Source organism: Mustela putorius, unplaced genomic scaffold (assembly GCF_011764305.1).
Source record: "Mustela putorius furo isolate JIRA1106 unplaced genomic scaffold, ASM1176430v1.1 tig00003899_pilon_pilon_pilon, whole genome shotgun sequence".
Classification (NCBI taxonomy): Eukaryota; Metazoa; Chordata; class Mammalia; order Carnivora; family Mustelidae; genus Mustela; species Mustela putorius.
Window position 1 is genome coordinate 1669472 of NW_025422048.1, and position 139028 is coordinate 1808499.

At 53.1% G+C, this 139028-nt stretch overlaps 5 protein-coding genes across 15 annotated transcripts; 3 read left to right on the forward strand and 2 right to left on the reverse strand.

Moving 5' to 3' along the window:
• The first annotated feature begins 20119 nt into the window (after positions 1 to 20119).
• On the forward strand, positions 20120 to 49554 carry HAUS7 (HAUS augmin like complex subunit 7). Of its 4 annotated transcripts, none has more exons than XM_004779332.3 (10): positions 20120 to 20292; positions 21145 to 21260; positions 25503 to 25570; positions 28164 to 28225; positions 41748 to 41839; positions 42237 to 42395; positions 42509 to 42605; positions 43138 to 43362; positions 44364 to 44478; positions 47805 to 49038. In XM_004779332.3, the coding sequence occupies exons 1-10, from the start codon at positions 20185 to 20187 to the stop codon at positions 48032 to 48034; spliced, it is 1272 nt and encodes a 423-aa protein (XP_004779389.1). In that variant the 5' UTR covers positions 20120 to 20184; the 3' UTR covers positions 48035 to 49038. The 4 variants fall into 4 exon arrangements, with proteins under 4 accessions (XP_004779389.1, XP_044923945.1, XP_004779390.1 ...); XM_045068010.1 differs by lacking the exon at positions 47805 to 49038 and adding an exon at positions 46574 to 47798 and having other exon boundaries at positions 20123 to 20292; XM_004779333.3 differs by lacking the exon at positions 47805 to 49038 and adding an exon at positions 49052 to 49554 and having other exon boundaries at positions 20125 to 20292.
• A 142-nt stretch (positions 49555 to 49696) lies between these two features.
• On the forward strand, positions 49697 to 52711 carry TREX2 (three prime repair exonuclease 2). Of its 2 annotated transcripts, none has more exons than XM_045068012.1 (2): positions 49697 to 51147; positions 51634 to 52711. In XM_045068012.1, exon 2 carries the CDS (start codon positions 51692 to 51694, stop codon positions 52400 to 52402), a length of 711 nt encoding a protein of 236 aa, XP_044923947.1. In that variant the 5' UTR covers positions 49697 to 51147; positions 51634 to 51691; the 3' UTR covers positions 52403 to 52711. The 2 variants fall into 2 exon arrangements, with proteins under 2 accessions (XP_044923947.1, XP_004779387.1); XM_004779330.3 differs by having other exon boundaries at positions 51658 to 52711.
• An 8852-nt stretch (positions 52712 to 61563) lies between these two features.
• On the reverse strand, positions 61564 to 72381 carry ZFP92 (ZFP92 zinc finger protein). Of its 2 annotated transcripts, none has more exons than XM_045068009.1 (5): positions 72287 to 72381; positions 66795 to 66845; positions 66507 to 66633; positions 65364 to 65468; positions 61564 to 65047 (listed from the first exon to the last, which is right to left on the reverse strand). In XM_045068009.1, exons 2-5 carry the CDS (start codon positions 66825 to 66827, stop codon positions 63825 to 63827), a joined length of 1488 nt encoding a protein of 495 aa, XP_044923944.1. In that variant the 5' UTR covers positions 66828 to 66845; positions 72287 to 72381; the 3' UTR covers positions 61564 to 63824. The 2 variants fall into 2 exon arrangements, with proteins under 2 accessions (XP_044923944.1, XP_044923943.1); XM_045068008.1 differs by lacking the exon at positions 72287 to 72381 and adding an exon at positions 71927 to 72140.
• A 5314-nt stretch (positions 72382 to 77695) lies between these two features.
• LOC101673292 (PNMA family member 6A) lies at positions 77696 to 86785 on the forward strand. Its single transcript, XM_045068007.1, has 2 exons — positions 77696 to 77817; positions 80302 to 86785. Exon 2 carries the CDS (start codon positions 80312 to 80314, stop codon positions 85463 to 85465), a length of 5154 nt encoding a protein of 1717 aa, XP_044923942.1. The 5' UTR covers positions 77696 to 77817; positions 80302 to 80311; the 3' UTR covers positions 85466 to 86785.
• Positions 86786 to 120825: 34040 nt separating this feature from the next.
• Positions 120826 to 137489, reverse strand: ZNF275 (zinc finger protein 275). Of its 6 annotated transcripts, none has more exons than XM_004779337.3 (5): positions 137330 to 137489; positions 128258 to 128351; positions 127728 to 127810; positions 127211 to 127301; positions 120826 to 126921 (listed from the first exon to the last, which is right to left on the reverse strand). In XM_004779337.3, the coding sequence occupies exon 5, from the start codon at positions 126890 to 126892 to the stop codon at positions 125765 to 125767; it is 1128 nt and encodes a 375-aa protein (XP_004779394.1). In that variant the 5' UTR covers positions 126893 to 126921; positions 127211 to 127301; positions 127728 to 127810; positions 128258 to 128351; positions 137330 to 137489; the 3' UTR covers positions 120826 to 125764. The 6 variants fall into 6 exon arrangements, with proteins under 6 accessions (XP_004779394.1, XP_004779395.1, XP_004779393.1 ...); XM_004779338.3 differs by having other exon boundaries at positions 120826 to 127047; XM_004779336.3 differs by having other exon boundaries at positions 120826 to 127079.
• Positions 137490 to 139028: the final 1539 nt, after the last annotated feature.

Sequence of the window (139028 nt, forward strand, 5' to 3'; positions counted from 1 at the left end):
CGGCCGGCCTGGCCCTCTAATTTGGGGGCCACTCCCAGACCAGCCAGGCAGCACCTCAGTTCCGCAGTCCTTCCCCTTCCTGCTTTCCCCCTGTGAGCCCAGGAACAACGTGAACCCCAGCTGGGAGCAACGCGGCCTTGCGGCCCCTGTGCTCTGGCTTCCCCAGGCTGGGAGGAGGCCGCGGGAGGCAGGGGAGGGCGGGCATGGAGGGCAAGGCCGGAAGGAAGCGCAGGCATTTCCTGAGGCCCCCAGGCTCTGAGGAGGCCCATGCACAGCTGTCTTAGCTCCGCAAGAACACGTGGTACACGGGGCTGGCCAAGTCACGGGGGTCAGGGGGGCTGTGAGAGGCGGAGCCCAGCCTCGGCCAGCATGAGCTCGTGGGGGACGAGGGCCCTCTCCCAGCATGTCCTGGACCTCCAGGACACCACCAGACAGGCCCCCAAAGCCTGAGTCTGGACACTTTTCTCAAAGGGCTACAGAGGGCTGGCTGAGCCTGCTGGACCCCTGCTCAGAGCATCCGGCCCTCCCCTCACTGTCCCAGCCCACTCCCCAGGAGCCAGCCTAGAGCCCCAGAGTGCAGGGCGGGTGCAGGAAGGTCGCAGGGCGGGGGAGTAGTCAGGAGACCGGAGGGCCAGCAAGAGCAAGGCAAGGGCAAGGCAAGGGCAAGGGTGTTAAGACAATGGGGCGTGTGCTGGAGGGTAAGGAGCTGAGAGGAGCGGGAGGTAGGCTGCTAAGCGGCTGTTGGGGGGCGGGGGGCTCCTGGGGCAGGGCAACCTAAGCCCCTTGCCATCCTGTGTGCCTCTGTGTGAAGGACCTGGAGTCAGCCGCAGCCTGTCCCCAACAGCTGGCTTGCAGCTGTGTGTGCCCTGCCTTCGAAGTTGGGGAGGGGCGGGAGAGAAGCGGGGCAGGCAGGCTTTGGGTCATGGCCCCCCTTTCAGCAGGAAACCCTGCCTCTGGTGGGGCTCCCAGGAGTGTAGAGTCTGGAAGCCTGGGCCGTGGCCCCCAGGCCAAGGTCCAGCGGCTTGAAAGGGGTCCCTACCAAGGCGACAGCAGTTGAGAGAGCTCCCCCTGAGCTCCAGCCCACCCAGATGCTGGGCCCAATGAACCTCTGGGGCCTGGAAAGAACAGCACGGCCCTGAGCTCCAGGGGCCTCTGCCAGCCCCCTCCTCCGGCCTTCCTGGCCTCGGTGCTGGGCTGTGTCTGCCTCTACACGTCGTCACCCCTCCCGTCTGTTCTTCCTGGTTCCTCACTCCTTCCTCAGATCTCCCATCCGTCTCTCTGTCCCTTCCCTGGGCACTGAGTCGGTCAGTCAGCCCGCCCTTCTCCGGCCCGCGCCGACGCACATGCTACCAGACCAGAAGCCACACGGTCAGGCTTCTCCCAGCGCATCCTGGCTTCTGTGCTCCCACAGAACAGGGAGGTGCCCAGCAGGGTCGCGGCTCAGACACGCATGGAAGTCACTTCTTGAGCAAGTGACCCTGCCCAGAACTTAGCCAAGATCTCTGAGAGGGCCCTCTAGGCTCCTGGGCACCGCGGCCCCTGAAGCCAAGCCAGCGTCTCCAAGTTCACGGCCTCACGTGTGGGCCTCACTCACAGTCTGCTGGCCTCATCCACTCCCAATCTCCACACCCTCAGTGGCGGGTCAGCGACAGTCGGGGAGCCAGGCCCGTTGTCACCAGGGAGCAGTCCTTCCTACCCAGAGCATCCTTGGAGGCTAGAGTCAAACATTCAGACATTTGGACATTTGGGAGCCCTGAGGTAACATACCTAACTGGACTCAGGAGACCATCTGGGTTCAGGGGGCTGGGAACCATCCCCGATGAGGCTACCCTTTGGACAGACCCAAGAGGGAGCCGAGCTGCTGCGGAGTGTGCAGAGCCTCCATTCTCTGGAAGCTTCCCAGTGCTGATAGCCAAGGTGTGGCCATGCCACAGCTTTTTTTGACCTTCCCCTGAGGACATAATCACACAGCGGCTCCCTGCCCCAGGCTGCCAGGGCTGTAATTTCAGGGCCCAGAGGGGTCTCCACGGAGGCGGGGCCTGTGTCTAGCTATGTTTAGCGAGGCATGGTCTGGGGTGTGGCTAGATGGGGGAGGCATCTCTGGGCTGTCCGTGAAGCCAGTGAGACTCAGGGAGGCCATGAGGCGCCCTGGCACCCCCATGGTCTTCTCCCAGGGGGAGGCCAGCCCCTAGGAGTGTGCCTGCCTCTTCCTGCCGCCTGCTGGGCGAGGAGGCTCTGGTGGGGGCTGTGCGGAAGGACAGGCACAGGGGAGGGGGCTGGGCAACCATTGTCTCTTAGGCTGGCCCTGCGTGGCTGCCGTCTTGGCGACTGCTCCAGGGATAGGGGCTGGGGGTGGCAGGGCCTCGGGCACCCCATGTTAGACACAGCCTGGCTCCTTCCTGAGCCCGTTTCTTCTGGATGCGGGGGGCCTCGAACCGAGCTTGCCACCACGTGGGGGTATGAGGCAGGAGGCAGTCCCGGAACCAAATGTGCAGAAAGCTAGGCTGGGAGCCTGGTGAAGGAGCGGGTCGCTAAGGCTAGAAAGGAGTAGGCCGGCTGGAGGAGAATTTGGAAGCTGATGGCCAGGACTCCGGGACTGTGGCTGCGAGGGGTGGGCAGAGATACAAGGTTCTGCTGAGGTCCTGGAAGGAGAGGTCGGTCCAGCTCCAACCGGTACACGTCTTCTTCCTGTCCCCATTCTCTACAGTGGCACTTGTTGGCTTATGTGTCCCTTTCCTGGTTCCCCACTGTCCGAGTCCCCTCCCTTCCCTACCTCAGTGCCCCTGTCTCCACCCGAGGGCTGATGAGCGAGCAGCAGGTACAGGGTCAGGGACATGAGTGGAGAAGGGGCGGCTGCAGGGCGCTGGTGGGGTGGTAGTGGTGGAGGGGGGGCCTTGGTCCTGCCAGCAGGCATCACACATACTGTGCTCACTGCCCTGGCTGGGGCTCTGACTGGGGATGTCCCACTGGGGCCATGCCAGGCTGCCTGAGCCATCTCCCCTCTAGGACGGAAGGCCCCTGGCCTGCAGCTGCTGACTCCCCCTGCCGTGAGCTCCTGGCCCTCACGAGAGAGTTGTACTCTTCGCATGGCAGTCTCTGTAATGAGCGCCGATGCGGCTTGGCCGGGGCGTCCTCAGTCACAGGCCAGCTTCTTCCTGGGCTACTCTCCTCCCCTCCCCGAGGCGGTGTCCCCAAGAGCCTCCCAGTAAACTTCCTGTGAGCTGACCCTTTCCTCTTAGCCCTAGTGGGCTTCTGGGGAGCTTAGTGGCCAACACCCATGGGGGCCTGGCCGCATCTGCCCGCGGATCGTCCAGGGTTGGCTTCTAGGCCTGGGGTCAGCCCACCTGACAGCGCCCCACAGGCCAAGGAGCTTCCGGGCTGCAGTGGAATTTACCACAGTAACACCTGTGGGCTGCCCCTGTCTGTCCCTCTCGTCCTAGCTCAAGGCCAGGTGGCCCTGACAAACTGTGGGCCCTGGGATGTGGCCCTTCTTGTCCCAGGCCCTTGGGCCTCATCTGCTCAGTAGAGGCGAGAGCTGCCAGGCGGAGAGGACGGCAAGGGAGGGGCATCTCCCAGCCGGAACGTCCTGGGCCCGCCAGGCCCTGACCTCTGTGACTGGGGAACCAGGGGACTGGGGGCTGACTGTAGCAGGAGAGCAGGGGACCAGGCCAGGCAGCCAGCTGGGGAGGAGGGGTCATGAGAGCTGGGAAAGCAGCAAGCCCTCCCTCCCACAGGGGCCAGCGCCTTGAGGGCTGCTGACCTCTGACCCAGCCCAAACAGGAAGTGCCATATCTGTGGGCCCTGGAGAAGAAGGAATGCAAGGGTGAGTCCAAAGCAAACACTCCCAAGCTTCCCAGGCCTCTCCCCGCCCCCTGCCTGAGTCTGGCCCTTTCTCTGCTGAGAATTTGGGGGTAGAGCGGGGGTGAGGGTTGGGGGTCGGGGCCTGGCTGTAGGATGCACAAGACTCGCAGTTCCCAGGCCCAGACCCCAGCCCCTGGTGGCGGCCGGGCCAGGACTCTGCGGCGAGTGGTCCCGTTTGCTGCACTCCGCCCACAGCCGGGTAGCCCGGAGAGCTGGGGCTGGTCCTGCTCCCGCTGCGTCCTTGATGCCTGTCACTTAGCTGTCTCTCTGGCCCCCATGAGCCTCCGCCACCTTGGGGGCAGGGGCTAGATCAGCTGCCTCCCCAAGCGTCGGGTGCAGGGGCATCATGAGCCGTCAAGACTGACCTGGTGACCCTCTCTGTTCCTGTGTCCCCACCCAGCTGTCCTGTCCTGTCCTCAGGGCTTGGCAGGGCCGAGCTCTCGCAGCTTACCTGTCTCTGCCCCTGCCACCCCCACCAGGCATACAGGCTGCGACGCTGGCCAGGGGTCAGTCACCCCTGGGTTCCCAGGGCCAGGCCTGGCCTCCCACAGACCACGCCCTCCCCACCCTTCGCCAGCACCAGGTCTCACAAGGGTACATCCGGGTCCCACGTCACTGCATGCCTGCCCCTGCCCCTAAGGCCCTTCAGTGGGGCCCTGGTGACCCACAGAATGGGGTGGGGATATGTATGCACCAAGGTTGGGGGGAACCAGGGTAAGGGTCCTGGGAACTGGATTAGGGGCAGAGGGAGAGGCAAGGCCTCTCCGGCCTTGGTGCCGGTGTGAGCGCGGCGGCTTTAGAACAAAGGGCAGGCGCTCCTCCTCCTCCTCACCGTGTCTGTGGGCCCACACCTGATGCAGGGGTGCTTCCTGGAAGAGAGATACTGATGCAGTCTGAACCGCCGAGTGGCTGCAACTTGTGGAGGGTGACTTCAGTACCCTGGCCAGGGCAGGTAAGGGTGGGCGCGCTCTTGGAAAAGCTTCTGGAACCAGGCTGTGTTTACTCCCTGGGGGCTCTTTGCAGAACAAATGCAGCTTAAATCCGGGAGAGACAGGGGCGGGTTGGTGGAGGCTCCTGGCTTGAATGAAATGCATTTACTGTGTTCGAGTCCCAACCACCCCGCTGGGCTGCTGGGCCGTACACTGAGTGAAGGGGCCTCAGCAGTCGAAGGGAAGGGGGAGCATCTGAAGCAGCAGTGTCTTCCAGATCTTTCTCCAAGTAGTGCAAAGATCAAGTACAGCTAGGCTTGCCCCCGCCACCGGTTTTAAAGGAGCAGGGTGCTCCTAGGAACCCTCTGCCGCCCCCTCCCCCTGCTGAGGCCAGAGGACCGCGCTGGGTAGACCCCAATGCAGGAGAAGGGGAGCTTGGGGTCCTGAGCCACTAGAGGGTCATAGATGGAATTCAGGGCCACGTGTCTATAGGGTGGGGACAGCAGAGTCAAGGAAAGGAGAGAAGGCCCCCAAGAGGGAAAGCAGGTATCACACGAGAGGAGAGAAGCAGAGGGGGGCAGGACGACCGAGTCACAGCCCCTGGACCCAGGGTGGTGGGTCAGGCAGGTCCCTGCCGCCACCCAGCAGGTCCTCGCTTGAGGCTCAGCCCTTGTTGCTCTGGGCCAGGCCCTCCCGCCTCCCCCTCGCCATCCCTGCCCAGATTTTTGCTGTCCGCGCCTCTCCCTCTGGGCTACCCTGGGCCCGCCAAGCACCGGGCACAGCCTCCGGTTATGGCAACCGAGATGGAGAGATGGGGATGGTGAAGGGTTCCTCCCAGAGGCACCCCCCGCCTGGGAGGGCCCCCTGGCCTCAGCATGGAGAGCCAGCGGTGGGCTCCACCTGCTCTTGTGGCTCAGGTGCAGCACCCGAGGGCCGGCAGCTGGCTTGTGGTGCAGAGTCAGATGCTGAAGGCCCCCAGGGCACCAGCCACAGGTCAAGGGTCTCCAGCTTGCTGCAGGAGGGCATACAGGCGTGGAGTGAGGGAGGGGAGTCCGGCAGGAACTGGAGCCCACGGCCGAAGCCCCAAATCAAGGCGCCTGGTGCACACCCCAGAAGGGGGTGGGGGGTTGGCTCCTTGACGGCGGTGGCAGAGGCTGCCAGAGCTCCCAGCAGCTGGGAAAGGGCGAGGAGACCAGCTTCGGCCTTACTGTGAGCCCCGCCAAGCCTCGTCTGGCTTCTGCATCCTCCCCTGTCTAAAGAGCCAGGGAAGAGGGGATCTGGGTGGGGTCCTTCCTTGTTCACTGCACGGCTACTGAGGCCAGTCGTGCCCCCAACTCAGGGACTCGTCGAACGTTCGACAGGACGAAGGAAGCACGGCTCACCCCAGCCTGGTCTCATGGCCCTTGCCTCTTGTCCCTATGCTCTCTTGCTGTCTTCCTGTCTTACCCGGGCTGATAAGCAGGAGAAAGATGGGGAGGGAAAGAACACTAAGGGTCTCCCAGGGGTCAGGGCTGGGGATGCTGAGGGATCAGGGAAGCAGGCAGTAAAGCTTGGGTGGCCGTGAGCCCAGGTCACTCACTCCGTGGCAGGCCATGGATCAGGACCAGGGTCGGGCCAGGAAAACCAGAAACACTGGGTCAGACAGGAAAAGTGCCCCCCCCCCCCCCACCAGCTTGCTTTGCCAGCAGCCCCCTCTCCTTCCAGCAGCTTGACTGGCCGCCAGCCCTCTGCCCAGGCCTCGTGGTGGGAGTGGACCAGCAGCTGGATGGCCCCACCCTAGGCTGCTGTCTGCTTCCCTTTGCCCCCTTGGCAAGAGGGGGAGAGGAAAAAAGAATAATTAAACCCAAACGTCCTGGTAACTTTTTTGTGGAACAGCAGGGTGCGGGGCAGGAGGCTCTGGTCCTTGGAATGTCAGGTCAGAGTGTCTGTTGACCCCCACCTACCACCACCCCTTGCTCTGCCGCACTGGTCGCCAGACCCATGGATTGTACCCCCCAGCTCTCCTGCTGCTTCCCAGACCTCATCCTACTCCACAGGCAGGGCCCATGAGACCTGGTCTCCTCCTGGACCCCTTCGGCTCGCGCCTCCACCCAGCTTTCCAAACCAGATCCTAGAGCCTCGTCCTGGACCCTTCCTGTGGGGGTGAATAGTAACAAACATATCTGCCCAGAACCCGTGAACGCGAACTTATTTGGCAAAAGGGTCTTTGTCGATGTAAGCAAAGGATCTTGAGATGAGCTCATCCTGGATTAGGGAGGACCTCAAATTCAATGACAAGTGTCTTATAAGAGACAGAAGGGGAGAGACCCAGAGGCACACGGAAGAGAAGGCCATGTGACAGCAGAGGCCTGCAGTGACATGGCCATGAGCCGAGGAACACCTGGGGCCACCAGCAGCTGGAACAGGCAAGGAAGCATTGTCCCCTGCAGATAGAGTGTGACCCTGCTGGCACCTGGATGTTAGACTTCGGGCCTCCAGAGCTGTGGGAGTAGAAATCCCTGTGGGTCCTGAGCTCCCCAGTTTGTTGTATCTGTCTGGTGACCCCGTAGCTAAACTCCGAAGCTGAACCGTTCTCAGCGCCCACGCTGTCCCCTGTCTTGGCCCACGGTGCCGCCCAAGAAAGTTGGCTGGGAGCCTACAGGGCGAATCCAGGTACGGGCAGAGGAAGAGGTTCCTGTGACTTTGGGGATTTTGCTGGGTGGGCGGCACAGGGAAATCCTGAAGGAGTAGGTGGGCGGCTGAGGGCCCGGGTCACCCTGAGCCCTAGGCACGGAGGCCGATGACCCACCTGAGACCCTCCTCCTTACTCTCTGGGTTGTTCTGGCCACCACGTGCCCATCGGGGTAAAGCTTGGACTGTGCCAGGGCAGGTGGCAGCACTCATGGGAGTGCAAGCGTGGGAGGCTAGCTGGTCCTTCCGGAGCTGGTTGTGGCTGAGCCCCGGCACGCTGAGGCTGCAGCCGTGGCTCCGCATGCCCTGGGTCACCTCCTTGATGACACTGGTGCCCACGTGCAGCTTCTAAGGCTGGGGCTGAGGGTGAGGGTGAGAGTCCGCCCACCCGGCCCGACTCCCCGTCCCTCTGTCCCTGGCCCCATCTGTGGGACCCAGGTGTCACCGTCTCTGCTGCTCCTCCAAGCCCCACAAGGCACAGCCCCAAGGAGTGCCATCAAGCAAGGGGACCACGTGGCCCAGGGAGGGCCTGAGCCTTGTTCAGGGACACCCGGAAAGTCCCAGACTATCCTCAAAGCCCATCTCCAGGCCTCTGGAAGTTTGGGTCAGCCAGAGGAGAGGACCCTGGCCACCAAGGCCTTGCGGGTTTATCTTTGAAACTACCTTCCCGGGCAGCTGTACCTGCTGGCTGCAGGTTGCCTGCAATCTCGGCGCCCCTGGCCTTGGAGTTCACCTGCAGGGAGGCTGGCAGGACGGGACAGGTGGGGTGGGGGACGGTCCTAAGGCGGTTTCGGTCCGGCCTCAGGTAGAGCAGGCTGCGGAGGGGTCGGAAGGGCTCCCTTCCATCTCTAGCGTCAGCAGCTGGCTGAGCCCTGCAGGGCAGGTGGGCGGAGGGGCAGTGAGCCCACTGCAGAGCTCCAGAGGCCCCCTGAGGCCAGGGCTGCTTTCCCAGGCCGGTGCTCCCTCCTCTGCACCCCCCCCCCTCAACCACGCCTTCCCTCGGCCTCCCTGGCTCCCCAGGCCCCCTCAGCCCATTCCCCTGGGGCCTGGCCACACCCCGGAGGCTGCTAGGCTGTCGCTGAGCTTGAGCTCCTGCAGGGAGGCGGGCAAGGCTGGCTGGCTCTGAGGGTAGCGAGTTCTCATCCAGGTTCAACCGCTCCAGCCGCGTCAGATTCTGGGGAGCCGTGTGGCAGAGGGGAGAAAAGAAGGCTGGGGACTGAGGTGTCACCAGCCAGGCTAGGCTTTCTGGGCATGGCTTTGGGCCGATCCTGCCCAGGGGACACCTATCTGGCTGCGTTGTGGCTTTCCTGTTCCCACTTGGACCAGGTCCGTGAGGGTTTAGAGAGCCGCTACTCAGTTTCTTACACAACGGACGCTCCCTTGTGGGGCCTGAGGATCTGTGCTGCTCTCCACACCCAGTTCTGGGCCGTGTCATCCCAAATCATTGGGTCCCCGCCATGCTGGGGACTCTGCGCAGCACCCCCTCCAGGCCTTAACCCCCAGGAGAGAAGCAATCGACACCTGGCGCCATCTCAGACCTGCCAGCCCTCCTCCCCAGGCTTGACCCCCTGGTCGCAGTGGGGGTGGGGGTGGGGCTGCTGCACACCAGGAAGGCATAGGGGTGTAGGCCTCGGCATCCAGCTTGTTCTTGCGCTGGGACCTTTGGCAATTTCATTCTCTGTGCAGACATGGGGTGGTTTTATTCCCTTGTCCCCCTCCCCTCTGCCGGGACTTCCCCAACATGAGCCAGAGTAGCTGGCGCTTCTGTTTTTTTCTTTGAGAGCGAGAGAGAGCGAGAGAGCATGAATAGGGGGAGGAGTAAAGGCAGAGGGAGAGGCAGATTCCCCCCGGAGCAGGGAGCCTGATGCGGGGTTCCATCCCAGGACCCCAGGATCCTGACCTGAGCCAAAGGCAGATGCTTCACTGACTGAGCCACCCAGGTGCCCCTGGAGCTGACTCTTCTGACTGTCCCAAGTCGGGGCATCTTCTCACTGCCAACCAGGACCCACAGGGAGGAGGGCCATTTCCAGGGACCACGAGGCAGCAGTCATAGTGGCTGAGGGTGTGGCCCTCTCACTCCGGTCACAGGGTGGGTATGGGGGCAGGGGTCACCTACCTGCCAGGTAGAGCATGGATAGGCCAGGGTCAGCCAGGGCAGGGATGTGTTTCGTCTTGAGATTGTTGCAGGCGACATCTGCCTGCCTGGGTCAGGACGCAGGAGGCGGGCAGAGAGGGCATGGCCCGTTCTGCAGTGCCCAGGTCTGTGAACCTGTGTCTGGGCCCTTGCCGGCTTCTAGGCCTTTTCCCCCCGTGGCCTGTGGTCTCCTTGGTATTGCTGCTACCTTGACTTTGGCTGTGATCCTTCTTTTGATGCTGGCCCCCTGAGCCGGGGTGCTGGAAGGCCCCTGGAGGACAACAGACATGGCCCCAGGCTGGTCACAGAGCGAGAGGCCTGCCCCCCACCCCCGGGGCCTGCCGGCAGATTGACCAGCCAAACCGCAGCACAGCACAAAAGACAACAGCTCAAATGGGGGCCCTGAAGCTAGGGCAGAGGAGCTGCCTTTGGAGGTTCCTCTCTGGCCTGCCCTGGGGCCGCTTAGGTCGGGCACACAGAGCAGGGTGGGGCCGAGGGGCCAGTGATGCCAGTGTGATTGGTGAGGACCAGACCAAGCCTCAGCCACTGGAGATCAGGCACAGCCCCATCACCCGCTGCGGGCTCCATGTGGGGGTTTCCTGTCCTGGCCAGTTCTCACCTTTGGGAGGCCTCCTGGGCTTTGGGCCCTTTCTCCTGGCTCCCCGACCTCCTGTTTTCCTGCCTTGGCCCTCTTTGGTAGCCACTGCCCCCTCTTGGGCTTGGGGGATCCTGCTGGCCTGCAAGGGCCTGAGCTTGGCAGCCTGGGACCTTGCTTCAGCCCCCATTTTGGCTAGGGCCCGTGGCTGGGACTCCACTCTGCTCCCAGACTGCTGTGGCGACTCCTTCCTCTGAGCTGGCCCTGGCCTGGCGGGAGCCTTCCAGCTGGGTGCTGGGGCCTGGCTGGGGGCTTTGTGGGCTCATTCCTTGAAGGCAGGCTGCACTTGTGGCCAGTCCAGGTGCCCTTCCTCAGGTCTGTCCAGGCCACTGTTGTCAAAGGTGTGCCACACCTGACCTGTAGAAGGGGCTGATAGAGACTGGCAGGAGGTGCTGGCCCCCCACCTGGCTGAGAAGCAGCACTTCCATCCTAAAGGGACGATCCGTCACAGGTTGGCACCCTCCCTCCTCTCTCCGCCCAAGCCTCACTTCTGCTTGTCTCTCCTACCCTCAGGAGCTCTCGGCCTTCTGTCACAGACCCTGGAGGCCACCAAGTATCTCCTGCCTGCCCTTCCACAGCCCCAGAGCAGAGGATCCTAAGCACCAGAGAGAGAGCAGAGTGCAAGGTTACCCTGCCTGCCTCCCCTCTAACACAGGGCAGCCCCAACTTAACAAGCTCTGACCATGGGCATCCCTTGGGGGTCCTGGGCCCAACCAACCACCAGCTCCTCCCATCCCACACCTGGGCCTCGGGGTGGGGCACACAAACATGGTCACACCCTAGCTGGTCTCCTGGGGCCCCTTGTGCTGCCTCTCCCCAGCCCTGAGTCCTGCACTTTCAGCCTCCCACACGTCTCCCAGTCTCTTCAGTAGTTATCAGGGCAGCTGACTCCCCACCCAGCAAACCTGGTTCCATTACTCCAGTCCCCTGGGGGGGCTTCCTTTCCTCCCCTGCCCTCCCCTTGGGCTATGGGCCCCAGGCCTCCCAGAGTCTGTCATGCCCCTTTGCCCTCCAGAGAGGGTTCCCTGAGGCCCGTGGTAGCCCCCCCCAGCCCCCTCGGAAACACCCAAGGTGAGCACTGGGTGGGCAGCCTTGGGGCAGACTTGGGGTGACCAGGCTTCTCTCCTTCTGCCCCCACCCCTGAGGGGGAGAGCCCAATAACAAAGTAGAGGGTCCCCTCCTGTCAGCCTTTTCCTGCTGGTGCCACCTACTCACCCCTGGGGGGTCCAGGCCAGCTGGGCGGCGGCGGCTGTGGGGTCAGCGGGCCCACAGGGGTTGGTGTGGCCATGGGCTCTCTCAGGCTCGGCCCCTGCTTGGCCAGGACCCCTCCAGGGCAGCACCCCACCCAAAGAGCTGGGACTGGGAGCATCAAGCTCTTCATGGCCACTTCGCTTGGGCCAGCAGAGGGGGTGAACGGCTGGGAGAGGCGGAAGTGCAGCCACTGCAGGGCGGGGCGCGAGTGGGACGGTGCGCCACAGTCCTGCTCCCTGACCTCCCGGCCCTGGCTGCGGCGCTAGGAGCCTCCCCCACCTACGGCAGTCCTCCCCCAAGAAGGACCCCCCCCAAAACAAATACCTCCCTAGGCCTCGCCCTGAACTTCCCCCCAACAACCCCTTCTCCCACCTGAAGAGAAAGAGAGATTGATTTTTTTCTTGGACTTGAGTGCTCTTGGTCTTTTGCTCTAAGGCCTGCATTTATTCTCCACTGGACTGGGCCCAGGGTCCCCCATGAATGGGGTTTCTGTCTCTATACACAGCGGACCTGTGAGGCCCACCACAGGCCAAGCCGCCCGCCCCAGGCTGCCAGGTCCTATGGCCACGGCTGGGAAAGGAGAGGGGCTGGGCCTTGCAAGCAGCCTGTGGGCTTCTGCCATGGGCTCCGGGGCCAAGGCCTCCCAATTCCTGAGCAAAGCACACTTCGGCAGAGCTAGGGCGGCAAGCATGGACCCCAGCCCTTAAGGGCCCCAGCGGCCTCTGGGCACAGGCTGCTCCGTCTGCCAGCTCCCTGACTACCTCGCGGCAGCTCCTTTCCCTGGAGAACCCCATTTTGTCCTCTGGAAAAAGCCGGGGTGGGAAGTTCCACATCCCCCAGCCTCCCCAGCTGCACCCCACCCCCACACTAAACTGTTTGTGAGCCAGGGGCTGCTGGGTCCCAGTGTGACCATCGTCATCGGGCAGCCCCACCACGCCCCCTTGCCTTGGGCACGCCCTCTTGGTCAGAGGGACACCTGCGGATCAGGGCCTGAGGGAAGGCGGTGGCTGACCATTGGCCTCTGGGCCGACCCTCAGAAGGCCCCAGCCCCAGGCCTTGCTGTGGGAGCCGAGGGCGGGCGGGCGGGCCGTTGGGGGCTGGCAAAGAGGCCTCGTCTCACCACATGGCTCTTTGGGGCCAGCTTTGAGGAAGCTTTTCCTACAGTTCTGTCCAGCGTTGACTTATGTTTGGAAGCAATCTGAAGAAATGAGTTAATTGTGGGCAAGGCTTGGGTGGAGGGGAGAGGGGGAAGTTGGGGGAGGGTGCAGGCAGAGGGGAGCAGGCCAGGAAGAGCCATGTGGAAGGAGCTTCCCACTACCATCTGGGGTTCAAGGTCTCCGTCCAGGGCCACAGAGGAGTGTGTGAGATGCAGGAGGGGGTGGGGGGCGGTCAGGGAGATGGTCTTTGCTGGGCTCCTCGACATTTGCACATGGGGGTCTGCGATCAGGGTGCGATGGCGATGTGGGCATTGCTGCCTTCAAGGAGCCCCCATGCCAGCTGACAGTCCTTTGAGAGCCACACAGGGTCCACTGGCACCCTCTCCCTTGTCCCATCTAGGGCTCTTGTTTGTGGCCTGAATCTGGGACTATGCCACACACAGACCAGAGGCAGAGACTGTCTGGAGAGTGCGCGTGATCAAGTACCTCGGGAGCCAAGGATGAAGCCTCCGATGAGCCCGTGTGGCCCTGGGGCACACAGGGTGTCCTGGGCTAGAGGATTGCTGAAGCTCTGGGAGGGGGAACCTTCAGGCGAGGGAGGCCAGAAATATGCTGGGGAGACACGAGAAGTTCGTCGAGAGCACTCCCAGCCTCCCCAGTACAGAGAAGGAAAGAGAGGGGGTAGGGCGTGCCCAAGTCAAGGCACTGTCTGAGGAGGGGTCCTGAGATGGGCCCTTGGAGTGGGCCTGCGGCTGGAGCCCTTGCTCTGACCCTCCCCCTGCCTGGGGAGGGATTCTGGAATCCTGGCCCCCAACCCATTTCCCTGTTCGTGCCGCTCCCCAGGCGCTGACTAAACATCCTGCCATCTGGTTCCCATTAGCTGGGCTGGGGGCGGGAGGAAGCCTGCTCCCAGGTTTCTCTGGCACGGCAGGCTGGAGGAGGGAGGGACCCCGCTTCTACCCACCTAGGCAGGAAGGGGTGAGGCCTGGGCCCTGTCAGTTTCCCAGCTCCTATGGAGTCCTGTCTTGCTGTGCTTCTCCTGCTGGGGACCCAGTGGCCACCTGGCCACCTGCTATGTCCAGTCTTGCAGCACCTGGACATCGTGGGGACCTCGAGGAAACCCCCAGCCTGCAGGGGTAGAGGGCTCAGCAGAACGAGACACAGCTCACTCGTGGACTTGGGCTGGGGCAGGCAGGGCCCCCGGCCAACACTAACCCTGAGCCTAGTGTCTGGAGCACAGGGTGGGAGGGGTGTCGGGATTTTCCAGGAACCAGGGATACAGCCTGGGGGTTGCTGGAAAGAGTATTGGGCTCACAGCTCTGCCCTGGACAGACTGGCCACGTGATGTCGGGAGCAAGTCTCCCTGCTCAGGGCCGCGGCCTCTCCATCTTAATGTAGTGGGTGTGCTCTGCTTACCAAGTTCTAGAATCTTCTCCTCCTGCCCTGCCCTGCCACGTGGCCCACTGTCCACACGCTCATGTACACCCATTCACACACGTACCCATACAAGTCGGGGGCTCTGACTGGCAGTCAGGAGGGGCCAAAGCAACACTTCCGTCCCTCAAGTCTCCTTAGAAACACACAGCTGACAGTTCTCGCATCAAGAGAGGACTGGAAAACGGGTTCTTCGCTCAGGGAACGTTCCTGGGCTCCCTGCTCCGGGTGATACCATGCCGGGCACTGTGTGGGGAGCCACGCCTCCAGCTTCCCCGTGCTTCTCGAGCTGGCTGTGTAGGGGGGAGCACGGGGAACCCCGTCAGAAGGAAAGAGATGGCCACGGTGGCTGGAGGGAGGGCTACTTTTGAGGGGGATTCATATGAGGGCCGTGAGGAAGGGATGTTCGGGGGGACTCTTCCATGGAGCTTTGCCTGCCCCCCTCAAAAGGGCCGAGGAGTTAGCCAGTAGGCCAGTGTGGTGCAGCAGCCCACGGGAGGGAGGAGGCCGGGGAAGCGCAGCCAGGCTGGCCCGTTTTGCCCATAACCTTGAAGGAAACAGGGAGCCATGGTGGGCTTCAGAGCAGAGGACTCGCACAGTCTGACTTCCATTATAGAAGGATTTCACAGGCGACTTATTAGGGCACAAGTGAGAAGATATGAGCCAGCTGCACCCCCTGGGGAAGGGGGGGGTGGCTCCGGCAGGGTAGAGGCTGCAGGTAAGGGAAGTGGGGAGAGTCAGATGCTGAGGGCAGAGTGAGCCTGGGGCGGGCTCTGACAGGTGATCAGACAGCCGAGTGGCGAGTGGCGAGGTCCGGAGGGTATTTCCACGCATGCATCTCCAAAGTTTGAGGCCACGGTCCGGGCTGCTCGTCCTGCCCGCCCACCATCGGTCGCTTGCTCAGTGCATTGAGCCACCACTATGTGCCAGGCCCTTCCACAGTGGCTCTGCAGCCAGAGACACACCCTCGGCATGACCACCAGGACGAGGGAGCAGGCCCATTCCTGAGCCTTCGTCATGTGTCCAAGCTACATGGGCGCGGGGCTCTGTCTGTGGGAGGCCGTGGGAGGGCATCTCTAGTATATAAACAAGGGTATGGGGGCCTTTTCCCCCTTCAAGCTTTGAGAAGAAAAGAGCTAAACTTCCGATGCTCTCTTCACGTTGCCTGCAGTTTCTTCCCCAGAGAAAGCCCATCTTGTTGTAATGCCGTTAAAACCTCAGAGGATCTGGTCCCAATTAAACAACTTTTTTTGCAGACGCTTTTGTGAGCACTAAATACATCAGGCCATCCTGAGACCTGGTGTTCCTGAGTGGGGGCGGGGCGTGAGGGAGGGCAAGAGACCAAGAGAGGCAGGGAGACTGAGAAAGGAGAAAGAGGAAAGGGGTACAGGGAACCCCAAGCAGGACGGTGACGGCTGGCGGTGGGGCGGCGCTCGGGGTAGAGGAGGGCTGTGATTGGAATGGGGGCATGTGGGGGCCACTTGCCCATCTCCCTTCCCCTCTGAAATTCGGCCTGTTCCTACTCATAATGTGGGCCCCGCTCCACTCCATGTGGGGGCTAACCTCTGCCCCTCCCGATGGGCATGGGGGGGCGGCTCAGGCAGGAAGCAGAGGCTGGGTGCTGGCTGGGGGTGGGGTTCTGGGAAGCCGAGGCTGAGCAACCCCTCTCCCCCGCCTGGCCCTCCGGAGTGGGCACGTTCGTGTTCCAGTCCTGGCGCCTGCATCTCCAGCTCCAGACGTATGTGACTCAGCCCTGCCGGCTCTGCCAAGCCGTCTAGACCCAAGTGTCTCCCTGTGGAGGGGGCCATCCCGCTGGCCATTTCCTCTTCTGCTGCCCGGGGAGCGCCTGAGCCCCCACACATGTGCAGCTGCCCCCTCTCCCCCTGCTCCTGCCCCTGCCCCCTGCCTTGTGGGCCTCTGCCAGCACAGCGCGGCCACCCCCACCCCTCACCCTGCGGGGCACATTGCGGCCGGGGCCCCTGCCCAAGAGGAACATGAGGGCTTGAGCTGGGACCCCAAAGGCCTCCAGGGGCCCGGCCTGCACCCCTCCCCACCTCAGTTTTGGAGTCTGGGTCAAGAGGGCAAGTGAACAGCTTGACTGTGTCCGCCCTGGCCCCTCCAGCCCCGTGTTCATTGTCACTAACGGATCCATGGGACTCCTGGGGGTCCACCTCCTGGTTGGCATCCTAGCTCTGTCCACACCCCTATAAGACCCTGCATGGTGGGAGGACTTCACAGACCTTCTCAGACCCTAGGGGTGGTCTGCGATCTGATCTGGGTCTTAGGCGTGTGAGATGCACCCTTGCAGGAGACTGTGGCCTGGGAGGGGCTGGCATCCCCTTGGCTCCAAGGACTGCTCAGCAGTAGGAGGTGAGGCTGGGGCCCTGGAACAGGAGGCCCAGGACAGGCCAAGGTTTCCTTAGGTTTCCTGCGGGCAGGGAGCCTGCTGTCCCTGCCTTAGCACAGGGACCAGAAGTGACAGGAGAGGAGGCCAAGGTCCCAGAACAGCCTCTCCATTCTCATGTGCCGGTGGACTCCCGGCGTCCACACGGAGGTCTAGAAAGACAGCATTCTAGAATGCGCTGTCATCAGTCAGCTCCTAGATCGATAGTCTCATCTGTCCTGTGCTTGGGGCAGGCTCCCATCTGTCAGGTCTGTGGTGGCAGCTCCAGAGCCCTCTGGACTTCCAAGACTCCAGGTGTGTGTCCTTGGCCAGACCGGTCCCCAGGGCCTTGAGGTGGGTGAGTAACAGCTCCCCGAAGGTTATGTTGACATCACCTGTGTTCCAGGGGCCCTTTAGGTCTCATGGCCCATGTGGAAGGTTGGGCTTTCACGTACAAAATCCCTTACTTCCCGGTTTTCCGCTCCTCCTCTCATCCGTGGGAACGTGGCTGGTTTTGAGTGGGCTCCTGGCTGGCACAGGTGTCGTGGGCCGGCTGCGAGCCCAGGGCACCAGGGCTGACGGTACCCAACAGCTTGGCACAGTAGCTCAGTCAGGGGCAGAAGAGAGAAGTCGGGGAAGGAGTGGGGAGGGGGGCACAGAAGAGACAGACTTTATCTCGCCAGTGGAGAGTCCTGGCCTCAGACCGTCGTCAGCCTGACCTCATTGCCATGTCTCATTCCTCCCCCTATCCAGTGTCAGGACTGGAGAGGCTCCTTGTTCCATAACTGAATCCTTCCTCTAAAATGTCACACGCTCCCCACTTGCCTTTTCTTCAAGTGCCTGCGTGTGGTGCTTACCAGGGCGTGTGGTGACGAGTCCCTTCACTTCCTCTAAACTTGGGGCTGAGGAGAGCGGGAGTTGGAAGGAGCCTCCGTCCCTCAAAGGCTCCCCTCTTTCAGGGGCAGGAGTTTATGGGGAACAAGGCCTTCAGCTTCCATCAGAAGCAGCAGAAGCCAGTCTGCTTCCTCCTCCTCGATGGAGAAGGGAAACCCTTGAACTCCAGCTTCCCTTGACTGGCTGTGTGTGCTGGTGGGGGGCGGGGTGGGTCCACCCCCCCCCCACCGAACCCTGGGATCTGAGCATTATGGTAGGGAGGCTCTCAGGGCCCCTCCTCCTGCCTGATGCCCTGCACAGCTCCCACCAGCAGCTGCTGGTCCAGGGCTGGGAGGTCTTCACAGACATCCTGGTTGGCTGCCCATTTCTATGCCCACTGCACGAAGTGAGGTGCCTCACGTGGCTGGCTGCCTTGGCCTGCACCGGCTGCCAGGCCATCCCCGGCACAGTGGGGCCGGTGCCTGTCAACTGGCCTCATTTTCCAACCTGTTTTCCAAGTACTGACACATGGCCGAGGCCTTGCTGGGACCCATGGCCAAGTTTCCCCCATGATCAGGAGGCTGGCTCTCTTGTGGCATGAAGTGCATCTGTCTGCCCAGGGAGCCACACTCTCCACTGACCCCCAGTCCCCACCGAATCTCCTCCTCAGTGGACAAGTCGTTCAGCCTCATTTTTGGCCCCTCACCCACCGCAGCCTCCTTCACAGAACCCAGGGGGCTTTGGGCAGAAAGGCCTCTTAGAGGCCCGTCCTCTCCTTCCTCTCTGTGGTTATCTGCCCTTTCACATCCCTACCCACCTCCCTGGGCTTACACACCTCCCAGGACAGGGAACGTTCTCCCTTTCCAGGCAGCCAGCTGGGGTTTGGGCAGTGTCCTCTGGGAGAGGTGCTTCCCTGTATTGAGCTCGAGTTCAAGTTTCCAGAAGCTTCTATCAGCTGGTTCCTTCTCCCCTCCCACCCCAGTGAGAGGCCCAGCAGTCTCTGTTCCCACCCAGTCTCCAGCCTTTCCAGTGGCGGATGCTTGGGAGGCACCATGATTTAGTGGTGGTGTGCACAGGTCTTCGGCAGCCACCTCCATGAGCTGAGGGCTGGCCAGCACGTCCTCTGTACAGGACCATGGACCTCATGACCTCTGAAGATGGTTTTCTCCCTTCGAGGGCATGCCAATCCCTCCACGTTGCACCCCATGCCATAGACAGAGCTGCTGAGTTGGGGAAAGGCTGCTTAGAGCACTGGCTCCATCAGGCTGGGTGGAGAAGGGGAATTTTCTTCCAGAATACACAGGGGCTTGTTTCTTCCTGATCCTCAGGAGCAGAGGATATGGGAGGGCGGGGGAGGCCACCACACTGCTGTGGTTTCTCCTGCCAAATTCCCCAGTCCTAGGAAAGATCCACAGAAAAACCCACAAGAATTTGAATGTCTGAGCTGGGGCTGTGATTGAAATGAAATTTTTTAAAAAGAAAGAAAGAAAAACAAAAACAAAAAGAGGAAAAAAAAAGATTAAAAAAAAAAAAAAAAACAAACAGCCCAAAGCCCCTACACCCTTCAGCTGCCAGAAGGGCCCAAGGCAGTAGCCATGCTGGACAGGGGAAGGGGCCTTATGGCGCTTTGCATGCCCCTTCAGTTCACTTCCAAGGCTCTGTGTCCTCAGAGCAGCCTGGAATTACAAACCATTCAGTAAGCAATCACATCCTGTCCCACAAGGCCAGGCTCGGGTCTTTTTCTAACTCAGACTCTTGGAGATCCCTTCGTCTGAGGACAGAGCTGAGAGCCCCTTCCTGTCACTCAAATTACTGTAGTTGTGTCCTGCTAGGTCCCTGGGTGTCCCTGTCTCTAGATTTGCCTACTGATCCCTCTTTTCAGAAGGTGGCAGGACAGGGAACAGAGGACGGAGAACTCCCGAGAGGACAGAGCTGGCAGCAGCTGCCTGCCACTGGCTCTGGACTCCCTGGGCACCAACCACCGTTCAGCTCCTTCCCGCCTCCTCAGATCAGCAGGTCCCAGGGATGGGGGCGTTGGCGGTCTGGAGGCAGATGGGTCGTTAGATATTATGCCAGACTCATTAAGTTCAAGGGCTGTGAGAGGTGCAAAGAAATTTGTAAGTGGACAGGGTGGGAAGGAGCCATAGAACCTTCCAGGCAGATGAAAGACAGAGTGGGGGAGGAAGGGGGTAAGCAGCAGGGTCCAGCACAATAACAGTGAACATCTACATGGCGCTTTGGACGTGCCAGGCATTGTTATAGGAATTATTACCTCATTCCATGTTCATAGAAACCCCGTGAGGCAAGTGCTCTCATTTATTCCCCATTAGGTGAGGGCAAGAAGGCACAGAGAGGTTAGGGAAGCCGCCCAAAGTCATCCAGCTAGTGAGTAATGCGGCGGGAATGGAACCCAGGAACTGCCCTCTATCTACAGCAGTGAGCGTGGGAAACGGGAGATAGAGCCCCGCACAGGGAGCCAGGACGCTCCAGTCCGGGTTGAGTCGCACCCGCAAGGCGCCTCCCCATCCTCTAGAGGAGTAGCCGACCGAGGCAGGAGCGCCCTCTCCTGGGGAAGGCTCTCCTCGACGTCCGCTCGGCCGGGGCCGAAGAGAGTCCCGCCCCGTTCTCCCGCGCCCCGCCCCTTCCGCGAGGCCCGCCTCCTGGGTGGTGCCCAGGCGCGTGTGGAGCTGCGGCCCAATGGGAAGGCGCGGCGGGAGAGGGGCGGGAAGGCCGCCGCGGACCGGAGGGCGGGAGGGGCGCGGGGCTTTGCGTGTGATTGGCAGCCGGGCCGGCCAGTGAGCCCGAGGCGGGGGCGGCCGCGGATCAGAGCGCGAAACATGGCTGGGGTGGGTGGCGGCGTCCGTGGCGGCGGCTACAAGAACGACGGCGATGAGGGCGACGAGGGCGTGCTGCAGGCGGCCGTGCAGGTGTTCGCGAAGCTAAAGGTGCCGCGGATCCGGGCAGCCGGGGGCCGGGCGGCGGGCTGGGCAGGGCCTACCGCGGAAGTAGACAGCGCCACAAGCGCGGCCGCGTCTCTCAGTTACCGGCCGCGGCCCTTTCGGGCGGACCTGCTCCTTGGGCGGCCTTGGGCCTTCGCGCTGGCTGTCTCCGTGGTCCGCGCCTTCTAGTTCCGGCCGACGCCACGCGCGTGCTGCACCTTAGCTTACGGTCCTTGCCGGGCGCCCGAAGCATCTGACGCGGGGACCGCACGGGCCCTGGACTCTGGGAGCTCGCGGGGTCTAGAGGGAGACGGGCAGATCCCGTGCCACCCTGTCGAGTCAGTGTCAGGTGCCCGTGGTGACAATAGTGGGGTCAGATAACCATCCCGGGTGGCGCGCGCACAGCCGCTGCCCTGCCTCACTCGGTCGCCGGCTCCCATCACTTTCCCCTCCTCCCTCCCTGACACTCCACATAGGCGCTATTCTGCCTTCTCCCAGGCCTTTCCCTCTGGTCCCATAGCATGGAGCCTGGCTCAGAATCTCAATAATCTTGCCAAAGCCTCTAGCTGCCACTAAGTCTAACTGCTGTGCGAGCCTAGAACGGGTGTACTTACAGGAGGTTAGGTTCCTTACAGGCCGCTGCGGATGCGCACTGAGAATAAGGAAGACTTAAGGCTAGGCAAGATGGAGGGAGCCCCCCCCCCCCCCCGCCCGGGATGCGAGCTGCAGACCCTGTGTATGCTAACAAGCCTGGTGTGTGCTTGGGGGTTACTAAATGTGTGTGTGAAGGAAGGAGCATTTCAATCCTTAAGTCATACTCACTTTCTAAAGCTTCCTGGTTTTCCTTGCCTTGCTTAGGATCTCAAGTGCCCGGTCCTTGAGGGTCTTTATATCACAGAACCTACGACCATCCAGGAACTGCTCTGTAGTCCCTCGAAGTACCGCTTGGAAATCCTGGAGTGGATATGTGTTCGGTAACGTCTTCGCTTGTTCCTCCCGGTCCCCAGGGCGCACCAGGCACCACTTAGCTCACCTGGGAATGCGTGAGCGTTCGATACTCCCATGCTCAGATTTGCCTTGGAAGTGCTGCTCCCCATGCCCCGGCCAGTGCTTTAGCTGGTCTGTTTGCCACCTTGCTCTACTAGTTTCAGAGCTGGCGGGGGCTTCAGTTCTTTTACTCTGACTGGACTTGTGACCTGTCATGCGTCTGTCCGTTGAGGAGTGACAGGCAGGGCCAAGACCCTGTTTTCCCAGTCCTTCAGGTCAAGAAGTGCCGTGGTGAGTGTGTGTAGCTCTGTGCAAGGGAAGCGAAGGCTACCCAGATGGCAAAGTCTGGGCCCGTTCCTCCTCAGCTTGGCCCTTATACCCTCACAGCTCAGGAAGATGCCTGAACACAAGCCTGCTGGTGGAGCAGTGGGCATGCGGCCTGCCCCCAGCTGGCGCACCTACTGTACGGTAGGAGGTCAGCAGGCCTGTCCCTGGGCTGGGTGTCCTATGAATGGCTGGGATGGAGTGGAGTCATGTTCATGTCTGAGCCGTTGTACTTCAAGCCACCTGTCCTGGTGTCCCCCAGGCCCCACCCCAGGGCTCTGCTCAGACAGCTCTCATACCCTTTTGCTTTCTCCCCTGGAAACATTCTCAGGTCTGCGCATAACCTCCAAAGACCCAGCTCACACATCCCAACTCCTTTTGAAAAGTCTCCAGTTCCTGGGCCGAAACCTATCCCTCTTTCCCTCGGACCCCCACAACCTTTCGAGCACACCCGCCCAGAGCCCTCAGCACATTGGTTCTGTCTTGGCCTGCTGTCCTCTCTGGCTCTCCAAAGCACTGGGAGCTGCTAGAGGGCAGATACCAGGCAGGACTTGTGTGTCAGCCCCAGAAATGTGCCCCTTGAAATGTGCTGCAGGCTGTTGGCTGATAAGCAGGTACACGGACACACGCACACCCATGTATCATTCCGGGCGCCTCAGGAACGGATGGGTGTCCTCAAGGAGTGGGGGCTCTGGTGGCTGAAAAAGGCCCTGGCATGAATCTTGGTGTTGGGTGTACCTCAGCAGTCCGAATGTTATGGATGTTGGCGTGGGGGAGGTGGCACTTGCTGTGGGAGGGGACAGGTAATGGTGGGTGCTTGTTTCAGTAGGAGTGTGGAATCGAGGTGTGGGAGGCAGAGCTGGGCAGCAGTGTCCTGGCCAGCAGCGTGGGGCAGCTCCTGCCTTGCAAGCCACAGGAGGGTCTTTCCCCTTTCTGCTCTGGGCAGGGCAAGCATGGGGCCCGGGACGCAGCATACTAAAGTTGGCATTTCGGCAGGGTGACTCAGGGGTTCTCTGGTGGATGGATTTGGAGGGGAGACAGTGGAGGCGGGGACACTGGTATGGAAACTGTTGCCACAGTCCCAGGCAAAGATGGCAGGAGCCTGGCTCCCATGATGGCCACCGCCAGCCCTGGGACGACCAGTGTGTGGTCCAGCACTCTGGGAGGAGGGGCAGTGGTGGGGATGCCTGGGCCAGTGCAGGGGTCTCGAGTGTTCCCCCCGGAGGGGGGGGCAGAGCCATGTCTTGGAGAAGCTCTCATGGGAAGGAGCCCACGTTTGCCTGGCTTAGGCTGAGGCTGGGCAGTGGGTCACCCTGCTGGGTGGGAGGGATGGGTGGTAGTCTCTGGGTACATTCTTCAGATGCTTTTAGTACTTTTATAAATACAAGCAGCTGAATTCTTTGAAAGAATACACAGGGAACGTACAGTTACTTCTTGTGATCCCAAGCTGGCAAAAGGCCATAGGCCTTTTAAGGTCCCAAAAAGAGGATTGGATAGAGTTCAGCTTCTCCCACATTTCAGATCGGCTTTCTCTGCACGTGCCTTCACCCCTTCAGCCCTCGGTCAGGGTCGCCTTGTCCTGCCCGCTCTGGGTGGAATCTGGAAGCTGCAGCCAACATTGGCCTTGGGGCTCGGCATGCTGGCTCTGGGTGGCCCCGGGCGCCGAGCAAGCCCTCGGTGTGGGGGCAGGGCAGAGCTGCAGGGCCCCCAGGGGGGCTGAATTCAAGGCACCTGCGTTTCCTTGGCTCCTGAACTGTACTTGCTCTGGAGGCCTTGAGTACCTGTACTTTCTGCCCCGCTCCCTGCTGCCTCAGGAAGATCCGCTTCAACGGAAGCCCGCCCTCAGTGAGGTCACTTCGGCTTTTGTTGATTTGTTCTTCAGTGTGTGGACGTGGGCCCCAGCCTGATGGGGTGCTGAGTGCGCTCTGCTCCTTGGCGCCTCGTAAGTGGGAATGTTGCCCAGCGACCAGGCCCCGGACCCAGCCGCTCAGCACTTTCCGTGGTAGGGCCTCTTTCTGCCCCTTCTGCCCCGTCCCTCTTTGGCAGAAGAGCTGGTTGCCTCACTGAGTCACGAAGTCACAGGCAGCGCAGCTGAGGCCCACCCCTCCGCTGTAGCCCCTGTGCGGGGCCCCGGACCTCAGGTCTGGTACAGCCCCGCCTCCTCCCAGGGCCCCAGGACGACCAGGGCAGGTGCGGCCTGGGAGGTGGGCATTCATCTGGAGGCATGGTCCTGGGGAAGGGGAAGTGAGCCCTCTCCATGGGACAGCTACTGTGCCCTCTTCTGCCGCTAGGTCGGCAGGTCCCTAGCCCTGGCAGGCGTCCACACTGTGATGGCAGAGTAGAGTCTTGGCCCTCACTGTCCTGCGGAAAGAGCCTCTCAGCTTTCTGTAGGGAGGGCCGGCCCTGGCAGCCAGCTCCTGGGGCTCCCTGGCAAATGGGCAGCAGTCTCGGCTGTGTGAGCGAGGCTCCCACGGCCTAGGTGCTGTGCTAGGCCTGGAGCTCATGTGTGGGGCTGTAGTGCTCAGACGGAGCCCTGCTCCCGGTGGAGACGTCCGAGAGGCCTGCCAGGTATCGTAGCCCTTTACTGCCTTTGGATCTGGTCTGTGTGTGGAGACGGTTTTGCCCATCAGCTTGATGTCTCTAGGCAAGGTGCTTAGGAGTGGCCACTGTCCTGTTTATCTGTCTGGTCTCGCCAAGGCTGGGGCCCTGCTGGACCCACGGGAGGCGGCTAGGATTGCTATCTCCCAGTCCAGAGGCTGTAGCTGTGATCCCAGAGCCTGTCACACTGGGAGCCCTCAAACGGTTTGAAGCTGTGACCTGGAGTAGGATAATCTTGCAGTGATTTAAGCTTTTCTAAAAAGAGAAAATGTCCTTATTTTGAAAGAGTGAAGCATGGACGTGTACTAATGGCAAGGTGGCAAGAGGCTGTGGCATTTATTTGTTCACATGCACTGGTTGCCTCGTTTATGCCGGCTGCCGTGGCCTTAGGCCCCAAAAGTATGGAATGGAAGCTTATCGCGTGGCCTCAGCGAGCCTGCCGTCTGGGAGCCCAGTGGGAAGACGGTGCCCAGGTCCTGCTAGGCTGGAGGGGTGCCAGAGGGTCCGTGGGCTTGCCTGGCCCTTCCCCAGCTTCCCTGGGGAGATGGTGTCAGCCGTGGGCTCCTTGGGATGAGGCCGAGCCAGTGCGCTTGGGTCAGGTGGGAAGAAAGTACTCCAGGCCCAGAAGAGCAGACGTACATGTGTGCAGAGAAGTGTGAGCGGAACCCAGGCAGGATGCGCAAGGGTGCCGGAGCGGGCGGGGCCTTGGTGGGCATCCTTCAAATGAGCCTGCGCCATGGTTTCTTCTGAGAAAGAGCTCAGAGCTCCAAGGAATTCAGGATTTCCCTCTTGGGCAGTCATTTTGTGTTTTTATGGTGAGAACTTAAAGATTTTATTTACTTATTTATTTGAGGGAGAGTGTGCACACAAGTGTGAGAGACAGAGCACGAGCAAGGGTAGGGGCAGAAGGAGAGGGAGAAGCAGGCTCTTCGCTGAGCAGGGAGCCTGCCGACAGGGGACTGGGTCCCAGGACCCTGGGCTCATGACCTGAGCCGAAGGCAGACGCTTCACCAACTGAGCCACCTGGGAGCCCTATCGTGAGAATTTAAATTTCAGTATTCAGATTCACATTTCTGAGCTATGCTTTCAGGAATATTTTGTGTTTTTTTTCTCTAGACAATTTATGGAATTGAAATTTACATCACATAAAATTTACATCGCATAAAATTACCATCTTGAAGTGAATATTTCAGTGTAATTTAGCACATGCACAAATAATTCACTTTTCTAGAGCATGTGTAAGGAGAGGTCATGAGGAGACCTCTGCTGCCTGCTCAGGACTGATGAATTTTGCTCTTTCCCTGCAGGGTCTGTCCCTCCTGGCAGGACAAGTTCAGCTCGCTAAAGGGGGCCCCGGTCGAGGTGAAGGTCCAAGGTGGGTCTGTGTTACGGGAGTTGGAGTTGGGTGGTGAATTCTGGATAATTCTGAGCTGATGTGTGGCCTCCTTAGCAAGTTGTACTGAATTTCCTATTGGATGGTGTTTACTTCTGGCTGGTGCGCACCCTGGAGATCTTGCCAGAGCCTTCTAGAATCAGGGTACGCCCTTCCACACACTTAGACACTGTGCCTGGGCAAGGGGGACAGTTCCTCTCGTAGGGGCGTGCGGATGAGACCAAGGATGGTTCCCCTCTGCGGCCCATCCAGCAAGGCACCGGAGGCAGAGACTGGTTCTGGCTGCTGCTTCTGATGTTTCTGTCCCTGTCTTCCTGCTGTGTGCACGCTGGGCCGCTCTCCTGGGCAACCGTCCGTAGGGGCTTGCTTGTAGCGGCTTCTTTTTGATCCTTTGTGGGCAGAAACTGTCTGTAATCTGGTAACGAACATTAGGTAAAGGGGGTGGGAATTACAGTCCTCACAATGGTGTCTCTAAAAGTCAAGCTTTCTGTGGGCCTGCATTTGGCTCAGCTACTCCAGGGTGGGTGACCTGGACCCTGGAACCCCAGTGCAGGCCCCCGCTGTCACTGCCAAATTAATTACCCAGGGATATTGCCCCCCGAGGCTGAAATGGGCTGACAGAACAGGGTGTTGTGTCTTGGAGCCTGTAGGCCTGGCCTGTGGGCCGGCCTGGGCTGCACAGAAGTGCTCCCCCTCCCCTCCGTGTGTTATGTCTGGCACTTTCCTACTGATGGGACCGTGTCAAGGCCAGGTGAAACTGGCCATCAGACTGCATCGGAATTCTTTAACACGCACCTGCACACGGATGCCAACCCTGCCCTTAGCTCTACCAGAGACTTGACTTGCCATTCCCAGCCTTAGTTTCTTCTTCCGTCAAGCAAGGGTGATAACCTGAGCCTTGCCTGCCTCTGGGGAGTGCGCTGAGTGTCAGAGCAGGCGGCAGATACAAGTGTCTGTCAGAGGGTATAACCCTCCGAGGAGGATCAGGGCGATTCCTAACTCATTTGACCAGTGTTTAGGAGCACCTCCTACGCACCCGGTGTCATTTTGGGAGCAGGTAGTGCTGCTCACGTGGGCCTCGTGTGCAGGCTGAGAAAGACCAGTGATAAATGAAGGCAGGGCTGTTCTGTAAGGGGTGCTGAGAAGTGCCATAAACCACGCCAGGTGAGGGCAAAGCGGTACATGGGTTGGGTTGGGAGAAGGGTGGCACTGTTGATCTAAGATCATTGGGGAGGCCCTTTCTTTTAAACACACATTTGCAGGAAGGGAGGAAGCGAGCCAGGAAGATATCAGGAAGAGCAGTATTCAGGGCAAAGGAACAGCAGGTGCAAAGGGCCTGAGGTAGGCTTGCATGTGCCTTGCAGCTGTGAGGAGTACCAAGGAGGCCTGGGTGGCTGGTGCAGAGTAGAGGGCAAGGGGAGAGTGGTGAGGGCAGAGAGGCAAGAGGGCCAGCCAGATCAGGCCCTGGAAGGACAACTCTTATTCCGAGGAAAGGTGTGGCTGAACTTCGGATTTAACAGTGTCCCTGAGGCCACGGAGCTGAGTACAGGAAGCCTGGGCAGAGGCCGGGAGACTACTGGAAGGCTTTTGCAGTGATGCAGGCAAGACATGGGAGGGGGCAGTGGAAGTGGGAGTGTTGTTGGCCAGATCCTGGATTTATCATGAGGGGAGGGTTGGCCAGACTCACCAAGACTTGGATACAGGCTAAGTAGGAGAGGAAGTGTGGAAGACAGAGGGTTTGGGGTTCGGGGTTGTGGGCAGGGGGCATGCTTGAGGGTATAACTGGTATTCCTTCCGTGTTTCCAGGGTTACTGATATTTTCACACAGATATCCTGCTTGCTTCTTGTACCAAACCTTCCAGAGCAAATGCCAGAGTTATGCCTATTCCACTACTGAACATGCTGGGGGAGGAGATGGGCCTTGCCTACAAAGGAGTAAAGACGCTGCCATGGAGCTAGGTCGGGGATGCTGAGCTGGCATTGGCCGCAGGCCTTCTAGCTTGGAGTCCTGGCCTTTATGTATCAGCTGGTGGCTAGGCAGTCCCTGTCCCATGCACTGACCCAGTTTTCCAATCTATAAAATGGAGCCGCGGCCCACCTTCTAGAGTTGCCAGCAAGATGAAAGGAGCTGATGTTGATAAAGGCCTGTACAAAATTGACACATGGGAGCCATGGTTCCTTTTGCTTTGGCCTGGCAAGTTCTCTGAAAGGGGGGCATGCAGCAACTTCAGAAGGTTCCCTGGCCTCTCAGCTCCTCATGTGGCCGGCTGGCTTCTGCTAGAAGCCAGATTTCCTTCTGTGGAAGAACATCCAGTGTGACCCCTTATTTCAGTGCAGGAAACTCTTGCCCAGGAGGAGCAAGTCCCATGGCAAGAAGCAGTCCTGGGCATGCTGTCCCCCCGCCTCCCTGTCCATGCAGGCTTTCTGGGCCTAGCCTGGCCTCTTGGGCACTGGCCTGCCAATGCCAGAGCAGAAGCCGTCTCCCCGGAGCAGCACGTGGCACTCTGCTGGGTGCATGGCCTCCTCTCCTGTGCGGGCGGGTGTCTGAAGCAACAGGGTCCTTGTGTTCTGACAGAGATGGTGAAACTTGGCCATGAGCTGATGCTGTGTGGGCTGGATGACCAGGAGCTCGTGAAGGTAAGAGAGGGTCCTCTGTCCCCACAGGCTGGGGGCCTCAGTGAGGCTGGGTCAGGGGTGGGAGGCAGAGCTGTAGTTACGGTGACCGATAGGGCAGAGCACATGCTGTCCTCGGTTGAAGACTTCATACCCACTGGCACTGCGATAAGTACTTCGTATGCCAGTAGTTGTCGCGCTCACCTATGGTACTAGGTCCTTGTCCTAGTCCCATTTCACAGGGGAGGGATCAGACCGCTTGTTCTGAGTCACCTAGTGACAGAGCCTGGCCTCAGTCCCAGGCCCCTGGTCCGAAGCCCTTGCACTTCCCCTTCCTGGCTGTTCCCCTGCAGCTTTCTATACAGAGGTGGCCCAAGCCCCTGCCCGCATCAGTCAGAGAAACCCGCCCCTGCCCTTAAAGTCTTTTTTTTTATTTTAAATTTTAAGTTTTTTATTTATTTGACAGGGAGATAGCACAAGTACAGCGGCAGGCAGAGGCAGAGGGAGAAACAGGCTCCCTGCTGAGCACGGAGCCCAATGCGGGGCTCGATGCCAGGACCCTGGGATCATGACCTGAGCCGAAGGCAGAGGCTTAACCGTTTGAGCCACCCAGGCACCCCTCTGCCCTTAAAGTCTTGTCAGGCTTTTGGAATAATTAGTTTCACATTTTGGGTAGTGCAAATAATGCTATGAATGTCACTGTACACGTTTTTTTTTTTTTTTTAAAGATTTTATTTATTTGACAGACAGAGATCACCAGTAGGCAGAGAGGCAGGCGGCATCGGGGGCGGGGGAGCAGGCCTCCCACCGAGCAGAGAGCCTGATTCGGGGCTCAATCCCAGGACCCTGAGATCATGACCTGAGCTGAAGGCAGAGGCTTTAACCCACTGAGCCACCCAGGCGCCCCGTCACTGTATACGTTTTTGACTGAAGACGTGTTTTCCGTTCTCTTGGGTGTATAGCTAGGAGCAGAATCGATAGGTCAGTGTAATAATCATATGTTTAGCTTTTTGAGGAACTTGGTGCCAAACTGTTTCCCCAAGTGTCTGCACCATTTTACATTCCCACCAGCAGTGTGCAAGGCTTCTAGTTTCTCTACATCTTCACCCACATCTGCTCGTCTTTTTGATTGCAGCCATTCTGGTGTGTGGGAAGGGCTGTCTCATGGTTTTGATTTGCATTTCCCTGGTGACTAATGATGTTGGGCATCGTTTCATGTACTTGTGTCCATTTGTAGATCTTCTTTAGAGAAATGTCTGTATTCAGTTCTTTTGCCCACTCTTTCATTGGGTTATTTGTCGTTCATTGTTGAGTTGTAAGAATTCTTTATATTTTCTGGATACAAGCGATGTCAGACATTTGATTTATAGATCTTTTCTCCTATTCCCATACCTGATGTGTACTTGGGAGCACAAAACGTTCTAGTTTCGATGTAGCCCATTTTATTTACTTTTTCTTTTGTTGCTTGTGCTTTGGTGTTATGTCTAAGAATCCACTGCCAAATCCTGAGTCATGAAAATTGACACTTGTGCTTTCTTCTGAGTTTTATCATTTTAGTTCTCACAGTTAGGCCTTTGATCCATTTTGAGTTAGTTTTATGCGCGGTGTATGGTAAGGGGTCCCACTTCGTTCTTTCGCCATGGCTGTTTAGTTTTCCTAGCACCATTTGTTGAAAAGACCATTCTTACCACATGGAATTGTCTTGGCATCCTTGTTGAAAATCAATTAACTGTAAATGTGTGCGTTTATTTCTGAAATCTCCATTCGGCTTCATTGATCTGTATATCTGTCCTAATGCCATGCTATCTGGATTACTGTAGCTTTGTAGTCAGTTGTAATCTGTGAATCCTTCAACTTTGCTCTTTTTAGTGATTGTTTTGGCTATGGGGAATCCCTTGAATTTCCATATGAATTTTGGAATTAGCTTGTCAATTTCTGCAAAAAAGCCATTTGGAATTTTGGTGGAGATTATGTTGAACCTGTGGATCGTTTTGGGGAGTGTTGCCATCAACTGTATGAAGTTTTCCTATCCATGAACATGGGGTGTCTTTCCATTTATGTAGGTTTTCCTTAATTTCTTTCAAAGCTGTTTTGTAGCTTCTGGTGTATACATCTAAATTTGTTCCTAAGTGTTTTATTATTTATGATCTTATAATTGGGCTTGTTTTCTTTTTTGAAAATTTTTATTTGGATTCAATTTAGTTCACACACAGTGTATCATTAGTTTCAGGGGTACAATTTAGTGATTCATCAGTGGCATAGAACACCCAGTGCTCACTGCATCATGTGCTCTCCTTGGTGCCCATCACCCGGTTACCCCCCACCTCCCCTCCAGCAACCCTCAGTTTGCTTCCTAGAGTTCAGCGTCTTTTATGGTTAGCCTCCCTGTCAATTTTCATCTTATTTTATTTTTCCTTCCCTTCTCCCATGTTCATAAACTCCACATAAGAGTGAATTCATATGACATTTGTCCTTCTCTGACTTCGTTCACTTGGCATAAGACCTTCTAGTTCCATCCATGTCTTTGCAAATGGCAAGATTTCATTCTTTTTGATAGCTGAGTAATGTTCCTCTGTGTGTGTGTGTGTGTGTGTGTGTGTGTATGTATGTGTATGTGAGAGAGAGAGAGAGAGAAGGAGAGAGAGAGATACACACTCCACATCTTTATCCATTCGTCTGTTGATGAACGTTTGGCTATCGTGGACATTGCTGCTATAAACATTCGGGTACACGTGTCCCTTCAGATCACTACATTTGTATCTTTGGGATAAAAACCCAGTAGTGCAATTGCTGGGTCATAGGGTAGCTCTATTTCCAACTTCTTGAGGAACCCCCATACTGTTTTCCAGAGTGGCTGCACCAGCTTGCATTCCCACCAACAGTGCAAGAGGGTTCCCTTTTCTCCACATCCTTCTTGAACATCTATCATTTCCTGGCTTGTTAATTTTAGCCATTCTGACTGGTGTGAGGTGGTAGCTCACTGTGGTTTTGATCTGTGTTTCCTGAGTGATGCCAAGTGATGTTGAACATTTTTTCATGTGTCTCTTGGCCATTTGTATGTCTTTGACGAAATGTCTGTTCATGTTTCCTGCCTATTTCTTGATTGGATTATTTGGGTTTTTGGTGTTGAGTTTGATAAGCTCTTTATAGATCTTGGATACCAGCCCTTTATCTGATACGTCATTTGCAAATATCTTCTCCCATTCCATAGGTTGCCTTTTAGTTTTGCTGATTGTTTCCTCTGCTGTGCAGAAGCTTTTATCCTGATGAAGTCCCAGTACTTCATTTTTGCTTTTGTTTCCTTTGCCTTTGGAGACATGATGTGTCTAGCAGGAAATTGCTGTGGCAAGGGTCAAAGAGGTTGCTGCCTGTGTTCTTCTCTAGGATTTTGATGGATTCCTGTCTCACACTGAGGTCTTTCATCCATTTTGAGTTTATTTTTATGTATGGTGTAAGAAAATAGTTCAGTTTCTTTCTTATGCGTGTGGCTGTCCAGTTTTCTCCACACCATTTGTTGAAGAGACTGTCTTTTTTCCATTGGATGTTCTTTCCCATTTTGTCAAAGATTAGTTGACCATAGAGTTGAGGGTCCATTTCTGGACTCTGTTCCACGGATCTATGTTTCTGTTTGTGTGCCAGTACTATGCTGTCTGGATAAATTACATTGTTGTAATAGAGCTTGAAATCTGGCATTGCGATGCCTCCAGCTTTGGTTTTCTTTTTCAGCATTCCTCTGGCTATTCAGGGACTTTTCTGGTTCTATACAAATTTTAGGATTTTTTGGTTCCAGCTCTGTGAAAAACACCGGTGGTATTTTGGTAGGGATTGCATTAATGCGTAGATTGCTCTGGGCAGCTTAGACATTTTAACAATATCTGTTCTTCCAACCCATGAGCATGGAATGTTTTTCCATTTCTTTGTGTCGTCCTCAATTTCTTTAATATTCTGTAGTGTCAAGAGTACAGATTTTTTACTTCTTTGGTTAGGTTTATTCCTATATACTTACGGTTTTCGGTGCAATTGTAAATGGGATTGAGTTCTTGATTTCTCTTTCTGCTGCTTCATTGTTAGTGTATAGGAAGGCAACTGACGGGGTGCCTGGGGGGCTCGGTTGGTGAAGCATCTGCCTTCGGCTCAGGTCATGACCCCGGGGTCCTGGGATCAAGCCCACATCGGGCACCCTGCACAGCAGGGAGCCTTCCTCTCCCTCTCTCCTGCCTGCTGCTCCCCCTACTCATTCTGTCTCTCGCTCAAATAAATAAATAAATAAATAAAATTAAAAAAAAAAAAAAGAGGGGCGCCTGGGTGGCTCAGGGGGTTAAGCCTCTGCCTTCAGCTCAGGTCATGATCTTAGGGTCCTGGGATCGAGCCCCGCATCGGGCTCTCTGCTTAGTGGGGAGCCTGCTTCCTCCTCTCTCTCTCTGCCTGCCTCTCTGCCTGCTTGTGATCTCTCCCTCTCAGTCAAATAAATAAATAAAATCTTAAAAAAAAAAAAAAGAACTGCAACTGACTTCTGTGCATTGATTTTATATCCTGTGACTTTGCTGAATTTCTGTATCGGTTCTAGCAGTTTCTTTTTTGATGGAGTCCTTTGGCTTTTCTACATGGAGTATCATGTCGTCTGCAAAGAGCAAAAGTTTGACTTTGTTGATTTGGATGCCTTTTATTTCTTTTTGTGGTCTGATTGCTGAGGCTAGGACCTCCAGTGCTATGTTGAACAACAGTGGTGAACTCGAGTGGGCACCCCTGTATGTTCCTGACCTTTGGGGAAAGCTCTCAGTGTTTCCCCATGGAGGCTGACCTTCGCTGTGGGTCTTTCATACATGGCCTTTATGGTGTTGAGGTTTATTCCCTCTATCCGTCTATGCTGGAGGTTTTTGATCAAGAAAGGATGCTGTATTTTGTCAGATGCTTTTTCTGCATCTATTGAGAGTATCATATGGTTCTTGTCCTTTTTTTTTATTATGTCGTGTGTCACACTGATTGATTTGTAGATGTCAAACCACCCTGTAGCCCAGGAATCAATCCCACTTGGTCATGGTGAATAATCCTTTTGATGTACTGTTGGATCCTGTTGGCGAGTGTCTTGGGGAGAATTTTTGCATCCATGTTCATGAGGGTTATTGGTCTCTAGTTCTCCTTTTTAGTGGGATCTTTGGTTTTGGGATCAGGGTAATGCTGGCCTCATAGAATGAGCTTGGAAGTTTTCCTTCCATTTCTATTTTTTGGAGCAGTTTCAGAAGAAGAATTCTTCCAATGTTTGGTAGAATTCCCCTGGGAAGCCCTCTGGCCCTGGACTCTTTGTTTGTTGGGAGGTTTTTTTTTTTTTAAAGATTTTATTTATTTTATTTGACAGAGAGAGAGATCACAAGTAGGCAGAGAGGCAGGCAGAGAGAGAGAGGAGGAAGCAGGCTCCCTGCTGAGCAGAGAGCCGGATGCGGGGCTCGATCCCAGGACATGGGGATCGTGACCTGAGCCGAAGGCAGCGGCTTAATCCACTGAGCCACCCAGGCGCCCCATGTTGGGAGATTTTTGATGACTGCTTCAATTTCTTTGCTGGTCTGTTTGGATTTTCTATTTCTTCCTGTTGCAGTTTTGGTAGTTTATATGTTTCTAGGAATTTCTCTGTTTCTTCCAGATTGCCTAATTTGTTGGCATATAGTTGCTCATAATATGTTCTTATAATTGCATTTCTTCAGTGTTGGTTGTGATCTCTCCTCTTTGATTCATGATTTTATTTATTTGGGTCCTTTCTCTTTTCTTTTTGATAAGTCTGCCCAGGGGTTTATCAATCTTATTAATTCTTTCAAGAAACCAGCTCCTAGTTTTGTTGATCTGTTCTGGGTTTTTTTTTTTTTTTTAATTTCTATGTTATTGATTTCTACTCTAATCTTTATTATTTCTCTTCTCCTGCTTGAGTTAGGTTTTATTTACTGTTCTTTTTCCAGATCCTTAAGGTGTAAGGTTAGGTTGTATATTTTGAGACTTTTCTTGCCTCTTGAGGAAGGCCTGTATTGCTATATATGTCCCTCTTAGGACCACTGTGCAGCATCCCAAAGGTTCTGAACTGTCGTGTTTTCATTTTCATTTCTTCCATGTATTTTAAAAATTCTTCTTTAATTTCCTGGTTGTCGCATTCATTCTTTCGTGGGTTATTCTTTAACTTCCATGTATTTATGGTCCTTCCAAATTTCTTCTTGTGGCTGCCTCAAGTTTCATAGCATTGTGGCAGTCTTAAAATATGCATGGTATGATCTCAGTCTTTTTTTTTTAAGATTTTATTTATTTATTTGACAGGTAGAGATCACAAGTAGGCAGAGATACAGGCAGAGAGAGAGGAGGAAGCAGGTTCCCCGCTGAGCAGAGAGCCCGATGTGGGGCTCGATCCCAGGACCCTGAGATCATGACCTGAGCCGAAGGCAAAGGATTTAACCACTGAGCCACCCAGGCGCCCGATCTCAGTCTTTTTGTACCGGTTGAGAACTGATTTGTGACCCAGGATGTGATCTGTTCTGGAGAATGTCTCATGTGCACTAGAGAAGAATGTGTGTTCTGCTGCTTTAAGATAAAATACTCTGAATATATCTGTGAAGTCTGTCAGTCCAGCATTTCATTCATAGCCCTTGTTTCCTTGTTGATCTGTTTAGATGATCTGTCCATTGTTATGGATGCAGTGTTAATACTATTATGGTATTATTATCAATGAGTTTCTTTTATTTTGTTAGTAATTGGTTTACATATTTGGCTGCTCCCACGTTACGGGTATCAGTATTTACAGTTGTTAGATCTTCTTCTTGGGCAGACCCCTTTATTATGATATAGTACCCTTCTTCATCTCCTTTTATAGTCTTTGGTTTAGAATCTCGTTGGTCTGATAGAAGGATTGCTACTCCAGCACTCTTTTGATGCCCACTGTTTTTGATGCATGATAGATGGTTCTCCACCCCCTCACTTTCAGTCTGGAGGTGTCTTTGGGTCTAAAATGAGTCTCTTGTAAGCAGCATATCAGTGGGTCTTATTTTATCTATTTTTTGTCCTTTGTGATACCTTATGTCTTTTGATTGGAGCATTTGGTCCATTTACATTCAGAACAGTTATTGAAAGATATGAATTTAGTGCCATCGTATTACCTATAAAGTCGTCGTTCTTGGCCATTATATCTGTTCCTTTCTGGGCTTTGTTATTTTGGGGCTCTCTCTCTGCTCATAGGATCCCCTTTAATATTTCTTGCAGGGCTGGTTTAGTTCACTAATTCCTTTAGTTTTTGTTTGTCCTGGAAGCTTGTTTATTTCTCCTTCTGTTCTGAATGACAGCTTTGCTGGATAAAGTATTTGTGGCTACAGATTTTTCCCACTTAGAACATTGAATGTGTCATACCAGTCCTTTCTGGCCTGCCAGGTCTCTGTGGTAGGTCTGCTGCCAGTCTTATGTGTCTGTCCTTGTAGGTTAAGGACCTCTTGTCCCAAGCTGCTTTCAGGATTTTCTCTTTATCCTTGTAATTTGCAAGCTTCACTGTAATATGTCAAGGTGTTGATCTATTTTTGTTGATTTTGAGGGGTGTTCTCTGTTCCTTCTGGACTGGAACTTCCCAGATTAGGGAAGTTCTCAGCTGTAATTTGTTCAAATAAGCTGCCTGCCTCTTTCTCCTCCTCATCTTCTGGAAATCCTATAATATGGACATTATTTTGCCTTATGGGATCACTGAGTTCCCTCAGTCTACTTTCATGATCTAAAAGCATTTTTTTTTAAAGATTTATTTATTTATTTATTTGACAGAGAGAAATCACAAGTAGGCAGAGAGGCAGGCAGAGAGAGAGAGAGGAGGAAGCAGGCTCCCTGCTGAGCAGAGAGCCCGATGCGGGACTCGATCCCAGGACCCTGAGATCATGACCTGAGCCGAAGGCAGAGGCTTAACCACTGAGCCACCCAGGCGCCCTACTTTCATGATCTAATAATTTTCTTTCCCTCTTCTTTTCAGCTTCATTATTTTCCATCATTTTATCTTTTAGATCACCGATTCGCTCTTCTCTACTTCATTCATCCTCTTTTTTAAAAAAAAGATTTTATTTATTTATTTGACAGAGAGAGAGGCAGTGAGAGAGGGAATACAAGCAGGGGGAGCAACAGAGGGAGAAGCAGGCTTCCTGCTGAGCAGGGAGCCTGATGTGGGGCTCGATCCCAGGACACGGGGATCCTGACCTGACCCAAAGGCAGATGCTTAATGACTGAGCCCCCCCAGGTGCCCTCATTCATCCTCATTTTTATGACCTCTGCTTGGAACTACATCTTGGTTATAGCATTTTTAATTTTGGCCTGACTAGATTTTAATTCTTTTATCTCTGCAGTAGGGGATTCTCTAGTTTCTTCTATACTTTTTTCAAGCCCAGCTATTATCCTTATAATTGCCTTCAGTTCTCGTTCAGACATTTTACTTGGGTCTGCATTGATTAAATCTCTGGCTATCATTTCTTTCTGTTCTTTCTTTTGGGGTGAATTCCTCCATCTTGTCATTTTGGAGGGAAAAAAAATACAAAAAGAAATAAGAAAAAAGAAAAATGAAAAAAAAACTTTAAAAATTATGTAAGATAAAATAAAATACATGTAAGAACCTAAATCCTAGGTGTGCTTTGGTCTGCATGTGACGAGAAGTTTCTGTGGGTCATTTTTCTGGTTTGTCGATGTGCGAGATATTCTCCAAGACTTCTGATTGATTTCATGGGTGTTCAGAATGATCCAGTATTTATCTAGCTGTGTTCCAGTCACCCTACTCCTCTGTCATCTTACCGCTCGACCTGGAATTGTTTTCTCAATTTCATTTTTGTGGTACTGTTTGCTAGCGTGTGGAAATACCATTAACATTTGCATATTGCTCTTGTATCCTGCCGGGTTGCTAAACTTGCATACTAGTTCCGGTGATCTTTCTAGTGGATCCCTTAAGGTTTTCTATATATAAGGTTGTGTCATCTGCAAATAGAGATCGTTTTATCCCAGCCTTTTGAATTTGCATGTTTTAAATTTCTTTTTTCTTGCCTAATTGCTCTGGATAACACCTCCAGGGTGGTGTTGAATGGAAGTGGCAAGAGTGGGCATCCTTGTCCTGTTCGTGATTTGAGGGGGAAAGCATTCGATCGCCACTGAGTGTGATGTTACCCCTATATCAGGTGGAGGGTGCTCCCTTCTCATCCTGTTTGTTAGTGTTTGTATCCTGAAAGGCTGTTGACTTTTGTAAATGCTTTCTCTGCATCTGCTGAGCTGATTGTGAGGTTTTGTCCTTTATTCTTCCTTCTTTTGTGATGTTCCAAGTTTCTTTCCGGTATCATTTCACTTCTCTCTGAAGGACGGCCTTTAGCAGTTCTTTTGGAAGTGGTCTGCTGGGTCCAAGTTCTCTCAGCGTTCACTTATTTGAGTATGTCCAGTTCCCCTTTGTTCTTGGTGGATATATTTACTGAATACGGAATTTTGTGTTGACAGTTCTTTCTCCATAGGTTCCGATGAGAAATCTGCAGTCATTTGAATAGTTTTGCCCCTATGGGTCATGCATTAATTCTCTCCTGTTGCTTCAAAACTTTTCTTTGTCATTAGTTTTCAGCAATTTGATTATGTGTTTGTGGAAATATTTCCTCGGGTTTGTCCTATTTGGATTCACTCAGCTTTTCAGATCTGTAAGTTTGTGTCTTTTTCTGAATTTGGGAAGTTTTCAGTCATCATCCCTTCAAATATTTTTTCAGCCCACATGTTTTTCTCCCCTCCTTTTGGGGCTTCTATGACACATGTGTTCGACCTTTAATTATTGTACCACATGTCCATGAGGCTCTTAATTTTTTTCGGTGTTTTTTTCCTTGCTGTTGCTCACAATGGATAGTTTCTGTTAATCTGTTTTCAAGTTCACTGACTTTCGTCTCTGTCCCTTCCAATTTGCTTTTTGGGCCACAAGTGAGTTTTTTATTTCAGTTGTTCGATTTTCCAGCTCTTAAAGATATTTCCTGTTTTTAAAAAAATTTCTTTGCTAACGTTTTCTCTTTTAACTTTTGTTTCAAGAGCGTTCGCGGTGACCTACTGAGCATTTTTGTAATGACCGCTTTAACTTTGTCAGGTAATTCCAGCATCTGCACCGTCTTGTGACGGGTGTCCGCTGATTGTCTTTTCTCGTGCAAGTTGAGATTTTCACGGTCTTCTTCATGTGCCAAATAATTGTGGATTGCATCCCGGACATTCCTGACTGTGACTTTGTCTCTGGGCCTTGTTAAATTTTACAGGGAATGTGGGTGTTTGTGTTTCAGCAGGCACGTGACCCGCTTAGGGTTAAGCTGCACGACGTCCGGCCTCCTCCTCTGGCCTATGGTTCCGGCCAGCGTCAGCTCAGTGTCTGCAGCCTTTGTGCTGCTGCTCGGCCCTGTCCTGCGTGCGTACCACCCGACGGTCGCCCGGGACCTGGGTGTTGGCCTCTCCCCTGTAATCATTCTTTGGGATGTTCATCGGGATCAGATCTACCCCTGCACGTGCGGGGGTGAGCCCGGCATACCGTAAACAGACTGCATCTGCCCTTCCTGTCCTCTCTTTGGTTCTGTCTGGCGTCTGGGGAAAGGGCTGTCCTTTGCCGTCCCCCAGCCGTTAACTAGCCACTCCTGTGACTGTACCACCGTGCTGGGAGGGCAGAGTGGAAGAAGCCGTGAAGGGTTTGCTCCCCCTTCCCCCGTAGCTCCACTGAGTGGAGAGGAAGGCTCCCTGCTCCCAGAGCAGTTTTCTGTTATTTGCTACCTTTGTTGATGCTGCCGCCTTTGCCATGACATTGCCTGGCCTCTGGGGTCGTAGAGCAGAGAGAGAGAAGGCCAGGGATTTCTCTTGTTCTCCCTGAGTGTTAGGGGTTTCCTTTTCTGGAGCTCTCTGTACCATTTTGCTCCCTTCTGGGTTTGACCTAGGCTGAGTGCAGGTTAGAACATGGTAAGTTGTCACCAGTCTTAGTGGTAACCTTGGACTCTGGCGTGCCTCCCTGACGTGCCTGCTGATATTGGCCCTTCCAAGACTTTAGACACCCAGTGCACACATTCTGTCCCACTCCTAGGTGTGGGTGCTCATTGGGTGGGGAAGCTGGTCCCTCGGTCTTACCTGGAACTCTAACCCCTCTCTTTCTTTTTATCTGTAAAGATTTTTTTCATTGTGGTAGATTGCACATAGCATAATATTTACCCTTTAAAAAAGATTTTAGTTAGAGATGGAAAGCACAAGCGGGCAGTTGGGGGGAGAGGGAGAAGGAGGTTCCCCAGTGACCCTGATGTGGGGCTCGATGCAAGGGTCCCAGGACCATGACCTGAGCTGAAGGCAGACGCCTGACTGAGCCACCCAAGCACCCTAATATTTACCATTTTGACCATTAAAAAGATTTCCCAGCAGGATCTGAAGGGTTCTTTTTTAAAAACATTGTTTTGTTGTGGTGAAATACACATAACATAAAATTTACCATCTGAACTATTTTTAAGGGTGCAGTCAGTGGCACTGAGTACATCTATCTAGTTTCAGAACATTTTCATCACCCTTAAGGGGATCCCATGCCCATTAGGCCGTCATTCCCATTACCCACAGACCCTGGCCTCCATCACTCTATGGTCTCTGTTTCACGTAAATGGAGTCATATGGCACGTGGCCTTTCATAACTTAGCATGATATTTGCACATGGATCAGTACTTCATTCCTTTTTATGGAATACAAAATAAAAACAAAAATAATGTATGTCAGCATATTGGAAGCTGGGAGCTGGGGTACGGGTATAAGATCATTAGGTTTGGTCAAAGCCCATAGTCTGGAATTTGAGCTGGGATTATCAGGGTAAGCTTTTAGTGTATTTTAACTCAAAAACAGTGTGTGGATATATATGTATTTCCTTGCTTCTTGGCCTCTTAAAAGGCCAAGAACAACGACACTCCAGTTGCAACACAGGCCTGGGGTGAGAAATGTACCAGTTGTGTCAAGAGCACCTTGTCACATGAGAGAGCAGGGCAGATACCCGAGACTTGTGTTACATGTGAAGGACAGTGATGCAGCAGACTGAGCCCCTTCTGTGAACTCAAATCCGTGAGTTCGTGATATTTTTAAAAAGTCATTTTGATACTGAAAGCACAAGTAAAAAGAAAAAAATAGATCAGTTAGACTTCACTAAAATGAGCCACTTTGGTGCTTCAAAGGACATCGAGAAAGCGGAGAGAATCCACAGACCAAAAGAGAGTCTTCGTCAGTCATAGAACTGGCAAGGGTCTACCATCCAGAGTGTACAAAGAACTCTCACAACTCTGTGAGAAAAAAACAAGTAGCCCGACTCAAAAATGGGCAGAAGCTCCGAATACATTTCTTCCAAGATCAGCAAATGGCCAAGGAGCATGTTTTCAGGTGCTGCCCGTCATCGGGGGCGCAAACCCAACCGCCATGAAGTCCCGCTGCACAGCCCCGAGCGCGAGCAGACATGGGCAGCGCCAGGCAGTGTAGCCACAGGGGCACGTGGTCCAGTGGCTCCTCCGAGTGGTGAGCCCCACAGGGGCCCTGTGACCCGTGCTTCTGCTGTCAGCTGTAGGGCCACACAGAAACTTGTCCCAGAGCGGGAAGTATTGCTTAAGAGCCAAAAAGTAGGGAAAAACCCCAATTCCCCTTAACTGGGGAATGCACAAACCAGCAATAATGAGGGACCTTGAAAACACGATGCTGAGTGAAGGGGCCGGTCCCCAAAGCCCCCACACGTGAGATTCCGTTTATAGGAAGTGTCCAGAAGAGGCAGATCTGTGGGTGCTGGGGACTAGGGTGGGTGTGGGGGGTGGTGATGTCCCAGACTTAGCAAATGGCAATGGCTGCACAGCTCTTTGACTGTCCTGATAACCACTGAGCCTTAGAGAGGATCATTTCCTGGCGTGTGCATCTCAGTACAGATACCAGTGGGGCTGAACGAAGAGGGTTGCTGGTGTGATCGGCACCACAGTCCCAGCTCTGCCCCAGGCCGGCCGAGCCCTGAGCACTGGGCCGGGGTGGGGGCAGCTGTCAGAGTCAGGGCTGTGCTGAGGAGGGGGCAGCGGGCAGGATGTCCCAGCTCTGGCCACTGGTCAAGGCTTTGTGGGGTTCTGGGTGATAGCTGCTCTCGCGTTTCTGCCCAGGCTGTCTCCTGTCCAGGTCGTGTCCAGTGCCCTGCACCTCAGCTCTGCTCCAGGGTTGTGTGCGGGTGTGACTCTCGGGCTCTGTCACTGGGGAAGACTGGGAGGACGAGGCAGCAGGAGGCAGTGATTGGTCCAAGGAGCCAGTTTTAGGCTGATGAGCTTCCAGAGTCCCCGCTCTCAACGTGGCCGCGCAGCCGAGGGCCAGGCCGCGGGGAAGGCCTCCCAAGGAGCTGCGCTGGAGGATGTGTGCTGGGTCCTGCGCAAGGCTGGGAGCGCTCAGTGACTGCAGTCCCCAAGCCAGTCGCAAACGCCGCCGGCCCAAGTGCTCCTTTCCAGCAGCCCCAGCAGGGCAGGGTGTGGGGTGGGGCCCCCGCACGTCCGGCTAGTGAGAGCGCCCGCTCTTCCCTGCCCAGGGTCGGGCCTGCGCCCAGAAGCAGTTGCACCTCCTGGACCAGCTGCTGGATGCCGTCCGGAGCCTGACCGTCGGATACTCCAGCTGCTCCAGGTAAAGGCTCAGGGTGGGCCCTCCGTGGAAGGCTCAGTGGGCGCCCTTGGAGCTTTATGTGGAGCTGGTGAGTCTAGGGGGCCCATGGGGCGCCTAGGCCCAGCAGCAGGTGCATCTCCAGCTGGGGTCTTCACTTCCGCATGGGCAGCGCAGCTACATGCTGGCCCGGTCGGGGGTGAGTCCACCTCACCTGCCGGGGAAGGTGGGCTCTTGAAGGACCGGGGCCTGGTCCTGGCCACCCAAGCAGGGCAGGGACCGGGGGAGACATCGTCTCCTGGCTCCCCTGCCTGGGCTCCTTTTGCCCTCTGGCCAGGGGTCTCAGCAAGTCTGCGGACAGACAGGCCCCAGAGGCCATGCTCTGGCCAGTGACAGCATGGCCTTGGGGCTGCCTTGGCAGTGTGAAGGAGCACTTAGAGGGTACCAGAGAGAAGAACGAGGCACTGCTGGGGGAGCTCTTCTCCGGCCCCCGCCTGCAGACACTCCTGAGCCCAGAGTGTGACCTGTGGCCCCTGGACATGCAGCCCCTCCTTGACCAGCAGAGCACTGACTGGCCGAGGTATGTGTCCCACTTGGTTCCGTCACCCGAGACCAGCCCTTGCACGTGTGGCCTGCGGGTGCTCCGATGCCTGGCATGGCGCCCAGCCGGATGTGTCCTCTCTCTCCCTGCAGGGCCAGCCCCCCTGTGCAGCCGGAGGAGGGGAAGGTGACGGAGCTGGCTGGAAAGTTGCAGGAGAGTGCTGCCAAGCTGCAGATGCTCAGGGCAGAGGTGAGGGGCGCCAGCTCCCGGGGGCTGCGGTGCTTGGCCAGGAGGGCCTGACCGGGCCCTTCGTAGCTCAGGGCAGGGAGTGTCGCTTCCCCAGGCCTGGCTGGCCCGTCTTTACCATGAATGTGTTACAAGGCAGAACTGAGGCGGTATAGGCACAGGGCTCAGTGGGTTCTGGAATGCTGTGGGTGCTCAGCCCATGGGAAGGAGAGAGGCAGGCAAACTTCGGGCAGATGTGGGGAGGCTTTCCGAAGAATGGAAAGGATTGGCCTCCTGCAGGCGATGCACTGGGCCCTGGGGTCTGGGCTTTCACGCGCTTTCTTACAAGTGGCCTTCCCAGCAGCCCTTGTCCTGGCCTCCTCCTTTTCCCAAGGAGGAGGCTGTGGCCCCCACAGGCAGAGGCCTGTGGTAGCTTTGCTCAAAACCCACTTGCTCTTTTTTGCCTTTGGTCCTGAGTATCTGGTGCGGGAAGAGACTTGGTAGCCCTGGGGCGGGCAAGGCAGCCTCAAGGGTCCCTCTGCTTCTGGCTTTGCAGTGCTTTGCACAGCACAAGCAGGGGGCTGCTGTGAGTGCGGCTGACCCCAGCACCCTGGACCAGAAGCTGCGCCTGGTCATCTCGGACTTCCACCAGCTCGTCGTGGCTTTTCTTCAAGTCTATGATGACGAGCTGGGTGAGTGCTGCCCGCGCCCGGGCCCCTACCTCCACCCGTGCGGCCCCATCATCCAGGCCGTGTACCAGACTCTGACGTCGTGCAGCCAAGTAAGAATCCCCCTTTCCTCCCGTGCTTCCCTCCCTCCCAGCTGCTGCTGCAGCTTCGGCCACAGCTGGCGGGTGTGCTGGGAGGGGCTTGGTGCAGTTGGGCTCTGGCCTCGGCCTGGGGGCTGGGGCAGGTGGGGAGGTGCATGGAAGGGATGAGGGCTGGCATGGATGTTCCCCTGGGAGTCCGTCGCACTGCGCTTCGGGGTCTGTTAGCTGAGCCAAGACCCTGGGCCTGTCCTGCCTGCACGGGGTCCTAGCTCCTAGCCTCTGTTGCTGTATCAGTGTCACTCGGTCTTCACGTGATGCCCGAATGTATCATGGCTAGTTTGTGTATGACCAAGAACTCTGCCAGACACACAGACAGATGTTTGCCAATCTGTGCTCCTGACCCAGCTCACGATGCTGAGTCAACCACATCAATATTTACTTACTCATTTCTTTGTTCCGCCTTTCAGACCCCTGGAGTCCAAGCTAAACTTCTGATGTTGGCTCGGGGCTTCCGCCACATTTGCTTTGTTTTTTTCCCAATTTTAGTTTAAGTGCTGCTGAAGCAAGCATTGCCTTGGTTTTTTAACACGAAGACTCCCAGACTTCCAAAGCTCTGACCAGCCTGTCCTTTGCAGCTCTGCCAGCAGGGCAAGAGAGGGAACATTCCTTTCTCATCAGGAAGGCCCTCCCCTTTTGTTAATCTTGGGACATTGATTTTTCCCACTGTGCCCGTGGCTTTGCTTGGCTACTGGTGTGGGATAGGACACGTAATTGTGTGGCGTCCCCACTGGGCCTGGAAGAAGGGACTTAGGATGGAGAGCTCTGCTCAGTGACTCTCCAGCTCCTGGCAGTCCTGTCCTCTCCCGGGGCTGTCCTTGGGGGTGAAGGCCCCGTGCTTGAGGGTCTGGGGAAGAGCACATGCTCCGTGCGAACCCGGGGGGTGGGGCAGGAGATGGCGTCTGCACATCAGCCCACCAGCGTTTAATGCCTGCGTGCTTCCCTCTCCCTCCCAGCTGTTGAAAGCGGTCGTGGAGGTCACGGACACCTCCGCCAAAGCCGTGGAGATGGCGAAGCGGCAGCAGGGCGAGCAGATCTGTTGGGGCAGCAGCAACTCTGTCATGAGTCTAGGTATGTGGTTGCCGCTGGCTGGGGCTGGGCCTGCCTGCTCCGTGGTCAGAGGCAGGGCCGTCCCCGTGCGCCTCGGCCTGGTGCCTGCCTCACACGCGGCTGCTGCTTGCTCTACCAGGATTTGGGGAGGATTTGGGGACCGTCCCTCACTTTCTTATTCTTCTGATGCATAAGGTTTTTCTTCCCTGGGGGAAAATGCTTTCTACAGATTATAAAATAAAACAATTGTGGGAAAATTGGGATGACCCCAAGCTGTGCAGAGGTCTACTAAAAACAGTCCATGACCCGGTGGCCCAGAGATGTTTGATATTCATATTTTGGTCTATTTATCTCTATTTTTTGTCCTTTCATCCTTTTTTATTTCTTTGTGTAAGTGCCATCACAGCACATACACACTTTTATATTATGTTCTTTTCCTGGGACCACATGATACGCATTTTCCTGGGGCACCTGGCTGGCTTAGTTAGTAGAGCATGTGACTCTTGATCTTGGGGTTGTGAGTTCAAGCCCCACGTTGGATGTAGAGATAACTTAAAAAAAAATGTTATAAGCATTTTCCTGTGTTCTGGAAGTAACGTTTTCAATTGTCAAACACACTTCTTGTTTAGGTATTTGCTCTAAGTTGCTTAACATTTTCTATTGTCCAGCCTATAGGTCATTTTCAGTTTTTTGCTATTATATATGATGCTGTTGCAAGACTTATAATAGCAGAAAGTGGATACAGCCCTCCAGGTTTTCACGTTGGGAGGTGCTTTGGTAAATGATGGTGTATGATTATGGTGGGATAGTGTTTGTTGTTTCCAAGGTTGATTACGGTGACGTAGAGTTGCACGGCACAGAATGTCAAAGGGAAGCTGCAGGCCCATCTCCCCTGTCTAAAGGACAGACAATGTAGAAGACCCCTGTCGGGAGCGAGCTGGGATGCGGACGCTGCTTCCCTCCGTGTTGTAATCAGAGGCGGTGTTGTTCATTTCTTTTCTCTCTCCTGCTCTGTAGTCTTCAGATACTCCTATTGAACACGGGTAACGCACTCCATCCCCTGGCAAGCTTGCCAAAGGATGCAGGAAACATGTTGACATAAAGTGTGTTCCCATCATTGACTGTGCCCTGAGGATGGGGCTCCCGGTGTCGTGGTGGTGAGGCCTGTCCCTGTGGGCTAACTGCGGCCTCTGTGCCACATCGGGTCCTTCTGACATTTCTGTTATTGGATGTGGCAGATGGGATCTGCATTTAGTTTCAATTAAAATTTTTTTCTGAGTAAATTTACCATTTTATTATGAAAATATGCATTTAGAAAAGCTCTTTTTTATAAGAAAAATAGTGCTTAGTGAGGAACCTCAATTCAGAGGGAGTAGAATAGGAATGGGAGATAGTCGGTATTTTCCCTGCACTTTGGCCAACCCCCTTTATTCCGATTCAAGTGATTTTAAAGTGAATACTTGTGTAACCATGGCCCAGGTCAAGAACTAGAACATGCTAGCACCCTAGGAAGCCCCATGTGTCTTTTCCCGTTGACGGCTAGCTGCCGTCCTAACCGGACGGTGGTGACATCTCTGGGAGACTCATGTGCCATGTGTGTCTGTCATTTGTTCATGTTCAGCGCCCCATAGCTGATGTTGGCAAACTCTTAAGGAGCCAGGTAGGAATCTTGTGTTCGGCTTGTGATGTGAACCCAGCTGTGGACCCTGTGGAGACCCTTCCACGGGCCCTCTGCTCCTCTGGGGCTCAAGAACTGATTGGTCTTTGGCTCTGGAGAGTCAGATTCAAATCAGTCTTGGTGCAGATGGCCTTGACTTTCTCCCTTTCGGAGTTCGCTGAGTTTCTCAGATAGGGAGCCTGGCTTCTCATCAGCACTCAGCCAGACAGTTGACAGCTCTTCCTTCTCCTTCACTTCCTGCTTGTTCTGAGCCTCGAGGTCAGCCAGAGGCAATCGTTCAGGTCCTTGTCCGTCCTCTCCTGGGTACTGGCACAGCCCTGGGTGTGCATGTGGCCTTCTAGACTGCTAGGCCTGCGGAATTCCTCAGAGCCTTTGTGGACACCCCACTCCCCACCTGCTCCCAAGCCCTGGCGTTTGCTTGTAAATGTTTACCCGCAGGGCACCCCCAAGAAGTACCTTAAGGTCACAGAGCTCTGAGCCCTCCCTCTGTGTGGACGTGCCAGCCAGCAAGCAGTCAGCCGCCTTGCCGCTCTTGGCATGTGTATACCGGGCACGCGCGGGTCTCTTCTTCCTGATGGACCCGCCACAAGGTCATCCATTTTAAAATTTGTCCTAACATTTATCCTAGTCACCACTGTCACTGTGACTCCCCCCGCCACTGTACATAATTGCTGTTAATAAAATGCCACCGTTACTGGAATGATGGTCCTTAGTGTCTTTGACAGGACTGTGGAGGGCTAACCGTGACGCCTGAGCTGTGTGAACCCTCTCTCCCCCTCCTTCTGCGGGGTGCCCCACAGGCTCACCCTTGAGATCCTGGCCCTCTCGGTGGGTCTGGAGAGTGGGGAGGGAAAGCACGGCCCCTCCAGATGTTGTTTGACATGAGTTCTTGGGCCACAGACACACCAGGGAAGCAGTCCATGCCGACTCCATGCCAGGGCCAGTCGGAACGGCCTTCCCGCCTTCCCTGTGTCCCACCTGACCGAACCCAAGGCCTCGGCCTGTGGCCTCTTCAGGACCTTCAGGACCTGGAGCTGTGGGAGGTCTTCAGGACCTGGAGCTGTTGGTGGCCCTTCCCTCCCCCAGGACAGGAGGCTGGGCGTCCTCTCTGTGTGTCAGTAGCCAGGCTCTGTTGATAGCACATCCCCACGTCGCAGTGGGGGGCTGGGGGTGCCTGCTGGGCCCGTGTCCTGAGCCATGCTGCTGCGTGTGTGGAGAGGGCCTTGGCGGCACAGACTGGGCTGCTCCTCTCATCATCGGTCACCAGTCACCGTCTCTGCTGAGTGGCCCTGAAGCCCCGTCGCCTCTGCGGGGAGCGTGGGAGGGGAGTCGATTGCACCAACTCGGAGAGCTGGAGAAGGCCACAGCCCAGGGGAGAAGAGTGGGGCCTGTCTGGTAGCGGGGCTGCTGTCCCAGGACTGTGTGGCCCGCAGCCCTGGGGGGCAGGGGGAGGGGGCGGTGGGGAGTGGGCCGGAAGCCAGTCTGTACAGAGTGCTGCCCCCAGTGAGACTCTTGCCTGTCCTTTCATAAAGAAATTGACTGAAATAAATGGCTAACCCAGGCTCCTGGCATGGCTTCAGCATCCCAACTGAAGCCCACTTTTTTCTGGTGCAAGTGTCCGTGACATGATGGCCATGTCCATTGCCTTGTCCCCCGACCCCGCCCGCAGAGCCCCTGCTGGGAAACGCTGTGCAGGACGTGGGACGCAGGTGTCTCCAACAGAGCGAGGCGAGACCAGCACAGCAGCTTCCCAGGCCTTCTCTCCCCAGCGTGGCCCAGCACCATGGAACAGAGAAGAAAGACCTGGAAAAGTCATTCAGAAATGAGAGCTTCCCAGCACACTCTAACCTAGAAAACCATGAGAAAACAACAAAGAGGAAAACAAGCAAAGACCCTTAGAAGTTAAAAGTGGTTGCCAGAGTGCTGAAAAAAATAAAGGGCGAGAGCTCTGTGGGGGCAGGACAGCAGGAGCAGGCAAGCAAGTGTGTAGGAATAGAGAGAAAATGCACAGATCAGCAAAATGAGGGCCAATCCCAGTGGCTTTCGGAGAGTGAACTGCAGCCTTGGCTTCTGGCCAAGAGAGCCCAGGACGTGCGAGCTGGTGGGGCACCCAGCGTTGAGGTGGCCCCAGGAGGCACAGTGGGCAGGCCAGGGGTTGTGGCAGAGGTGGAGGACTCCGGAAGGGACCTAGGAAGACCCCACGGGAGGAGGAAGGTGATGGGGACAGGAAGCACAGTCGAATGTGCTCAGCGGGAGCGCTGATGACGAGCGGAGGGTCCCAGAGGGGTTTGGGGCCAGGTTTGTCCCGCTGAGGCACACCACATGATGCTTGAGCCTCAGTGTCCCCCTCTGGACAGGCGGGACCAAATGTCGATTAAAGACCTTGCCGTGGGGCGGGGCAGGGGCCGGGCTGGAGGCAGAGAGGTGAGGAGAGAATGTGTATTTAAGGGAAGGCGCCACTAACCCGGGAACCGAAGGAAAGAGCGCGGAGGCCCCAGGGTGGGAGAGGGGCGTGAGCAGAAGTCCCTGTACTTGGCACCCTGCGCTCATTACCTGCATCGGGACCTCAGTTGCGGCGTGCCGTGCAGCTCGGAAGAGCCCCTGGCTCCTGGGCTCTGTGGTGAGGGTTGTGGTGGGCAGGGATGTGGCCCACGGAGTAGAACCTGCCCTGGGGCTCAGCCTGGAGCCCCCAGGGCCTTCCATTCTCTGCTCTCAGTCACCGACCTCCTAGCAGCTCCCAGCTCAGCAGCTTCCAGATCTCGGTGGCAGTTGGACCGGCTGCAGGCCCCCCGAGGGTCAGGCGCAGGGAAGCCTGGGGCTGAAGAAGGGCTCGGGGTGGGGGCAGGCAGTGGCCTCTTCCAGGCTGGGAAGCACGAGGCGTCACTTTGCTGTTCGTTTTGTTTTTTTTCTCTGCAGCCACCAAAATGGAAGAACTAACCCAGAAATACAAGATCTTCCGTGACAGTCTGCAGAAAGGCATGGAGTAGGCTGTGAGCAGGAAGCTCCGCGCCGAAGAGCCAGGTGGCGGGGGGCGGGGGGCGCAGGGCGAGCCTCGGGCGGGAGAAGCAGCTCAGGAGGGAAGTCGGGAGGAGGCAGGGGTGAGCTGGAGAGAAAGGAAGGCTCGGGTTCCCCAAGCTGCCTCGCGCCTGCCTCCTCCTGCCGCCTGGCCAGAGCTGAGGGGCCAGGGCACCCCGCTGCTCCGTCGGCTGCTCTTCCCAGGCTGGCACCCTGGATCCCGTCGGCTGCTCTTCCCGGGCTGGCACCCTGGATCCCGTCGGCTGCTCTTCCCGGGCTGGCACCCTGGATCCCGTTGGCTGCTCTTCCCGGGCTGGCACCCTGGATCCCGGGCCGCAGCTGGCCGTGGGCTTCCTGCCCCTCTTCCTTCCCTTCCCCTGCCCAGTTAAACTGATCGATGTCAAGCTCCAGAAGTCTGCATCTCGCCGTTGCACCTGACTGCCCCCTGCTGCATCCATTGTGACTGGCCTTTGGAGTCCCATGTGAGGGCCATGGCCCAGCCCCGGGCACCCGCCCCATCCGGGACCCAGTGGCCAGGCCCTGTGTTTCCCTCCTCAGTCCTCCCCAGGGCTCCCTGCACCGGCCTGGGGAATTCTTGCCGGTAGCCTGACTGGTTGTCCAGGAAGCTGCTCTCTGGACTTCCCAGGGTGACCCAGGATCTCCCTCACCCTGAGCAGTGCGCCTGTCACGGCCACCTCCCTCCCTGCAAGCATGGGAACAGGCATGACTGGTGGGGCCTCTGCCTCCCTCAGACCAGCCACAGGCCAAAGGGGCCTCAAGGAGGGGCCTCCCTCCCAACACTTGGTCCACTGCAGAGGCTGGCCCTGGCTATGGGCCTCACCTGCTTCTGTGCCTTCACCTCGTCGAGCCCCCCCGTGGGTGCTGCAGACAAGGAGACCGCTGGCGGAGGCCCAGGTTCACTGCTGCCCGGCTGCATCCACGGCTTCACCTGCCAAGGGACTGGTGCGGGGACTGGTGCGGGCCCGCAGCGGGCAGGCCGCAGCCAGCCTCTCAGTTGCCTGCCTGTGCCCCTGGCAGGAGGCTGGGTCTGTGGGCACCCACTGCCGAGGGCTGACACGTCTCGCTCTGGAATGAGATCCTCAGGACAATGCTGCCCACTTTCTGGCCAGGGAGGGCCTTCTTGTCCGGGTTCTGAGGGGCTGGCCTTCCCTCCCCCTCCCACGGGGCTAGGGGTGCCGCAGAGGCATCCTTGTACACGCACCTTTCCCGTTGCTCATCCTTCGTCATTTGGTGAGGCAGGATTGGCTCAGCAGGAGCCCACGTGGCTTGCCAGGTGAGGCCTCACCTCTTCCTCCTTCCTGGCAGCCTCAGCTAAAGGCCTCTTTGATATTATGGGTCATTGTGCCCGTGAAACAGATACCATCTCCCCTTCCTGCTGGCAGGCGAGCCTGTGAGAGCCTGTGGGAGCCAGGCAGCGTGGAAAGTGTTCAAGGTCACTGGGGTGACACCCAGGTCCCATCCCGAGGGCGCCTTTCCCTTTCTTGGCTAAGCACGGCACATGCACACACCTCTTGCCCACTCCCGAGCTCTCTTTAGCCTCATGAGGGCCAGCCTGGTCCCTGTGACACTGGTAGAGCTCTGCTCTGGAGAAAGGGACTTGCCACCTTGCTGGGAGTCGCCCCAGTCAGCTGCTAAGTCCTGGCCCCGGTCAGACTTGGAGGCCAGGCCGGGTGGCTCGTGCTTCCTCCTTGAGCCTGTGATGACACGTTCCTCCAGCCCATGGCCCAGCTTGTGGGGAGGCTGCGTGTGGCCCAGGAATCTGCTTTCCAATTTGTAAACACAGGGCGTGTGTCTAGCAGCCTGTGAGTGAGCGAGGGGGCGGTGAGCCTGCTGCACAGGTCCTGCGGCCTTAGGCCTCCTCGTTGCCCAACAGGCGGCTGGGGGCGGGCCATGGCCACTGATTAAAGGCCGCCTGGAGCAGCCTGTGTGGAGACAGGTGCCCAGCAGCCCAGGAAGCCGGCCAACACCCGCCCCAGGTAAGCCATCGCAGCAGGGTTGGTGAGGACAGCCGCCGGGAGCCCAGAGGCAGGTGGCCCAGTTGGGGAAGGCACCTGGTGTGCCAGGGAGGCCAGAGGAGTCCAAACCAAGGAGGCTTGGCTGCCTGTTTCCCGACAAATGACCCTAGGACTGTAGGCTCCCAGCCAAGGTGTCTCAGTGAAGATACCATCCCGGGCTGGCCCCTCCCTGGGTCCCTAGTGACATGGGCCTGGTGCACTTGGCCTCTCAGGTACCTGGAGGCAGGTGGCAGAGGCCTCCAGGCTGGGATCTGCGCAGACCGGCCCTACCTTTTGCTGTTTACTAGTTGGTAGTAGTGACAGTGGCCAGGGAGGGACTGGGACACAGAATGAGGAGTGTGCCAAGGCCCTGGGAGGCCTCATCCTGGACAAAGGGACTTGGAACATTGGCCCCAGAATCAGCTGTGTGTGGCTGGGCCCGGGCAGCCCCATCACTCTGACCCTCAGGTTTTGTGCCTCTTACCCTGGCAGCTTTAGGTTTTGCTGTCCCCGTGAGCACATCGCCATGTCCGAGCCGCCCCGGGCAGAGACTTTCGTCTTCCTGGATCTGGAAGCCACCGGGCTCCCCAGTGTCAATCCTGAGGTGGCCGAGATATCCCTGTTTGCAGTGCACCGCTCCTCCCTGGAGAACCCAGACCGAGATGAGGCTGGTGCCCCTGTGCTGCCCCGGGTCCTGGACAAGCTCACGCTGTGCATGAGCCCGGAGCGCCCTTTCACGGCCAAGGCCAGTGAGATCACTGGCCTGAGCAGTGCCAGCCTGGCGCGGTGCCGGAAGGCCGGCTTCGACGCCGCCGTGGTGCGGACGCTGCAGGCCTTCCTGAGCCGCCAGGAGGGCCCCGTCTGCCTCGTGGCCCACAACGGTTTTGATTACGACTTCCCGTTGCTGTGCACAGAGCTGCGGCGCCTGGGCGCCCGCCTGCCCGAGGACACCGTCTGCCTGGACACACTGCCCGCGCTGCGGAGCCTGGACCGCGCCCACAGCCATGGCACCAGGGCCCAGGGCTGCAAGGGTTACAGCCTGGGCAGCCTCTTCCGCCGCTACTTCCAGGCGGAGCCCAGCGCAGCCCACTCGGCTGAGGGCGATGTCCACATGCTGCTCCTGGTCTTCCTGCACCGGGCTGCCGAGCTGCTTGGCTGGGCCGACGAGCAGGCCCGAAGCTGGGCCCACATCGAGCCCATGTATGTGCCACCCGATGGCCCAAGCCTTGAAGCCTGAGTGCCAGGAGCTTGGCGAGGCCACCTCCCAGCGGGGATGAGGCCCACTCCCAGCACCGTGGGTGGCACCGGCTCTGACTGTTCCGTTGGGCTTTGGGGCCTGGAGCTAGCCCCGGACCAGTGCCCTGTTGTCTCTCCCTGTCCTCTTAGCCTGCTAGCCCTGGGTGTGTGCAGGGCCTGCTCCTGGCCCTGGCCTGTGTAGCCCTGTGGCCCAAGAGCTTTCTCCCGGCCCCCCGGACTGTGCTCTAGTGGTTTGCTGCTGCAGGCTCCCGCCCTTCACCTGGTCTCAATAAACATCAACAACCACTCACCAGCGAGTTTCCCGTTGCCCCTCTACGCCCTGCGCAGAGGGGGCAGGTGGGGAGCCAGGCCAGAGCAGAGCCCCCCCCCCCCCCGCCAGCCGCCCCCTTGTGACCTATGCTTGGTGGTGCGCCTCGTGGGTGGGTGTGCGGGTGAGGATCCCTTGCTCAAAGGCTGGTCCAGGGAGCTGACGGGCAGGGCTGGGGGTCCCCCACCACGGGCCTCCTCCCCTTCTGGTCTGCTGTTGCCTCGCTCCTCACCCACTCCCTGCATTGTCACCCCCAAGGCTCAGGAAATTGGTGGTGGGGGGCCTTAGGATCATCCGCCTTGGCCCCAAATCTGAGCTGGGGACGGAACCGAAGGAGTGCCTCCAGGGAGCCCAGGGTGCTGTGCCCGCAGAGCCCCGTGCCTGCCTAGGCGCACAGCCCAGCTCCAGTTGTTGCCCCTTGTGGATCCTGGGCAGCTCTTTCCTCTCCCGAAGCCTCTGTCCCTGCCCTGCGCGGTGGCAACAGGATGAAAGATGGGCCCGTAGAACAGCCTGACCTGCTCCGGGTGCGGGAGAAATCGGGGGGCGCCCCCTTTTGCACACAGGCCCATACGCGGAAAGGGCCTTACATGTGCAAGTCGGTCTCTAGGAGGGCCCCCTGGTGCGTGTGGGCTGAGGGGCGCCTGACGTGTGCAGGAGAGAAGGTCCGGCCAGTACTGTGACGGCAGCACCTGGGAAGAAGTTTATGGCTTGGTCAGGCTTCTGGGAGCAAGCTAACCTGCCTCTGGGGCCCCACCTGTGTCACAAACAATGGGGCAAGGCAGGGGCGGGATGTCTGCGAGACAGGGAGAGCAGGTGAGAAGGGGTGGGGTGGGTGGGGCGGCCACACCCAAGAGTGACTCGCAGGAGCAAAGCCTTGAGCCAGCCAGGCCCACTGGGGCTACTCTAACTAGGTCAGAGTGACTAGAGCGACAGCAATGTGTGAGGTAGAATGGTGAGGTCAGAACACAGGCAGTGACCACCTGGGGCCATGCCCATTTCCTCAGACAGGGGGGGTCTGGGCTGACCCTGAGGGTAATGGGGAGCCACAGAAAGTTGTAGGCAGGAGAGGGGCAAAATTTTATGTTTTTACAGTGCCTCTCAGGCTGCCCTCTGGAGAATGGACCATAGCAGGCCTCAGGGGGAGGATGGCTACTAGGGGAGAAGAGCAACGGGGTTGGGGCTCTGTTGGAGGGAAACCCCTGGTCTGGCCAAGGACAGGATGGCAGCAGTGGGGGAAGGTATACAGTAAGGGAAGGACCTGTGAGGGCTAGGCAGGGAGTGTGGTCTGTGCACTGTTGGGCTTCCCAGGGAAGGCTGGTTGGCTCCCTGCGCAGGAGAACACCCGCCTGGCAGAGCGCCACAGGCCAGGCCAGCGTGGGCCCACGGCCCCAGAGCCTGCACCAGGCCGGGGCTGAGAGAGTAGGGGCACCACCAGGATTGAAGCAGCCAGAAACCCTCAGATTCCCTGGTGCCCAAGCTGGGTTGGGTCTCCATTATCTAGCTGATAATTATCAGCGGATGCCAAGAGGGTCCCTCTCTTACCCAATAGGCATGTCAGGAGGGGCCTGACTGTAGGCCCCGGGCAGCCAGGTTCACAGCCTGATCTGTGGCCACTGCCACTGGCCCAGAGTGGTCTCTGGGCCCACCTTGGGCTCTCCTGGCTTCAGGCACCCTCCCAGGCCAAACCTGATGCCTTCTGTGCTGCACAGACAGGCTGGGTGGGTGACAGCAGCTCTCCAGGAAAGCAAACGCGTGTGTCTCTCGGTATGCATGTATGTGTAATATATCCACACTCGTGAGTAGTTTCCAGTTTTACTAATACGAAGGATGTAAATACACGAGTATGGTTCCCAAGTAAGTGTTGGTCGCTATTTTCATTTGTGTTAATGAGTAAGAGGAAGCGAAACAAAGATGTGCGTGGGAACTTCCCATGTTCATTGGTGACAAGAGGCACACCTTTGCTGAACTAGAGTATAGTTTTTGATACTGGAAGAGTATCACACACACACACACCCCCTTTTCTGCTAGTCACAATGGAATGACTACAGACTCAAGTTTACACAATCAACCAAGCAATAAAGGATCAAGGCCTGGTTTGTAGCGTATGCCGAGTCCCATGGTGGTGTCAGGCCGTCCACCAGGCCAGTTTCCAGGCACCCGCACCACGTCATGGAACACAAGGCCGGGGAGAGACTCACCGGAGCGCGCTGTGCTGTTGGCTGTGACGGGGGATGGCAGTAAGCTGGTGAAATAGGGCGTGAGGAGTTCCGGGTACCCCCTTTGTTTTAATATAGGTGAACGTTCAGACAGTTTCATTTCTATTAACGGTGGTGTTTCACCATCAGCTCTCAGAATTCCTGAACTTTAACATCTATTAGAATGGCCATGAGATAAAAGTCTGCTGGTGGCAAGTGTCGGTGAGGATGCCAAAGAACCGGTAGAAATGTTGGAGGATACGACCACTGTAGAAGGCAGTCGGGCCGCGTCTTAAAATGGCCAGTATGCACCTGCCACCATGACCTTGTGATTCCACTAGCAGGTACTCACTTAGCCGACAGATGAGTTTATGTGTCCACACACAGACTCACATATGACTGCTCGTGGCGGCTGTATTCATACAAGTCCCAGGCTGGACCCAGCCCGCATGTCGCCCAGCAGATGGGACAAAGCACAGCACACCCGTGAGCTTTGGAGGTAGGGGATGCTCACAGTAATTATGCTGTGTTTCTTCAGGGAGGCCACTGGGTGTTAGTGCTTCCTGCGAAGCCTGGCCTTGTGCAGAATTCCCACAGGGCAGACAAATATCTGCAAGAGGGTTTCGCGCGTTGGCATTGTGGGGACCCTGCTTTCTATGCCTCAGCCCATGCACGTGCACCGCACTCACACGTCCCTCCCCATGCACACACCCACCTCCACGCTCATACACCAGCTCATGGGAGTGCAAACACACTCCTCACAGATGCCCCTCCCACACATTTAGCTATACTTCACACACACACACACACACACACACACACACACACGCTTGTGATTCTGCATAAATGGGGTCTCATCAGATGCTGCTCTAAAAAATCATTAGCGCCTCTACGTGTGTCAGGGTCTGTAAAGTCAGTTTCCTCTAAAGGTTCAGGTGTATTGCCACGAGTCTTTCTGTTTCTTCGGCATTTGCAGCAATAGCTCCTTTACCGTTTATACATTCCATTGGTCTTTACAAAGGAAAAAAAAAAAACCCAAGATTTTGATTTTTCCTTTATCCTTTTTTTCTTTTTAAATTTTTGGTTTTCTGCTTCATTAACTTCAACTTTTAATTTTATTAATTACATCTGCCTATTTTCTTTGGGTTTAGTTTTTGTTCTTTTCCTCTGATTTCTGAAGAGGAAAACTACGTTCCTTTGTCATTTTCCATCTTGAATAACTGAGGCCAGAGACTAACGTTTCCGAGTGAGATCTCCCTCTTTGCTTTGCATTACGGGTGTTTCTAATTTCGCTTTCACGTCTTCACGGACATTAAGCTTGCAGAGTAGAGCTTATCTGAGTTGTCAAGACTTTGTGGTCATCTCTTACTGTGTATTTCTAATTGTATTGGGTAACAGTCTGAGGATGTGTTGCTTAAGGGTGTTTGGGGACAGTATGAGTTTCCTAGGGCCGCCTTGACCAAGGCCCCCACACCGAGTGGCTCAAACGAACGAAATCCCTTCCCTCACAGACCAGGGGGCCCGAAGTCCGAGATCCAGGTGTGGGCAGGCGTGGCTCCTCCTGGCGGCTCTGAGGGACCGTCGGCTCTGGGCCTCTCCTCTAGTTTCTGGTGGTCACTGGCCATCAGTGGCGTTCCTGGGCTTGGGGAAACCTCACGTCGAGCTCTGTCCCCCTCCTCATGTGGCCTTCCCCTGCGTGCCCATCTCTGTATCCAAATGACCCCCTTTTAGAGGGACCCGGTCCCGTTGGCTCAGGGCCCCACTCTAACGACCTCATATAACTCGATGGCCTCTGGGTAGACCCTGTGTCCAGATAAGGTTACACTCGCACATGCTGGCGGTCAGGACTCTTTTTGTTTGGGTGTTGGGGGGAACTGTTCAACCCACAAGAGAAGCCAAATGTATAAATAACTTTGAAAACTTGTTCCACAGACTGGGAAAAACTGCCTCTCCTTTCATGCACTTTCCTGTGTTTCTCCAGAACCTAGTTTGATAATTGTACTGTTTGGTTCCTTCACACTCCGACTCATTTTGTCTACTGCATCGATCCAATTCTGTGACATTATGTGAAACTGTCCCGTGATAACTGCAGTTCATTGGCCTGTCTAGTAGCTGCATGCTCATGCTTCCAGGCTTATAACTGTATCAGTTGGGATTCTCCTGAGCAACAGACCAGGAAATGGGCCCACACAGTTTTGGGGGCTGCAGATTCAGGGAAGAGCCGCATTTATGGAGGCCGATCTGCTCGCCTCGGAGTCTACTGATTTTGGTATTAATCTCGCCTAAAAAAAGGAAAAAAATCCCTCACGGTGACTCTGACAGTGGTGTTTTACCAAAAACCTAGCCTAGCCAAGTTGACACACAGAATGAACCAGCACTGTGCCTGTTCTCTGGGCTTTCTGCCCCACACGGAGGCAGCACTGCCCAGCTTGCAAGGTGATGGCCGCAGCTGCTGCTCCCCGGGGCCTCTGCCCTGTGTGGTCCAGCAGCTTTTCTTCCACTACGTATAGTTCCTGAACTTCAGCTTCCTGTCCCCTGCTGGGTGAGTGACTGGCTGGGGGAGGGAGTCGCAGGGAGCCCCCCCCCCCCCCCGGCCCCCGACCACCAGGCCTGCAGGCACGACTCCAGCTTCTGGCTCCCAGAGCTGCCTGGGTAGCGGGCTCACTCGGATTTCCTCCTGCTGTGGCTGATTTCTTTTGTTTGGAAGCTTCTTGGAGGTTCCAGTTATCCTGGGAGTTCAGGAATGTTCACCAGGCACGGCCCAGCTTTGGGGCAATCTGGTTTGGAGCTGAGGGGCCTTTGTCTTCTCAAGGGGGTTTTCTTTAATCGGTTGTTAACGTCTTTCCTTTCTGACCCTTCTCTTTATTTCTTGTATTTTGGCTGGCCTTCCAGGCATCTCTCTTTTAATTTTTAAAAGTTAAAAGAATTTTAATTTAATTTAATTTTTCTTTCCAGCTTTATTGGGGTCTGCATATGATCCATAGGCACGCAGGGGAGTTAGGATACACGGATACAAAGCCGCTCAGTTTCCATCTCCTTTTTAACCACCCTCAGATGCAGCCTCAGCTCTTAGGGTCTCATAAGTGGTGTGAAGTGCGACTGTCTCTAGTCCCAGACAGGCGGGGGGTGGGGGTAGAAGCCAGTTCATCCCTGTGCCCCATCTACGTCCTCTCACTTCGGCCCCTCCCCCTGACCTGCCTGTTTTGAGAGAAACTAAAGGTCGTGCCCACCCACAGTCCTCTTCACAAGTGTAGAAAAGAAAGCAAACAATGTGACTATGAAGTGCTAAACAGAGTTGCCCACCAGGCCACGCAGGTATGTCACAGGCAAACTTGCCATGAACCAGGATGGTTCATTACGCCTGGTAATCAGTGTGGCCGTCTGGGCTAGTGAATTGCCTTTATCCTAAGGACACTGAAAGCTTTGTCTCTGTGGCAGGCAGGTGGCCAGAGGCTAGAGCGGGAGCCAAGGGGCCTACCTTCCTTGACAGTGCGTTTCAAATAGGTGCCTCTGGGACCCTTGTGAAGAACCTTCTTGGGCTCTGAGGCTGGCAGGAGGCTTATTTCGGTTCCTCATGCAAGTGCTCGGAGAGAGGGCCAGGAGCAAGGTCTCCTTCCGTCAGGGAAAATTCTGCCACATTTGAGCTACAGGCTGGTTCTTCCATGCGGAGCAACGTGGGCGCTGAGGCTGAAGCTCTGTGCTGCTGATCGCAGGCCTGAAGCACGCTCAGTGTCCACGGAACCGCCTAGACTCCCACTAGGACGGCTCTCCGCTGGATGCAGGGGGCAGCCCCCCCCCCCCCGCACACTCAGCTCCCCTACCTGCTGTCTCTGCACCTCTTCTCACTTCCACCAGCCTGGCAGACGCAGGAGTCTTGGAAAGTGCTGGCACAGCTGCCCTGGGCCTGACCCATGGGCATGGAAGAGAAGGCAGGAAGTGCTGGGATGAGGGGGGTGCGGGGTGGCAGGGAGGGGTCCCCCGGTGCCAGGCAGGAGGGCGGTAGGAGGAGGCTGGCTGCTGTCGACAGCTAGCAATGCCTCTCCTCTCTGACCGCTGCAACTTGGCTGCCGGGGGGTGTTCGGTTGAGAACCTGGAAATCCTGCTTGCGGAGAAAGAGAAGGAGCCGGGAGTCATGGACCTTTCCCACACATGTGCCTCTTCTGTCCTGGGCCCCAGGGGACAGCGAGAAGGAACTCAGCACTGGCTTCCCAGCCACATGGCCTCCGACACACCAAGCATGTTCCTGGGGGCCAAGGGGGCAGCATCTGAATGGTCTGTCCACATTCACACAGCATCCGTGTGAATGTGCCCTTATTGGTTCTCCGTGGCTACAGTTGCATTAAACATCGTGAGATGACATCATCCAGATTTACCTGGGTAGGGCCTCATCGTAACTAGTTAGATCTGTGAAGACCCTATTTATATATAAGGTCACATTCTGAGGTCACTGGGGGCTAGGACTTCAACATGGCTTTTGGGGGGACATAATTCAATCCATAACATCACCCAATTTACATTCCGGCCTCTCCTCTGGGGATAAGACCCCAATTTTGTTCAGGGCATCAGTGGGCTCAGCCTCAGGTGACAGGTCATGACAGTCCCGTCCCCGGTTTTCCCCAGCCTCTTTTCCAGCGCAGGGTGGCCATGTGACCTAGTTCGGGCTGAGACCTAAGTGGAAGTCTGCCGGACAAGTAGCAAAGATCACCTTCACCACGGACGGAGCTGGAGAAGCTGGACACTCGCACGGAAGAAAAGGAAATTGTGAATTCACCTTGTACCACACACAAACATGAAGTCCAAATAGGTCAAAGACCCAAATGTAAGAGCGAAAGCTCCACGGTTCCCGGAGAAAGACGGAGGGCCCAACTGTCGTGACTTGAGTTTTGCAAAGGCTTCTTAACTGTGGCACAGGAAGTACGAGCCATAAAATTAAAAAATTCATTCCCTGGGCTTCTGCAAAATAAAACAACGTCTGTTCTTCAAAAAACACTGTTATGAAAATAGAAAGGCAAGCCTCAATCTGGAAGAAAATATTTGCAAAACATGTGTGCCAAAGGACTTGTATCTAGAACTTTACAACCACATGAAAAGACAAACGAATCAATTATAAATGGGCAAAAGATTTGAGTGCTTTACCAAAGGAGATATGGGTGGCTCAGAGGGACATGAGAGTTCCATGTACCCCCACAAACCCCTGTGCACGAATGACATGGCCCCACGCGGGGCAACACCCCGAAAGTGCATCAGCCAGTGTCCAGGAGGTCTCGTGGTCCACCCACCCAGTGGAACGGTGCTTGGCAGTGTGAAGTGAAGGACCGACACACATCAAATGCGGTTGTGGGAATGGGAAGCTGTAGGGGCAGGGAGGCTGCAGTGAGGGGAGGCAGGTAACTTTTGGGGTGCTGGGTGTTTATGGTCACCATCTTCAGTGTGCTGACGTTTTCACAGGTGTACACACACCACTTACACCTCTATGTAAGAGAGATGAGGAAGCCCTGACTTCCCAGCCTGGGTGTGCCCCGTGCTGTGAAGTCACAGACACCCCCGTGCTGTGAAGTCACAGAGTTGTGTCGGAGGCAACCAGTGGGCAACGCCACGGCAAATGCCCGAGAATGTCAGCTGTGGCTGCTTGCAGCAGACCGTCATGGCTCCGCACGTAATGGACATCAGAACCGTCTGGCTGATGACGGTGTTATAATGTATGTGAACTTCCCCTCCTCCATCTGAGAATAATTCTTTCATGCTAACAAAAACTTGCTCCTCATCAGGAACCAGAGACCAAACTTCTCCATCCAGCATCCCAGGCTTTCCTGCGTTGTGCTCCCAGGGACCCCACAACCATCCTGTAGGAACCCCTCTGCTCTTCCAGGGCTCCTGACCACACGCGGGCTCCCCCTCCTTCCCTCCGTTCTGCCCGAAGTCCCTTGACCTCTACCACCCTGATACTCACCCCTGCTCTGGCCTCAGGACCCCAGTCGTCACCTCTGCTACCTAGCAAGACACATAGTCAGCACCCCGGCGGAGGGCCGGCTGTGTCCCTCAGGCTGGGCAAAGGCGTGAAGATCCTGAGCCGTTCCTGGGGAGTCGGAGAGTCGTCTGTGGCGGAGGCAATCCTGCCGCGCCTGTGATGCCCGAGCGCCAGCCAGAAGGGTGAAGGCAGAGCCGTCTTGTGTCCAGACCCACGCGGGGCTGCACGGGCCCACACCGGAGGGCGTGGGGGTGCTGCCATGTTGCCCAAAGATACAAAAGCAACTGGAGGGAAGACACAGCTGTGTTTCTCATGGTGCTGCTGTGCCTCTCTGCCCTTCCCCGTCTCCGAGTCACGGTGTCCCACCGGTCTCGGATGGCTTCCCTTGATTCCCAGGTGTGTTGCCCTCCAAGGTTTCTGCCTTACCCTCATGCAAACATAGTCTCTCGGCTCGCCCCCGAGTTCCACACTCAGAGTCTTTCCTGGTACCTTTAACCCAACTGCTATCTGCTCACTTTAAAGCACGAGAGGGCTCTGTCCAAGGCTCGCACCTTAGAGCCTCCTTATTTGTTTGCCCCTAAAGTAAATGAACTCAGTCAGGACATGTAACCCCCAGTTACATGGGGGCGGAGCCATGGCCTTTAAACAGCTCTTGCAAAGGGTCCAAGGTGTCAGAGAGCAAGTGGTCTGGCTTTTATTCCACACAGGAGAGAAAGTGACACTCATAATCACACTGCAGTGGAAATGTCATGAAGACAAGCAAAATTAGACAGAGAACTGACAAAAAGACGCACTGCTATTTTAAATGTCATTTATCTGGGTAAGTGTTTGGGGACCCTGGAACCTTTCGGGTGCTCCAAAATCAGAGCACAAATGTCCAGCACCCTCTGCTGAAAACACCTGTACATCACCCCCTGTAGCCAGTCACCTTTGGGTATGGGTCCCACGAGAAAAGGAGTTCACGGGAGAAGTGAAGTTGGCTTGTCCGGCGGGACAGACGGGAGGACACGACATGCTGTTCACTTACGAGAGCGATGGAGACGGACACGGGAGCCCATGGATCTGGTCTCTGTCTGGTTCCCCTCACGTGGTGGCTTTCGTCCCCATCTTGGCCAGGCCACGGTTGAACCGAATGAGAGTGGAGTCCACGTGCGTGGCCTCCTGCCTCTGTTCCTTGCTCTGCACGGGGACTGGTTTGCTAACCCCTTGCCTGCCTTCAAAGATCGTCTGTGCCTCAGGGAGACACATGCTTCCCAATGACCTGCCCATGGACTTCAAAGGCACTGTTGCTGATACTTCTTTTTCCCTTGGAGAACCTCAAGATGCAGATCCATTTGACCCCCTCAGATGGGGCTGGAGGTAAAGTGCTAAGGGGCCATATTCATTTCCCATGTTTCTGAAGTGCTAGCACACATGAATGTGACACAAAGACGACAAAGGACAAGGGGACACAGACCCAGTGAAGGGCTATGAGATAAAAGCAAGATATAAGAACTCTAGAACTTTCCATAAATAGTATCAAACTCTTTTTGATATAGCTAGATCAAACTTCTCTATGTCTTTGTTTCTGTCTACCTGTATCTCTCTTTTTTGGGGTCATCCTAGTGATCAGAGCTCCAAGATGCCTGCTCGGAAGGAATTCTGCATCTCCAGGTTTTTCCTCACTGTCCTGATGTCCAGTCGAACCTCTCCTGTGTGGCAGGGTAGGCGCCCAGGCTCCTCGGAGGCCCAGTGGGGACCTACCACTTGCCTGCCGGAGAGCCTGGCAGTGAAGAGGGCTGGAAGGAGGTGGCCAGCCAGTGAGGACACTGCCAGCCGCCCTGTCTCCGTGGGGCTGAGGAGGAGGGGGGAGAGGAGGGGCCGGGTTTTCTCTCCCCTGAGGTCTTCTCACAGGGTGGGGGAGTCTTATTTAAGGAGCGATTTTCTAACTCTCTCATGAGGCAAATATCTCTATCTTTAACTTACATCACTCCTGAATGCGAAAATATTTAAAGCAGCTGAATCTTCAATATTATAAGAAATGTCATATGAAAGGCAGATCCAACGAGAGAGCCACTGCCGGCCGCTCTGTGCGAATCCGTAGCTTGTTGCCTTCCCGCAGGACCTTGCCTTGCCAGAGCGCAGCGCTGCGGGAAGCTCTAGGCACTGAGGGTGGGGAGGAGGGGCGGAGAGCCCAGGGTGGTCTTCGCTGGTGGGGTCTGGGGGAGCAGAAGGCAGTGAGCAGGGTGAGCCTGGTGGGCAGGGCAGACACGCCTTGCCTGGAGCCCCGTCCCCTGAGAGATCAGCGTGTCTCCCAGACGCAGCCCCGCCCCAGGCCTCCGGGAAGATGCGAGCTGGACGCTGCGGCTCCTCGGAGAAGCAGCCGGCGGCACCCGTGGGCAGCTGTGGCTCTCAGGCGCAAGGACAAGTGGCCCGGGAAAGAAAGGGGTCCCTGCTCAGCGTGCTAGCGGGGTGTCCTGTTCCTTCTCTCGAGCGGCAGGCTCAGAGACATCACTTCCTGTGGCGGGACAGGCCGGCTGGGGCAGGCCACGAACGTCTTTGCCCAAATCCATTTCCAGACAATTTCTGAACTGATGAGTCTGCGGTGACGTCACACAGTCCAGCCACAGTCCAGTCGCAGAGTTCCCTCAAGTCCCCTCCGCTGACAGGCGCTTAAACGATGAAAGTGCTCGGAGTGCTTCTACCCGGAAACACTAAGCAGTCTGGGGCTGAAGCCCACGGTCTCGGTCTCGCAAGAGGAACCCAAGGCGCGGGGGCGGGCGGCGGGGGGCGGGGATAGGGGCTCTCGTCACAGGGTGGCCCCCCGCCCCCCCCCCCCGCCGCCACAGGGGTCCTGAGGCCCGCGGGCCTGGGAGCACGCGTTGCAGCGCCCGCAGGCACCATCGTCGGGCTGAGAGGAGCACCCGGCACCCCGTTTCGAAGCCCGGCCCTGTCACACCGCGCGGGGGGCCGCCGCACAGCCCGCGTCGCCCGGGGCCGCCTCGCCCTCCGCCCCGCCGTCGCTCCTCCCCGCGGGCCTCCTCCCGCCGCGGGGCTTCTGGGGCCGGCCCGGCCGCCGCGGGGCCCGGAGGGCTTGGCCGCACTCGGCGCAACGGCCGTTCCCGGCGCGGGGCCGCCGCGGCTCGGCCCCCTGCGCGGCCCGGGGCTCCGGGGGGCGCCGCCCGCAGCGCGGACACGCGTAGGGCCGGTCGCGGCGGTGCAGCGCGCGGTGCTTGCCGAGGTTGGCTCGGCGGCTGAAGGCGCGGCCGCAGTCGGGGCACGCGTAGGGCCGCTCTCCGCTGTGCGCGCGCTGGTGCTGGCTGAGCCCCGAGCAGCCGCGGAAGGCCTTGCCGCACTGCTGGCACGTGAAAGGCCTGTCGCCGCTGTGGCTGCGCTGGTGGTGGATGAGCTGCGACACGCCCTTGAAGGCCTTGGCGCACTGGCCGCACGCGTACGGCTTGTCGCCGCGGTGCGTGCGCTGGTGCTCGATGAGGTTGGAGCTGCGGCGGAAGGCCTTGCCGCAGTCCCCGCACGCGTACGGCCGCTCGCCGCTGTGCGTGCGCCGGTGCTCCAGCAGCGCGAAGCGGCGCCGGAAGGGCTTCCCGCACTCGGGGCACGCGTACGGCTTCTCGCCGCTGTGGATGACCTGGTGCTTGATGAGGTTGGAGCTGCGCGTGAAAGCCTTGCCGCAGTCCCCGCACGCGTACGGCCGCTCGCCGCTGTGCGTGCGCCGGTGCTCCAGCAGCGCGAAGCTCCGCCGGAAGAGCTTCCCGCACTCGCCGCACGCGTACGGCTTCTCGCCGCTGTGGATGACCCGGTGCTTGATGAGGTTGGAGCTGCGGCTGAACGCGCGGCCGCACTGCTGGCACACGTAGCGCTTCTCGGCGCCGCGCGCTCCCTGCCGCCCGGGAACCCTCTCCTGCCCGACGCGGGGGCTGCTCCTCAGCCGCGTCTCTCCCGCCGCCCCAGACGGGCTGCTGGGACCTTTCTCCCGGGGAGGGTCACCCCTGCTGGACCCCGTCTGCGGAGAGGGAGCCCGTCTCACTCCCTGCTCCGGCGCGTCGCCTGGCGGCCAGGCCACCGGACGATAGTCACCAGCCCGACGATCGGGACCCGGGAGTTCTTCTGGATCACGCTTCTGTGCGGAAACCGACGTCGCAGTCTGTATCCCGCCTTCTGTAACGACACAGAGCGCCCACCAGGATCGCTCGCCCCGCAGCTCTATTTAGGGTTCGTTCTCCCGCCTCAGGCCCACACCAGAGCTGAGAAGGAACAGATCAGGACAGGGGGACGGGGCGCGGGAGGGAGCTGGAAGCAGTGGAGGGACAAGGCAAGAGGTGCTGTCTTCACCCAGGGTCTCAACGGGGACTCCCTGGGCGATTTAAGTGGGCCACAAAAGGGAATTTCCCACCCAAAGTGGTCACAATACCCTGCTTGGGCGGCTGCTCCCTGCGACTGGCTCAGGGCAGCCAGCCCGGCGCCCCACAATCACCTGTCTGCGTCTTCGCGGTGGCCGGTGTTCTCCAGATGTCTGTTGTCCAGGGCCCCTCCCCTTGTTCCAGCCAGGAGACCAGGTGAGGCTTGGTGGATAAACATCCTGTCCATGGAAATGAAGCAGATCAGTGACATTCCTGTACTCAGCCCAGCCTTCCTATCGTCCGGAACAGAGAACAGAGAAGCCTCTAAGAGAGTGCCACTGCAAAGGTCCAGAGCAAGGACAGATTCTCTTGATGGAAGCAAAGGAATTTGAACGTATGGGAGCCTGCAGTGGCCATGGGCAGTCCAAAGTCCATGGGGACTGGGGTCAAGAGCATAACCATGTTACTATTTGGCCCCAGAGGAGGGCAGCCGGCATGTGGGAAATGGGGGAATCTGTTTGAAGATCCCCCGGGGCTAAGGGCAGGGGTTTGTGGGAGGCCCTGGGGACGGTCAGGAACGGACACAGCTGAGGCACGCCTGCGCCTTGAGCGCTGAAGCCCCATTTCCATCATTGAACAGAACAGATGGCTCAGTCCCTTTATGCCGAACTCAACAGACGAATCCTGAACTCCCCTTTGAGCCCTGGATCTGCATGGTGAGGGTCAGAAAGAACCAAGGGGAAGAAACTAGTCTCCCTCTGTGTGGTTAGATTAGGGAGATGAAATCTGTAGGAAAGAAATGGAGCAAACAGACCCCTGCAAGCCGGCGGCAGCGGTGTGTGTGTGTGTGGGGGGGTCCTGCCCAGCTCCTTTCCGTATTTCTATAGGCTGGAGAGCCGAGTGCACGTCTTAGCCTTGATACAAGGAAAAAGAGCAGCTGAACTCCATAATATGAAATGAATGTACAATTCCACCTTGATAATGAAAAAAGTCTACAGCAGCATATAAATATTCAAGGATAATGTGCATCTATCTTTTACTTAACATGTGATTTTAGATGCAAAATAAGTTCGATGGGGGCCCATGCATTTACCACTTGCAGGTCAAAACCATTTAGCTAAAAACTGTCCTACTGAGACAAAAGCCGGGCTCCAGGAGATTACTGCCCTGATGGGAAAAGGCATTTATTCTTGGGCTCACAGTAACCAACAAACAAAGAAACTTAAAAATAAACAGAAACAGAGTAGGGGAATTAGATATGTGTATCCAATCCTTACCCAGAGACACCAAATGATGATAGTTTTCCAGCATCACTGTCTTGTAGAGGATCCTTTGTTGGACATCCAGAAGCTTCCATTCTGTCTTGGTGAAGTACACGGACACATCTTCAAAAGACACTGGCACCTAAAACAAGTCATTCCTGTGGCTGCAGGGGACTTCATCCCCATGAATCCCAGAATGGGCGGGCAGCAACTAAACCGGAGGCAGGGAGACCCAGAGAACTCATCAGTTAAGGGGAGACACGAAGAGGTGGCAAATGGGGAAAGTCAGGGAGCTCCACTCACCTTGGGCCTGGCCTTCAAGAGAACGGCTGCCATCGCAGGGGTGCGAAGGAGCTAATGGGGTTGGAAAAAGCCAAGTATGAGATGAGGTCCACCCTACTCCAACATGACCTCAGCCCAGTGAGGTCCCGTTCACAGCCACTGGGGGGCAGGACTTCCGCACGTCTCTGTGGGCTCCTCTCCTCTCTCCTCATCGGGGTGGTGGGCCGCCAGACAGGGCGTAGGAAACCTTCCTCCCATGGAAGCAGCGCCCCTCCCCCAACTTCCCAGCCGTTCCTGGAAGCTCCAGTGCCAACTCCTTTTCCTCTCAGCTTGGGGTCCTTACAGAAAAACTCCAGAACACACACACACACACACACACACACACACCACTCTGCCTGAAGCAGTCCTACTCTCGAAGAATAGAGAAAGATCAGAATAGTGAGATGCCCTTTGGAGGGACCCACATTAGCTGGGAGAGGGGTGCTCTCTGAAGGAGGGACCTTCAGGCCGAGAGCTGAAGGCTGGGGGTGAGTGGAGAGAGCAGCAGGCTAAGGGCATGGCCCATATCCGGCCCTCAGATGGGACCGAGCTCAGCGGTCATGGTGTTGAAACGGGGGGCGGAGAGGGGTGTCCAGAAGGTGAGGCCGTGTGGGCACTCTGGGGACAGACAGGAGCTGGGGCTCACCCTAAGGGCAGGAAGAGCATGTCATTGCCAAAGCGGACAGAATCAGATTTCGCCACATCAACTTTCAATACCGGAAAACAGGGCGGCAAAGGAAGGTTTGCTCCAAGGCTGTTGTCCCCACCAACGGGAGGCCACAAGGTGGAGTGCCCCATGGGGAAGCAGAGGAACCAGGTGGTGGCTGGCCAAGGAGTGGGCTGCGAATGCTTATGCTGTCTGGGCGACTGCAGCTTATTTCTGCTACAGGAGAGAGGTGGCGCAGCATTTAAAGTGCAGCCGAGTCCCTTATCACCAGTGATGAGCTTCAATCGGCACTGGCTGAGAATAAACTCATGTATCTGGTGAAGATGGAAAGAATCCCTTAAAGCAGAATGAACACTAAAACCACTGGGTGAAAGACCTAGGGAAAGCAGATGGCCACGTGATGTCAAAATGTCTTCCCCTGTTTGCTGCTGGTCACAAGGCAGAAAGCTAACCTGGGCAGAGCTGGGACATGCCTGCTGTGGGGATGGCACCGTGGGGAGTGCACAAGGCTCTTCCAAAGCTTGGCTGGATTCTAATGCAGCTTTGAGAACCCACACCCAGTTTATAAAGGATCCTGGGGACAGAGGGAAGACCACAAGGAAGCAACAAGCCTGGTGTAGACGGTGGGCTATACTCGGTCTCCTCTTCATACCAGTGTCATGGAGAAAAGAGGAGGCTGGCAAGAGAGACTGTTCTAGAGGAAAAGAGATGTACATGGCCAACAGTCAAGTGCAATGGGAGTCCTTGGTGAGATGCTGGTGTGCAGGACAGAGGACTCAAAGGCACTGGGGGCCTGGAGGGGTGACTGTGGGGCCAGTGCTGCTCATGTGTTGGCTGGATAATGGCAGCAGGTCATGGAATATAGAAAATGGCATGTAAACTTACTTTAAAATATTTCTGTAAAAACAAAGGCAAGAGAGACGGGGAGAGAGAGAGAGACCCAGAGAAGGAGGGAGGGGCAGGGGAAAGGAGGAACAGAAAGAAAGAGAAACATGCCAAGAAGGCAAGCTGGAGGCCTCCGGCAACCCCGGGGAGGTGGGCGCCTGCGCTCTGTTTGTCCATCTCCTCGGCGGCGCACGCGATTAAAAGGGAGAATCGTCCCGTGGTCCCTCTATCACGTGACCGAGCAATTGCCCTCCCGAGGACCGACCACAGGTGTTCACATCAAAACAAACGCGCAGGGTTTAACTGCAGCCTGACCGGCAGCAGCCAGAGGGCGGAAGAACCCAAGACAGGGACCCAGCAAACCGGAGTCTGTGCCCATGGTGGGATGCTGTTTGGCTATAAAAAGGAGGGAAGTACTGCTCCGTGCTGCGGTGTAGATGAACCCTGGAGACCTCATGCTCCATGGAAGAAGCCAGGCATGGACATGAGAGGCCACATGCTGCGCAATTCCGCCTATGTGATGTCATCTAGTAGTTCACAAGAGCCGTCTTGACCTAGTTTCCAAGTCACGTCAAAAAGTTCTCTTTTCTCGGCCTTTCTTGGCCAGTTGGCTAAGCCCCCACCCTAAGTATCTCCCCCATTGGGGCTCCTCTCTCTGGGACCACTAAACACACTCCCTCAACCCTCCCCCACTTTATCAGGCTCCCACGCTCTGGGGCTAGGCACCCGACAACTAAGGAGCCCCCATGCCCCAGTGCCTGAGAAATCATCTAGATTAGCCAACGCACAGGGACCCTGCAGAAACTACCTACCCCTCCTCCAGTACTCACCCCCTGTCCCCGCCCCATTAAGGCCCCATGTGGCTGCCTCCTCTCCTTCAGAGCTGTAACAAAGAGGTCTGCCTTTGATCACTCCGAATGTCACTGACCTGTGATTTCCCATCAAGAAAGCTTGAAGTCTTACAAACCGTGTGACATCTCCAGCACAGGTAAATCCGGAGGGTCAGAGCGCAGATCAGTGAGGGCCGGTTGAGGGCGGTTGAGGGGGAGAGCGCCGGGGGCAATGGCTTCCCGGAAAGGGTTTCTCTCTGGGGGATAAAAAGGTTCTAGAACTGAGGCGCTTGGGTGGCTCAGTGGGTTAAAGCCTCTGCCTTCAGCTCAGGTTATGATCCCAGGGTCTTGGGATCGAGCCCCATATCCGGCTCTCTGCTCAGCGGGGAGCCTGCTTCCTCCTCTCTCTCTGCCTGCCTCTCTGCCCGCTTGTGATCTCTCTGTCAAATGAATAAATAACATCTTAAAAAAATGTTCTGGAACTAGAAAGAGGGGATGGTTGCTTCATGTGCTTCATGCCGCTGAGTCACTGGCTCTGAAGTGGCTAGTTTTATGTTATGTGAATCCCATCTCAACAAAAAAAGGGGGGAGTGGCAAAAGGTGTCACTGTCAAATAATCTTGATGTCCACAGGTCACGTGTGTCTCATGATGACACACTGTCAGCCACCAGGGGACTGGCACAAGCTATAGGTGTGTGTGCGGGCGAAGAACACTGATAGCAGCAAGGCTTCTCAGGCCACTAGCAGAACGTTCTGAAGGACAGCATCAACTTCTTTTTTCCTTACCATGACTGTCCTGCTGGGTCATGAGCCATTTTGGAAAATACGCAAATCGAAAGCCACCTCCCACAACTTGCTGGGGTCCCTTCGAAGCTCCCAAGAGAGAAGAGATTGTTGAGCTGTGACTTCCTGAGGAAAACACACTATGGACAGGGTTAGCCTGCAGACAGAGCCTGACACTGAAATTCGACGCCACAAGGTGCATCCAGGGGGCCAGTCATGTGCAGTGGTCACACCCAAGTGTCCGTCCGTGAGACCTAGTCTCCCATACCCTCAAGCCTGCAAAGAGAGATATGGCAAGTTCTTCTCACAGACCCTGATCCTGAGTAACGCCCAGGCAGGAATAGGGCATATGCCTAAGGAAGAATCGGAGACTGTGGAACTGGAGAGGGGCCTCTCCTAAGACCCAGGTGGGCGACCGGGGCAAAGGAGAGGCTGAAGGATGATTCCAGGCCCCGAAGCTCAGGTCTCCCGGCTACCGGACACTAGGCAGACAGGTGACGGTCCATCAGACAGCAGTGCCCCGACGCCAGGAAGGCCCAGTCAGCCTGGGTTAGGAGGGTAGCAGAATCCCACCGTGCTTGCTGACTGGGCCAAGTAAAGCCGAGGATGTGGGGCTGACCCCCTGGGGGAGGAAAGGCTCTGGGCTGCCAACTGAAACGCATCATGGCTCAGAAAGGGGAGAGGCGGCCAGTGGACTTCAGTGCTGATGCTTACAGAAGACCACGAGATGGGGCTGTTTCCCCAGAAAAAGAAAACAGCAAACAAACAAACAACGGGAAAGGCGGTCAGCAATCCCATGCAGGCAGGGTCAAGAATTGGGGCTGTTTCACCGGCAAGGAGTGACGCAGAGTCTCTGCAGTCAGGCTTCTCCCTCCCCGCCCCCCCGCCGCCCCGGTGAAACTTCCTCTGAGGTCTGGCAATTTAAGACCCCAACCGCCTCCTCCTTGCTCCAGCGGTCTTCCCCTGGGACTGCATCATTTGCCACCCACCTGGTGGAAAGGCCTGAGGACCCGGGGCCCTAGGGAGGCCACAGGTCAGCCCAGGGCCTCCACGGTGCCTGACCCAGCAAAGCCCTCTGAGCCTCACCCTCGCAACGGATGTCTCCCTTGCCCTGGGGTGTGGGGGACATAGGCTGAACTGGTCCTAGGGATGGCTACCTCCTAGTGGGATTCTGTCCTTCTCTGCTCACGGCCCTCCCTGGGGTGTCTGTTTTACCCACATGGCTCTTTCTGACCTGGCCTTCCCCTCCTCCCACCCGTTTGCTCCCTACTCCTGCCACACTGTCTTCTGAGCCGTCCCTCCCACACACCATGCCGCCACTCATACCTCAGGGCCTTTGCACTGGTTGTTTCCTCTCTGTGGAATACTCTGTCATTTCCTTCAAGTTTTTCAGAAACCTCACCACCTAACTACATAAACTCGCAACCCAACTCCTCACCTTCTTTCCTCTGCTCTGTTTTCCCCATGGCACTTACCACCATTTAACACACTCTATACTTCCGAATTTAAAATGTTTGCTGTTTATTGTTGGTGTGGTGCCACTAGAACTGGACCCATCGTGGGGGGAGTTTGGCTGTTTTGTTCCCTAACAGGCCTGCAGCACCCTGGCCGACACTGGTGGCTCAGTGAGGAGCTGGTGGACTGGCGGACCCCTCGAGCTAGTTCCCCTGCTCAGCTCAGCCCACTCCCTCTCCTGCTCTTGGGGGCCCTCCATGCCACCGCGGGCTTCCTCTCCTTAGGCCTTTTTGCTGCTGTGCACCTCACCACCAAGGGTTCACACCACCGAGGGGGCACAAACCCCCACCCTTTATAGCCACGGGAATATGTCTGGGACGCTCCAGGCCTGTGCCTGCTGAGGTCGCCAGGTGCCCCTAGGCGGGAGCGCCGCGACCTCACAGCGCCAGCCTGCCCAGCGCTCCCAAACACAGAGCGCAAAAACCCAAACTTACCGCCGGGTGGCCGGTGCTCTCTGGCCAGCTCCAGGGGCAGAGGCGAACCGCAGTCAAAGGCGTGAAACTAGGAAACACTGGCTGCCTTTCCCGGGACCCTCTCCCTCGCCCCCTCGCCCCCTGCCCAAACGGAGCCCCGCTCTGGGCTGCCACAGTCCTGCCAGGCCGGCGTACTGGGGCTCCGCGGGCCGCCGCGCTGCTCGCTCCTCTTCGCCGCCCGCCCCCCCCCCCCGCCCCACCGCCCCGGCCCCCTCCCCCACACCCGGCCTCTGGCAGGCCCGAGGCCAAGGCTGCCGCCTCCGAGAAGCCCTCCGGGACAGCGGCCCCAGGAGATGGCGGGATTCCCTGCCGGGTTTCGACCTGGTCCGTGGGCGCTGCTCTCGGGGGGGCGCGTTCTGCGAGGCCGTCCGTCGTCTGTCCTGAGCCGACGAGCTGGGCCAGGACGCGGGCGGGGAGCGGGCGGGGCCGGGGCGGCGGCGGCGTGGGAACCCAGCGCGGGGGGTGGGGGGCATGGAGCATGCGCGTCGCAGCGGGAGGGCGGCGGGGCCCCGCGCGGGTCCCGGCGCGTCCCACTGGGGTTCTGGGCTGACTCCCCGAGCGCCCTGGGGCACTTCTGCTTCCCATCTGGGCTGCTTCCAGGACTTGGGTGGCGGTGGTCAGCGCGCCGCCGTCCGCCGCTGGGACGGGGAGGGGCAGCTTTGGCCGAGCGCCTCCCGTGGGTCAGACCCCGGGGCTTTACGTCCGTCCCGTCCTCTGTTCAGCCATTTGGGATCCATGGGACGCTGCAGGGCACCCAGTAAGCCAACAGGACGAAGATGAGAAAATGGGGTGCGCCGAGGGGGGCCTTAGGAAGGGCCGTGTGCAGATGGAGGGAAAGAGAATAGCAAGAAGGGAAGAAGCCAAGAGCCCTGATGTCCTGATGATTGCGGTTCTTGCTCTGGCCCCTGGATTTCCCAGAGGGGAGCCACCACTGTCCCTTTGCTGTCCCTCCTCAGTGTGGCCACCACTGTCCTTCAACTCTCCCTTCCAGTGTGGCCACCCTCTCCCTTCACTGGCCCTCCCGGTGTGGATGCTCCCTCCACCATGTGTTCCCGTGGGCCACGCTGCCCAAGACCCAGCCTCTTTCTAGTGTCAAGTCTTGGCTGTGGCATCAGGCTGCTCTGTGCGTGCTGGGGAAGGTCCGTCAGCAGCAATCGGGACCACAGGCTTCCCTGATCCTGCCCAAAGACAGAGAGGCCCTCCTCAGAACGTGAAGCCTTCCCTTCCACCCTGCTGGGCCATTTGGGGGATGGTCTGCCCAGGTCGCTAACAGTTGCCCTAGGAATGCCACGCACAGCTGGCCTTAGACCAATCAGATCTGCCTCTGGGCTTGAGGACGGGGGCGGGGGGGGGGTGGCTACCATGCCTTGAGCTGCACAGGGGAGGGACAGACACTTAAACCAAAAGGGGGTCCTCCCGGAAAAAGAAGAAAGGGGAAATGGCTGCGGGGAGGGCGGCCAGCTGTGTCCAGTCTCTAGGCATTCCTTTAGGTGACAGGAATTGTGGCCAGAAGGATCACCGGCTTTTCTGAGACGGGGGAGGGGGAGGGTCAACTTCCAGCAGCCCAGGACAGCAGCTCAGCCTCAGGCTGGCCTGCAGCCAGCTGCACCCCGCTGCACCCTGCTGCCCAGGGTCTGTTCCTCCCAGTGGCCCATCCCCTGGCCCATGCCCACACTTGGGAGGGGGAGCAGGTGAGGTATAGCTATATGCGGGTTCATCCATGATGCCCCACTTCTGTCCCTAGTCCAGACCTCTCCTCCCTACCCCTTATGTCCAGGTGGATTCTAGACCTTTCCACTTGGGTGCTTCCAACTCATATGCCCTAAACGGAACTTAGGATTTTCTACCCAGTCCCCAGTCACAGTGAGTAGAATCCCCACACACCCATGTTAAAGGCCAGAATTCGAGGATGTGTCCCTTGTTCACCTTCCTCTTCCGGTTATTCCTGGTGTTTGATTAGTTCTCCGTGTGTTTTAGGTCTGTTAAATCTCTGCCCTATCAGTTCCATGACACTGCCACTACTATGGTTCAGACCACCATCATCTCTCATGGGACAGCCCCAGCTGCTGCTCAGTAGGCTTTCTGCATCCACTTTGTCCCCTCCACTCCTAATTCTTGCAAAAGAAAGCCAGAAAAAGCATCTGGAAATACAATGTGAACGTGTCATACACACATGTGAGTGCACTTGCACCTCTGACTTCGAACCTTTCAATGTTCCCAGCTCTTTTAGGTAAAGACCAACCATAAAGACCACATGGTATTTTCTCTCCAGCCTTAGTGCGTGGTGCTCCCCTCACCCTGCATCTCTCTGTTTGTCTCTGCTCCAGCCACACTGGTCTGCTCTCAGTCCGATACTCACCATGTTTCTTTCAACCCCAGCACCTTTACGCATGCAGTTCCCCCAACTGATGTGAACCCCACCTCCCTCCCAGAAGAAGAGTGGAAAATGCCAGGTCCGCATTCTCGCAGCTTCCCTTGCAGCTAGTGCGTGGGCTCGTGACCTGGTCCCACCAATCAGATGCACCTGCTGCCAACTGACTCTGGGGCCAGAGATAGGAAGAAGCAGGGGCCACACATACTCCATAAGGGTGGGTGGGCAGCAGCAGAGGCAGTACGACCCGCTTCCCAAGGAGCAGGGGTGTCTGTGGTTCTCGCGACAACACGTGCATCTTTCATTGCTGCGAACCAGTGCAAACCAGTGTCTGCGCCCAGCCGGGGGAGGCAGCCTTGGAGATGCCTTCACTAGCCCAGCCCTGAAGTGTGATTGAGACCCTTGCTCCACTCTGCAAAGCCTCCAAACCTGGCTCAGCAGTCATCCTCAAATGCCTGCGGGACATCCATCATCCTTCAGCTAATTCCATTTGCACTTCCAACAGCCAGTCTGCTTCTGTTGTGTGCAGCTAAGAACTACAACAGACTAGTTTTCTGCAGAGGCTGCGTGATCTCCCACTGCGTTAGGTACTCCCTGCCCTGGGTTCAGGGTCAGCACGTGCTCTTAGAGCTTTGCAGGTCTTTACTCAATCCATTATTGACTCTTCTTTCTCCATCCTTCTTTTAACATTAGTGTTTGTTAATAGTTATGAGTATCTAGAAGCTTCATATTACTTGTTGGAAAACAGATTGAAAAAAATGAGCCATTTTGAGAAACTGAGAAGAAAAAATATTTTAAAAAAGAAAGAAAAGAACAGAACAGAACCTCAGTGATCTGTGGAACAACATGATAAGGTTTAACATGTGTATTTGGGATCTGAGGAGAAAAGAGAGAGAAGTGGGAAGAGAAACTACTTAAAGAAAAAGTGACTGACATTTTCAGTTTGGAAATAGACACAATATTCAGATTCAAGAAGTTCTGTGGAGCCCAAGGAGGACAAACACAAAGAAAAGACATATGTCGGAGTACTGAAAACAGGGACGCCTGGATGGCTCAGTGGGTTAAAGCTTCTCCCAGGGTCCTGGGATCGAGTCCCTCATCAGGCTGCCTGCTCAGCAGGGAGCCTGCTTCCTCCTCTCTCTCTGCCTGCCTCCCTGCCTACTTGTGATCTCTATCTGTCACATGAATAAATAAATATCTTAAAAAAATACTGAAAACAAAGGATAAAAAGAAAATCTTGAAAGCAGTCAGAATTAGCTGAAGCACTACCTTCAGGAGATTCTCCACCGAGTTCTCATCAGAACATCAGGAGGCAGTGGGACAACATTTTAAAGTGCTGAACAACAACAAAAAACAACTTCCAACTCAGAACTCTCTATCTCTGGGGAAAAGATTCTTCAAATATAAAGGTGAAATAAGGACTTTTTCAGATAAATGAAAGCCAGGAGAAGTTATCAGTAGACCTGGGCTGACAGAAATGATAAAGGAGGTCTTTCAATCTAAAGAAACACAATAGTAGAGGGAAAAAGTGATTTTTGGGTAGAGCTGAAGAACACCAGAAATGGTAAACATGTAGGCAAAAATTAAAGAGTACTTGTTTGCTCTTGATTTCTTTATAACAGATATGAATATATAAAGTAAAAATTATAATAGCCTATTGTAGAGTTTATAATATATGTAGATGTAATACATATGGCAACTACATCATAAGGGAAGAGATAGAGGGCGAATGAATCTATCTGGTGGAAATCTTTTCAAATTTATGTGAAGTAGTACAGTATTTACTGCAAGCAGACAAGTGAACAGTTAAGGTTATATATTATGGTCTCTAGAACAACCACAGCGAACCAATGCAAAATGATAATTACTTAAAAAAGTATTAGACAAGGGGTGCGTGGGTGGCTCAGTCAGTGAGACATCTGCTTCAGTTCAGGTCATGATCTTGGGGTCCTGGGATCAAGCTCCACATTGGGGGTTCCCGCTCAGCGGGGAACCTGCTTCTCCCTTTCACTCCGCTGCTCTCCCTCTCTTTCAAATAAATAAATAAATAAATAAATAAATAAGATCTTAAAAAAGGCAACAGACAAGTTAAAATGGAATTTAAAATAATTGATTATCTCTGTCAGGAAAAAGGAAGCATAGTGCTACAGACTGAGAGTTTGTGTCCTTTCCAAAATTAACATGCTGGACCTTCATGCCCAATACTTTAGGAGGTAGAGACTTTGGGAGGTGATTAGGTCATGGGGAGGAGTCTATGAATGGGATTAATGCCCTTATTAGGGAGACTTCACAAAGGTTCCTCACCCCCTTCTGCCATGTGAGGACATGATGAGAAGGTGGCTGTCTGTTAACTGGGAAGTGGGTTCTCACCAGATGTAAAATGTGACAGTACCTTCACCTTGGACTTCCTAGCCTCCAGAACTGTGAGGAATAAACGTTTGTTGTTCATAAGCACCCCAGTCTATGGTATTTTGTTAAGGGGCCTGATGAGCCCCTTAAGACAGATAGTAAAAGCATACACTTAAATCCTACCATTCAAAAATTATACTCAATGTTAATGGGTTAAACACTCCGATTGAAGGGCAGAGATTTGTCAGAATGAAGAAAGAGCAAGGATTTTGTTGTCTACAAAAGACACAATTTAAAAAAATAATAACTCAGATATGCTAATAGTAAGAGAATCCCAAATTATATACCATGCAAAGAGTAAGCCTGAGAGAGTGGGAAGGGCTATATTAATATTAGACATAATATATTTAAGGCCTAAACATATTACCTGACCTGAAAGGTAATTATGATATCAGGGTCAATTAGTCAGGAACACATAGAATTTATAAATGTACTAGTATCCAATCACAGGGCTTCAAAATGTATGAAACAAAAATTGACAGAATGAAGAGAGAAACAGACTTTCTCATAATTATAGGTAGATATTTTAACACTTCTGCCTTAGGGACTGATACAGCTAGATAAGAAATCAATAAAAATATAGAATGCCTGCATGACATTACCAAGAATAGAAAATAAACTTTCCGAAAAAAATTCGAGCATTTTTGCGCAAAGAGCTGTCTCCATCTGCAAGTTTCCGCCATCCCCACTGCCTTGTTGGTAAGGCGTGTCATTGGCGGAAGGTCGTTCGGCGCCGGCTCGGCTTTTGCTTCGGGAGGCTCGAGAGCCTCGGAGCATCGGTCTCGGAACACGGATCTCGGAACATCAGTCTCGTGAGACTCCGAGGCAGGTCGCTTCAGTAACACGGCGCCTCGTCACGTGCCCTCCTCAGCCAATCGTTTGCCTGGTCGAGAGACGCCCCGAGAACATTCTGCCTCCAGCGCCTGGGGGCTTCTGGGAGTGGCCGGAAGCGCTTGCGGGCTTCGCGCCGCGTGCTCGGAAGGCTGCGCCACTCGGCTCCTGGCTGTGCGGCTGGCGAGAGCGCTTCAGGCCTTTCGGAGCGGGCGTGTGGAGCTGTTCTGAGTGGGACGAAGTAAGTAGATGGGCCCGGGCTCGGCAGTTACCGGGAAGGAGGGATGTGGGCCGAGGGGCTGTCCGCGGTCAGGGAGCTGAGGTGGAAGAGAGGGCGCCTGTTGGGGGGCGGGGGGGGGTTTGCCCGAATGGTTCCTAGCGATGGGGTCTGGCGGGGAGGGCTCCGGGGTGAGGGGAGGTGGGAGGCAGGGTAATGTCGCCGCGTGTGGCGCTGTGGGAGCGGGGTGGGGGGGGGCGGTACTGGGGCCGAAGGAGCGGCCGCTGAGGGCATCCCAGTGTTGGGGGCCCAACGGGGGGACTGCTGGCTGTGAGGGGAACGGTCGGGGGGGGGCCGCTCTGGTGGGGGCGGGCTTCAGGAGTCCTGATGGCTGAGCCTGTGTGAGGCGTGGGAAGGGGGGGCTCAGGGCGGCTGGAGGCGACGGCGGTGTCGGCTCCCTGGCGGGGTGCTGAGAGGGCAGGGATACGTCCCCAGCGCGGGTGGGGGGGCTCGGCTGCGGGTGCGGAGCGTGGGAGGCGAGGGCCTCGCGGGGCTCGGTTTGCCGCGGGAGGGCTAACGGCTGCTCTGTGGGGGAGGGGGAGCCCCCCTCGCGGAGAGTGGGCGTGCCGGAGAGTCCGGAGGGAGCGACGGGGCTGGGGGGAGCCGGGAGGCGAGCACGCCAACTGCCCCTGACAGGAACCGGGCGGCGGGGGGGGGGTACTGGGAAGGCGCCCCCACCGCTGCCGGCGCTGCTGGGGGAGGGAACTGCGTCGTGTGGGGGGAGGCCAGAGGCTAGCGGGCGGGCCGCTGCCGGCGCGGATGCGCCCCTCGGGAGGGCGCTTCGCTTGGGTGGGAGCCCAGGAACGGTGACGGGCTGTGGCTGTGGAGAGTGTGGGAGGGGAGTCTTCCTGGGAGAAGGCAGAGCTCGCGGGCGTGGCGAGGTCGTGGAGCCGGAGGCTGCCGTCTCAGCCCCTGCGGGCGCCCTGCTTGCCTTAGGCTCTGCGGGCTCTACCGGTCGGTTCGGGCGTGGCCCCGAGGACGCTCTGCGCCTGCGCAAACAGCACGGCGCGCCTCGCCGAGGGGAGGTGGATGCGCGGGCACGTGGGGCCGGCAGCTGAGCACGTGCGGGGCTCAGGAAGGGGCTTTGCCCGCTTCTGCGCGAAATGGCGGACGGATTCCAGCAGGGGGAGTTGCAAAACCTTGTCCTCCACAGAACGTAAAGTCTCGTTCCCTTCCACCCACATACAGTGTATGCTGGGCCATAAAAAAAGTCTCCAGAAATTTTAAAGGATTGTGCTTTTGCATAATAAGTTCTTTGGTCTTACGGAATTTTATTTAAAATTAAGAATTATAGGGGCGCCTGGGTGGCTCTGTTGGCTAAGCGTGCACCCTGTGCTGGGAGTTGGCTTCTCTCTCTGCCCTCCCCCTCTTGCTGCTCACTCGTGCGCGTGCTGCCTCTCTCAGATAGAATCTTTTATAAAATAACATTAATAATAATAACAACAAATATTTGGAAACCCATGGCTCAAAGAAGGAAACCGAAGAAACTTAGAAAATATTTCAAACTGATTAATTTAAAAAATACAACTTACCCAAGTTAGTGAGGCAGCTAAAGAAACAATCAGCAGAAAATGTTTTACTCCTAAGTAGGTGCATTAGAAAAGAAAGGCATAAAATCAGTGACCCAATGGTCCATTTAAAGAAACTTAAAAAAAAAAGAGTGAACTAAATGCAAAATGAATTGGCTGAAAAAATGTTACAGCTAAAAGAAGAAATCAGTAGTAGAAAGCAAATTGTAGATATTTAACAGAGCCATACATTTTTTTAAAGGAGAAACAAAACTGATAAAGCCTTAGTGAGACTAATCAAGAAAAAAGGGAAGGAATACTTATTACCAACATCAGGAATGGAAGAGTGTTATTGCTACAGATGAGACAGACATTAAAAAGAGAATGCAGGGAATATTTTGGAAAAAATAATGCCAAAAATTTGAATACTTGACTTATTTCTGGGGGAGAGGAACTTCCTTATTTTTTTAAGATTTTATTTATTTGTGATGCACGCATGCACACACACACAAGTAGGGAGAGGGGACAGCAGAGGGAGAAGCAGCCTCCCTGTTGAGCAAGGAGCACGATGCGGGACTTGATCCCAGCACTGTGGGATCATGACCTGAGCCGAAGGCAAACCCTTCACTGACTGAGGCCCCCATGCGTCCTTAAAAACCAACTTTCTTAAAGTGATATCAGAAAGAATAGAAAATTGGACTAGGCCTATGTCTGGTAAATAAACTAATGTATCATCACAAAAATTTTCTAAACTCAAACAAAATGCGGAGTGGAAGCACTCCAGGGCACCACTGCAAAGGACGTGAGGCTTTGACTATGTAGTAGGGTAGCCTATGGTATGGTAGGTATGAACATATCTCTCACCCCTTGAAACCCACGGCTGAGGCTCACATTGTGACCGTCTGTGTGCTCCTATCTAGTCATTTCTCTCCACCCTCAGGTTCTCAGCAATGGCGATGCCACTGGCAATGCTGCTTGACTGGTGCAGGTGGATGGGTGTGAACGCACACCGTTCCCTGCTCATCCTGGGCATCCCTGATGACTGCGGGGACCAGGAATTCCAGGAGGCTGTGCACGCTGCCCTGTGGCCCCTGGGCAGGTACCGACTGCTGGGCAAAGTGTTCAGAAAGGAGCTTGGATGCAAGGTCGCCTTGGTCGAGTTTCCTCAGTATTTAAACCGAAGTTTGATCCCTCGACAGATACCAGGCGAAGGAGGACCCTGGCCTGTGGTCTTTCTGCCCCAGGCCCCTGATTCAGAGTCACAGGATAGACCAGATTTCCCTGCACAGCCCCAGAGTCAAGCAGTGGCTTGCCAGGCAGGTGGCGCAGGAGCTGCAGGGGAGGAAGCTGCGAGTGAGGCAGGAGCTGCAGGGGAGGAAGCTGCGAGTGAGGCAGGAGCTGCAGGGGAGGAAGCTGCGAGTGAGGCAGGAGCTGCAGGGGAGGAAGCTGCGAGTGAGGCAGGACCTGCAGGGGAGGAAGCTGCGAGTGAGGCAGGACCTGCAGGGGAGGAAGCTGCGAGTGAGGCAGGACCTGCAGGGGAGGAAGCTGCGAGTGAGGCAGGAACTGCAGGGGAGGAAGCTGCGAGTGAGGCAGGACCTGCAGGGGAGGAAGTTGCAGGTGTGGCAGGAGCTGCAGGGGAGGCAGGAGCTGAAGATGGAGGAGAGTCATATGAAGAAGAAGCTGCAGGGGAGGCAGGAGTTGCAGATGAGGAAGAAGCTGTGAGTGAGGCAGGAGCTGTAGGGGAGGCAGGAGCTGAAGATGGAGGAGAGTCAGATGAGGCACGAGCTGCAGGGGAGGCAGGAGCAGAAGATGAAGGAGGAGTGTCCCATGAGGGAGCCGCAGGTGCAGCAGCAGCTGGGGGTGTGGCAGAAGTAGCAGGTGAGGAAGGAGCTGCCGGTGTGGCAGGAGTGGCAGGAGCTGCACGGGAGGCAGGAGCCCAAGATGAAGGGGGGGTGTCCGATGAGGAAGGAGCGGCAGGTGACACAGGAATTGCTGGCATGGCAGGATCTGTGAGCATGGCAGGAGCTGCTGGGGAGGCAGGCACTGCCGGGGAGGAAGGAGCTGTGGGGGTTTCAGGAGTCATAGATGCGGGAGGATCCTGGACCCAGCAGTGGAACCAGGCCCAGCAGCTTGTGCTGGAAAATATAGCCTTTGGGGAATTGAGAGCCTTTTCTGGGTTGGAAGAGCCAGACCAAGAGCAAGAGTCCTTTGAGAGTTGGCTGGACCATGCCAATGACATGCTGTACACGTGGCGCTACGTGTCGGAAAGGGAGAGGAGGCGACGGCTGCTGGAAAGCTTGGGTGGCCCCGCACTGGAGCTCCTGGGCAGCCTCCTGGCAGAAGATCCCGACATGCCTGCTCAGGATTGCCTAGCTGCGTTGGTACAGGTGTTTGGGGACAAGGACTCCTGCGTGACAGCCCGGCTCAAGTTCCTCACTTGTGCTCAGCGGCCTCAGGAGACTTTGTTTGCCTATGTGATGCGCCTGGAGGGCCTGCTGCAGTCGGCTGTGGAGAAGGGGGCCTTCCACCCTGTCGTCGCAGACCAGGTTCGCGCCAGGCAGGTGCTGATGCGGGCCCGGCCGAACGAGCTGCTCCAAAACAAGCTGAGGAGGATGCGACTGGAGAGGAGACCACCTGGCTTCCTGGGGATGTTGCGGCTGATTCGTGAGACTGAAGCATGGGAGGCCATCCCAGTTAGCGGTGAGCAGTTCCAACCGGAAGTAGGGGCCTGTGTGGATAGTGGAGGGCTGGCCACTGCCCAGGCTGCCCCTGCCTGTGAAGAGGTTGCTGAAGCCTCTGCAGCCAACAGAGGTGCTTTCCGGGCTGACCCGGCTCTTGAAGTCATGACCGAGGGCACCCCTGCGGGTGCAGATGAAACTGGGGCCCTCCCAGCTAACGAAGATGCTTTCTGGGCTGCCCTGGTTCTTGAAGTCGTCACCGAGGGCACCCCTGCGGGTGCAGATGAAACCGGAGATCCCCCAGCTAACGAAGATGCTTTCCGGGCTGACGTGGCTCTCCAAGTCGTCACCAAGGACACCCCTGTGGGTGCAGATGAAACCAGGGATCCCCCAGCCAACGAAGATGCTTTGCGGGCTGACCCGACTCTCGAAGTCGTCACCGAGGGCACCCCTGCGGGTGCAGATGAAACCGGGGCCCCCCCAGCCAACGAAGATGCTTTCTGGGCTGCCCTGGTTCTTGAGGTCGTCACTGAGGGCACCCCTGTGGGTACAGATGAAACCGGGGATCCCCCAGCCAACGAAGATGCTTTCCGGGTTGACCCAGCTCTTGAGGTCATCACCGAGGGCACCCCTGCGGGTGCAGATGAAACCGGGGATCCCCCAGCCAACGAAGATGCTTTCCGGGTTGACCCAGCTCTTGAGGTCATCACCGAGGGCACCCCTGTGGGTGCAGATGAAACCGAGGCCCCCACAGGCAACGAAGATATTTTCTGGGCTGACCCAGCTCTTGAAGTCATCACCAAGGGCACCCCCGTGAGTGCAGATGAAACTGGGCCCCCCCCAGCCAACGAAGATGCTTTCCAGGCTGACCCGGCTCTTGAGGTCGTCACTGAGGGCACCCCCGTGGGTGCAGATGAAACTGGGGCCCCCCCAGCCAATGAAGATGCTTTCCGGGCTGACCCGGCTCTTGAGGTCGTCACCGAGGGCACCCCCGTGGGTGCAGATGAAACTGGGGATCCCCCAGCCAACAAAGATGCTTTCCGGGCTGACCTGGCTCTTGAGGTCGTCACCGAGGGCACCCCTGTGGGTGCAGATGAAACCGAGGCCCCCCCAGGCAACGAAGATATTTTCTGGGCTGACCCAGCTCTTGAAGTCATCACCAAGGGCACCCCTGCGGGTGCAGATGAAACTGGGCCCCCCCCAGCCAACGAAGATGCTTTCCAGGCTGACCCGGCTCTTGAGGTCGTCACTGAGGGCACCCCCGTGGGTGCAGATGAAACTGGGGCCCCCCCAGCCAATGAAGATGCTTTCCGGGCTGACCCGGCTCTTGAGGTCGTCACCGAGGGCACCCCCGTGGGTGCAGATGAAACTGGGGCCCCCCCAGCCAACGAAGAAGCTTTCCGGGCTGACCCGGCTCTTGAGGTCGTCACCGAGGGCACCCCTGCGGGTGCAGATGAAACTGGGGATCCCCCAGCCAACAAAGATGCTTTCCGGGCTGACCTGGCTCTTGAGGTCGTCACCGAGGGCACCCCTGTGGGTGCAGATGAAACCGAGGCCCCCCCAGACAACAAAGATATTTTCTGGGTTGACCCGGCTCTTGAAGTCATCACTGAGGGCACCCCCGCGGGTGCAGATGAAACTGGGGCCCCCCCAACCAACGAAGATGCTTTCCAGGCTGACCCGGCTCTTGAGGTCGTCACTGAGGGCACCCCCGTGGGAGCAGATGAAACTGGGGCCCCCCCAGCCAACGAAGATGCTTTCCAGGCTGACCCGGCTCTTGAGGTTGTCACTGAGGGCACCCCCGTGGGTGCAGTTGAAACTGGGGCCCCCCCAGCCAACGAAGATGCTTTCCGCGCTGACTTGGCTCTTGAGGTCATCACCGAGGGCACCCCTGTGGGTGCAGATGAAACCGAGGCCCCCCCAGGCAACGAAGATATTTTCTGGGCTGACCCAGCTCTTGAAGTCATCACCAAGGGCACCCCTGCGGGTGCAGATGAAACTGGGGCCCCCCCAGCCAACGAAGATGCTTTCCGTGCTGACCTGGCTCTTGAGGTCGTCACCAAGGGCACCCCTGTGGGTGCAGATGAAACTGGGGCCCCCCCAGCCAACGAAGATGCTTTCCGGGCTGACCTGGCTCTTGAGGTCGTCACTGAGGGCACCCCCGTGGGTGCAGATGAAACTGGGGCCCCCCCAGCCAACGAAGATGCTTTCCGGGCTGACCCGGCTCTTGAGGTTGTCACCGAGGGCACCCCTGCGGGTGCAGATGAAACTGGGGCCCCCCCAGCCAACGAAGATGCTTTCCGCGCTGACCTGGCTCTTGAGGTCGTCACCGAGGGCACCACTGTGGGTGCAGATGAAACCGAGGCCCCCCCAGGCAACAAAGATATTTTCTGGGTTGACCCGGCTCTTGAAGTCGTCACCGAGGGCACCCCCGCAGGTGCAGATGAAACTGGGGCCCCCCCAGCCAACGAAGATGCTTTCCGGGCTGACCCGGCTCTTGAGGTCGTCACTGAGGGCACCCCCGTGGGTGCAGATGAAACTGGGGCCCCCCCAGCCAACGAAGATGCTTTCCGGGCTGACCCGGCTCTTGAGGTCGTCACCGAGGGCACCCTTGTGGGTGCAGATGAAACCGAGGCCCCCCCAGGCAACAAAGATATTTTCTGGGTTGACCCGGCTCTTGAAGTCGTCACCAAGGGCACCCCCGCGGGTGCAGATGAAACTGGGGCTCCCCCAGCCAACGAAGATGCTTTCCAGGCTGACCCGGCTCTTGAGGTCGTCACTGAGGGCACCACTGTGGGTGCAGATGAAACCGGGGATCCCCCAGCCAACGAAGATGCTTTCCGGGCTGACCTGGCTCTTGAGGTTGTCACCGAGGGCACCCCTGCGGGTGCAGATGAAACCGGGGATCCCCCAGCCAACGAAGATGCTTTCCGGGCTGACCCGGCTCTTGAGGTCGTAACCGAGGGCATCCCTGTGGGTGTAGGTCAAACCCAGGCCTCCCCAGCCAATGAAGATCCTGCTAAATCTGTCCCAGCCAACATGGAGGCCAGTGAGGCAGTTCCTGGCACTGTGGAAGCTGATAGGGCTGCTCTTGAAGCCCATGATGCTGCCAGGGCTGCCCCTGCCCCCCAGGAGAGCTCCAAGTTCTTCCCTGCCACTCAGGAAGATAAAAATGCTCCCATCTCTGTGAGCCTAGGTCAGGCAAGACCCTCAGAGGCCCCTGGGGGTCCCATTCCTCCCCAGATGGGCCGAGTTCCCAGGGTGGGCCCAAGAGGTCCTGGCTATGAGCCAGAGGGCCTAGCCCAGGCCGGAGACCAGGAGGCCAGAGGGTCCCCTGAGGAGGGGCTGGAGCCTATCCCAGAGGAGTCTGGAAATGAGGATGGAGCTTGGGAGACGATCCCCCCCAAGTCCTCCTCAGGCAAATAGGCTCAGAAGTCCCAGGGCCCCCCTCTCCTCTCAGGTATCAGAGCTCTGGAGGCAGAGGGAGGCCATGCCGGGGCAGAAGCCTCACCCTATGTTGGGGGGCAGGGCCGAGGGAGCAGCCCACTCAGCCCAAACAAATTCCTTGGACCCCACCTCCCCAAGGCACCCTAGCCACCACCATGAGCCCTTCCAAGTGACCAGGATGACCACACTTGACACCACATGGGGCGGGGAAAGGTGCCCCCCCCGCAACCCATGGCAGCACCCTACCTGGCCCCTGCCCCAGTCCCAATCCATGCCAACTCAGGCAGCCAGTCTGGGAAGCACCCCTGAGTGGCTGACCCTAGCCTAGGTGATGGGCACCCGGAGCCATCTGCCACCTACACTGGACTGGGAGATGTTAGGGACCGCCTCAAGGGTGCCAGCCTCTTGGGTCTCCCAAGAGGGAGATCCTCATGCGCATCCCCCAGGGCACGTCACTCCATGTTCTGGGAAACCTGCTTGTGTCTCTGTGGGGCCCTTATGACCCACGTGTCACGTTACTCCTCCACCCCACTAGGTCCCGTTCCTGTGCAGAGCCTTGAGGTGTGCAAGAGCCCATGGTGGGTGACCTGGCCTACTGGGGCAGCCACCTCCCAGCCCAGGGACCTGCCTTGAGCCTCAGTGGTGACCGGGGCTCCGCTCGCTCTCTCTCCCAGTGTTGTGAGCTCCACCGCTGCTTTCTCGGTGTAGATTTAAGCCGGCCGCTGCTTGTTCTCGTGGAGATGTGTGTGTGTTTCTCTGAGCAGCTGTTTCCAGCCCCATCTCCGAGATCCCCAGCCCAGTTCCAGGAGACGGCGGGAAGGATGCCCGAGGGCACGGCTGCTGCTCGCCCAGTGACCTCGGGAAGGAGGAACCAACCAAGGACCGAGGTGGCCAGCGGGAGTCTCCACGGGAACCGTGCTCTGATGTGCCACGTTGTTTCTTGTGACTCCGTGTCCCCGGCTTGGCCGAGTGTCCCCTGCTGCGTTTTCCACCTTCCTGGGACTGTCCTGTGCAGGCCTTAGGGTGGCACCAGGCCCCAGCATGTCAGCCAGAGGGGAGGGTGCCCTGGGGTGAGGGGATGTGGCCAGTTTCTATCATCCTGGCCAGAGGTTGATGGTGGGGCCGCCAGGGAGCAGGAGGGCCACAGTGTTGGAGGAAGCAGAGACACCTCATTTGGGACCCGGTGTGGGGGGCATAACCTATGGGCTCTAGTGGCTGTTAGATGTTCCTTTCTCTGTTGTCATTCCTTCTTTGACGGTTTCAGTAAATGTTTTCTTCAATAAAGTTCATTGCATGTTTCAGCTGAGTCTTGCCTCTGCTGTGGGCCGATATAAGGAAGGGTTTGCTGGTTTGCTGGGGTTGGGGGAGGGAGCCAGGGAGACGATTTTTATCCAGTACATATGGGAGACTTTTCCAGGGAGAGGTTATATGAGGCACTTGGAAGGGAAGACTAGGATATGATCAGGAGCTTTCTTCTATTTTATAGGTGGATTGTAAAATTTTGGGGTTCCATTGGCCCTTGTCTTGGGATGGCCCTGCCCTCTTTCCCTTTTGAAACTAAGTGGGAGTAATGATGGTTTTCTCCTTTACTAAGTTAAAGGGATCTCTGACATCCAGTTCCTGGGATTGTACATTGCTTAAGGTGTGCAGTGAATGGAGTGAGGCCATGCATCAAAGAGCTGTCATAGCTCCAACGCCCTTAGCATCCTCGTTGAGAAAGTCAGTATTAAAAAAGTGATAGGTTTTTGAAGAACCCCGAATGTATTTTATTATTCTAAGCGTGAAACTCATCATGGAACAACATTAACACTTACTGAGCAACTGAAAAAATCTAGACACTTGGGTTTCTGGGAGAATGGGCGTATTTTCCTATCGCTTCCACTTGCTAACAGGCTTGGTGTCAAGGAAAAAAAAGACGAGGCTACTTAATGGACAATGAAAGGGGGATGCACGATAGCTGGGGGAGGGGAGGGGTCTGCTCTCCGAAGGGGTCATGTTTTGGGATGGGGGTAGTGGGGTTCACACTAAGGGAAATAAGCAGTTGCACCACTTAGGTGGGTCCAGTGGACACTGCTCATTTCCTCTGTCCTGGGAAGCTGCCACTTGAGGCTGAGGCTGGAAGGAGCAGAAAATGCCTGGTTGGCATTTTCCCAGCTTCCCCTGAAGCTTCCCTAAGCTAGGGCCTGGGCACATGACCAGCACCCATCGGTCAGATGAATCTGGGGCCAGAGATGGGAACTAGCAGGGGCCACATAGATTGCACTTGGGTGTGCTGGTGACAGCAGGGACATCGAGACTTGTTTCCTGAGGAGCAGTGGGGCTGTGGTTCTCATGGCAACACCTGTGTCCTGTATTACTGCTGTAAGTCAGAGCGTCTGTGCCTAGTTGTGGGAGAGAGTTGTAGGAGCTCTTGGCACCTGCCCAGGGCAGTGTGATTCAGACCCTTGCTCCTCTCTGCAAGGCCTCCAAGCCTGGCTCTCCAGCCCTCCCCAAATACCCATGAGACACCTGTCACTCTTCAGGTAATTTCCTTTGAGCTTCCATCGGTGGTGGGATGTGATTGTTAAGGACACGTGGTGCAGGAGCCTGCAAATGACACTTGCTGAAAGAGCTCCCACCCTCTGCACAGGAGAGGACATTGCTGCTGCTGCTCCTGCTGGGCGGCTGGGAGTTGGGAAGGCCATGTCCGTGCCCTCCAGGGCAGGTTGGGGGAAAGCAGACCAGGGGAGCTTAAGGTTTTGGCCCCGGGGTATGTGGCACTGTAGGTGGGCCTTTGCCTCTTGTATCTTGGAACTGGGTGCTATAGCTGAAGTCTGAGGGGGCATCAGTCTGGTGGAGAGAGGGGAGCCCCCAATCTGGGGTCGGCAGCAGGGCGCATGCCTGAGAACCCTTCCCAGGCCCAAGTGAAGTCTGCGTGTGAATTGGAAGAACACACTGGTTCACTCCATCCAGCCAAGTGAGCAGGCTCCTGGGGGAGCCCTTGTTCCCAGTTCCCCAGAGCTTCCGGTCTTTACTCGTGTCTCAGATGGGGTGGGTCAGAGACACCCTTGCAGGCAGACCTCCATAACACTGTTCACATTTCCTTCTTAGTCTTCTTCCTGTGCCCTCTGCCTGGCCACGGTGCAAGTCCACGTACATCCAGCCCCTTTCTGTCCTTGCCTGTACCCGGGGGCAGCTGGTGGACCCCTGAGGAGTGGAGAGCTGCTCCACCCCAGCAGTCACACGGTTTCCAGTGCATGGGGTCGGATCCAGGCCTGATGGCTAAGGGGTGGAGGTTGAGAGTGAGGACCGCCTTCCCCGAAGCCCAGTGCAGATGCGACTGCTACCCACATCTGGCCCCATGCCTATCTCGGTCCCAGCCTGTCTCCTATCTGTAGAGGAGGTGACTGTATTCAACAAAAGACAACTAGTACCCCAGTATGGAGTGCCCTGAACGATGAAAAAGAGAGAAGCCTGCTGGCTGCCTGGGGGGGGGGCACTTTTTGCCTGCCCCTTGGAGGGCACTCAGGAACTGGCCTTGAGCGGCTCACCAATAGGGGCTTCATGTGGGGGCCCGAGTCTTGCTCTGCCAACACATTCTGATGGCCTCATAGGGCTTCAGGGGACAAGTCCCCTGGAGAAGGGCTCCAGAGACTCTTCTAGAAGCTAGGTCCCCAAGGAGCCAACTTACTTCTTCTGGGTAAGAGGGCATCCAGGCTCAGGTGGCCTCGAGGGAGCGTTTGGTGAACCCATGCCCCAGTGACCACCTTCTAGGACCCAGAACTCGATCTTCTCCAAGGTTTAGGGCTGGGGAGGCAGTGCAAGTCTGTTCCCATTAGGACCCACTTCCGTCATCTGGAGCATTCTGGTGCATTCCAAATGTGCTGGGATGGTGGTGGACTGGGGAAACTGGCCAAGGGGGTCGCATCAGGAACTTGTGCTTGAGCGGGCTCCAGCACTGCTGCAGGGGCAGCACTTCCGGGAAGTTCCCTCCACGTGGCTGGGCCCCGGGGCTGTTTCCCCTCGGTGATCCTCTCTTCCAGTCCTGCCCACCAGCACGCACAGAGACAAGTGCCCACAGGGCTATGGGGGGCTGAGTGAGCCAAAGGCATGTGTGTTTCTGAAACACAAAGTGGATGACCCCCCACCATGTAGACAGGTGGTGGAGAGGGGTGGAGGAAACAGGGAGACACCCCTAGATGTGGGTTAAGCTACAACTAGTTCTTCCAGAATTCCTTGCCCTTTATGGTCCCAAGTTAGGATTGGCTACAGGAGGAATTTGCACAAAAATTGGAAGAGAGAAATGAAGCAAGGGTCATTTACAAACATGCTCAGAACGTCAGGCTAGCACGGTGGTGTTGACCTGCTGCTGCCTCCGGATCGCCTCCTACCACTTCTCCAAGTGCTGGGCCAGGTGTGAGGGTGGCGCCGTGGGGCGCGGCACTCACCTTCTGCAGGTCATCTGCCTAGTTCGGGTGTGACGTGGTGGGACACAGATGCGGCTTCCACTTCGATCTTACACCACCCCCACCCCGCTTCTCACCATCTTCACTTCCTTTGTGCCAGCTCTGCTGAGATCAGGCCCCAAAGGAACAGATCCCCTCACTGAGGGGGGTGTTGTACCCCACGGAACAACATCTGTACCCCTTAGGAAGTGAGTTCTGATTTCGAAGGCACCTTAGCCGGCAGGCACACCACAGCCTGGGCTCCCACCAGGCCCTCCTCCACCCTGCCGCAGAGATCTCCCTGCCTGGAGCTGTCCTGCCCTAGCTGCCACCCCCCACCCCCTGCCCATGGCCGCAGGCTCCTTGTTGCCCTTTGCTCCAGTCTGCGAGCGGCTGGCAGCCAGGGCCCCCTGCCATGCAGTCCCTATTGCTGTTGCCTCTCCGGGGTTACTTCAGGCCACATTCTCTTTAGCTTCTTCCCAAGTGAGTGAGAAGTTCTACGAACTAAGGCCCTGCTGGGTTACGGTTTAAGAACAGCTCAGACTCGGGACTGCCCAAGAAGCCTTATCTTGCCCATCAAAGGGGCCAGAGCCAGTCCAGGACTCCCTCGTGACTTGCTCAGCCAGAGGGCGGGTGGAGCTCTGTGCTCAGGCTGGAGTCTCCGCTGCCTCTAAAAGAGGCCGACTCAAGAAAGGAAATTCCTTCAAGGCCTTGGGCTCCTTTCCTCTGTAGTCTTACAGAGGAATGAGGGGCTGGCTTTCCTTCAAAGGCAGCTTCAAAGAAACGGCATTGGGAACTGCAACACCCCCTAGCCACACATTAGGACACTCTCCAGCCAAACACTGTCTGGACGAGGTTGGGGAGCCGACTGGGTCCGCGATGGCCCCGCGTGGATGGAACAAGAGTCAGACTGCTCCAAGGTCAAGGATCACAGGCAGGCAAGTCGTAGCCAAATAGAAAACAAATCTCTGGTTAGACTAATGAAACTTAGGGACAGGCCACAGGAACAGTGGCACATCAGTGTGCAGACGCGGTCAGACCACGCGGAAGCCGGAGACAATGTGGACATGTTGGCAAAATCGTGCACATTCCCAGTGCGTCATGGGTCCTACACGCAAACTGGCAACGGCAACAATTACACAAATAGTAAGAGGAGGAAAGGAATGGAAGCAAACAGACGAAAGCACATCACAAGGGAAAATTACACAAAAACTACAGGGAGACTCGAAAAAACAAAAAACAAAACAACCAACCAACCAAACAAACAAAAACAAAGCCAAAAAACCCTCCAGTGATGTAAAGCAATTCCAGAAAACATGATTTCGCAAAAGAAAAGACAGTTTAATGAAGAGATGATGAGAAAACAGAAGGAAATGAAAGAAAGGCAGAAGTCAGAAAAGAATTGAGAGAAATACAAATATTACTGAGATGAAAGCTCCACTAAAAGCAATTCACTCTGAGTAAACATGATCAAAGAGAACACGTGTGCCATGGCCACGTGGGGACATGTTTGTAAGGTTTGTACAAAATGCAAGAGAGCAGAGGGTTGGAGAGAAGGCAGGAAAGGGCATTGTACATATGTATACAAAGTCGGTATTCCTGAAAAAGAGAACAAGAGGAGAACCAGTTCCATTCAACTTCTCTGTCAAGTCAAAATGACCCCTGGATAATAAGGAGAAATTTCAGCAAAGAATAGAGGAGTGGAAGAACGAACACCAATTCCGCGTATGTGCAGAATTAATATGAGGCAAGTGTGAGATTATGCAGTCACACCTGTCCTGTTCCAGGGCACAGTGCAAATCTTAGAAACTTTGACAACGTACAAGTCCTAATGTAACACAAAGCAGAGGTGGAAAAGTGAGGGGCGGGAGGAGGAGCATGGGCTGATTTCCTCAGCTGTTAGAGTAGTCATTGGATACTGTGTTGGAGCATGAAATTAAGCATAATGTTTCAGGTATTTCAAAAAGCATAGCATTTTCCCTGGTTTCTTTCCTTAACCTCCGTGGGATCTCTTAGGAACTAGGACTTCTTGTAAAGAAACACTTATTACAATTTCAACAGTATTTTCATTTTGTTTTTTTTCTTTGTTCACAAATGAGATGAGTGAGGGTAATACTTTAGATGAAATGCGGTGCATATGTCATGACTCCATTTTTACTGAGACATAATCCATGTACCTTTTTAGTGTACCGTTCTGTATCTTTAGTGCATACTCACAATGTGTACCATACATTCTGTGTATACTCACAAAGTCGTATGGCTGTTATGACTGTCGGCTCCCAGGACATTTCCATTGCTCCAAAAGGAAATCCCATGCCCATTAGCAGGCATACCCTATTCCCTGCTCCCGAAGCCCCTGACATCTACTGATCTGTTTCTGTTGCTAAGGATTTGCCTGTTCTGGACATTTCATATCAATGGAATCATATGCTATGTGGCTTTTTTTTTAAATTTATTTTTTATTTTCAGCATAACAGTATTCATTATTATTGCACCCCACCCAGGGCTCCATGCAATCCGTGCCCTCTCTAATACCCACCACCTGGTTCCCCGACCTCCACCCCCCGCCCCTTCAAAACCCTCAGATTGCTTTTCAGAGTCCATAGTCTCTCATGGCTACGTGGCTTTTTGATTCTGGCTCCTCTTAACTGGGGATGCTGGATGATCCTTTGGGGGAAATAGTTTTGTCTCACCTACGTATTGCTACATCTGTCCATCTTTCTATCAGTGCACACCGGGGCAATGTAAATGAGGGGGCTTTCTGGGTGACGGGATTTGGGCTGGATTCGAGCTCATCTCTGGACTTTTCTGGAACACTTAACTTTTTCTGCTGTGTGTGTATCCTCTTGTGTCCTCTCCTTGGTACTTGTCTCATGGTGATCTCTGTCTCTTGCTTATTTATTTGGGAAGTAGTGACGGTATCCCTTTTACATGCAGTTGGCAATGGAGTGAGGACAGGGCCTGGGACACAGTAGGCATCAGGGAGAGCGGAGAAGGGTAGACGGCGGGGCTGTAAGTCTACCCTGGTGTCGAGACAACAGCAGTCACTGGTAACTGGTGAGGGATTTGAGCTTGTGGCTGAGGAACAGAGAGGAGTCAAGGGTGTACTCCTAATCTGGGCTGTTCTCAGGTTGGGAGACGGAAGGGCCCTGGGCTAGTGGGCCAGGAAGCCATTAGACTGGAAGTCAGACAATGCCTTACTCAGTGTGCCCTGCTGGAAGTGACCTCTGCCACAACACGGGCATCTATGGCCACAGGCTCATAGGATCCCTCCTTGTAGGCGCCTTTCTAGGTCAAGGTGGCTTTTGTGGCTGGCCTGGGAAACCAGCTCTGAGGGCACGCATGGTTTATGTGGGGGAAAGGAACAGGCTGGAGTGTCAACAAGCTACTCTTGTGTCAGTCTGCCTTTGGTGTGAGTGTGTGTGTGCATGTGTGTGTGTGCGTGAGAGAGAGAGAGAGAGAAAGAGAGAGAGAGAGAGAGCACACTTCAGGCGCTTTCGATGGGAAAACAAATCCAGAGGCCAGTGGGGCCCTGCCACGGTAGCACACGTCCTCAGCTCCAGAGCCGCACCAGGTAACAGGGAGCAGGCGGAAGGTCAGAGTCACTGCTCGCTTCTCCAGCAGCCTCTTAGCAAGAGACGGGAGAGAGCACTGCAAGCCCCTCTGCTTCCAAACAGCAGCAGCAGAAGCTTGTCTGGGCTTAAAGCTTCCCAGCGTGTGCAGAGTGAGGTTAGGGCCTCTCTCTTTCTGCTGCTGCCTTTGTCTGTAACACACACACACACACACACACACACACACACACACACAGCCTAGAGGCCCCCGAGGAAAGTTGAGACCCCACTGGGTACAAGATAAGTCTGTGTGGCTTCCAGTCAAAGCCAAGAATGATCTAGCCCTTCCTGTTCTGTTTCCTAGACAACGTGTTTTGTGTAATCATGGTCAAGGCAACGTACGCTTCTGCTCAGAATCAAGGTCACAGTGTAACACAAATTCACCACGGCAACAGCAGACTACTCATATGACATGATGGGATTTTCAAGTGATCTCGCCTTCTGGCATGACAATTCAGGCTTTACTCCGGTGGAACCTGGAATCCACATCCTTAAAAGGCACAGAATCCCTTGTAAGTTCAACATAAGTAATCTGCCGATGGTGACCAACACATCACCACAGGAGCCATTCCACCTGACCTGGCTTTAGGGTTTAGTTCCATCTGCAAACTCACATGTCACCTTGCCCTCGCAAACAGCCATGAGCTGTTCCGTGCCAAGTTAAGCATCTGAGGAACTCTGCCACCAGCTCGCGGCGGGACTAAAGGCACCTGCCCTTCGTGGGTTTTAGGCAAATGAGTTCTGACAGACAATGGTTGTAGAACAAAACCGTGTGGTTTAAGATTTAATCCTGCTCCTAATTTCGGGGCCCAAGGCCAGTTGTTAGTCGCCTCCTAGCTCACACTTCCCCTCTTTGGTAGCAGCCTCTCTGTTCGGGTAAGTGCGAGTCTGAGGCTGTTAGGCAGCGTGTGGGCCATGTGCTTGAAGGAGGGGGACGAGGAGGACCCGGGGAAGGCCGACAGGCCTGTGGGGTCACCTGGAATGGTCTTTGGTGAGCCAGTCCCCACCCCAATGAGGGCCCCCCCCCTACCAGCCTGGAAAGAGAATGTGGGCAGAACGGAGGGCTGCCTGGGCACGAGGCTGGCCATGCTGGGCACGGGTGATGTGTGTGAGCCCGCGGCAGGCTGGGCATCTGCTGGAGGAGGGGGTGGGATTTACGCACTCCCTCGGCCAAGTGATTAGAGGCGCCCTGCTGGGAAAAGTTCTCGGCTCTACTGCTTTGGTTCCCAGCTTTCCGAAAGCTACATTCCGTTCCGATCTCACAGTTCAAGGAAATACCAGCAGCGTTTTGTAACCCTTTTCCATAATTTACCTCATTTTGTCTTTACAAGCCTCGTGTGGTACATGTGACCAAAGTGTGCCCGTGTTAGGAAACTGAGGCCCACGCTGCTGCATGGTGTGCCCGAGATGGTGCTGCCAGGGAGTGGCTCCGCTGCGTTGGGTTTTGTGACAGAGTCCTGCTCTGCCCAGAGCTTCTGTCACCAGCATCGGTACCTCGGGACCCCATGTCTTTCCTGCAGAGAGGCCCCTTTCCCCTTTGCGACTACAAACTCCGTGGGGGCAGGGAATGCCTGTCTCCCTAAGGCATCCCTAGTTCCGAGCCCTTTGCATCTGCAGGCCGGGTCACATAGGAGGGATCCTCCAAAGACCCTGACATTTGTGCAACACCCACTCTGGCTACCCTGGGCGAGGAGTGTGGGGCATAGACATGTTGCTCAGAGTTTGGTGAGGGAGAAGGGAAGCTGCCTACACCTGGACCCCAAGCAGGGGCTGCCAGTGACTGCAAAGGTCCATTGCAAAATCTTGGCCCCAGCTGACTGCACCAGACTCACCCCCTGACTCTTGCTGGAGGACACGAAATGCTGGGCACCCGTCTTCTTCCCCACTCCCTCTCTGCGCGGGCCCTGCATCATCTCCTTTGCTCTCATCGTTCCCAGGCCTTCTGCTGTGCCTGTTGCCCTTGCCCTTGCCCTTGCCCGTACCTCCTCCTCCTCTCCCTCCTGCCTCAACTGAGCAGCTACCACCTTGCATTCTTTCTCTTGCCCCACATACCACGGGGGCAAGACAGGGAGGGGGCCGGCACCCTCTTTGCCCTACAGTGTTACTTCCTTACCTGCATTCCTCTGGCCCTTTTAGGCTCACCTCATCTAGTCAAATCCATCTGGAACGTCCCTGTTTGTGTCTCCCCGCTCCTCCCACAGTGGCCTTGTTTCCAAGCTGCCAAGGGCATACCTTGGGCCTGCCGCCCTCTCTGCCTCCACCTCTTCTGCCCCCGAGGTGCTTCCTCTGGGCCCGCATCTCCTCCTTCCGTCTTCCCACCAGCCCAGCTCCTCTGCGGTCTCTTGACCTTGATGGGGGACAGTGCCAGTCCCTGTCTCTACTCACCTTTGCCCAGCCCCTTCCAGGCTCCCTTTCATTGCCACCTGGGATTCTGGAGCTGCCCTCTGACTACCTCCTCAGCATTCCTACCTCCCGAGTGCCCGCTCATTCATCCCATGTACTGAGCGCCAGCTGTGTGCCAGGGACTTGGTAGGTGCTGGGATACAGCTAGGACTGGGACCGATCAGCTCTTTGCCCTCATGGATGTCATAGTCCGGACCTTGAAAAGTAGCTCCACAGTTACCAATAGTGATAACTGTCACGGAGGCGAATCTAGCCCAGGAGGAGAGCAAAGAAGCGACTCTTGTGTTACAGTCTGTGGTAAGAGGAGGAGAAAAGCCCCCATCTTTAGCCATCTGGAGCCCTGTGCTCAGCTCTCTCTGGCCAGGGCCCAGATGATGACTGGCAAGTGTATAAGTTAGCTATTGCTGCATAACAAATCACCAGCACCCGTTTACTAGCTCGTAGTTCTGTTGATTGAAAGTTCCAGGCATGACGTGGGTGGGTCTCAGGCTGCCTCACTTGACTGTCTCACAGTCAAGCTATTGCCAGGCTGCCTTTTGGTCTGAAGGCTCCTGAAGGTCATGGGCCCTGTTTCCCTGTTTGTGGTTATAGGAATGAGGTTCCTGTTTCTTTCTGGCTGATAGTCAGGGGCTGCTCTTAGCTTCCAAACACCACCTGCTTTCATGGTCATGTGGTCCCCTCCATCTTCGAAGCCAGCAGGAGAATTTTCCTTGCCTTGAATCCCTTCATGATTTGAGTCTCTGACTTCCCTGTCTCTGGCTTCTAGATCCAGGTATAAAGGGCTCCTGGGACTGGGCCGTGGGCCTGGCTGCCTAGTAGATTTTCAAGCTGGAGCATCACACAGGGAGTATAAACCAGGTGGCGGAGAGTTGGGGAGGTCAAAGAAAATCAAAGTGGACCCTAGTTAAAGTGGCAAAGATAGATCTTCATTAGTAATATGCTACTGCACAGTGTAAACCCACACAATTTTGACTCAGAGGAGGTGAGTGGGCATTTTCAAAGATGAAGGAAGGAGCAGGGAAGACGTTTCGGGGGCTCAGTAGAGTAAGGGGAGGGAAAAATCACAAAAAGCAGGAAGGGGTGGTGGGTCACATGAAACCTGTCTGAGTTTGCTGACTGGCGCTCCTCAAAGTTAGGCTCCTGTTCTCCCACAAAGGCTGACAGACTAGGGTCTTCTGGAATTGGCTGGAACAAACTGGAAATTCTTTTGGAAGGCAGCTATGCTCACCACTCTACCACCAATGCTGGAAATTCTTTTGGCAACCTTGAATTTTCTCAGGCATGTACTTTAAGGAGAGGGTAGGGTCATCCTAGGGATACAGAGTTGAGCTGTAGACACTACATTAGTGTTTTGTTTAAGTCTTTATAGGCCAAGGTTGAGGCCTAGTCAGGAAGAGGACTCTGAAGAGCCTGCATAGAGTTTGATCCAGGAGAGTCTGTCAGGGCTGTTTTGGAATGTTGCTGACCCAGCGAACCACTCATGGGGGTCTCATTCTGTTGGCCAGTGGGAGGGTGGATCTATGGTTTGCGGGGCCTAAAGCTTATGCAATTTGGAGGGCCTTCTTTAATAAAGGGAATGTAGAATTATAACTACAAAGTTATGATTACAAAGTTGCTAGGGCCCATCTCAGGACCAGAGAAGGAGCCCGTGTCAGTGAGGACCCTGGAGCTTATACAGCCAGGTATGGGGGTGGGAGTGGGGGCGTTCAGTCTCACCGGGCCAAGGTCAGTGTGTCCGCATGTCTGTGTTCCCTCTGCAGGCTCCAGGGGAGAACCCATTTTCTGGTCTTTTCCAGCTTCTGGAGCAGCATTCCTTGGCTCATGGCTCCTTCCTCCACCATCAAAACCAGCAGCAGAGCACCTTCCAATCTCTCTCTGCTTCTTACTTCTTTCAGACCAACCTTTTCTAAGGTGATACACATGGTTGCAATTTGGGCCCACCCAGATGATCTAGGATCTCATCCCCATCTTAAGTCCTTAACTCAGTCCCATCTGTGGTGCCTTTGGCCAGATAAGGTCACATTCACAGGTTCCAGGGATTAGAATGTGAACATTCTGGGGGGCCACCACATGTCTACTGGCCTTGGCTACCTGGGCCCTGAGAAGTACAGGGAGAGACAGAAGCCTGGGAGCACAGCCAGAGCAAAGCCTGCCCCCTCTGGAAAATTCTGCTCTCTGCCCAGATTTATAACACAATTCAAAAGGAATGTAAGAATTGGGGAACAGGTCTAAAATATTTAATCCCTGTCACAGCTGAGTCTCATGTACCTTGAAGTTGATAATGCTTATTTGTGAACAGGGAAAGATTGGGAAGGCCGTGGCCCAGCTGGAATCCAATGACCTCGGAATCACAGCCCATGGAGGGAATGGCCACTGCAGTCACGTAACAGGGATGGAGCTGGTGAACTGATCAGTCCACTGGGGAGTACCAGGGGCTCGGACAGGCTCGAGGCATGGCCTCGCACAACTGTCTTGTTTCCCGTTGAGGTTGCTTTTCCTGCTTCTTTAGATGAGCAAGCATTAAGCAATGTTTACTTTGGCACAAAAATTGAGGCCCCTCTTTGGCGTCAGAAGGGCTCTTTGTGTTTTGTCCGTCCTGTTAGCTTCAGGTTCCCTGTACCCCAGCTCAAGGCCTAGGGCCCTTTTTCCCACCTCCTTTTTTCTTGCCATTTGGCGGATTCAACTTTCCCACGTGTCACCGTCTCCACTCACTTTGCTCACTTGTCTCCCCTCTGTCCTCCAGACCACTGATGGCCTCCTCTTGCTTGCCTGGCCTCCAGGTCAGTCTCCTCCAAGCCGTTTGCCACCCAGGAGCAGAGAGATCCTCGACTAGTGTGAGTCCCATCTTGCCCTGACCCATCCAGCTGCTCTGGAGGCTGGAAGTCTGAGATGGACACGTGGGCGGGGTTGGTTCCTTCTGAGAACTCTGAGGGACAGTCTGCTCCTCCGTTTTCGGATGGCCGCGGCAATCCTAAGCTCTCTGCCCCACTGATCACACAGTCTTCTCCTCTGTGTCTGTGTGTGTCTTTCTCATCTTCTTTACCTTGTGTGGATGCCGGTCGTTGTGTTTGGGGCCCCCCAATCCACGGTGATCACATACTGAGATCCTTCACTTAATTGTATCTGCAAAGACCCTTTTCGAAAACAAGCTCACATTCACAGCTTCCATGTGGCCATGTCTTTTGGGGGACCACCATTCAACTATCTACAACAGGTGTATTAGTTTTCTATTGCTGTATAACAAATTCTCAAAAACAGTGGCTTAAGACAGCACACATTTATTATCTCCCAGTCTCCCTGACGTAGGAGTGTGGGCTTAGCTGCTCCTCGGCTCAGGATCCTGCCAGCCTGTGACCCAGCTGCTGGCTGGCTGTGTTTGCATCTGAATGGGCGGGCTCCTTGCTCCTGGAAGCAGCCCTTAGGCAAGGATGGATGGGAGGAGGTCTCAGATTAAAAAAATCACCACTTAAGAACTTGAAGCAGTATTCAGAAATTTCCCAGAAAAAATAGGCTCCAGACATTAAAACATTTTTTTTCTACCAAGATTTCAAGGATTTCCTAAATTATACAAACTATTCTGGGTATAAGAAAATGAGGAAAATCTACCAAAATTTATTTTTATGAATTTAGTATAACGTATAAATGGACAAGTATAGGAAGTTAGAGCTAAAAAAAAAAATCCTGAAGAAAATATCCACAAATTGAATTCAGCAATGAAAACCTCCAGTTTATATATTAAAAGGGTGACTTTTGCAGTGTATGAATTATATCTCAGAGTTGTTACAAAAACACTGAATCCAACAGTATATTAAATGCACGCGTGTGCACACACACACACACACATTACAAGTAAGTAAGATATATCCCGGGAACATAAAGATGGTTGAACATCAAAAAAATATATCATTGTCATTTAATGTATATCAAACTAAAAAAGAAAAATTATATAACCATCTCAATAGATCCAGAAAAGGCATTAGATATAAATCAATACTTAACACCTGATGAAAATTCTTATCAAACTAAGATTACAGACAACTTCCTTAACCTAATAAAGATAAGCTACCAAGGGATGCCTGGGTGGCTCAGTTGGTTGTGCATCTGCTTTCAACTCAGGTCATGATTGCAGGGTTCTGGAATTGTGCCCCATATGGGGCTCCCTGCTCAACGGGGAGTCTGCTTCTCCCCCTCCCTCTGCAACTCTCCCTGCTTGCACTCTTTCTATCTAAAAAAAAAGAAAAGAAAAGAAAAAAAAAAGATTAGCTACCCAAAAGCCTACACCAGGGATGCCTGGGTGGCTCAGTCAGTTAGGTGTCTGCCTTTGGCTCAGGTCATGATCTCAGGGTCCTGGCATTGAGCCCCCACATCTGGCTTCCTGCTCAGCAGGGAGTCTGCTTCTCCCACTGCTCCTCTCTGTGCTTGTGCTCTCCCTGTCTCTGTCTCAAATAAATACATAATTAATTAATTAATTAATTAATTTTAAAAAAACCCCTACAGCCTACAGAAAAAAATGCCTCTGCCTGTTACCACCACTGTTTACCTTTGCACTGGAAGTACTAGCCAATGCAACGAGAGAAAGAAATGAGCAGGATGGGGATTTAAAAAAAAAGAAGACTTGTCAGCATTTGAGAATTATTGAATTATGGATTCTATATTACAAAAAGAAGGGAATCAATGAGCAACTTATTAAAATTTTAAAAACCGCACCAATGTAGCCAAATAGAAGATCAGCATATATAAATAATTAGTATTTTTTTAAAATTGTGTTATGTCAGTCACCACACAGTACATCATTAGTTTTTGATGCAGTGTTCCGTGATCCATCGTTTGTGTACGACACCCAGTGCTCCAGGCAGTCCCTGCCCTCCCTAATACCCATCACCAGGCTCATCCATCCCCCCCACCCTAAAACCCTCCATTTGTTTCCTGGAGTCCACAGTCTCTCATGGTTCATCTCCCGCTCTGATTTCCCCCCTTCATCTTTCTCTTCCTTTTCCTAATGTCCTCCATGCTATTCCTTATGTTCCACAAGTAAGGGAAACCATATTATAATTGATTTTCTCTGCTCAACTTATTTCACTCAGCATAATCTCCTCTAGTCCCATCCATGTTGATGCAAAAGTTGGGTTTTCATCCTTTCTGATGGCTGAGTAATAGTCCATTGTAAATATGAATCATTAGGTTTTTTTTAAAGATATTTATTTATTTATTGACAGAGATAGAGAGAGAGCACAAGTAGGCAGAGTAGCAGGCAGAGGAAGAGGGAGAAGCAGGCTCTCCATCGAGCAGGGAGCCTGATGAGGGGCTCGATCCCAGGACCCTGGGACCACAACCTGAGCCAAAGGCAGCCACCTAACCGACTGAGCCACCCAGGAACCCCATGAATCATTAATATTCTTTTTTAAAAAAAGATTTTATTGGAGGAGTCAAGATGGCGGAGAAGTAGCAGGCTGAGACTACTTCAGCTAGCAGGAGATCAGCTAGATAGCTTATCTAAAGATTGCAAACACCTGCAAATCCATCAGCAGATCGAAGAGAAGAAGAACAGCAATTTTGGAAACAGAAAAACAACCACTTTCTGAAAGGTAGGACTGGCGGAGAAGTGAATCCAAAGTGACGGGAAGATAGACCCCGGGGGGAGGGGCTGGCTCCCGGCAAGCGGCAGAGCAACAGAGCACAAAATCAGGACTTTTAAAAGTCTGTTCCGCTGAGGGACATCGCTCCAGAGGCTAAACCGGGGCGAAGCCCACGCGGGGTCAGCGTGGCCTCAGGTCCCGCAGGGTCACAGAAGGATCGGGGGTGTCTGAGTGTCGCAGGGAAAGCCAGCTACAGAGACAGAGCCAACAGTAAGATCACAGCTCGAGGTTACCTTGAACCGGTCGCAGGTTCGGTGAGCTCAGAGCGCGGCCAGAGGTCAGGCAGATGGGAGTAACTGGGTGCTGTTCTCTGAGGGCGCACTGAGGAGTGGGGCCCCAGGCTCTCGGCTCCTCCAGGCCGGAGACCAGGAGGCCGCCATTTGTATTCCCGTCCTCTGGAACTCTATGGAAAGCGCTCAGGGAACAAAAGCCCCTGAAAGCAAAGCCGAGGATTACTCAGCCCGGCCCCTGGTAAGGGCGGTGCCATTCCACCTGGGACAAAGACACTTGAGAAACACTACACCAGGCCCCTCCCCCAGAAGATCAACAAGAAATCCAGCGGAGACCAAGTTCACCTACCAAGGAGTGCGGTTTCAATACCAAGGAGAGCAGCAGAATTCCAGAGGAGGAGAAAGCAAAGCACAGAACTCATGGCTTTCTCCCTGTGATTTTTTTAGTCTGGCAGTTAATTTAATTTTTTTCTTTTTCATTTTTTTCTCTTCTTCTGCTAAATTTTTTTAAACTTTTACCCTTTTCTTTTTTAACGTTTTTAAACTAGTTTATCTAATATATATATTTTTTCTTTTTTATATTTTTCTTTATTCATTTTCTTTTTTTTAACTCTTTTCTTTTCTTTTTTTTTTCTTTCTTTCTTTTTGAACCTCTTTTTATCCCCTTTCTCCCCCCCCTCATGATTCGGGATCTCTTCTGATTTGGTTAAAGCATATTTTCCTGGGGTTGTTGCCACCCTTTTAGTATTTTACTTGCTCCTTCATATACTCTTATCTGGACAAAATGACAAGGTGGAAAAATTCACCACAAAAAAAGAACAAGAGGGAGTACCGAAGGCTAGGGACATAATCAATACAGACATTGGTAATATGTCAGATCTAGAGTTCAGAATGACAATTCTCAAGGTTTTAGCCGGGCTTGAAAAAGGCATGGAAGATATTAGAGAAACCCTCTCGGGAGATATAAAAGCCCTTTCTGGAGAAATAAAAGAACTAAAATCTAACCAAGTTGAAATCAAAAAAGCTATTAATGAGGTGCAATAAAAAATGGAGGCTCTCACTGCTAGGATAAATGAGGCAGAAGAAAGAATTAGTGATCTAGAAGACCAAATGACAGAGAATAAAGAAGCTGAGCAAAAGAGGGACAAACAGCTACTGGACCATGAGGGGAGAATTCGAGAGATAAGTGACACCATAAGACGAAACAACATTAGAATAATTGGGATTCCAGAAGAAGAAGAAAGAGAGAGGGGAGCACAAGGTATACTGGAGAGAATTATTGGGGAGAATTTCCCCAATATGGCAAAGGGAATGAGCATCAAAATTCAGGAGGTTCAGAGAACGCCCCTCAAAATCAATAAGAATAGGCCCACACCCCGTCACCTAATAGTAAAATTTACAAGCCTCAGTGACAAAGAGAAAATCCTGAAAGCAGCCCAGGAAAAGAAGTCTGTAACATACAATGGAAAAAATATTAGATTGGCAGCTGACTTATCCACAGAGACCTGGCAGGCCAGAAAGAGCTGGCATGATATTTTCAGAGCACTAAACGAGAAAAACATGCAGCCAAGAATACTATATCCAGCTAGGCTATCATAGAAAATAGAAGAAGAGATTAAAAGCTTCCAGGACAAACAAAAACTGAAAGAATTTGCAAACACCAAACCAGCTCTACAGGAAATATTGAAAGGGGTCCTCTAAGCAAAGAGAGAGCCTACAAGTGGTAGATCAGTAAGGTACAGAGACCATATACAGTAACAGTCACCTTACAGGCAATACAATGGCACTAAATTCATATCTCTCAATAGTTACCCTGAATGTTAATGGGGTAAATGCCCCAATCAAAAGACACAGGGTATCAGAATGGATAAAAAACCAAAACCCATCTATATGTTGCCTCCAAGAAACTCATTTTAAGCCCGAAGACACCTCCAGATTTAAAGTGAGGGGGTGGAAAAGAATTTACCATGCTAATGGACATCAGAAGAAAGCGGGAGTGGCAATCCTTATATCAGATCAATTAGATTTTAAGCCAATGACTATAATAAGAGATGAGGAAGGACACTATATCATACTCAAAGGGTCTGTCCAACAAGGAGATCTAACAATTTTAAATATCTATGCCACCAACGTGGGAGCAGCCAACTGTATAAACCAATTAATAACAAAATCAAAGAAACACATCAACAATAATACAATCATAGTAGGGGACTTTAACACTCCCCTCACTGAAATGGACAGATCATCCAAGCAAAAGATCAGCAAGGAAATAAAGGCCTTAAACGACACACTGGACCAGATGGACATCATCGATATATTCAGAACATTTCATCCCAAAGCAACAGAATACACATTCTACTCTAGTGCACATGGAACATTCTCCAGAATAGATCACATCATCGGTCCTAAATCAGGACTCAACCGGTATCAAAAGATTGGGATCTTTCCCTGCATATTTTCAGACCACAATGCTCTAAAGCTAGAACTCAAGCACAAAAGGAAGTTTGGAAAGAACCCAAATACATGGAGACTAAACAGCATCCTTCTAAAGAATGAATGGGTCAACCGGGAAATTAAAGAAGAATTGAAAAAAATCATGGAAACAAATGATAATGAAAATACAACGGTTGAAAATCTGTGGGACACAACAAAGGCAGTCCTGAGAGGAAAATATATAGCGGTACAAGCCTTTCTCAAGAAACAAGAAAGGTCTCAGGTACACAACCTAACCCTACACCTAAAGGGACTGGAGAAAGAACAAGAAAGAAACCCTAAGCCCAGCAGGAGAAGAGAAATCATAAAGATCAGAGCAGAAATCAATGAAATAGAAACAAACAAACAAAAAAAACAATAGAGCCAATCAACAAAACTAGGAGCTGGTTCTTTGAAAGAATTAATAAAATTGATAAACCCCTGGCCAGACTTATCAAAAGGAAAAGAGAAAGGACCCAAATAAATAAAATCATGAATGAAAGAGGAGAGATCACAACTAACACCAAAGAAATACAAACAATTATAAAAACATACTATGAGCAACTCTACGCCAACAAATTTGACAATCTGGAAGAAATGGATGCATTACTAGAAACATATAAACTACCAAAACTGAACCAGGAAGAAATAGAAAACCTGAACAGACCCATAACCAGTAAGGAGATTGAAACAGTCATCAAAAATTTCCAAACAAACAAAAGCCCAGGGCCAGATGGCTTCCCGGGGGAATTCTACCAAACATTTAAAGAAGAACTAATTCCTATTCTCCTGAAACTGTTCCAAAAAATAGAAATGGAAGGAAAACTTCCAAACTCATTTTATGAGGCCAGCATCACCTTGATCCCAAAACCAGACAAGGATCCCATCAAAAAAAGAGAGCTATAGACCAATATCCTTGATGAACACAGATGCGAAAATTCTCACCAAAATACTAGCCAATAGGATTCAACAGTACATTAAAAGGATTATTCACCACGACCAAGTGGGATTTATTCCAGGGCTGCAAGGTTGGTTCAACATCCGCAAATCAGTCAATGTGATACAACACATCAATAAAAGAAAGAACAAGAACCATATGATACTCTCAATAGATGCTGAAAAAGCATTTGAGAAAGTACAGCATCCCTTCCTGATCAAAACTCTTCAAAGTGTAGGGATAGAGGACACATACCTCAATATCATCAAAGCCATCTATGAAAAACCCACCGCAAATATCATTCTCAATGGAGCAAAACTGAAAGCTTTTCCACTAAGGTCAGGAACACGGCAGGGATGTCCATTATCACCACTGCTATTCAACATAGTACTAGAGGTCCTAGCCTCAGCAATCAGACAACAAAAGGAAATTAAAGGCATCCAAATCGGCAAAGACGAAGTCAAATTATCACTCTTCGCAGATGATATGATACTATATGTGGAAAACCCAAAAGACTCCACTCCAAAACTGCTAGAACTTGTACAGGAATTCAGTAAAGTGTCAGGATATAAAATCAATGCACAGAAATCAGTTGCATTTCTCTACACCAACAACAAGAGAGAAGAAAGAGAAATTAAGGAGTCAATCCCATTTATAATTGCACCCCAAACCATAAGATACCTAGGAATAAACCTAACCAAAGAGGCACAGAATCTATACTCAGAAAACTATAAAGTACTCATGGAAGAAATTGAGGAAGACACAAAGAAATGGAAAAATGTTCCATGCTCCTGGATTGGAAGAACAAATATTGTGAAAATGTCTATGCTACCTAAAGCAATCTACACATTTAATGCAATTCCTATCAAAGTACCACCCATCTTATTCAAAGAAACGGAACAAATAATTCTAAAATTTATATGGAACCAGAAAAGACCTCGAATAGCCAAAGGGATATTGAAAAAGAAAGCCAATGTTGGTGGCATCACAATTCCGGACTTCAAGCTCTATTACAAAGCTGTCATCATCAAGACAGCATGGTACTGGAACAAAAACAGACACATAGATCAATGGAACAGAGTAGAGATCCCAGAAATAGATCCTCAACTCTATGGTCAACTCATCTTCGACAAAGCAGGAAAGAATGTCCAATGGAAAAAGACAGCCTCTTCAATAAATGGTGTTGGGAAAATTGGACAGCCATATGCAGAAAAATGAAATTGGACCATTTCCTTACACCACACACAAAAATAGACTCAAAATGGATGAAGGACCTCAATGTGCGAAAGGAATCCATCAAAAACCTTGAGGAGAACACAGGCAGCAACCTCTTCGACCTCAGCCGCAACAACATCTTCCTAGGAACATCGCCAAAGGCAAGGGAAGCAAGGGCAAAAATGAACTATTGGGATTTCATCAAGATCAAAAGCTTTTGCACAGCAAAGGAAACAGTTAACAAAATCAAAAGACAATTGACAGAATGGGAGAAGATATTTGCAAACGACATATCAGATAAAGGACTAGTGTCCAGAATCTATAAAGAACTTAGCAAACTCAACACCCAAAGAACAAATAATCCAATCAAGAAATGGGCAGAGGATATGAACAGACATTTCTGCAAAGAAGACATCCAGATGGCCAACAGACACATGAAAAAGTGCTCCATATCACTCGGTATCAGGGAAATACAAATCAAAACCACAATGAGATATCACCTCACACCAGTCAGAATGGCTAAAATCAACAAGTCAGGAAATGACAGATGCTGGTGAGGATGCGGAGAAAGGGGAACCCTCTTACACTGCTGGTGGGAATGCAAGCTGGTGCAACCACTCTGCAAAACAGCATGGAGGTTCCTCAAAATGTTGAAAATAGAACTACCCTGTGACCCAGCAATTGCACTACTGGGTATTTACCCTAAAGATACAAACGTAGTGATCCAAAGGGGCACGTGCACCTGAATGTTTATAGCAGCAATGTCCACAATAGCCAAAGTATGGAAAGAACCTAGATGTCCATCAACAGATGAATGGATCAAGAAGATGTGGTATATGTACACAATGGAATACTATGCAGACATCAAAAGAAATGAAATCTTGCCATTTGCGACAACATGGATGGAACTAGAGCGTATCATGCTTAGCGAAATAAGTCAAGCAGAGAAAGACAACTATCATATGATCTCCCTGATATGAGGAAGTGGTGATGCAACATGGGGGCTTAAGTGGGTAGGAGAAGAATCAATGAAACAAGATGGGATTGGGAGGGAGACAAACCATAAGTGACTCTTAATCTCACAAAACAAACTGAGGGTTGCTGGGGGGAGGGGGTTTGGGAGAAGGGGGTGGGATTATGGACATTGGGGAGGGTATGTGCTTTGGTGAGTGCTGTGAAGTGTGTAAACCTGGTGATTCACAGACCTGTACCCCTGGGGATAAAAATATATGTTTATATTTATTTTTTTGCTGCTTCTTTATTAGTGTATAGAATCGCAACAGATTTCTGTATACTGATTTTGTGTCCTGTGTACTGTCATGTTTTCTTTCTTTCTACCTTGTTTGTTTGAATCAGGAACCAATTGGTGTCCATATGTGGAATGATATATTTTTAAGTGTTTTTTAATATGAAGGTTCTTCCTCTAGCTCTATATTTTTTTTCTTGCAGTTTATTTGTTGAGAAAACTGTGTTGTTTCTACTGTAAAGCTCCCATGGCCTGGATGTTGATGACTGCTTCTGTGTGGGACAGTTCAACAAGTTCCTTTGAACTTGATATTTCTTATAAATTAGCAGCAGGAATCAGAAGGCTGATCAGATTTGGGTTCAGTTGTTTTTTTTTTTTTTTTTTGCAAGACTAATTCATGTATGGAGTTGGGAGATTTTAACATACCTCTCTCAGTATTTGGCAGATCAAGCACACAAAATATCAATAAGGATATGAATTTGAACCATTGGCAGCTTAATCTAATGAACAAGCACAGAGCATTGCACCCAGTTGCAAGACAGCACATTCTTTTGGGCACACATGGAAGCCATACAAAACACTGACCATATACTGGAACCTAAAGCAAGTCTTAACATGTTTCAAAGGATCAAAATTATTCAGAACATGATCTCTGACCACAGTGTAATTAAGCTAGAAACCTGTGAGAAAGGGGGGAAAAAAGAACAAAACAGCAGCTTCTAACATTTGCATGTCGGCCTGGCACTCACAGCTGGGCCATGTTCTCTTAATGGACACAAACAGTCTTGCAGAATACCGAGCCTCAAACAAGGTTACTCGGAGACCATGATAAGAAGAGATAAAGCAAGGCTGCTAAATGAATTTTTGTAAGCACAGATAAAGCCAAGGTCAATGTGCAATGCACAAACACCAAACATCTCCCTCTTGCTTGGCTAGTATGGGTGTTCTGTTCTCTCGATCCCAGCTTTAGCCTTGCTGCAGTCTGCTCTCCCTATAGAAGAGATTTACTGATACCTTCAATTACAGGATTTCCCTTGATTTCTGACAGCATTTAGAGCAACCACGTACCTCCTTGGACTCTCCCCAAGACCAGAAAAAGTCTAGGTATTACAGTAAGTTCTTTTTGAGACACCTCATGGCTCCTCATGGTGTGACCTCCCTCAGTGCAAAGAGTAATAGGCCTAACTTGTTCACCTCCTGATGGGTTTCTGGGTGTCTTTGGCAGCAGGGAATTGAGACTTATAACAAAAAGTTAACTAGAAAAATTCCCACATGTTTAGAAATGAAGAAATACACATTTAGGGGCACCTGGGTTACTCATTGGGTTAAGCACCCAACTGTTGATTTCAGCTCAGGTCATGATCTCAGGGTCCTGAGGTTGAGCCCTGTGTTGGGTTCTATGCTCCGTGGGGAGTCTGCCTCTGTCTCTCCTTCCCTCTCCCTCTGCCCCTATCCCTATTCGCACGCATGCAGGCGGTCTCTTTGAAATAAATAAATAAATCTTTTTTAAAAAAAAAAGGAATACGCTTTTAAATAACTTCTGGTCAAAGACAATAACATGATGGAAATTAGGAAGTATTTTATTGAATGATCAAAAAAATACTACACATCTGAATCAGTGAGTGGTCTGACAGGAAGTAGATGGCATATGCAAGCTAAGTAATTTGAGGAGAGTTACATAAAGGGGTTGAGGTTGCTCTGTAATGTGTCAAGTTGGCTAGCCTGAGCTACATTTCCCAGAACTCCCCTTCTTTTCGGTTTCAGTTCAGGTGGGCCATTTGAGAGATTCTGCTGGAAGATTTAGAGAACAGAAGGGAAACACATGTAACTGAGAACGTTCTCATAAATAGAAGACAGAAGGAATAAAATAACAAAAAAATACAGATAATGCAATAGAGCAAATGGATCAAAGGCTTGGACAGACTTTTTTTTTTTTTTAACAATAGAAGAAACCCAAATGGCCTATAAATATATGAACAGTGCTCAACCTCATTTGTCATTACAGAACTTGATATTACCAAGAGATAGTACGCACCCATTAGATTTGTGGAAACCAAAAAGTCTGATGATTCTAAGAGTGGGCAAGGCTGCGGAGCAATGGAAAGTTTCACATACTGCTGATGGGAGTGTGTGTTGGAAAACTGGTGGGCACTTTGTAGAAAAATTAAAAGCATGCTTCCTCTGTAAGCTAAAATTTCCTGCCAAGTATACAAATTCTGCAGAAACTTGGGTACATTGGCACCAGGAAACAGTGTAGATGGCTGTGATGGGTTCGACAGTGGTCCCCCAAAAGATATGTGCACATCTTAACTCCCACACCTTTGTTAATGTGACCTTACTTGAAAAAAAGGGTTTCTGCAGTCGTGATTAAGTTAAGGCTCTTGAGATGAGATTATCCCGGGACATCTGGGTGAGGCCTAAAACCAGTGGCAAATGTCTTCATAACAGAAAGGCAGAGGGATATTTGAGATAGACAGAAGAGGAGAAGGCCATGTGATCAGAGAAGCAGAGATTGGAGTAATGTGGCCACAAGCCCAGGACTGACGCCCTGCAGTCACCAGAAACTGGGAGAGGCAATGACAGAGTTTTCTCCTCAATCTTTCAGAGGAAGTAGAGCCCCACTGATACTTTGATCTTGGACTTCTGGCCTCCAGAACTGAGACAGTGAATTTTTGTTGTTGTAAGCCACCAAATTTGTGGTGCTTTGTTATGGCAGCCACAGAAAACAATGGTTTGCCACAGCTGAGAACAATCCAAATATCTAGCAGGGATAGAATGGGTAAATACACTATGATAAAGTTATACCATGGAATACTTTACCAGAATAAAGTGGAAAAAATTCTCTATATACTACACCATGGATAAATTTTAAAGACACAGTGTTGGGTGAAAGAAGCAAGATACAGAATATATATATTAGAATTGCATGTATATAAAATTTAAAAACAGGAAAAATCCAACCGTATTATTTATGAATGGATGGATGTTTAGGTGGCAAAACTCTGATGATTACCATAGAAGTTAGGGAGTTGATGGTGGGGAGACATGCTGGGACTAGAGAGCGGGGCTCTGGCTCTTGAGCTCGGGATGGTTACAAGAGTATGTTCTTTTATAGAAAGTGCAGGAAATGCGTGTGAAACACATGATTTACACCTTTCTCTGCATCTGTGCTGTACTTCACAATTTGAAAAGTTAAAACGCTAAAAAACAGAATGAAAATGAGGGCTATTTTGATGATATGCCTCTTATATCTGGAAAATTTAAGAGAAATCTACTCTTAAAAAATGTTACAAGGAGTAAAGGAACACAGTAATTGGGCTGGTACAAAATCATTTATACGAATGACAAATTAGAAGTCACAATGAAAGAAGAGCATCTATTTAACAAAAAAAGAAATAAAATATGTAGAAATAAATTTTAAGAACTATGGAAGATGTATGTAAAGAATTTTAAAAACATTTCTCAGGGATATTAAAAAAACTTAAATGAATGCAAAGGTCTACTGTGTTCTCAGGAAAATGCAACTTCATAAAGGAGCAAAATCTCTCTACATCAATCTATAAATTGATATATGGTATGGTATATGGTATCAAACGCTTTATGACAATAGAATTTTTTGGAACTTTTCAAGATTATTGTAACATTAATATAGAAAACTAAAAGTGAAAATGGCCAGAGATATTCTTAAAGGAAGACTATGAGACAAGCACTAGTCCTATCAGATATTAAAACATAATAAAATGACAGTAATTAAAAAGCACTGTAGGGGCCCCCTGGGTGGCTCAGTGGGTTAAGCCGCTGCCTTCAGCTCGGGTCATGATCCCAAGGTTCTGGGATCGAGCCCCACATCGGGCTCTCTGCTCAGCGGGGAGCCTGCTTCCTCCTCTCTCTCTGCCCGCCTCTCTCTACTTGTGGTCTCTGTCTGCCAAATAAATAATAAATAAAATCTTTAAAAAAAAAGCACTGTGGTACTGGTATATGAAGAGAATGATGGAACACTCTACAATACAGCTAAATCCAAACAGGAAATTAGCATATGATAAAAATGTTACTTAAGTTCACTGGGGAAAAATGGATTCTCAATAAATGGTGTTGGGACACATAAGTGGCCACTTGGGAAAAGTATAAAGCTGAATCCCTATTCACAGTATACAGCACATGAGATTTCAGATGGACCAGAATTAAAGATTAAAAAAAATGAAACTATAAAAATACTAGAAAAAAACGATGTTAGACTTAAAATATGTTGGAGGAGGAAAGACTTTTTAAAGTGTGATTTAGACCTCAGAAGACAAAAAAGCAAAGCTCAGTTTATTCAATACCTAAAAACAAAAAAGTTTCTTTGATATAGAAATTACTGTTACAAAGTCCAAGGAAAATGATTAATCAGGAGAATTATTTGCAACTCATATCAGAGATAAGGAGGGCTAATTTGTCTATTACGTAAATAGTTCCTACAAAATAGTAAGAAAATGCCAACAACTCAATAGGAAAATGGGCAAAAGCTATGAATACAGTTCACGGAAAGAAATACAAATGATTTCTAAATAAGAGAAATCAAAATTAAAACATAATGAGTTACCTTTTTAAATTTTTTCATTGATCAGTTTTGCAAAAGTGGACCAGTTTGCCAGCACACATTATTGGCATAGGTTGGGCAAACATACACTCATTTGCATTGCTGATTGGAGTCGGAGCTTGCACACAGCTACTTTGGTGACATCTATCAAAATTACAAATCCATACACCTTTTGCCCCAGCTCCTCCACATCTAGGGGTTTATTCTACAGATACAGTTGTACACATGTGAAATGATAAAGGAATACTGATAGATGTTAAAGAAACTGCTGATATGGAACCATCTCCACTATACATTGGTAATTTTCCAAAGGCAGGCAGTGGAGAAAATGGATGGTATGCTGGCATTTGTGTCAAACAAGAGAGAAAGAGAGAGAGAATGTGCAACACACTTGTGTGTATGTGTATATGCATAGAATATTGATGGATAGTTGTTGAAGTTGGGTGATGGGTACACAGAAGTTAATTATACTATTTTCTGTTCTTGTGTATGTCTGAAAATTTCCATAATAGAAAGTAAAAAATATAGTAAGAATAACAAAAATAAAAAGAATATCTCTGGAGGGGCTACACGAGAAACTGATAAACTGGTTACCTCTGAAGGCATTAAAACATACGAAGAGTGTTTGAAGGAGTAACAGAGATGCAACGATGGTTGTTTAAGCACAAAGATGTTTGAAAGTAGACTGGTTTTGGTTAGTTGCTGAAAGGTGTCAAAAGAAAGGTCTTTATGATTTTCTTGGTATTTTCCTTACTATACCAAGATAATTGCTGAAGCTCCAGCCATCAAATATGTGTTACAGGCTGGGAGAAAGAAAAAGGGGCAGAAGAGGACCAAAAGGGGGAGGCCCCCACTAACTCAGCTCTCTGTAAAGAACTTTCCAGAAGCCTCACCCAGTGACATCCACTCTCATTTCATTGGCCACTCCTATGTGCAAGGGAGGCTGGGAAATGTAGTTTTGAAACTGGCACATTGCTACCCCCCAAAAACTCAGAGCCTTGGTATAAGAGAAATCGTGAGACAGGTCAAAATGAATGGATAAGAAAAATGCTAGAAAAATACTAACAGATGGGGCACCTGGGTGGCTCAGTGGGTTAGGCCGCTGCCTTCGGCTCAGGTCATGATCTCAGGGTCCTGGGATCGAGTCCCGCATCGGGCTCTCTGCTCAGCAGGGAGCCTGCTTCCTCCTCTCTCTCTGCCTCTCTGCCTACTTGTGATCTCTGTCTGTCAAATAAATAAATAAAATCTTTAAAAAAAAAAAAGAAAAATACTAACAGAAAAAAGCAGGTAGAGCAATACTACTCTCATGTAAAATAGAACCCAAAGCAAAAAGCTTCCAAAGAGAGAAGTAAAAATATGTAGGATTTGAGTAACACAAGTCATGAGCTCCATGTAACTGCGTCTTACGATCAGAAAATACAGCTTCTTCTCAGATGTGTGTGAAACATTATCCAGAAGTGATTATGTATTTGTTCACCCAAAGGAAAGCCCCTGACACTGAAAATCATGACTAATGAAATGAATAAAGAGCAAAAAGCCCAGAATAGTTGAATAACCAGGATGAAAAAGTTGTAAGAACTCATACTAATTTTGGTTAAGAGAAAAGAATGTGAAGAAATGAAAAAATATAAGAAACAAGGTGGGTTGTAATTTCAGATGCAGATACAGTTTTTCTAAAAATTGTAAGAGAACACAATATACATACAGCTTTGTATGAATTCATTGGAAAATGTAGATAAAATGGGTAACTTCCTAGGAAAATATAAATCACAATAATTGGCCAAGAGGTGTAGATCAATAAAAACCAATATCCATAGAAGAAATGTAAAGATAGTCGAAGATCTATCCTTCAAAACTGCATCAGGCCCACATGGTCTTATGGATAAATTCTATAAACCTAAAAAGAAATAGTTAATCATACTGTCCAAACCCTTCTCTGCATTGGAAAATATGGAAAGCATCCAAATAAATTTTTGAGGCTATTATAATCCTGATTACCAAATTGGACTAAGATAGCATAGTAAAAGCCCTGTGTAGACCAATCTTTCTTATAGAAAGATACTAAATCATATTATCATGTCAAAATAGGGTTTTCCCCAGAATGCAATGATAAATTAATATTGATAGTTATTTTTTGATAGCTATTTTTAAAATTTATTTGATAGAAGACACAGTGAGAGAGGGAACACAAGCACGGAGAGTGGAAGAGGGAGAAGCAGGCACCCTGCTGAGCAGGGAGCCCGATGTGGGGCTCGATCCCGGGACCCTGGGATCATGACCTGAGCTGAAGGCAGACGCTTAATGACTGAGCCACCCAGAGGCCTCAATGTTGACAGTTATTAATGTAATTCACCTTATTACTGGTTAAAGAGGAAACATGAATGTATTGTCTCAATTGATGTAGGAACAGCACTTGATGAAATCCAACACCAATTAATGCTATCCTTCCCATTCTTTTGTAAAGGACTCATCCTGATCAACATGAAACAAGAGAGAAATATAAGATAAATATATTGGAAGAGGAAAAAACCCTAATTATTTAGAGACATTATGCTCATTTGTCTAGAGAATCTAAAAGAAGGACCTGACAAATCATTAGAGCTCATATGGGAGCTTTTCACAATCTCCACTTTCCCAGCAATTAACAATTAACTAACATGCTATATAAAATATTCCTGATCTGATGAGCAACACTATTGAATGCTTTGGACAGAAAATTATTAAAATGTGTAAGACTAATGTGAAGAACAATATAAAAACTCACTTTAGGACATAAAAGCAGGCCTGAATAAAAGATGACATATATCATCTTCTTGGAGAGAAAGACTCAACTTTGAGAGATGTCAGTTCCCCTGAAATTAATATATGCCTTTTATACAATCCCAATAAAAATACCAAGGAGATTTCAAAGGAGACTGACAAGTGAGTTTATAAATCCATTCTGAAGAGAAATGCACAAGATAGGCCAAACAAATTAAAAGACAGAGCCCACTAGATATCAGAATATATTATAATGTTATAGTAATTGAAACAGTACTGATGCCAGAATCAGCATACCAATTGGTGGAATAACAGAAATTCTAGAAACACACTGAAGAAAATTTGGCAATTTAGTAACCATCCATCCATCCACCCATCCACCCCTTCATTCATTTGACAAACAGTGATTGTCTACAATGCATCAGATACTGTTTCAGGGGTGAGTTAAAAAAAAAAGCCTCTGTTCTCATGGAAATGTGGAGTTTACATTCTACATAATGAATTTAGCATTTCAGTTAATAGGGGAAAGGATAGTGTTGGGACAACTGGCAATCCACAGAAGGAAAACAGAGCGATAGACTTGAAATAGATATCATAGATGAAAAGAGAGTCTTAACTGACTAGAAAAATCTAAACATGAAAAAAGCTATGAAAAATAAACTATAAAAACTAGTTTATGGAAAGGAAACTAGAGAAGTGTATCTTTCTACTGTTTAGATAAAGAAGATGCCATTAAGTAAGGCACAAAAAGCAGACACCATAGAAGAAAAACACAATACATTTTACAGCATAAAGAGGAAAGATGCAACTTTTGCATCACCATAATTATGTTAAAAATAAGTGGAAGAAAGCATATACAACATGTATTAAGCTGAAGGATTAATTTCAAGCATATAAAACACCCTACAAGTCAACAGGAAAAATGGCAAAGAATAAGAACAAGTAGTTTGCGGAAGTGTCGATGAAAAGGTACTCAACCTGACTACACCAGTAATCATGAAAAATACTAGTGATAACAAGGAGATACCATTTTTGCCCATCAGTTTTGCCTAGGGTGGGGGTCAACGGGACCTCTTGTACCTACTTGGTACAGACTCTCTTGGAGTGAATTTGGCAGTATTTTTTTAAATGCCCATACTCTTCCAAACCACTTCTGGGTATCTGTCAGGGAGACTGTTCTTTGTCTCGGCCCAGGGCTGTTCTTTTTGGGTGCTGAGGGGCTCAGCTAGACCATTTAGGAGCCTACCCTGGGAGGTAGGTGTGGCGGTCATGTGAGTAGGAGTTCACCAATGGGATGCAAGAGTGGTGATGGGTTCAACTTCTGCCTCACCTGCTCAAAACGCAAGTGCTCACCTCGGGTGTGCACCATTCTCCTCCTTGCACTCCACAGGACCCAGAGCACAGACATGCCTGTGAGGGAGCTTTCCCTGAAGTCAAGGCAACACCCTCGAGCTGAGCTCCTGGGCAGGGTTCCTGGACCACCGCTCAGCCGCATGCCGCCCTGAGTGGTCACCATGAGGCTAACGCAGAGAGCAAGAGGAAGAGCTGTGAAGCGTGTATAGCAATTCAACATCACCACGATGCCTTTAAAGAAATGATTTATTTCTTCACTTTATATATAGAGAGGGCACGCATGGGGAGCCATGTGTGAGCGGGGAGAGGGGCAGAGGGCGAGGGAGAGAAGCAGACTCCACACCGAGCACACAGCCTGTCAGGGGTCTTGATCTCAAGACCCTGAGATCATGACCTGAGCTGAAATCAAGAGTCAGTTGCTCAACTGACCCAGCCACCCAGGCACCACTCATCTCTTTATTGCATTTCACAAAAGCCTTTGTCCGAGATGGATTGGGGCCGTGGATATCAACTGGTCTTTCACCACAAACAGTGTGCGAGGCACCGCACTAGGGGAGAGAGGAGAGCCAAGATGTGAGGAGCTGGGGGGTCGGAGTGAGTGTGCAATGGAGCTGCCCCTTCCACTCGGACGCTCGGCTCAGACTCCCGTGAGCGACCTTCAGTCTTCTCTAAGCCACCGGCTGCATTATTGCTGGTCTCTTGATCGAAGCCAACTAGCCCTCCGTGACTCAGCGTCGTTCCACAGCAGGGCTCTGGCTCTGTGATGGGGCAAGAGTGTCCACGCAGCACTGTTTCCTCGAGTGAAACCTGCCGGATGCCTAGATGCGCACCAAGGAGGGGAAGCAGGGAGCAAATGTAGCTGTAATTAAAGCCTCTCCCCCAGGTGCGCTGACTGATGCGTGAAGCGAAGAATAAACATGGAGTAGGAGACACTCTCCAGTGTGTGTGAATCCAAACGTGCAGGAAGTGCCTGCGAGCTTCTCATTTTGCCAGGATGAAACAAAGCAGAACCTCCATGAGGGATAACCTCCCAAGCCGTTTACAACCATTTCTTTGGTCAGTCATCTCTGATCTTGAAATAATAAATGTGAGCACATGAAGAAAAGAACCAAGTTTTAGAGAAAAGCAAGGTTCTTAAAACATTCGATTTCAACCAAACAAACTTCAAACACGACTTTATAAAATGCTTTAGGGAAAGAACTGCTGAAAATTTTAAAAGAAATCTTTGTCACAAGGATGGCTATAGCAATATATATATTGTTTAGGTTTGACCAAGCTGTTAATCCTAGGTACAGTGTGGGAACCCAAGTAGCCAGCTGCCGGCAACGGAGACCATGGCTCCTGCAGCAGCGGGTGCGCCCTGGAAACTGCGGGGTGAGAGTGGATAAGGACATTATAGTAACAAGTGCATCGGGAGAGAGACTTCAGAATTCTTACTGCACTTCAGAAGCTCATTCCCTGATAGTGAGAATTGGGCAAATACATCTTCCACATTTTTCCGTAGCCAGATTGGTGCTGTGGAACTTCTTGAAGTTCATCCTCTAGGCACCTGCCCTCTCCTGCCCTCTCCAACCAGGAGTCCCGCCACCACCACCCAAGTGACTGGAACACACAGAGGCCCGGAAGAACGTGGGTCTGGCTGGGTCTCCTGCTCTTGAACACACCAGAGCTGCCAGCCCCTTCCCTCCTGCCCTTGGCCCCCCTGGGCTCCCCTGGCCCTCCACCTTTCCCAGGGGTGTGGGCTTCTGGCCCCAAGCCGAGCTCCCCACCCCCACCCCCACCGGGTCTCCCCGCCTGTAAAGGGGACCACCAAGGCCCAGCTGGGGGTGTGCGTGTGTAGGCTATGGAGGTGCCTCAGGGCCTGGGGAGTGGGGCTCACCCTGACCCCCGGCTCCCAGGGCCCATCTGGCAGGTGAGGGTCAGCCTCCTGTCCCCTGGGCGTGCCCCCCAGCCCCCCACCTGGACGTGCCGCAGAATCCTCTGGACACACCAGTCCCCCAGCTCCGCGTAGTTGCCCGCCAGCTCCTCGTCCGCCTCCCCGAGCTGGTCCACGAGGTTGAGCAGCATCATGGGCACCGCCATGGACTCGGAGGCCGGGGCCCCGGGGAGGTGCGGACGGCCCAGCCCCGACGGGTCCTCCCGCACCCAGCACGCGATCTGCTCCATCATCTCCACCGCTTCCTTCTGGGTGGAGAGAAGGGAGGCGAGGGGAGGCCAGGGCCGAGGCGGCATCCCGTGCGGTCTGACCTGGGCGGGGAGAGCTTCGTCCTCCCGCCGGCTCCTAGGACCACTTCACCAAGGGCCGACTCTGGGCCCCAGGCTGGGTTGGGGGCTGGGGGCCAGTATAGATCTGTCCCACCCTGCCTCGGGGTGGGAGGGGTGTGTGTCTCCCAGTTTGTGGGTCGGATCTGAGAGCCCAAGGGGCTCCAGGGAGGAGGGAGAGCTCCCTTTCTGCAGGGGCAGGTGTGGAGGTTGAGGTGTGAAATCAACAGGACCTGCAGACAGGGAAGGGGGTTAATTTGCTAATATTGAGCTTGTGTGTTTAGTTTTGTCATTTTTCTAACTGAAGTGTAACCTGTGTCCCAAAAATATGCAGATCCTAGGAGCCTGGCTTGGTGAGTGTAGGTCCCACTTGTAACATTCTGACTATGTGTCTGTTCCTAAGGGTGAGGGGCATTTCAGTTGCCTTTGGAGCTTGGTACACAGCAGGTGGTCAATAAACGCTTATTGAATGAAGGTAAGAAAAGGGGTGAGGCAGTGCAAGGATTTTCTGTTCTGTCTTTCCTGAAAAGAAAAACTGGGGACCGTGTTTTTTATTATCTGTTTTACAGATCTTTTAATCTTTTAATCAAAGCAATGATAGTGCTCTATGGAAAGAAATTCGAAGAGCTCACTGGTGTATCAATCCCACTAATAAGTACACAAATCCATGAGAGGTCCAGGTACCCTCACCTCTGTGTCTCCCCAAATTCATATATTAAAATCCTAATCCCTGATATGAGGGCATCAAGATGTGGGGCCTTTAGGAGGTATTAGGTCGGGAGGGCAGAGCCCAGGGGGTGGGATTAGCACCCGGGCATCTTTCAGCCTTCTGTCCTGTGAGGACACAGCAACCTGGCTGTCATCTGAACCAAGAGGCCGGTCCTTGCTGGACGCTGGCTTGGCCAGCATCTGGTCTTGGACTCCCCAGCTTCTGTAACTGTGAGGTATTGTCTGTTGTCACAGCAGCCTGAACAGACTAGGACAATGTCAGTGGCCACCCCCCACCTAGGTGGGACACGAGCTGGAGAGAAGTGGGCGGGAGCCTGAGCTAGGGCAATGAGGGAGGCCCAGATACTGGCCCGGGAGGTGGGGGTCTGGAGACTGTCAACTCCCGGGTACACAAAAGACTTCTTGGGGGCGCTCAGAGGAGGGTGGTGGGGGAAAAGCGACAGGACTCCAGAAAGGGGGGGGCGCTAAAAGAGGGGCAGAAAGGAACAGTTTCAAACCCCTACTAGAAGCCCACAGGTCCCCTAGAGAGAAGCCTTCAGCTGTCCCCTCCCCTCTGGGCCCAGTATCGGAGGTCCAAACAGACCTGTGGCCTTGGCTTTGCACAACTGGAGCTTGCCTGAATAGAGCTTTCACGTGTTTTATGGAAAAACGGGCAGAGTTCTCAGTGACAAGAACATCATGAAACCAGCAAAGCCAACGAATGGTTCTTTCCACATAGCTGGCTGGCGAGCAGGCGGCCGGGCAGGCAGTAGCGTGGGGTGGTCCCACACCGCCTGCTTAGAAGCTGCATCTGGGGTTGCAAAATAACAGGCAGGCTGATGAGGATTGGGCCTTGGAGCCAAGACAACACAGGCCTTTCCAAAATCCTGTTCCTCGCTGTTGTAGCACATCATGGCCTGTGGGGTCCCAACCCAACACGCCTGGGGACCCTCTGGGCTTGTCCTTCTGGGACTGGGCAGCTGGCTGAGCAGCTGAGCCTCGTTTGTATCTGGGAGGGTCAGGAAGCCAGAGGCCTGTCCTCACTGCCTGCCTTTTTGAGAAAACAATCATTAGAAAGAGGGCCAGCCACTGGCAAGAGGACTGACCTCCCCACTCCCACCCTCACCTAGCCCAGAGAGGCTGGCTGATCCTCAAGGTCCAGAAGCCACTTCTGTCACTCTTCCTGGTCCCCAGGGGAGGAGCTCAGGATCCAGGCTGGTTCTGCTCCCACCTGGAATTCAGACTTGGGGGAGAGCCCTAGCCAGGGTGGGAGAAGGTACTTGGCTGAAGGACAGGACTCTTTTGCCAAGGGGCAGCTCAAATTTCCAGGGAAGCCAGCCTTCTCTCATCAGGGCACCTCCTGTCCCCTCCAGGCATCTGGTAAGGGGATTGGGGTGGGCACAAGGTAACACCAGGAGGGGGCAAGAACTTCAGAGCCTGGAGAAAGGAGCAAGGGAAGAGCTGTTAACCCAAATTCTGACAAAATAAGTCAAGGAACACCAATGCCATTTAACATATATTTATTGAAATCTACTCGATGCAAGGCACTGTGCTAGATCTGGTAGGGGAATAGACATGAAGGGTCACCCCTGTCTTATAAGAGCTCACAATCTAACGGGCAGGGGGGCAGGTGGGGAGGGCGAAGCTCTAGTGCAAGGCTGATTATAGTAAGTGCCATAAAACAGACAAGTTAGGAGACCAGGGAGGAGGGAGAGCAGAGCGCGAACAACCGAAATGTGGACTGGGGCAGACGCGGCTCCCATTCTTAGATACGCAAAGAACACTGAAGGCCAAGTTAAAAGAGACCATTTTTAGTTTTGAAGGTAAACACCTAAACTGATACAATGAGAAGTACAGAATGTAAGTATACTAGTAATAGAGAAATTCTCAAATCCCCGATCTGACAGGTTCTCCATAAGTTGACTTAAACTCATTTCATGGGACAAATAGGGGATCCTGTATGGATGCCTGGACAGAAAGGCATTGGTCAAACTCACTGAGACCAAAAGGCATAGATTTTTACCCATCTGAGTGAACAGAAGACAGTACCACATTTAAACGGGTGTTGACGACAGTCAGGTGGGACTTGGGCCAGGAACTCGAGCTGGTAGAACAGGAGGAAAACCAGCCACGTGATTCTTAGGAAGCAGCCAAGTGGTAAAAGGCAACTGACTCTTGATGGATGACAGAAAGCAGAGACCCACTCAAGCTGGCTCAGGTCAAGGGAGCCTAGGGTGGAGACACAAACGAACTGATGGGGGCAGCTGCCAGAAATCCAAGTACATGTGGCCAGACTCCTGTGGGGTGCTGGAGTGGAAGCAGCTCTGGAGGGCTTGGCAGGAGCCCACAGATCTTCAAGCTGATGCCACCCATGGGGTCAACTCCTCTAAATACCGTGTGGCTCCCACTTTCTTCCAACACCAACTAGAAACTTCTCTCTCATTTCTCTTGTTTGCACTTCACAGACAGAGAACCTGAAAGGCCCAGCCTGTCGCCTCCAGACAGCTCTGATGACTGGTTGCTGCCCTGAGTCAAGCGTTTGGTTCTGGTTCAATGAATGTGGCCTGGGGTGCAGGGTGAGGGTCCCAGGGCATGTGACAAGGCTGAAGCCCCGGGCCCATGGAATACCAGCACTGTGACTGTGTGGGGCTCGCTCTGGAAATGCAGAAGTGGGTGTGACACAACTAATCAACACAGTTCATCTTAATAAGCAGCAAAAATGGTAAACAACAACTTTCATTTAAAAATTTCAGCAAGTATTCAAAACTTTAATAAAAGCAATGGAAAGTTTCTCTCAGAATATAAGAAAAGGTTAGATCTCCAATGAGAGTCAGCGTTCTATGTAACCCAACTGCTCTTCATTTCCCTTGCAAAAGGGATGTGTGTGATTAGAAAGAAAAAACGAAATGAGGTAGATACACAAATGCATAGACGAGCACACACTATAGGAAGCTTGATCACATCTTGCATATGACAGCGCAGTACACCTACGGAATCCAAGGAAATCCACCCCCGAGTCAATAGAGGCAAAAATGGAGCTGGGCGACACTACAGGACACACGTTAAAGCCACAGACTGCTTGTGCTGGAGAGAGCACGGACGTCATCCGCAAACACAGTGACAGAAAAGATGCGGTCTTTAGTGTTAACTCTAGGAGAGGGTCTGTTTCAGAGAAAATGCGAGAACTGAGAATGGAAGAAGTCAGGAGGGTGTGACGGGATGCCAGGGCGTCGCGGCCCGGAGGGGGAGGAACGGAGCAGTGGCGACAACGCGGGGCTCTGAGCTACCAACACTGTATCTGGATCCTTCAGAGACGCTGACGCATGGCTAGCGAACGAGCAAGAGGTGGCCGAGCACTTCCAGCGGAGGTTGCCCGACTTGCCCCCTGTGAATGTCAAGTTCCTTACCGGATGACAGTTGTGTCGACCATGTCCTGACAGCTTGCAAAGAGCAAATGGATGCAGAAGGAAGCAGTGATTTCAGACACAGTTCCACAACTGTGAGAGCTGAGGCCACAGAGCACGAGGCGCAGCTGTGTAACAAGTGCCTGGGGGGTCAGGACGGAGACGTCACAGAGAGCCACTGTTGTGGCCTGGGGGCCGTTCCAGACGACCTTCTGGTTAAGGTCACAGGGGTCACAGGGGACCCCACTTTCCAGGATGGGGGCCCGAGAAGCCCCTCCAGGTGTGCTTGTTGGGAAGCTCGGTCTTGGCGGGCCCATCGGGAAGCACTGACCTCCTCTCTGGGCCTGCTAGTGGCTCCCCTCGCCTGGGCCCAGCTGTTGGCAAGTCACACCACAGCCCCGGTGTGGCTGGCTTCTACCTGCAGGGTATGCAGGTCACTGGAGGACAGGTTTCTGGCCAGCCCTTACTGCTGTTCCTCCTGGGGGAGGCTGTTGCAAGTAACAGCCCAGCCCCAGGATGACCAGCTTCCATTTCTATGCCACATGGGCCGACAGAAGGGCACCGTCGCCCTCTGAACCCTTGTTTTATTGCCCTTCCTGGGCAGGGCCGCTGAGAGTCACAGCCCGGGCCTGTGGCGCTAGCTTCTGTCATCACGATGCACAGGGCATCAGAGGGGCATGGCTCTTCTCTGAGCCTCTGCTCTGAGCTCCTCTTAGCTGTAGCCGCAGGAGGTTAACATCAGAACATGTGGGTGAATTTCCCCCTAGTCGCCCAAAGCAAAAGCCACCAGACCGACCTCTTTCTAGTTGCAGAGTCACTCCTTGGGAGGAGGACGCAATCCACGTGACAGCATCAGTCAAGGGAGTCTTCTCATGTTTGAGGAGATGTGTCTTGTGTGGCTCTGCTGCTCAGGCAGTGAATCCATGCCAGGCATGGCCAAAGCTCCCAGGAGCTGCAGCCAAGACCACATCTGGACTAGCCCATTGATCTAGTTGAGGCCCAGGCCTGCTGCTGACAGGCCGGGCTATACTGAGGAACAGTCAGAATGTTCTGGCCAATCCGAGATGGAAGTTTCTCTTGCGTGTCTGTGTGGCCAGGCTGGATAGTCAAGTCCCACTCACAGAGACGCACCGAGTCTGCATCTTGGATGAGGAGAGAGCCTGCTTCTCTGGCCCCTTCCCATCCAGCCTGCCCACCTGGCGTATCCACCTTCTGGTGGGGCAGGGCTTTCAACTTTTCATTTGTAATCAGAATTCCAGAAGAAAACATCATCATATCAAAGTACTGAAGCAATGGAAGTTACGGCTTAACGGACGACGGTGAGTGCTCGGGTTCGTAAAACCTAAAACTCGCAGGACCAAAGTGTAATAAAACTGCTACCAAGAGCAAAGCAATCAAAATGGAAAAGAGATCCTCACAATCGCTCTAGAACGAACAGCTGTATAAAGTCAATATATCCAAAGGTAACTTGATAACTGGTCAAAGGAGATGAACGTACAATCTGCATGCAAGAAAACAGGAACACGATTTAAGTCACCACACAAGAGAAAGAAAATGCGACTAGGAGTCAGGAGGCCTGGGTCCATCCCCAGTTCTGGTACTAATGAGCCATAGAATGCCAGCGGTAATTATGGCGATGTCAGCAGATGACCTTCACTGAGTGTGCACCTTCGGACCAGGCGTGTGGCATCACGGTTCTCATGATAACCTTAGGAGGTAGTCCTGTGATCACCCCTGTTTTACAGAGCCCAGAACGGAGGGCTGGCTGCATGGGGAGAGAGGCTATCACTCCTGAAAGAGGCATCATCTTATATTTGAGTCCTTGAGACATCCCTGTTATGGGCGTGCTCTCTTAGCTACTTGAGCTTGAACAGAATAGTGCTGCTGGAGGACAAGACCTATTAACCTGAAACGGATCCCAGCTGATGCTAGTTTTAGATGCATGGGGAAGTCACCAGAATGACGTGGTTGAAGAAAAATGGACGCAAAAGCAATGGGACCCAGATTCAGTACTTGTTCCTGGGAGAATGACCTCACAATGACAAGTTCTAGATGCTTCCAAGAAGTCTTTTAAAAGTCATTTGAAAAAGCTGAACCCGTTAAGTGGTGATGCTGTAGAGCTATAGGACAAATCGAGGGAAAAAAAAAGGAAGCAGAACAAAACGTCCACAAATGTCGTAATTGAATGAGAACATGTATTTATGGCTTGGGAGGCGGTTTCTAGTGAGAGCCTCGTGCAGGGATTGTCACAGTGCTGCATGGTGTACAGCTTAGACGCACGGAAGCCGTGGGAGATGCTTCCGAACTGTTGGATGACTGGAAAGGGGCGACGAGGTTGGTGAAGATGGTGAGGTCAGAGATGCATGTGAGGATTTAGAATAAAATGATCTTGCGTAGTGGTGTGAGGGAAAAAAGGAGCATTCTCTAAATTAATATATTATTCTATGTAGTATGTGATTTACAGTATGTATGTATAGCTGAATTAATAAATTAAATATTATAAGACATCTGAGTGTTCTATCTACATCCCTAAAAATTTATAAATTCAAGTAGGCCAAACATCTCTGGGGCGCTGTCTTGTCTTCAGGAAAGCGGGGGTCATGTTATGTTGAGGCCGTCGAGGACTAGCTCTGTGCCTTGCTCTGGGGGCAAGGCGGAGCAGCCCGGCGTAGGGGACCTAGAAGTCCCCCTCGGGCGAAACTTGCACGTCGCTCTTCTCTCCTTCTCAGTTCCGAGGCCCGTGGATTCCTTGAAGGTACTTGATGCCAGTCATACTAGTCCAAATAAATTAGAATGTCCTAGAAGCTACTCTCGATAGGCAAGATGGGAAACGTGTACACTTAGAAATTGCTGGTGACAGTATAAATTGGATCCGACCTTTCTGACGAGAAAATAGATAAGCGCTACAAAAGTGTTCATCTCCTTTGACTCCGCCCTCCCCGTCCTGGGGACTGGGCCCCACGGGCCGCCACCGCTGCCGTCGCCCCCGCCCGCCGAGGGGGGGGGGCTCGGGGCTGGGGGTGGGGGGGGGCGCCCCTCTAGTCGCGGTGGCTCGGCTGGTGCTTCTGCAGCGCCGACCGCCTCTTGAACACGCGGCCACACTCGCCACACTCGCAGCGCCGCGCTCCGCTGTGGGTCCTGCGGTGGCGACTCAGGCCCGAGCTCCGGCGGAAGGCCTTGCCGCACTTGTCGCACTCGTACGGCTTGAGTCCGCTGTGGATGCGCCGGTGCTTGATGAGGTCGGACGGGCCGCGGAAGGCCTTGCCGCAGTCGCCGCAGCCGTACGGCCGCTCGCCCGTGTGGATGCGCTGGTGCTCCAGCAGGCTGGAGCTCTGGCGGAAGGCCTTGCCGCACTGGCCGCACTCGTATGGCTTCTCACCGGTGTGGATTCTCCGGTGCTTGGTGAGCTCCGAGCTCCTCCGGAAGAGCTTGCCGCAGTGCGGGCAGCCGTACGGCTTGGCGCCGCTGTGGATGCGCTGGTGCTCCGCCAGGCCGTTGACGCCGCGGAACGACTTGCCGCAGTCGTCGCAGTCGAAGGGCAGGTGGCCCGTGTGCGCGCGCTGGTGCTTGAGCAGCTCCTGGCGATCCAGGAAGTCGCGGCCGCACGCCTTGCAGGCGAACGGCTTCTCGGCCGTGTGCAGCTTCTGGTGGCGGAACAGGTGCGTGCTCACCTTGAACGAGCGGCCGCACTCCGCGCAGGCGAACGGCTTCTCGCGGCTGTGCACGCGCAGGTGCTGGCTGAGGCCCGCGTTCTTCTTGAACCTCTTCCCACATTCCTCGCACTCGAAGGGCTTCGCCTCCCTCTCCGCCGGCTCCCGGTGCTCGGCGGCCTCTTCCAAGGCGCGGCTGGGGCCCGGCTGGGGCTCGGCAGCCACGTGGCTCTTGCGGTGCTCGTTAAACTCGGAGACTCCCCGGAAGACCCGCCCGCAATCGCCGCACTCCCAGCCCTTCTCCTCGCTGTGGATCCTCTGGTGCTGCACCAGGAGGACCTTGAGCCGAAAGGCATCCCCACACTCCTTACAGGAGAAGTGATGCTCCATAGGCACGTCCTGAGGGCTGCCCCCCTGACCCCCCGCGTCCCTGTTCTGCTTGACCTCGGGGCTGGGCTCGCCGGCCTGCGGGGAGCTGCTGGAGGCCATCTCCTGCGGCTGCGCTTCTTCACCCATCGCCCACCGCTCACGGGCCCAGACGCCTCCTGAGCGGAGAAGGAGGAGGTTACTCTCCTTTGTCGGCCGGCCCGTTCCTGTGGAGGCGGCTGCTGACCGCAGGGCCCGGGCCGGCTGCGGCACGACGGCTGCGCGCGTCCAACCAGAAGCCGGGACTGCGGATGACAGGGGCAGCAAGGCCTCACCGCTGCAACGAAGTGACCGAGGACATCTCCCCTTCGTGCCGGAGAAGCAGCCACACCCTCTCCCCAGAGGCTCAGCCGGGTCCCCCCCCTCCACCGCCAAATTTTTCACTTTTCAGGTTTCTTTCTCACTCACCAGAACACTACTTTGCTCAGTTGGCACTAAGGGATGGGGCCGATATCAGCGTCAGGGGCCGGACACCAGGTAGGATTCAGAACAGGAACTCCTGCGCGTGGAAAAGGAAAAACGGTTTGGCTGGCGGCCGGAGATGCCATCAGAACACAGCCAGAGTGCGGCAGGGCCTTCAAAGATGAAACCCTTTTAAGCCACAAAGTAGAGCTTGGTTGTGCCCTCCGGCAAGCCACGCATCCATTCCCGATGCCTTCCCCGAGGACTGGCTCCCTCCAGGCAACGCAGAGGCAGACCCTGGGCCCATCGGATGGAGCGCCAGCTGGCCATCCCAAAGAGCAGATCCTCCCGTTCTCCCGATTCACACTCCTGGGTGGGAACCTGGTCCTGTGCTACAACTCCCAAGCCTGACCCGCAGCAGACTCCTGTCTTAGCAACCCTCCCACCTCACATGTGCAGCCCCTGAGACAGCAGAGGCGCATCCGGCTGTGGGGAAGCTGGCGCAAGGGCTGGGACATCTTACCCCCAGAGGTCGTGTTCCTCTAATGTGCCAGCGTCCTCTGCTCGGCGTCCGGCCTGGGCCACGTCGTCAAATGTCACTGAATCCTGAAAGAACTCCCGGGATAAGTAGTCCATTCTAGAATGAGGTGGGAGCAGTGCTAGTAACAGCATGGGATAAGAGGTGAGGGTCTGGAGTGGGTGTGCATCACTAGCACAGAAATCTAACACAAGCCTTGGGAAGTCCTGGAAAGAGAATCTGACCAAGCATCAGAAACCTGGGCCATGGCCCGGGCCTCCCACTGTCTTCCCAAGGGACTTGGGTTCAATCACTTTCCTGGACTGAAATGTGGCTCCCCCACCAGCATAATGGGAATTACAACCCCAGCAGGCATCCGTTTCTGGGTAGACTCAGGCAGAAAGCAAAGGGAGGAAAGGCAGAAGGTGGAGTTCAGGTCCTGTAGTGTGTCATGCTGGGAAAAGAGGTAGAGGCCACAGCCAAAACCAGGGAGCAGTGACAGATTCCTAAGGCAGGCAGAGGGAAGCACAGCTCACCTGGGCCTCAAGCGTCTCAGGAAGGCCTGCCAGAACCTGGTTTCCTGGGCTCCATCCTGGGGGAGGGCAAGGCCCGGGGAGGGGGCAGGCAAAGCTAAGAAAAATGAGAAGAGCCATGAGTGACAGCGGCCCTGCTTTTGGGTCCCCCAGGACAAGACTAGTGATTTCCTTTCCCCTGGTTTTATATCTCATTCAGTCTTCTCTTGCACAGGAGCTGAGTGACAAGCCAGAGCACACAACTGCGAACACTGGGGGACACAGACGGCAAAGAGTTAATACAGGCAGGCTAGATGGAGCCCGGACAAGACAAATGAATGTTAGCCCAGGAACAGCCCGGAGAAGACAGACACACATGGAGAGCCAACGGTCGCGAGACGGGCTCTCTGGGACAGGCCGGCCACAGGCCTCCTCGCAGCCACCTCAGAGAGGTCAGTGCTCACACTGCATCAGAAGGAAGTGTCCCCAAAGCAACATCAGAAGAAGACCTAAGTGAGAAGATAGATGAGATCTTCCCCACTTTGGAAGGGCAACAAGAAAGACTGGGCCACTGGAGCGAAGAGAGGCAGCGGAAGAGTGGGATCCTGGTTTCACTGGCCAGAAGCAAGGCCTTCTAAAGGCCTTACCCCACACAACGCAAACGATGAAGTCAGTGCCCGTGAAGCAGACACAGACAAGAAGGTTTCTGAGAAATGTCTGACCAAATGGAAAGGTGAACAAAACAACTAGAAAAAGAAGCCTCAAAGAAAAGATCTTCAAACACCACGTTGCTAAACAAAAGATCTGAATGATATGTTCAGATTTTCCTTTTTCTTCCAGATTGCAAAATATGCAAAATGTTGTGATTATATTACCACAAACGTGTGTGTATCAGAGGCCTCCTACTTCAGCCAATACAAACAGGAACACAGCTTCTGTTCTGATGTCCGGTCAGTTCTACTCAATTCACAAGTAAATGAGAAGGAGGCATTTTTTTACACTAGCTCAAGGAGTAGAAGGCCCAGACATTCCAGAAACACTTTTATGTAAAATCGGGTATTATATTGAGAGGGACGGACGGACACTTCTACTTCTGGCCAGGATATTGGAACAAAGAACAATGTCCTGCTGTAAACAAGTATCAAACTGGACAGAAGCAATTTGAAACAAGTTTTCAGATACTGGGCAGCAGGAAGTGCAGGATCATCATCCCGAGAGAAGAGAAACAACCGCGATGAGCCGTCTCATTGCCCTGGCCCTGCCTGGAGGCCATGTCCAGACTGAGCGTGCAGGGAAGGGGGCCTCCGATAGAGCTTGGTGGCTTCATCAAGACACAGACTAGCATTCATGATAGCTGATGCAGCTAGAAGTTGCAGAGAAGAGTGCCAGAAAGGAGGGAGCGAGGCAGAAAAAAGGAGCTCCAAAAAATCAGCACAGTGCTCCCCTTGGGTCTTTCCTAACTCCCAAGCCATGGTCCATAATAAAACTCCCAAAGACTAGGAAAGGAAGGGCCCGGAGGCTTTAAGCTGAACAATTCCCAACCAGTCAGAGTAGAGTCCTCAGTGATGCCTGGGACCATTCAGTAGAGAATCAGAGGGGCTGTGCCTCAGTAGTAGCACTGACCGTCTCCTGGAGCCACAGCTACCCTGAACGTGCTCTAGAAAAGCTTAAGGCCTTGATGTGATGAAGCTGTTCCACAAATAACTACGCCCTCAAAGGAAGTCCAACCCTCTTCAAAGTGAAGTAACAGACTCTAGCCGCTCAGCAATATCATCTGGAACGCCAAGAAGCAGGAAAATCAGGTCAACGGACGTAACTCAAAAGTGATGACTGGCAGAACTTACAGACAAGGACAACAGCTAGTTTAACTCTGTACAAGACTGAGAGAAGAACAGAAACACAATGGAAAAAAATGAACGATATAAACAAGATACAAATGGGGCTTCTGGAGGTGAAAACTGTAACAGTTAAAATGAAAATTTCATTCGATGTGATTAGCAGCAGATTAGACACTGACCTCTGTCCCCCCAAAAAGATTAAAAAACTCGAGGATACAGCAACAGAAACTACCCCAAATGAAGATCAAAATGAAAAGAAAAAAGATATTTAAAAAACAGCGTCAGTGACCTGGATATAACAGAAAATCACCTAACACATATGAAACTGGAATCTGAAAAGAAGAGGAAAAGGGGAGAGGATAAAAATGTAGTTGAAGAAATACAACTAATACAACAATACAATACAAATGCAACAATACCCTAATTTGATGAAAACTAGCTCCAAGAAGCCCAGCCAACCCCTATCAAGACTAAACAAACCAACAACAAAACCAAAAAGCCACATGTGCACACCAAAACACGTCAAAATAAAATTGCTGAACACTAGTGATAAAGAGAAAATCCTACAGCAGCAGGGTGTGTGTGTGGGGGGTCATGTTCTATAGAGAAGCTCAACGATAAGAGTAACTGTGGACTTCTTATCAGAAAATGTGCAAGCTCCAAACAACTAAATGACATTTTTAAAGTGCTAAAGGGAAAAAACCCCGTCCACCTACAATTCTATATTCAGGGGAAATACCCTTCAAAAATGAGGGCAATATAAAAACTTTTTTCAGACAAAAAGAATTGGTCACCAGCAGACCTGTACTATGAGACACATTAAAGAAAGTTCTTCAGGTGAAGGAAAATGATACCAGATGGAAACTTGGATCAACACAAAGGAATGAAGAACATCAGAAATGTAAAAACACTTTTACCCCCTTTATTTTTAAATCTTGTAAAAAATAACTGACCATTTAAAGCAAAAATAATAAGGTACTGTGGGATTTATACCATACATATAAGTAAAATGTATGATTTAGTGTTTTAGGAAGCCCTCCGAGACTCTGATACATGCTAATAAGCCAGGAGTGGAGATAAAATATAATTCTAAAAAATAATCCAAAAGAGTAAAGCAACAAAGGAAAAAGAACAGAGAGGATAAACAGAAACAAATAGCAAAATGGCGAACTTAAGTCCAACTACATGGATAACTAAGTTAGATGTAAATGGAGTAAACACTTCAGCTGAAAAGCAGGGATTACTAAACTACATTAAAAAAACAATACTCAGCTCTATGCCATCTGTAAGAAGCTTTAAATATAAAAACTTTGAATGTAAAGACATAGGTGAAAAGTAAAAGCATGGAAAACAATATACTATAGGACGAAACAATCCCACTGTCAAAAATAAGAGAAGGAGAGGGTGAATGATGAATGTGGCTCAGAGGGCTGGAGACCTTACTAAAGAGTCCTAGAACTCAGAGCAGGAAGAAAATGGAAGAGCTTAAACATAAAATCACAAGTGGTAGAAAACAAGAAAAAAAGAAAAGAAAAGAAAAAGAAATAAAAATGAAAAAAAAAATCAACAGGTGGCTAAAATAGATGACACACCGATTACAAAAATGCAAATCCTTTAAAGAAGATGGAGACAGACAGTAACTGTTCACTAAAAAATCCAAAGAGAGTAGGGACGGAGAGAGAACAGCCAACTACATATTTGCAATTCAGGGGAAAAAAGGAGTAAACGGAGTGACTTGTTGCTGAACTAAGCACACCTCTACCGTAATGTGTGCCACACTGGGGTAGAGTCTGGATTTAGAAAGGTCTTCTGCTTTCTGTTCTAGTACCATGTGAATTTTTAGTAACCGAGCTGCATTTCTTTGGTAATCAGAAAAGAGTAATAATTTAAAAAGATTTGGGTAGACTTTAGATAAGACAGCCTTATGGGAATGTGTGGGCGGTCCCAGAAAGCTCAGAGATAGGAAGGACCATGGGGTTGGGACTTCCTGGGCTCCTCTCCGCAGGCTCTTGGTGCCATCACGGGTGTGAGCAGAAGGGCCTCCTTTAAGTCTCAACATCCACAGAAGCCCCAGCCCTGTCTTTAGCCCACTGCCCAGCACAGGTACTTCCCTGGTGTGAGTGACACCCCCGGTGCCCAGCAGCTATGCCCTCTGTGGCCCACTGTCAGCTGGGTAGGGCCCCTCTGAGCACTTGGGAATCTTCCTGGTGTACATCTGAGGTCTGGTTTGACTTTGGCTTCTGATACAAAACAAACTGGTCCTTACACATGAATCCTTACACAATTCATTACAAAAACTCACTTCCACTGATGTGGAGGTTTTGCTGCCATGTGGAACTGGCAGAACATCTCACACTTACCTTCTGAAAAACATGGCCCATTACAACCTTGTCTCACTGTCCTCAAGCCAGAGACCCGAGGCCTTAGCCCCTTACAAAGACACCAGCGCGGCCCACTTGGCCCAAATTCTGCACCCCACATCTCAGTCATTCTTTCCAGACACCCTGGCATTCATTCTGTCCCAACTATGCCAAGGTGATGCCCCCTCAGTGCTCTGAATGTGCCACAGGTAGTTCCTTCTAAGAATTCAGACCTCAATCAAGTGTCATCTCCTCAAAGTGTCTTCGCTCTTGAGCCCAATCACCGTTTACTCATAATACTTCTCACTACCTAACAATCATCCTCAAATGAAACTGTTTGTTTTTACCTGACTCCCCAGGAGAAAGGTCACCTCCCACAGGATACAGACCTTCTCTTTCCTGGCCCCGAATCCTCAGCATCTGCAGGAGCTCCTGGCATCAAGTGGACATGGGATAAGCCGTGGGGGGAGGGGAGTGTTAATGGGAGCGAACCTCTAGTTACAGAGCACCTTCTACGTGTTTGGTTCTGTGCTTCTCCCTTCTCATAATTTAATCTCCGAGACCAATAATTCTCACGGCCTCCATTGCACACAGAAGTAAGTTATGGACTCAAGAGGTTAAGTAACTCGCCTAAGGTCCAGCTTCCAAGATTTAAGACTTTTCGAGACACACCAAAGAAAGGCAACAGGCTCTTATTGAATGTCCTCAGAGCCTGATGGTTTATATGGACTCAGGCGACTGGCTTTAAATCATCCTATCGATATGCCACCACAGACCCTTGCTTGGCAATAGTCACACACATCACTCTCTCTCTCTCTCACTCGCACAAAGTTCTTCCAAGCCACCCATGTTTAATTGAGCATGTGCTCCTTAAGTGTTCTATTTAATTGAGCAGAGCCTATCAAAGTGTTTTCACCTAATTGGAATGATTAACTGTTGAAATCCTGCAGCCAGAACCCCCATGTGAATTATTAATTATGCTTTCCCGTGTAGCAACAGGAATGGCCCTTCCCATAGCAGGCTTGCCCAGGAGACGTAACCTGCAAGAACTTCAGGTCAGCACATGTACTCCTAGTGCGCACGGACATACAGTGGTCATCAAGAAAGTGCTCACAAAAACAGATGGAGCCCCACTTTCACCAAAGTAGCTAAATTCTGTATGATGAAATACATGTTAACCCTCACTGCAGTTAACAGTAAAATTATCACCAATCCTGAAGATCATGTGATTGCTCAGAAGCCATGCTATAGGGCTGCTGTACTTTGAAATGGTGGAACGAACCTGGAAAAGATGCTGGATGCTGTGACAAAAATGACAAGTACAGATGTCTACTGCCTTCCGAAAGTGGAGCTGCAGGGTCAAGGTCAAAGCAATTCCAGGAAGAATATGAAAACCACAGGAATGCACCTGATGGGTACAGAGGATGCTGCAGACCTTGACTGGAAGGCGCTTTCATTCACCCAAATCTCATAAGGTGCGCACCTACACCCACCTGGGAAACGGCAGTCAGGAGAAAGAGTATGGGAAAACAAATCTCTGCCTCTTAATAGAATGACATTAGGCTCCTTCTTTCCGTTAGGCTCTGAAGTGTAGTCTAAGGCCTATCCACTCCCGGAGAGCGAGGCCCCCTGCCAACGGTGGACCACAGACCCCACCCCAGACCGAGTGAAGTGCCACGGACACCGTGGCTGTTCGATGAATACTGGGAGACCCTCTGGATGCGGACCCCCTGCCTGACAACCCGAAAAATCATGCATTCTACAACATGAGAGCTCAGGGGAGTGCAGAAATAATCCTGCCCATGTGCTTTAGATGGCAACGTAAATTTTAATCTACTTACTTAAATCAAATTTTCTGTATAGAATCAGAAACATTAAGAGAACTGAAATAACCAGTCCACTTTGATATGAAAGAACAGAAATTAAGAGCTGAATTCAATGGAGACAAAAAAACCAACCCATGTCAAAAAAAAGTAGTGAATAATTAAGTGTCTTTTGGTTGCGTTGGAGCTCAGAATCCCTCCTCAGAATGTGCTAGTGAAGTCTGCATCTGAGTGGGCAGATCCCCCTGCCCCATTAGTGGGGCAGGGGAGCAGCAGCAAGACCACCCAAACTAGATCTATCTAGCAGCTTCCAGAAACTTCTAAGGGATGCCAGAAATACCTGGACTCCCTGGAACATCTAAATAAGGACCTGTAGCAGAATGTCCTCAGGCCCTGGAAGACAATAGGTAGCTCATGGTGTTCAGTTCAGTTCTGGGCCAGAGCAAAAATGCCCTGGAGCGTGTCTTTATAGGCCAGACAAGAGACCTTACTCTCCAGCACCTAATTCAGATGGGTGCCTGTGGCTTTCTGTCCCGTGCAAACAATCACCTAGATTCCCAGTTCTCCTCACCAGGTGACTGTCCTCCTTTGAGTCCTGCTGCTTAGACTGAGCACTGTGTCTGGGCAAAGACGGTTCAGCGATGCTGACATACATGAAAATACAAGCGTGTCCAGAAAGGAAAGGATATTTCCCACCATCTTGCATCCTCACCCGTGGGGCCTTCTGACAGCATGGCCAGCTTTAAGGCCAGCAGACATGGTCTTTCAACTCCCAGACTTACCAAAAGAGACACGCAAGGATGGCTCACTGTGTCTCAGGCCGATTCTGAGTTGTAAAGTCAGGCGGGTAAGGTCCCACCTGTTGGGACTGAAATAATTCAGGGGGACAGAAGCAGACTTGGGGGCACCTTCCAGGAACATGTCTCTTTGGGTCATGTGTGCTTGACCGAAGGACGGGCGGGGGGACAACACACACTGCCAAAAATTCCAATCCAACCCAGCCAGGCAAGGCCAGGATGCTGACCCAAGCCTCTGGGCTGGAGCTGACGTTGGCCTTCATGTGCTCTCAGCGTGTCTCACCAGGAAATGGCCACCAAGGCCTTAAAGGGAGAGGGCCAAACCTGTATTTTGCAACTGTGCTGCTGCCAAAAGTGGCAGAATCCTAAAGGGCCAAGGAAGGGTGTTTCACCAGGAAAGTCTGTTTCTCTTGGGATGTTTGTGTCTGTGTGTGTCTTTTTCCATGTGCGTGGGTGGGAGGCATCTGTCTCCATCTTCCCCAGTTCTTCTCTCTTACTTCACTTGGGCACCTGTCCCTCTCTGTTTAGGTTTCCGTTTTCTTTCCCTTCTATAAAAAGCCAGAAGGTAGACCAGAAGGGAATTTTGTAGTGTTTGTTGTACTTAACTGAGAAAAGGTTTATGCTCCTCCTTTTCCAAGAAGGCGCATGGCATCTTACTAAAAACCAACATAAATTATAAGTATAGGTTCATTTAGGTTACAATGTCCTGGATATGGGATGGGCTCTACAGATATGAGGGGCTGCTCATTTGGGGAGCCCAGGCAGGTTAGGATCCAGGCTGGATCAGTGTGCTACAATCCTGGCTTGGGGTTTGCTAAGAGCTCAAGGGGCAGAGCAGGAGGTGTGGGTGGGGCCAAGGAATCTGCATTTGCAACCAGCACTTTGAGGACTGGAATGCAGACCTGTGCCTTGTCGGTACTGGGTCCATCTAGAATATGGAGACTTCTTCACCACCAGCCCTCGGCAGACAGGATTCAGGCCTGTGACCTTCCAGTGTGGGATCCCACTGTGCTGACTGTCAGACTTCTGGGAAGAGAATTCACACTTTCTAGTGATTTTTCCAAGGGGTCTCTCACCCAAAGAAGGCTGCAAGTCACTGTTCAGTAGGGTTCTAAACACAGATACAGGGACATTTTTGGGGGAATGGACTGGACTGTACCAGGTACTGTGCAAGCTGCTTCTACTTAAAGGCTCAATGGGGGAGGGAGGATGGGGAATGGGGTGAGGCAGCATTAGTACCCAGAGGGGGTGCTGTTCTGGCAATCTCGTCTGAAATCCTTTGGTAAGGGAAAAATGTCGGGTCTGAGGTTTAAGAGAAAATATTTCACTGACCAAGGAGACTAGGGGGTGCTGGCAGCCAGGCTAGGCCAAGGCTGGCTGGAGGGCGTCAGTTGGAACAGGGTGGGACCTCTGGGAAGAGGGCCAGGATTGGGGGGGGGGGTTGTTTGAAAGGGACCATGGGCTTTGGGCGGCCGGCAAGTGTGTGTCTGTGGGGGTAGCATGGAAAAAGACATGTAATTAATCACCCAAATATAGACTAGAGGCAGCAAAGGAGTGTAAGGGGGAGGCACAGGAGCAGGAGATGGTGGCCCCCAGAAGGGCGACAGAAAAAGCCCTGTTCAGACCTAGAGCCTTGAGCTCATCTTCACTCAGCAAGCGCTGCCCCCTTGTGCTCCCTCACAGCTCTTGGGCTCTGGGCTGTCCCTCCTTCCTTCCCCACCAATCTGAGGCTCAACCTGTATCCAGAAGGAAAGGAGGGACCCCATGCGCAGGAAGCGTCCCCAGCTCATCCACCCAGCGGTTCTGACTGCGGCTCGGCCCTTCCTCCAGAGTGGGGGAAAAGCCCTTTAACCTTTCCAACGCCCCTTCTCCCTCAGCCTCCGTTGCTCTCGGGGCTGGGGTCTTCTCCTTCCCAGAATGACCAGTTCCCAGCGTCTCCCCCAAGGCAGCGTAGGCCTCTGCACATCCGCGATTCCCGCCCCTGACCGCCGCCCCCCGCCCGCCGCAAGAAGGCCTTCAGGCCTCCTCGTACCCGCCATCTGGGACTCGTCCTTCACTTTGGATGGCCTCCGGGCTGAGCAGCTTCCTGCGGGCCCAGAGACGCCCCCCGAGAACGCTTGGCCTCCAGCCACCGCACACTCTGCGGAACACTCACCCTAGCCCCGCGCACTCTCCCAGGCCGCCCTCCCTGCGCATCCTTCCGTGGTCCAAACGGTCAGCCCAATCCCGCACACCCTCCCGCGCCCTCGGCACATCCTCCCGTGGCCCTCATGCTCACCCCGGCCCCGCGGCGGCCGATGCGCTGCCCTCGGCGGAGCGGCGGTGGAGCGGCGCTGGCGCGGCCCAGGCAGGCCCGGCGTGGCAGGAAACGCCACGGAGCCGCCAGCGCCCGCCTGAGCCCCAGCAGCCCCGCGGCGCGTTTCCGGAGCCGCGGGCGCCGCCGGGGGTAGTGGGGGAGCAAGGCCCCGCCCTGGCCCCGGCCCCGCCCGGCCAGCCAGCCCCAATTGGCCTGGAGAGGGGGCGGGGCGGGAAGGGGGCGGGGCTGAGGCCGGGGGGGGGGTCAGGCGCGACCGCGGGGGATCTGCGCGTGCGGGCCAGAAGCCTAGCGGAGGGGGGCGGATTGGGGTGAACCTACGAATGAATGAATGAACAAACGAACGGATGAATGAATGAATGAGCGAATGAACCACTTAGCCCAGGAAGGAAGGAAGGAAGGAATGGAAAGAACTGCGCCCCCTCGGGCGCCTTCTGGACAGGGGTGAGGGTGGGGGATGGGAACAGAAAGCAAAGCAGAGCAAAGCCAGCTCTCACGGGAGGGGTCAAAGCTGCTATTTATATATATATATATATATATATATATATATATATATAAATTATATATATAAATAATAATATTTAAATAAATATATATTTATTTATATAAATATATTATAAATGCTATTCCGAGCCCCTGCAGTAAGGATAGAGCTATGAGCAAAACCAGGGCGCATGGGGCGCGCGCATTTGGCGTCCAAAAGCTCCTGTGAGTGTGTGTCAGTGTGTGTGAGAATGGGGGTAGAGGGGAAATGTATTTGAGTTAATTTCAAAATAGGTCAGACTATGAAGAAGTACCAACAGGATTCTTCGGGGGGGGGGTGCGTTGCAGCCAGGTCCAGAAGAATTTGGTGCCAGTCATTAGAAATCTAGGAACCTGCCGTTACCCAGTAGTGTGCTAAGCCCGTTAATGCTTTCTTGAAGACTCCTGTTTCCTAAGGAACGCAGGAATACACACGGGAGTTCAGTAAGGCTACCGCGGATGTGAGACTTGAATGACGAGGACTCAACCATGTGAATGTTGTTGAAGACGGGAAGGGCATCAGTAAAGGAACAGCAAGTGTATAAATTGGGTATATTTGAAGATGAAAAGGAAAATACTGGACTGTAGTAAGCCAAGGGAAAAAAGAGCCACACTGCTGGGGTGAAGCTGGGCACTGAAACTGAGTCTGAAACACATGGCTTAACACTTTTTTTTTCATTCTTTATTAATAAGCATTTAATGATTTATTGGTGATAAAGATAACCAACTTCTTAAATATTCTTGTAACAATTTTATCCAGTACACATTAACAACTTTTTTCTTATTTTCCTTCAGATTTTATTATGAAAACTTTGCAATATACAGATGAATTCAAAGATCTGTACCTAGATACCAAACACTACTCTACAATTAACATTATTCCATACTTGCTTGATTACGAGGTCACGCTTATTTCATTATTTCATTTCAAACTGAGCTACAGACATCAGTAGGCTTCACCTCCAAACACTTCAGCATGCATAGCATTAGCTGGAGATGAATACCTGCTCACTGTTTTTCTTTTTTAGAAGATTTTATTTATTTGCCAGAGAGAGCAAGCGAGACAGCAGGGGCAGAGGGAGAAGTAGGCTTTCCGCTAAGCAAGGAGCCGGAAGCAGGTCTTGATCCCAGGCCGGTGGGA

What these genes read in the sequence shown, in the direction of transcription:
- TREX2 (XM_045068012.1), top strand. Translation starts at nt 51,692, where the DNA reads ATGTCCGAGCCGCCCCGGGCAGAGACTTTCGTCTTCCTGGATCTGGAA.
- LOC101673292 (XM_045068007.1), top strand. Translation starts at nt 80,312, where the DNA reads ATGGCGATGCCACTGGCAATGCTGCTTGACTGGTGCAGGTGGATGGGT.
- ZFP92 (XM_045068009.1), bottom strand. Translation starts at nt 66,827, where the DNA reads ATGGCAGCCGTTCTCTTGAAGGCCAGGCCCAAG. An exon ending in TCTTGAAGGCCAGGCCCAAG is followed by an intron (nt 66,634 to 66,794) that starts GTGAGTGGAGCT and finishes GACTTGTTTTAG; the next exon opens with GTGCCAGTGTCTTTTGAAGA. An exon ending in TCATCATTTGGTGTCTCTGG is followed by an intron (nt 65,469 to 66,506) that starts GTAAGGATTGGA and finishes TTCCATGGACAG; the next exon opens with GATGTTTATCCACCAAGCCT.
- ZNF275 (XM_045068024.1), bottom strand. Translation starts at nt 126,892, where the DNA reads ATGGGTGAAGAAGCGCAGCCGCAGGAGATGGCCTCCAGCAGCTCCCCG.
- HAUS7 (XM_004779332.3), top strand. Translation starts at nt 20,185, where the DNA reads ATGGCTGGGGTGGGTGGCGGCGTCCGTGGCGGCGGCTACAAGAACGAC. An exon ending in CTGGAGTGGATATGTGTTCG is followed by an intron (nt 21,261 to 25,502) that starts GTAACGTCTTCG and finishes CTTTCCCTGCAG; the next exon opens with GGTCTGTCCCTCCTGGCAGG. An exon ending in CAGAGCACTGACTGGCCGAG is followed by an intron (nt 42,396 to 42,508) that starts GTATGTGTCCCA and finishes CTCTCCCTGCAG; the next exon opens with GGCCAGCCCCCCTGTGCAGC.